Source organism: Ambystoma mexicanum, chromosome 2q, assembly GCF_040938575.1.
Source record: "Ambystoma mexicanum isolate Mex_15411 chromosome 2q, UKY_AmexF1_1, whole genome shotgun sequence".
In the NCBI taxonomy this organism is placed as follows: domain Eukaryota; kingdom Metazoa; phylum Chordata; class Amphibia; order Caudata; family Ambystomatidae; genus Ambystoma; species Ambystoma mexicanum.
In genome coordinates this window covers 1,235,899,021-1,236,043,199 of record NC_090924.1, presented here as the reverse complement: position 1 = coordinate 1,236,043,199, position 144,179 = coordinate 1,235,899,021, and positions in this window count along the sequence as shown.

Genomic DNA, 144,179 nt, shown 5'->3' with positions numbered 1-144,179 from the left:
GTGTATTCCTGACCTAGTTGCCGGCATTGCAGCCCGCTCCCCCTTGTTCACCTGACTGCCATCGATAAGTGTCTTGTTCCGGCCCCTCCTGTACCGTTAATTTGTCCAAAATTGTACATTTAAAATGATATGAGCCCTGTGCCGCAAAGCTGCTTTCCTTCTCGCACTCCCTGATTATAACCTGCCTCCCTGTCCTCCCACCTTCCCTGATTGGTCCTTGCATTGTATGTGTAAAATTATCTGAACCCCGTGCCGCGTAACTGCTTTCCGTCTCCCACTCCCTAACTAGAACCCGCCTCCCTGCCCTCCCACCTTCCCTGATTGGTCCTTGCATAGTGTATTCCTAACCTAGTTGGCGGTGTTGCAGTCCACTCCCCCTTGTGCACCTGACTGCCATCGGTGAGTGTCTTCTTTTTCCAGACCCTCCTGGGCCATTAATTTGACCAAAATTGTACAATTAAAATGATCTGAGCCCCGTGCCGCTTCTTTCCTTCCCCCACTCCCTGACTAGAACCCGCCTCCCCTTGCTCTCAACTTCCCTGAATGGCCACATAGGTACCTTTATACCATCTTCCCAGGGCAGCCCTCTCCCCGTGCAGCCCCTGTGGCTAAGGGCCCTGAGGCAAAGGGTGGCTCCTACAGAGGCAGCGCCAGATCGTGTCTGCAGGTGTCAGCAGGGGAAGCCAGCCGTCAACCAGCAGCGACTAGTAAGGCAAGTGTGGCTAAGGTGGGGGTAGAGCAATTATTCCACCCGGGAAACCCTACCACTTTACAAATTATCCAATCACTTTAAATGTTAGCCTATGTCACACCTTTATCGAGCGATTCAGAGTGACCTGTGATAATATTGCATATTCTGCCAGTCTCAAACACTTAGAAATGGTTTCCTGTTAGCCTGTCTCACACCTAGGTAGTGTGCCTTAGATACTACTGTGTTGTATTCACATCTAGATAGTACGCCTTAGATACTACTGTGTTGTATTCTGCCAGCCTCAAACACCTAGAAATGGTTCCTTTTAGCCTGCTCTACATCTGGATAGTGTGCCTTACATACTACTGTGTTGTATTCTTCCAGTCTCAAACACTTTGAAATTGTTCCTGTTGGCCTATTTCACATCTAGATACTGCACCTAAGATACTGTGCATGTCACTGTGCTGTACTCTGCCAGTCTCAAACACTTATAAACTGTTCCCGTTAGCCTGTTCCACATCTAGATCATGCACCTTTGGTACTACTGTGCTGTATTCACATCTAGATAGTGCTACTCAGATACTGTATTGCATTTTGCCAGTCTCAAACACTTAGAAATTGTTCCTGTTAGCCTGTTTCATATCTAGATAGTGCACCTTAGACACTACTGTGTTGAATTTACATCTATATTTTTAGATACTACTGTGTTGTATTCTGCCAGTCTCAAACACTTAGAAATTGTCTCTCTCACACCCGTAAAGCAACAAAATCAGTGAAAAAAGAAAATGAGACTGGTCTTCTTCCTCAACTCTACTCCTCACCACTTCTACCACTTCTACCTCAACCCGTCCTCCCAATCTCTCCCTCCCCAGCCCCTCACACTTCCCCCTGCCCTCGCCCTGCTTCCACCCCCTCTCTCTCGACTTCTCCCCCTGCACACCAGAACCCCAGACTCCTTCCAGACTCACTCCAATTCCTAGCCCCCTAAACCCCCTCACACTGACTGACCATCACTCTGCTCGGCCGTCCCCCCTCGACTCTACCCACACCCCTAACATATCCTCCTCCGCTCGTCTACTCTTCCCAGCCTCCACTGATGTAGCCCATTCTCCCGTCACTCAAAATCAACCGGCACCCTTCCCCCTCCCTAATCCACCTCACCCAGTCTCAGCGAGCCAGAATGTTCCACCCTCACCCTCCTCCCTTCATATCTCCCAAGCTCCTCATGCTCCCACTCCGATGACCTCCACTAAGACCACTAAGACCACATCCCCTCACAAAGTCAACTGCATCCATTTTAATGCATGCTTCATAGCAAAAAACAGACATAGCATCTTCGACTTCCTGACCTCGTCTTTATCACCGAAACCTGGTTCTCCGACGACTTTGCCCCTGTTGCACATGAAGCCTTCCCCACCGGCTACTTGCTCATCCCCAAAAATATACCCTACAGAGGAGGTGGAGTGGCAGTCCTCTTCAATTCTCATTTCTCTGACTCACTCATCGAATCTCAGACATGCATTCCCTCATGTGAATCCCTTCTAGTTAAACTCTCACTTGCTACCTCCGACTTTCTCCCACAGCTTCATACTCATCTACAGACCCCCTGGTTACGACAGACATTTCACCAACAACCTCTGTGAATATGTAGCCAACATTCAAGTAAATCACCCCTCTCTCACTCTCCTTGAAGACTTCAATATCTGGTTGGACATTCCCACCAACCCCATGACCCATCCCCTGGTCGACAGTCTTGATGCGCTCAACCTTTCCCTTCATACGACTGGTCCAACCCACTCAAAGGGGCACACCCTTGATGCAATTTTCAGCTCCCATGACCTGATTCATATATCCCTCCCCAAACCACCCATCTGGACCGACAACTTTGTCATCCCCTTCTCCATCCTCACCCGTGCCCTGCCCCCAAAACCTCCCCCTCCCCCCCCCGCCGGCTTGCCCCCAAGACCTCAAAGGCTGGAACTAAGTGAAAATCCTTCCTGACCTTGCCAAAGCCCTATTTCTTAGATCCCTTACAACGCCCCCCCAGACAGAGCCTTAACCATCGACTCTTTCGACTCTTGGCTCAATGACTCACTCATTTCTCTCACCCGCTTCCTCACGCAATGGACCATTCCCCAAATGGTTAATGTCCCACCTGAAGAACGCAAAAAAAAAACAGAATAACTCTCTGGAACGCAAATGGCGAGCATCTAAAACCGATCTCAGAATATCCATGTTCGCCTTGCGCCATCATAACTACGAAGCTGAAATCTGAAAGGACAGAAAAGCCTCTCAGAATTCGTCAAACCCACTTGCACCTCCACCCAATCCACCCCATCGCAATCATTCTGCGACTCCCTCTCCCTACACTCTACACCCCCGCTCTTGACAGGACAACCTCCCTTAACAAAAAACGGTCCCCCCTCTCCTCCTCCCACAACCAACCAACCCAACAAACCCCCATCAGCCCATCGCCCCCACCCCCAATTTCCCCACCTTCGACTCTTTCAAACCCATCTCCAGAGATGGGTTTCTTCACCTGCTATCTGCCAGCAAACTGTCTGGATCCCCCCTCGACCCCTGCCCCGCTTCTGTCCTAAAAGAAATATTCTTGTCTACCTGCGCAGGAGAACATGCAAGAACCAGACTAAATGACTCCCTCACCTGTGGCATCTTCCCCGATGCCTTCAAAATTGCGCATGTCAAGCTGCTTCTTAAAAAGCCATCCCTCGACCCCCTTGACCATAAAAACTACAGACCCATCTCCTACACCAGATTCCTTGCAAAACTCATCGACCGAACAGCATACTCCCAGCTCAACACCTTTGTAGAATCCAACAACCTCCTCGACCCCGCACAATCAGGCTACAGACAATGACATGGAACTGAAACCACTCTGACCTTGATCTGGGATGATCTTAAGGACACTGCTGAAGGATGCGCTGCACTAATTCTCCTTGATGACTCTGCAGCTTTTGACACGGCTAATCACTCAATCCTTCTTGACCACCTCCACTCCCTTGGAATCTGTGGCACTGCTCTCAAGTGGATCGCCTCCTTCCCCAGCAACAGGAATCAAATAGCCCTCCTCTCCCCATTTGTCTCAGCTGCTTTCTCGGTTAACACTGGAGACCACAAGGTGCATGCCTATCTGCTCTCCTGTTCAACCTCTATATGACCACCCTTCCTGGAATCATCCACATGCTTAGCATCTCATGCTACAACTACGCTGACGATACCCAAATCATCCTAAGAATTCTCAATTCCGGAACCAACCCCCAGCCCCACCTCGAAGACTGTCTTCAAGATATCGACCGATGGATGACAATAAACCACCTCCTCTTAAACCCCACTAAAATCAAAATCATGGAGTGTGGCAACACTGCCCTTCTACCTCATTCACTCCCATGGACACCGGCCCTATGCCCCTCCCCTCCGCCGACACAGTAAAAAACCTAGGCTGCACTATGGACTTGGGCCTAACCATCTCCCGTCAGATCAACAATGTGTCAAAATGTTGTCATTACCATCTCAAACTTCTCAGACGCATCTTTCCCTACCTATCCTTCCCGAGCAGACTTGCTGCAGTTATGTCTTTTGTGATGTCGAGACTGGATTATGCCAACTCCCTATACCTAGGAGACCCGGCATACCAGCTTAATAAACTCCAAAGAGCTTAGAATGCTTCTGCTAAACTGCTACTTGCCTTGGGTCAGAGACCACATCTCCAGCCCTCCGAAACCTCCACTGGCTCCCAGTCAGACGAAGGGCCACTTTCAAGACCCTGTTCACTCTCTGTGCAGTGCACAAGACCGGCCCATAATGCCTGCAAGAAAATATAAAATATTTCCACCCATCCCGCACCCTAAGATCAAGCACTGCCCTCCTTTTAGTGATTCCAACCTCTAACTCTGTCAGGATCGGAGGATCCGCCTTCTGAACTTTGGCACTGACTCTGTGGAACTCGCTTCCCCCACACATTCGACAAACCCAAGACTATATGACATTCTGTAAAGCTCTAAAAACGGGGCTCTTTCCATAATACCAACCACCACCTTCTGAAGCGATAGAAACCATAGCAACCTGATGACTAATGCTAAAAAAAACTCCCAACAATGTCATCAATGAATACGCTCATTAATTTGGCTACTAAGCAACCGCATGCCCGTAATGCAGAATAATGATCTCCATAGATCAAAACTCCAAGCAATTCCCTCTCCCTACTAATATCCACATATCCTTGCCAGTATCCTTGCATCCTGAGGCAGATGAGCTCCATTGTTGCCACGACCCTCTGGGTCTTAAATATGTGTTGATTTTGTGTTTTTGAGCCCCCTCAGCCCTCTGTGCACCGCGTCCCTGTCCCTGCTCCCACTTCCACTCTGTGCTTCCCTCCCGCCTCCCAGCCCGCCCACCATCCCTGATTGAGTGTCTCCATTAGTTTGGCGAGGTCTAGCGGCCTGCCGCACACCGTAGCCCGCCACTTGCATCCTGAGGCAGGTGAGTGAGCTCCATTGTTGCCACAACCCTCTGGGTCTTAGAAATGTGTTCATTTTGTGTTTTTTGATCACCCCTAGCCCCCTGTGCATCGCGTCCCTGCTCCTGCTCCCACTTCCTCTTTGTGCTTCCCTCCCTCCTCTCAGCCTGCCCACCATCCCTGCTTGGGTGTCTCCATTAGTTCGGCGAGGTCTAGCGACCTGCCGCACACCATAGCCCACCACTTGCATCCTGAAGCAGGTGAGCTGCATTGTTGCCACAACTCTCTGGGCCTTATAAATGTGTTGATTTTATGTTTTTTGAGCCCCCTAGGCCCCTGTGCACCGTGTCCCTGCCCCTGCACCCACATCCCCTTCGTGCTTCCCTCCCGCCTCTCAGCCCGGCCACCATCCCTGATTGGGTGTCTCCATTAGTTCAGCGAGGTCTAGCGACCTGCCCAGTGCTTAATTTGTAAAAAAAATAAGTGCCAGGGCCCACAAAATCTTGGCCAATCTAATGCCGGCCCCGGTGGGCACTGCCCGTGGTGCGGGCCACCGGGCCAGCTCAGTGCTAGATCGGCCCACCACCAGCCCATCACACTGCTGCTGCTCCATGTCACATGTTTGGCACTGCAGCAACTGCTGGCACGGGCTAGTAGTGGGATGGATGGGGAAGGAGCACATATGGGTTGAGGAAGTAGATATATGTTAAGCCTACAGTACAGTATGTCACCCAGTAGATTACAAACTAAACGTCTGACATCATTAGCATGGCATCTGGTCTCCACCAGACTCCATCCACTATGCTCTGGAATTCATGTCACGAATCATGTATTTTTCCTAAACACTCAGTGCACATGACACAATGTATCTGCACACGTCTGTGATAGAAGTGTACACTTGCCCGGATCCTGGGCCTTGCCCTGGCCTCTTATGTGCCCACACATTGACTGCTAATGGCCATGCTAATGCCTTGGCCATTCCCACCCATTTCCTGCTTCTCCCTGCCCCACACACCTCCTCCATGCAACTCTTTGAGCTCACTTCAATCAAGCCTTACCATAAAACTTTACACCCAAAGGACCTGAGAGTTAATGACTTAACTGGAGTTGTAAAGCCGCTATTGGTATAATAAAAATGTCTTACCAGGTCTTCTTTCAGCCACTCAATTTATAAGTACTCGGCGGTCCTTCACTTAAGTCCTGTTAAAACAAGTATTGGCAAAGCCAACAGGTTTGGCTTGTGGATAAGTATTGGGCATTTGCCAGGCACTGCTATTAGATTCCTTGTACTCGAGTCACACCATTTTGCACCTGCTCCCATGAATGGCCAGTTAATACCACCACAGATGTGCCTGGCAAGCGCCTTTCTCATGCCTACACAAAGGCCCAAACTGTTGGCATTACCAATGCTTGTTTAACTTTATTTTCTGGGTCACTTAGTCTTCTTTATAACCTACTTGCAAAAATGCCCTGTGTCACTTGTGATATGTTCATTCAGTGTTTTTTCATTGCATTCTGGAATTTGTAGTTTTGCAACTAAGCATCCCTGTGTGCACTTAGTGTAGGGAAGGGTTCAGCCCAGAATGGAGATTAAAGTGCAATATGCAGCAATGCAGGAGAATAAAGAATAGGTAGTGAATCACTCAATCCGCAATTTCGTAGAAGAAAGGAACACGTAATAGCTCCGCACCAGAAAGGAGACACGAGATACTTGGAAATGAGCGCTTACCAATTATTCAAGAAACGTGAGAGTCATGTCACTCACTTCGGACACGGGCGGGTGCTTTGCTGAGTGCAATGCATCTCGTGAGTGGGATTTCTTGTGAGCAATAGGCAGTGGACAAACAGGTGGCAATCCAGTCCATATGATGCAAAAGGATCGTAGTATGACAGGTAGCGCAGTGACAAAATCAGGCGACAAAGGCAGACCATATGCGGAACAGAGGGTTCGGTACACATTCCACTCAGTAAAATATGCGTCTGCTGGGCGAACTTCACCTTGCCTGTTGTCAAACCCTGGTGGCTGAATTGTGTGACAAGCAGCACAGCATTATATTTCGAGATATTTTAGCAAGCATTCATGAAATCACCACCAAACTGGTGCAGGCATGTGAACAGTGGTCGAAGTGAACACAAACGGTCAGGAGCGGTGTTTCACTACTTTTTTGGTAATATTCTATCACTGCATGTGAATCTACTTTTCAAAGTGCCAGGAGCCCACTCAATAGTTTTCCTTCCTTATATATGTGCGTTAATGTACCTCTTGTCGTCAGCTGTATGTGAATGGAGTATAGGCTTAAAAAGTTACACTTTTAAGACATATGGACTGTAAAGACTGCACAAGAAGCTCATTACCAACATTACTCAACGAATTTAAAGCAGATTGCTTGTGCCCAGCATGGGAGGAGAGATTCCTTCTTAGTATTATCACACATTTGTACATACAGTACTTACATAATAGCCACCCTCGCTCATGAGGTAATGTTGTCATGAGTGCTGGAAAGGTACTCCTGCATAATGCAAACAAGCCATTTGCTGAGCCCGTGAAGTTCTCCCAACAATACACACAGGCCACCTGCACATTGATTGTCATTTTTCAGTTACACAATATTATTTCACGCCCTCTCGGTGGGACAATGTGCACATGTGTGCAGACCAAAGCGCCTACAACATTGGGGAAGGATGATATTGCATAGAAACAACGGTGGCAATTCAGATATCTGCTCACCCTCAGGGAACTTTATATGGGCACTCATGTGCTCCAACAGGTCCTTAGTGACCTGCTACAGAATCTAGCAAAATGACGACTGGGACACTCTTGCTACCATGGCCTCTCCTCTCTCAGAATTACATTTCTTCCTAGAAATGTCACAGGCAGGGGCGTAAGAGACACATAAAATCTGGGGGGGGGACAGGGGACATCTTGGGGACTTTGCTTTATTTATTTATTGTGTTTTAGTCAGAGAACTCGACTTTTCACAAAATTAGAATTAAAATAGCAGTACGTATTAAATTACAAATATCACTGTATAAAACAAGAGAAAAGAAAACAGAAGAACATTAAAGGATGCAGCAGCAAAGAACATGTTTGTTTGTTTATTTATTTGTATAGCGCTCCAGATCCAGGGGTATATGGGCGCTTAAGGATATGGTTACAGGTAGTACATTGGGGCAGTTGTGCAACATATATACAATAACAGAAATAATGTACAGAATTTATACAATTTACAAAAGTACTAAAGGTGTAGATAGCATGCAAACAGTATGATAAAGGCATAAGTAGTTCAATAATGGGTATACAGAGAGAGCAGGAGCTGTAATGGCTGGAGGTGGCAGATACAGGTAGTGGTGAGTGAGTGCTGGTGTAGGATCACTAAATTATTTATTTAGAAGCCAGGTGATGACCTGGAATCTGAAAGGTTGAAAGGTAGGGACGGATTTAATGTTCAGTGGAATGGTGTTCCAAAGTTGGGCGGCTAGAACCGGGAAGCTGGTTCCGCCGGCTCTTTTAAGGGTGTATTTGGGCACCATCAGGTGTAGTGTGTTGGTGGATCTGGTGATTCTGGTAGCAGGTTTTAAGGTGAATTTATTGGTAAGATAAGGCGGGGCAAGGTGATTAAGGGCTTTGTAGGTGAGGCAGCTAGTTTTGAGATCAATTTTTTGTTGGATGGAGAGCCATTTACATGATATTCTAGTGGCCGAGATGTGTTCTCTCCTAGGAATATTAAGAGCAGCTCGGAATGCATTGTTTTGGAGGACCTGCAGTTTGTTGATTACAGATTTATTAGCGCCTACATATAAGCCGTTGCAATAGTCCAGTTTAGACTGTATAAGTGCTCTGGCTAAGGTAAGGCAGCTGTTGGAGGATAGCAGAGGTCTACAGGCCCTGATCAGCTTGCCTGTGTATGCAGTAGCTGAGGCGGTCATATTGATTTGTTTGGAAAGGTTGGTGTTAGTATCTAGATAGAAGCCAAGGGTTTTTATACTTTTTGAGGTAGGAATGGTGTTTCCATTAATGGTGAAACTGGTGTAGCTGGGGCTGAGTTTCAGGATAGTGTTTGGGGAGCCGACAAGGAGCAATTCAGTTTTGTCATCGTTCAGGCAGAGGCCATGTGTGGCCATCCATGCGTGAATGATGGAGAAGACTTCATTGATCCGGCTGATGTCCGAGTTGTAGTTACCGGATAGAGTTAGGAGTATCTGGGTGTCCTCTGCGTAGTTGGTGTAGGTGACACCCAGATGGTCCAACTTGTCAAATAAAGGCTTTGTAAATATATTATACAAAGTAGGCGAAACACAAGAGCCTTGTGGGACACCGCAGGTGATGGGAATCGGGTCAGCCGCTGCTAATGGTGAGAAGACACGCATGATCCTGTTATCGAGGAAGGATTGGATCCAGGTGACTGCGGAGTGGGAGAAATGTGCTGCTGAAGACAAGTGGTTGCATAGGATTTTATGGCCCAACAAGTCAAAGGCAGCGGAGAGGTCTAGGAGAAGAAGGATGGCGGCCTTACCTTTGTCTTTGAGTTCGTCGATCTGGCTCTTGAGATCAACAAGGGCCGTTTCTGTTCCATGTTGAGGACGAAAGCCAGACTGACGAATTCCCAGTAATTGGTTTGTCTCTAGGTAATCCTGAATTTGTATGTAGGCCACTCTATCAAGAATTTTTAGTAAGAACGGCACGGTTGTGATAGGTCTATAATTGGTAGGTATAGACGGGTCGAGAGTTTGTTTTTTTAACAATGGTAGAACCCAAGATTGTTTCAAATTCCTTGGGACTGCATTGCTAGTGAATGATAAGTTTATTAGTTTGGTAATGAAAGGTGAAAGATCCCAGGCTGCGTCTTTTATGACCTGAGCAGGGTAGCTGTCCCCCTTGCAGTTCGAAGGTTTTAAGGAGGCTATGATTTTTTGTACTTTTGGTATGGTTACCTTTTTGAAGGTGAAACCTGAATTTTTGGCAATGGGCGAGTGTAAGGTTGGACTAGAATTTGTACCATTGGTGAGTTGTTGTCGTTTTATTTCAATTTTAGTTTGGAGTCCCGTAATTTTGTTGGTGAGGGCGTTTTGGATACCTGTGCACCAGGGTTTATCCTTAGTACAGGTATCTGTGGGAGGATTAGGGTTTTCTAATTCCTTTAAAATGTTGAATAGCTCTCTCGTGCTAGAGCCTGCCTGAGTTATCCTGGAATTGAAGGATTCTTTTTTAGCACGTATAATCTCATTTTTGTAGAGAGTGGTGATATTAGAGAGATTAGTTCTATTTTAAAGTGAGGGAGCTGTTTTCCACAGTGTTTCAAGTTTACTTTTTTGTTGTCTGAGTAGTTTGAGCTCAGGGGTGTACCAGGAGTTCAAGTGAGCTTTCGGTTTCCCTTTGCGCATTTTTAGAGGGGCGATGCTGTCTATAGCTTTAGTCATGGAATCGTTGTAGGTATTGACCAACAAGTTCAAGTCGGCTGTGGCTGGTAGTCCATTCAGAGTGGGGACTACCAAGGGTATTAATGCTTCGGCCGTGATATTACTCTTGTTCCTAGTTGGGCAGGCTGGTGCAATAAGTGGCTTTTTAGGGACTACGTTGCTGATATTAATGTCTAGTGGGAGGAAGTGGTGATCCGTCCAGACAAGAGGCAAGGGGTCTTTAAGGGTGATGTTGCAATTGAGAGCAGCTACCCAGTCGAGAGTCCTACCTTTTGTGTGGGTGGGTTGGGAGCAGAGTTGTGGGAGGCCATGTTCGGCTAGTGCAGTAGCCAAGGAAGTAGCTGAAATGTCATCCGGGTCTTTGAACCCAATATTGAAATCCCCAAGTATGATCATTTGTGCTGAGGGTTTGGAGTTTTCGGCTACTAAGGATGTAATATCTTCCTCAAATGAGCCAGGCGGACCTGGGGGCCTGTATATTAGATGCATCGTAATTTTACTCTTAGGGGAAGTTTGCAGTTTAACTGTGAGATGCTTGCATGATTTTAGTGTAGAGGAGGTGGCTAGTCTAATGTCTAGTGAAGATTTAAAGATGATAGCTACACCACCTCCACGAGCGTTAGGTCTATCTGCTCTGAGGATGGCATAATTATCAGGGATAGCTAAGGTAAGAGAGGGTCCTGCAGCGTCGTGCAGCCATGTTTCAGTCACAGCAAGGAAGTCCAGGTTGTTGGACAGAATGATGTCGGAGGTCTCTACGGAGTGTGCGACTAGGGATCTAACGTTTAAGAGTGCTCCTTTTAGTGGGAGTAGGTTGGAGTTGTTAGAAACTTTATTCTGGTTATTGGTTTTGTTGGGTAGTTTATCTAGATGGTTTCTATTCTTATGAAGGATTCTGGCGCCTAGTCTGTTGTTACGCTCGGTTAAGTCGAGAGTGGTGGTCTGTGTGTCTGATTGGACAGAAGTTCTAGTGGGGTTGTGACCAGGAGTGGGGCTTGAAGACCTCATGCTAAGGTGGTCCCGCATGGGTCTATCAATGTTGCTGTGGGCTCGGTAGTCAGTTGAGTGGGCGTTGCCATGGGAAGGACAGGTGAGATGGGAGACTGGCGGGAAGGCTGGTGTAGTGGGCAAGAAAGGTGTGGGGCAGGCGATAGGATGATGTCTGGGGCAGGCAGGTCTGGCTAGACCATTTCTATGGGCTATGTAGCTGTTACCGCTGCAAGGTACATTGTTTTGCATGATGCAGAAAGGGAACATGACGAAGGTGAGCCAAAGTTGCATGGTAGTGGCGAAGAGACAGAGGCACAATATCTAGATCAGGCGCATAATAGGTAAAGTGCCATAAAACACAGTAAGGCACAGTGGGCAAATTCGATTTTTGCTAGGTGGGCCTAAAAACACAGTATGCAAAATAAGCAGTGTGCCATAAAACACAGTAGGTCACAGTGGGCAAATTCGATTTTTGCTAGGTGGGCCTAAAAACACAGTATGCAAAATAAGCAGTGTGCCATAAAACACAGTAGGTCACAGTGGACAAAGTCGATTTTTGCTGGTGGTCATATCGCATATCGCATAGCCGTGGGCAGTTATGTCAGTAGGGAGTTAAGGCAGGCAGCTGTGAGAAACATAGGGCTGGTTTGTACGTAACAGTTTATAACTGGAGGACATTGGATTAGTTAAGAGATATGGTGGAGGAATAGGGATATGGGCAATATGGGTAGGCCCTTGGAATGAAGTGTATGCAGCAGTGGTATATGATTTGGGCAGGTCAGATATTTAAACAGTACGACACTGCGACTTGAAAATGGCATAGGAAACAAGGATACAGCAGCAGTGCATGCAGATGGTAGTCAGTGGGTATGACACCGGGTGATGGGCAGGATATGGCGGTCTAGGCCAGGGATGGATAAGTAGAAATGGTTGAGCGGCAGCAGAGTTTGTATTAGCAAGTGTACACTATGCTGGTAGATAACACATACTTCCTGAAAAAAAGGAGTTGAGACTGGAGCGCTCCCTCACGCTCCACGACGCGAACAGGCGCAAACAGGGCCTTTTCAACGTGGGCCTTCTTGGGAGTGGGCCGGCTTCCGCCTTCCGGCAGTATGTTCTGGGTAAAGTAGATGGCGTTGCTTAGCAATGTGATAGCAGCCTCGCTATCGTGCTGAAAAACACACGGCGGCCATTATTGAAGCAGGCAGGTTTTAGGACAAATGGATAGATCTTGCTTCAAATACAACGGGGGAAATGTCAAATGGAAGGAGGTTTGGCAGGAGCACAAGCCTTAGCCTGAACATACCTCACAGTGAAGCTGAGCATGTGGAAATGGCTGCTTACACTTCTCATGCAGCGCGGGGTTGCACAGGTACATCTCGCTTCTCGGAATACTTGATCAGCTGGCCAGGGGCTGCTCTTGCAGCACGGGCTTGGCGTAGGACGGAGTAGGACGGTGCGCTTCGGATTGCGCTTCGGATCAGCTGGGTAGAACTGCTTCATGCAGCGCAGCCTTCCATGTAGCTTCCACGTGGCCGGCGATGGTGTCTCCGGTGATCATCAGCTGGAAGAGCTCCTGGCCTTGCCAGGATCGTGCAGCAAATGTCTTTGTATGTTGCATTTCTGGATTTTTCATCTGACTATGGGCTCATGGTAAGAGAGAGGAAATAACAATTACCTCCAGTGGGCCACAGCTAGGACGCCAGCTCGTTAAGAGGCAGATCACCTGTAAGTGGACACCTGCCAAATAAAGGAGTTGCAGCCTTTTCTACCAACTGCAAGTTGCTACTTTTTTGTGTGGGGCAAGGAGACGTGTGGGTCTCTTGGAATGGAAGGGTGGGGGTTTCAAAGAAAGAGGAAATCTTGTTTGTACCTCTGAGTAAGCCCTGTTATGGGAGTAGAGGGACCAGGTGTGTGATGTTGCTGCTTTGACTGTCCTCCGGAGGGTCGGGGGGTGTATAGCAAACAAGGAGGATGGGATGAGCGATCGCAAGCCCACCTCCTTATAACCACTCCCCAGATCCGCGGCCGTATGTGTCGGACCGGGGGGATGCCTAGTAGGTGGGGTGTATGTGGACCCAAGGGGGTGGGCAGAGGGGCAGCCCACTATGTGGGGCCAGCCTCTCACAATGAGTCTGGTCCCTCTTATTCCATCTCATGCTGGCTTCAGAGCCTAGCCTTTCTTTGCCTTTGTTATTCTGAATGCAGAGTTGGACCCTGTTCCTTTCTCGTTTAACATTTTCTTCAAAGCCTGATCTATTTGATTCTCTCATATGTTACTAAGATGGCAGAGCATGGGTCCTCTGCCCTGTTACATTATTCAAAGAGCCCCTCTGGCCTTTCTTTGCCTCTCCCTTGTCTCACTGCTTGCTTGCTTAATACATACCTCCTTGCTTGAACACAACATATTCTCCCTAACACAGCAATGGCAGCTGCAGTCTGTCTTAACTTCTATTTGTTTTGTGTCTTATATTGGCCTCTTATTTCCGCTTTTCATCCTGCAGTGGAAAGGCATTTGCCAGTCACTGCCATGATGGTTCTACCTGGCCACAAGAGGGCAACAACTAGCCAATATTGGAAGAACGTGGGCATATTATGCCAGAGGCTGGCAACTGCCATCCTAATGCCTACACAAGAGACACAACTCTTGCCTTTGTTTCTAACAGTTATTCAGTGGATGAAGAAACGCGAGAACACACATATTGCTTATAAATGAAGGGGATGATGTCACACTTGGTTAAGACATTTTGATCACGCCGGGAGCTAATTTCCAGCTGCAATTAAGTGATTACCTTTTAGACTTCTGGCTTTAAATAACGCTAGTATCATAAGGAAAGCACAGAGGTTGCTCAACAGGGTTCCTGGAGCACAAGGGGTACCTTACTCGTGGGCATGAATGAGTGGAGGGCATTCTTGCCCTGGTTTGGAGCCTGGCCCCTACAGCCATGATGGGGGAAGAGGCCTATTACTTTTGGTTGTATGTACCTTTTGAGGGTGGGGAGACATTGCCTCCTGCTTTAGCCCACTAACAGCTATGCGTTGCAACTTTATCATACATACCTGTCAGGTGGCATGTAACTCAATGCTACTAATGTTATCAGCCTCAGAAGTCTGGAATCCTTTGCCACATCAACTAGGGTACAGGCTTGCCACCTGAGACTTACCCGTGTTTAAGTCGGCATCTGTCGCCCTGTGGGGAAGACACACACAGGAAGAGCAGAGTACAATGCCCTTGTGGGTTTTTCACACTTCTTCCTCGAGGTGGGCACAATTCACTCCGCAGAGAAAGTGGCACATGCTGGGCAACATTCTCCCACTTTGACAATGTCACCCAAAGAGCGAAATTAGCCATTCGAAATACCTCTGTCGACATATTATTGCGCAATCCACACTGATGGGTTTAAGCACCTGCTTAACGTGAGATGGCAATTAAGGGCATTTGCCAAAGCACTCAAGAAGCACAGGACACCCTCTTACCAGCGACATGCCATGCTCACTCATTCTGATCATGAATTGCCATTTATCTGGGGTCATGTTAAATGTATTTATTTATTTATTACATGTGTAGCATCACGCAAAACCCCCAAGCATCAAGGCGCAAAGTAAACTGCATGGAGTGGACCACTTCCATTGGCGCAAGTTTTTATTTTTCTGCCACAAAATGGAAGATTTTAGTGTAAAAGGCAGGTGAAATCACATTGCTTTTCCACTTTGGAAGAGTGTAAATACCTTGCGCAGTTAGCGATTGCTGGTGAAATTGACAATGGCTTCCTCTGGACTCCGCCCGCTTTTACCAGGTTTCATTTCCAAGCAGATCCCAGAGGAATCCCTTTCCTTATTTCCAGCATGAGAATCCATGCTGGCAGTAAGGCCGCATTTGTCTGGTGGAGCGGGAAATACAGGGGGTCCTGGTGTGTCCACTCGGCTCCCGAACTCCATACAGAAAATGCACGAAAATCTGGCCAATTAGAAAAAGCGACAGTAATAGTGTTTTCTACCACATTTTCTGAACCAATTGACCTGGAAAATGCTGTTTTGCATCAGAAGCTGAATGCATTCATTCTGCCTATTATCCCACCGGAGGATTAAGCCAGCTGCTGAACACAGGTGTTACATATTCCAATGCACAATCTGCATTTGGAGCATTAACTAACTGAGCTATCTTACAAATGATATCTCCTATGGGGCTTTACCGTTTTAACCCTTTAACTGCCATGGGTATTTCCCCCCAGTGCCAAGGCCTTTTTTGGTGATTTCGGTATGTCGCCATTCAATCCCTTGTAACTTCTTTGTTACATGAGATATCTCGGCCAAAGTTGGCCCCTTTTTTCCCACATGTAGGGGTTCGTAACGCCACCCAGGAATCCTAGTTTGCTGTAGGGGGGTGAGAGACAATGACCAAAAAGGAGAACATTTGTTTTTTTTCTTCTGAAAATGCCAATAAAATGTTGTGCAAAGAAGCCTGTGGTGTTTTCCTTGTGAGAGCTAGGAACAAATGGTTTGCTGTGCTGGATTCACCATTTTCCAGGCTTTCAAGAACAGATTCCTGTAACAGCGCCTCGATGCCTGCGGGCTGTGTGAGCGCTTTATAAATGTAAAAATAAATTTTAAAAAAATAAATAAAAATTGAGTGGAAACCAAAATAACATATTTTGATATGCTAATCAGCCGTTTTGTGAGAGGTAGGCGATTTTGGCGTTTTTTGTTCAATAGGAGACGCGTGGACAGAATGCAAGAAAAGGGTTGGAAAGCTGAATGGGAAGCCAGAAAGGCATACATTTCTGAAAAGTAGACAATATTCCAAGTTTAGGAAGGGGGGATTTGCGCAGGTCAGGCAACAACTATGTAGGGAAAGATTCCATAGTTTGGGGGGCAAATCAGGAAAATGACAGAAAAAACCCCCACAATTTCCGCACATTTCACTCGGGTCACCAACCGAAACACACAGCCAAAAACACATGGCCTACCTTCCCACGTTGCCACATGTTTCCCAACGAAAACAGTACCTCACATGTGTGGGTGCACCTACCTGGGTGCAAAGAGAAGAGCCTAAAACACTGGTAACCCCAAGTCTTTTCGCACAGCAGATTTTCAGGAATTTTGTTCATGTGGGCAACCTACAGATTTGGGCCTAGGGGGTCGAAGCCACGAAGGAAAACAGGGAAACCCATGCATTTCCGAAAAGGAGACACGCGTGGGAATCCACAGAGGTCTGACTTGTGCTAATCGCCCCATAATTTATGATCCACAAATCCGTCCAGTAGTTTTTTTTTAAATGTTCAAAATGTGTATTTTGTAGAGTGTGTTGGTGTGTAGGAGTGTTTGGGGAGGGTGGGAGTGTATGAGATAGGATGAAAGTTGTGTTTTTTATGTGTTAGACGTTCTTTTTGTGTTCAATTTGTTTGCGGACATCACGGGTGTTCTGAAATGTTCTAAATAAACTGACTAGGGGGTGTTCTAAGGTCTCAATATGTGTCCGTTTTGTTCGCAAGCAAAGTGAAACTGTTCTAACAACACTCGCGGTGTCCGGGGAGTGTTCGTAGGGGGTGTCCTGAGGACGCTGTCCGTATTGTTCTCTGTCAAGTTGAATGTGTTCTAAGAACACCAGCGGTGTCCTGAAATGTTCGCAAATAAACAAAATGGGGTGTTCTGAAGATGTTTTTGAGAACACTCCCGGTGTCCTGAAATGTTCGTAGGGGGTGTCCTGAGGACGCTGTCCGTATTGTTCTCTGTCAAGTTGAATGTGTCCTAAGAACACTTGCGGGGTCCTGAAATGTTCGCAAATAAACAAAATGGGGGTGTTCTGAAGACGCTTCTAAGAACACTTGCGGTGTCCGGGGAGTGTCCGTAGGGGGTGTCCTGAGGACGCTGTCCGTATTGTTCTCTGTCAAGTTGAATGTGTCCTAAGAACACTTGCGGTGTCCTGAAATGTTCGCAAATAAAAAAGATGGTGGTGTTCTGAAGACGCTTCTAAGAACACTCGCGGTGTACTATCATTACATTCAAACCATCCACATTTCTTTTTTATGTATGCAGTGTAGTGCCCTGAATTGGTTGTGGCTCCTGCGTGGTACATACCTATTGTTGTGAAGTGATATTTGACCATATGTGAATCCAGTCACCTTGCAGTTGTTTTTGGTACCATCTGCATTGTAACGTAGAAGCATTAGTATTACGTATTTACTATGTGTTTGTATTACTAACGTGGAGCGATTATCTGAATTGCAGGTAGAGCATAATCTACCATGGTTTGCATTTTGTACAAGTTGCTGAAATGGAATGGATTCACAATTTGGTATTGATATATATATGAAGCGTTCATTGGGGATTTCTTCTTGTGTCACATTGTTGCAGAGAGTGCATGTATGTTTCCACATGTATGAAATCTGAAATATTTCATTTATAGGTATGATTTTGTTTTCCAGTACTTGTAGTAAGTACATTAGAAATTCTTGTGGATCTTCCTGTGAGTTTATAGTGAATTTCACCATTCCAGTACAGTAGTCCAATTGACGTCTTATTCCAAAAACACTATATGTGTTGTCAGGATTGGGGGGCGTGGCCAAGCAGCCATGGAGTAGGCTGCACTATCCGTGAGCTCCGCGATCCGATGCGGTGATCCGAAAGAAAAATGCACGCTTTAACAGAACATCTTAACCTCAGAGCACATGGATAGATGTGTGAACGGTTCAGGCACAGTCTGAGCGCACCGGCGGACTGCTGAAGTTACTGTAGCGGAAGATGCGCTACTTTGTATCGGGAGCCGGCGCGGCGAAACGGTAAACAACAAAATGGCGGCGGCAGTGAACAAAGGAATGCCCGGCGAGCAAGTGCCACGGCCCGCAACGGTATAGATGGGCTGCCCGATGGCGGTTTAAGGAAGCCCTGAAGTGAGCGGAGTTGCGCGCGGCCCCGTGACAGATGCCCAGCACTCGAATCCCGGCGATAGTGGAAGACTTCGCCCGGGACGAGCAGAGGTGCCGATGGTAACTTTCTGCCCCCCTGCAGTGAGGACCGGGAGGCATGAGAGAGAACGGGCACGTGACATTGGAGCGGCAGAGAATGATCGGTCCCGCACTATGAGCCGGACATCTGAGTGAGCGTGTGAATGCCTGGCGTGCATGGCATAACGGGCTGCTAGAAAGCTATGGATACTTTGTGCTGTTGAAAGTTGGACACTGCTGGTGTGGGGCGCCACGGGAAACTTTTGGGCTTAAATGAGCACATGCGGCGCATGGAAGGGCATATCATGGCGAACTGAGGTAATGCAGTAGGCCCCGGAAGGGTCTAGGGCCTGCAGTGCGAGGACATAGGCACTTGTGCAAGCCTGGCATCCTGACACCGGGTGCGAAACCACTTTGAAGGGGATGCTGTAAGTGTTCGCTGGCCCGGAAGATAAGCCATTGCAACAGAGAAAAGACACGGGGGCATTGAGCCAAAGCTGGGCATAATAGCTGTGAATGGTGTGCGGTCTCTTGGACGCAGTGGCACGTCGGATACGTGGGAGGACACAGCCCACTCGGAACTTGCGACCCGGGTACATAACGAAAGCTGCAAGATGTCGGGGCGAGGGGCTGGGGTTAGAACCAAGATTAAGCAATCCACGATGGAAACATTCGCCAAGACACAGCAATCTCCGGCGGCCGTAGCGTCTAAAGAAGCAGAGGCACCAGGGGAGGGCGCTGCGGCCACTGACAAACAACAGATACTAGCGGCTATAACGGAGCTGCGAGACTCATGGGGGACAGCGATCTCGGACCTGCGCACTTCCCTAGAGGCCAAAATAGACGCAGTGGGCATAGAGGTTGCCCTGCTGAGGCAAGACGTGAGGGGGCTGGCGGAGAGAACAAGTAGCTTGGAGAGCGCCGTGAAAATCAACACGGACACTAGTACGAGTAACGTACAAGAAATCCACGTGCTCAAACAACAGGTAGCCAATCTGGAGACTCGGGCGGAGGAGGCTGAAGGGAGAGCGAGGAGGAACAACATTCGTGTGGTGGGCCTGCCGGAAGGAGAGGAAGGACGGGACCCGACGGACTATATTGAGAATCTGCTCTTACAAGAAATAGGGGCTGCAGAACTCTCGCAGGGGTTTGCGGTGGAACGTGCGCACAGAGCCCTCATGAGGAAGCCACAACCGGGGGCTCCCCCCCGGCCTATAATAGCTAAAATACTGAATTATAAGGATCGTGAGAAGATTTTGGAATACTTCCGCAAAGGAGGAACCATTAAGAGGGCGTCGTGCGCCATCACGGCATATCCAGACTACACAATGCTGGTCCAAAGGCAGCGATTCAGCTATGTGGCGATCAAAAGAAGGCTGCGTGCGGCTGGGATCAAATATATGCTGCTATATCCCGCGAAACTGAAAGTGATACATAAGAGCAAGATGTTTTTTTTCCACACGCCCGAAGAAGCGACGACCTGGCTAGACCTGCAGGGTTGTCCGGAGCAGGAGGCGGATCAAGCGCAAGAGTAACACGATAAGTGGCGGGGGACATTACATGTAGCGCGACAGGATGTGCAAGGGGTATCCAATAGAACTGTGGGGGATGGCTATGGCTAAGGGGTAGTGCTGGGTACGGGCGGCGCTGGAAGCAGATCCCATGGACGTAGGCGCACACGAGGACTTGAATAGAGTGAAGTGCATATATATGTGGTAATTGCATAGTTAAGCGTGTAGAGTTTATAGCAATCAGGAGCGACAGGATGTGGGCACCCTATCCCCCCGTATTAGTACTAGTAGGCCAGCCAGTAGGGCGGCCTCACCCCGCGGGGCATCGAGTACAGGCGTCGGCCAGGAAAGTGCTAGATGCGGGGGAGCCTGAGATCCAGGGATGGAGCTGGGCAACAGTTGGGGAAAGGGATATGGGGGTTAGGTGGGAGAATGGGGGGAGGGAGGTGTGGGGAGTTGGGTGTGGTTGGGTGGGATAACGGGAGGGGAGGGGTGTTTGGGGTGTGTGAAGTTAAGGGGAGTTTGAATTGGGATACGAGCCTAAATAGACGAGATCGGGTACGAGCAGTGGATTGCGCGAGTGGGATGGAGGCGGAAATCATAACAAGCCATGGGGGACCTTAAAATAATTACGTGTAATGTTAGGGGTCTAAACAGTTATTTGAAGAGAAATAAGGTCATGCTATACTTGCGAAGACAAAAAATAGATATTGCGCTGTTGCAAGAGACCCATTTGACGAAAGAGAGACTGGAAATGATTAGGAAGAAATGGAAAGGAGTGGTGGTGGGTTCGACATACTCAGCTTATGCTAGAGGGATTCTTATCTGGGTGGCCCCGCATGTCCCCTTTCATGTGTTACAGGAAATTGCTGAAGCGGAAGGGAGAATGGTCATACTCAGGGGCATGGTAGAGAACAGAGAGATAAGTGTAATAAATACATACGCTCCCAATCAGAGTACGGCAATGTATTTCAGAACCCTGAGTGTTCAACTTGGTATGTGCATGGGAAGTGCGGTACTCTGGGGGGGGGACTTTAACTGTGTATTAGATCCAAGGGTGGATAGATCAGATCAGAAATGGGAAAAACCTGCCCCGGCGGCACGGGTGCTACAAGCGCTGCTCAATGATTTTGACTTGACTGATGTATGGAGAATGAAGCACCCCCAAGAACGACAGTATTCTCATTATTCGGCCCCGCAACAGCTGTCCACTAGACTGGATTATGTCTTCGCTACGTCAGGCCTAATAACGGAGATGGTGCGGGCGGAATATAAAGCGAGAGTCTTGTCGGACCACTCGCCCTTGGTTGTTAGCTGGCAATATCGCCCTCCAAGGGCAAGGATCCCGACGTGGCGGCTCCGAGCGGAGGCGCTCAAAGATCCCACGTTTAAAGAAGAGGTGAGGGAGGAGATCATAAATTACTTTGAAGAGAACACGGGCAGCGTAGATTCGGCGTGCACGTTATGGGAGGCCTTTAAAGTGGTGTTGAGAGGCGTGGCCATAGCAAAGTCCCATAGCCTGCAGGGAGGTGTCCTGGCTGATTTACAAGAGGCTGAGAGGGACTTGGAGAAAGCGCAAAAGGAGGGGGGTGATACTGGTTTAAATGTTGAGCGGGTACTTCAACTTCAGCAGACGTGTGGAGAGTGCTGGGATAGGTTGTGTAAACTGAATTATAAGAAATACATAGAGCGGCAGCACGCGGGTGGGGACAAAACAGGACGGCTCCTGGCATGGCTATATAAGAGCGAAACCCCCAGACCCACCATCAGGGCAATAATGAGGGAGGACGGAAGTGTGGCGGATACCCAGGAGGGAGTCAATCAGGAATTTGCCACGTATTACGGAGAACTGTATGGGGATGTTGAGGAGGATATCCAAGAGAGAATAAAGGAAACGCTTGAAGACATAGGTCTGCCCAGGATAAGTGCTGAGGAGAGGGAAGAGCTGGATGCACCAATCACTTTGGAGGAGCTAGAAGCGGTGGTGAGACAATTGCCAACTAGTAAAACCCCAGGGGCGGATGGGTTCCCGAGCGAGTTTTATAAAGCATACATGGCAGAAGTGCTCCCTCCGATGCTGAATATGCTAAATGAAGCGTTTGAGGTGGGACGGCTGCCAGAGTCGCTAAGGGAAGCAGTCATAATACCGCTCCCTAAACCGAATAAGCCTGGGAACAGCTGTGGCTCCTATAGACCGCTATCAATGCTGAATCAAGACAGCAAGATACTAACGGCTGTTTTGGCGAGTAGACTGCGAAGAGTCATAGACAAGCTCATACACCCGGATCAGACGGGTTATGTTCCCAACAGGAACATAACTCACAATCACAGGCGATTACATCGAGTCATTGAATGGGCGGGGGATAAGGAGGGTGACATGGCGGTAGTGTCCCTGGATGCTGTAAAGGCCTTTGATTCCGTCAAATGGCCATGGCTACTGTCGGCTTTGACGGAATATGGGATGGGGCCCGGATATGTCAGATGGGCGAAGATGTTGTATAGTGAGCCGCTTGCCAGAGTTAAGACGGGAGCAGTTATTTCAGAGAGATGGAGGTTAGGCAGAGGTACCAGACAGGGATGCCCATGGTCCCCTATGTTATACATACTGGCATTGGAGCCTTTAGCCATATACCTTAGACAGCAGTACGACACTATAGGCATTGAGGTGGGTGGGGAGCGACACTTGATCTCTCTATATGCAGACGATATGTTGTTGTATCTGAAGTATCCAGAGGAGAATCTCCAGTATATCTTGGAGGTTATGGATCGGTATGCGGGGTTGTCTGGGATAGCTGTGAATCCTCAGAAGTCTGTAATTTTCCCGTTAGGTAACTATAGGGGACTCCCCGTAGACCAGCTGCCGGTGTTGCAAGTTCCTTGGACTGTTGCTACCTTTCGGTACCTTGGGATAGATGTGTATCATACGGTTGAACAAGAACATAGACACAACACGGAGATAGCTGTGGGGAAAATCGATAAAAGCATGCAATTTTGGGGGAAGCTGCCGCTAGCCATGATGGGGCGTTGCGCAATGCTTAAGATGGTGGTTTTGCCTAGGCTCCTGCATTTTTTTGGAAACATTCCACACCTGATACCTGGGAAGTTTTTTGCCAAGCTTAATAGTATATGTAGGGACTTTTTGTGGCAAGGAACCAGGTGCAGGATGGCATTGTGGAAACTGCAAAACATTTATGAAAAAGGGGGGATACGGCTCCCCAATTATGAGGCCTATTATATAGCGAGCCAATTGCAGTACGTAGCTAAATGGCTCTCGGATGAAAGTACCCCCGAATTCAGATTGTTTAGTGCAGACTGCGCCCCATTTTACTTAAAGGAAATGATCTGGCTATCTGAAACAGACATGAAGGGGCGCCCCAAAATGATGTTGCTTGGGTGGAGGATCTGGCGCCGCGCGTGCAGGATGATGAAAATCCCGGCTCCGTGCTCCCCGCAGATACCGCTGGTGGCGCTGGCGAAAGGAGATGAGCAACTGCGGAGGAGAATTAGAACCCACTGGGAATCAGCGGGGTTGGCAACGGTGGGAGATGTTTGGCGGGAGGGAGCCATCATAAGCTGGGAAACGTTGGGCGAGGAAACAGGTCTACACGTAGGTCAATATATGACATATCATAGATTAGTGTGGGAAATTAAGAGGGCTTGGCCCGAAACTATACTCGAAGCAGAGCCGGATGGTATCGTGGACACTATATATGATATGACAGAGGGAGGGCACGAGATTTCAAGATTGTATGAAATGCTGATGCTTAAGATTGGTAAAGAACCAGTACAACTTCGATTAGATTGGGAAACTGAGGTGGGGGCCCCGATGGAAGATAGGATGTGGGAGCGGGCTTTGTGGTATCATCAGAAGGTGTCGAGAAATGCTAGGTTGAAACAAATACAATTATACATTACGCATAGGGCGTATATGACGCCCCTGAGGATATCAAGGTTTAAAAATGCAGGCAGACAGGCATGTCCCAAGTGCAATGAAGAGCAGGCAGACATGACACACATGTTTTGGTCCTGCCCTGTGGTTGGGCGCTTCTGGGGCGAGATAGCGGCGAAACTGGCGGACAAAGGAGTCACGCTGGTGGTAGAGTCAGCATGGGCCTGCCTATTGGGGGGGTTCCCTAGATCGCAAAAACTGAAGCACGTTAACAAACTGAAGGACTTGGCATACGTGCTGGCTAAGAGGAGGATTGCCATGGGATGGAAGGCTTGTCATAAACCACAGGTGGAGATATGGTGGAAGGAATTGCAAAAGTGGGCGGAAGCAGAGACCGTGGTATGGCAGGAGTCCAGTGTGGTGGGAGGGGGAGAAGAGGTGGGAACCCTGTTGGCTTGGAAATCATTGATATCGGAACTGTTTGGAACGATGGCAGATTTGGCGGATTCCAATGGAGAATGTACCACACCGCGCAGCGCAAACACAGAGCAAACAGACTTGATGGGCTCGTAGGGGGGGTGGGTTTGGGGATTGGAGATCAAATTGCATACGACACACATTCAAAACTGTATTACGGTATTTTGTATTGTATATTTGGTCTGTATTGTTTGTTGGTTGAAATAATAAAAATGTTTTAAAAAAAAAAAAAAATGTGTTGTCAGGATTGTTTGCTGCATTTCTGTGAAGTACTAACATTTGCAAACACAATGGGTCTGTACTGTGTAAGTAAATGTTGTCAACAATTGGTGGTAATTGAAATAGAATATTCATTGCTACATTTGCATAGCAACTTACACCAACTATATTTGAGAATTTAAATGGTCCAGGTAGTACTGTATCTAACTGCTTTTTTGGAGTTTGTCTTCCTTCTTTAAAGAAGTACCTGGTTTACTTTCTCTAATTGATTCTTTTTTGTTTGTGGTACTTGATGAAGTATTAGTTTCTTTTACTCTCTTTGGAGGATTTGCAGTGACGTCCTGTTGCATTTCTGTTTGATTTAGTTTTCTTTTACAACGTTTTAGTTTTTGTGGAACAGAATATGTGCTTAGATGGGGAGTGTATAGTGAGCGAAGTCTATTATATTCTAAAATGCAAGGAATATCAGCGTTTACTTTACTTGCATCAAAGTTGATTAGAAATAGACCGTCAAGTGTACGTAAGCGTGATAGTGCTACGTAGCTCATGCCTTCTTTAAAGAAAGTGTTACCAATATCTATCATTGCTTTGTCTAGGGTAAGACCTTGTGATTTATGAATCGTAACTGCATATGCAACAGTTAGAGAAAATTGTTCTCTGCGTACATACATATCTTTGAAGAGAAGGAATCTAGCTGTTGAGCGTCCTATCCGTTTTACTTCTGAAAGTTTGTTAAAGAGTATATTGACAAACTGAATTTTGTTGTCACGTGGGTATTTTGAAAGCCAACAACTGTACCCAATGCTCCATTAACTAGTCCTTGGTCCACGTCAAGGTTACGTTTAAGCATTACTCTGCAATTTAAGGATAATTTTAACATCTTTTCTAAGCCTGCTGTGTTTGAGATTGATTTTTCTAAATGATTTAGTCTTGTTGTGGCTTCGTCACAATGGGTAGTGTCATACCATGTACATCTAGTTTGTCTGTGGCGCTAATTTCCATTATTGGTTGCATTTCTTTACTTAACATTATTTCATTGAATTTGAGACAGCTTGCAAGAGTTGGCATTAAGGCCATACAATTGACATTTTTGTGGGCTAATTGCTCCATAACATCTGTAGCACATGCATTATCGCCATAAAGTGCATTAATGTGCCGGGTTTTCAATGTTGCTTCTGCTTCTTTAGAAAGTATACCAACTCTCAAACTTTTTAAAATGTTGGCATAAGTTAGATCTGCAAATTGGCGCATGTTTTCTGTTAATTCTCTGTATTGGAAATGTTGCCAACGGTTGACATTTCCAATGCTGCCAACAGTTTTACGGCAGAGTTTGTGCCCTAATGTTTTAAAAATAGGTTCACCTTTTACTGGTGTTAATTGAAGCAGATCTCCAAAAACAATAATGTGTTTTCCTGCAAAGAGCTCTTCATAGTCTGTTTTGAGTACTTCTTGTAATCTGAGGTGAATCAAAGCTAACATCAGGTTGGAGACCATGCTCACTTCATCTATTAGTAGCATTTTCATTTGTTTCAATACTCTGCGTAATTCCATTGCAGCTTCTGCAGAAAGTTTGTAATAGTCTAATTTGTTCTGGTGTTCTACTGGTAATAGTAGTAATCGGTGTAATGTAACACCACCTATGTTGTAGGCAGCTAAACCTGTGGGGTCAGTGACAACAGCTGACAGTTTGTTGTTTGTCAATTGTTGAAGGAACTGACTAATGATTTTGATTAGGAATGTTTTGCCAGAACCAGCTTCACCACTGACGTACAGTAGTATAGGTTTATAATTATGGCAGGAACATTCTATATTTTCATGTTTTACACCATGTGCAATTTGTTTTGTTACTTCTTGAAAAATGCTACTTTGCTCATTGTTTAGTTTTGATTGTAGTATAGTTAAGTCTTCCTTATCTTCATACTGACACATGGTTAGAAGAGTTGTAGCAGGGACATGTAATATACTTCTTTATGTTGAGGAGTCTTCAATGAGAATTTGATATGATTAATTAAATTTGGTTTAGTGAGTTTAACTAAGCTGCCTTCACAGTCTGTCACTCTATATTTACCTTTTTTTTCATCAGGTTTCATATTATTTTTCTATGTGTAGTTTTGGGCTATTTGGTATAGACACATGTTTTCCAAAGTATTACTTCTGTTTGGGTAGTATGTGTCCAATAAATTGTTTTTTAAAATGTCTTGGCTGTTGGGATCATGTTTGGCTATTGTTTCTATATCTTCATATGATTTTAGAACTCTTTTTCTAGATTTAGCTGGACCAAGACTTAGCCATACTATATTTTCAGATTTACCATACAATGAAGTACCAGTTAAACGATCAGCTGCTTCATAAGATCCACATTCTCTATGGGTGAGCATTTTTATGCCCAAGCTGTATAATTTCTGAGATACTGTTTTATCTGATGACAGGTCATTCCAGAGGTCTTGGAGCTCTGTCTTTTCTGCTTTAGTTAAGTATGCTGTGACATATCGTGCAACTGCAGTAGAATTGTCTGCAATGTACTGCACATCTATGTTTGCATTCCATAAGTGGGCAATGATTGCATTATAATCATTGATATATTTTTCTTCTTTTTTTTCTTTTTATGTAATATGTATTTTTAGGTGACTTACCTTTAACACTATGTCTAACTGAAGACATGAGGTTGTTTACTTGACCTGTATTTGTAACTGGTCTAGGGAAACCAAATCGGCATTTGGTGTAGTATTTGCCTTTGTTTTTGTATTTGCGACGACAATATTTTCCACATTTGTGTCTTTGGAATTGTAAAATTTGTGCACGAAGATAACTATTTGTGGCTTCTGATGGAATTTCACAAGTGACATATTTTTCAATAAACTGTAAAACAGTGGCATCACTGTCTTGACCAAATTTTCTTTTCTCCAAAAGAAGTGTTGCACTTCTCCAAAGGGAGGAACAGTTTTATTACAAATAAAATGTAGCATAGCAATGAAGCGATGGTGAAAATATCTTGAAACATTAACAGGATCCAAAGAACAAAGTTCTCCAGGTGTTAGAATATCTATGTTTGTTTTGTTTTTATTTGATATGCATAGGAAATCATGTAAATCTTCCCATGCATATTCTGCACAACTTAATGTAACAAACCAAGTGGGTGGGCCAAGGTTTCTGATCATACAACGTACATCTCCATGACGTCGAACCAGTACTCTTTAGTACCACGCATATTTGCTAATAGATTTGTAATATTTGATTGTAAAACCTCATCCTTTTGTTGCACTTTCTCTAGTAATTGTGTAGCTGTCATATTTTGAAAGTGTGATCCTGATTTTAATATGTGTGCAACTCCGTAACATAAAGTTGCTAGTTCACTTTCAAAGAGTAGGTGGAATATGTATTCCACATTTTGTCTAAATCTGGGATCTTCAGAATACATCCGTAATGAGCGGTATTCTGTAGCTGATATTTGAATAGGTCTATCATCATACCTTCCTCCTTTGCCAGTAGGAAAGAGTAGAGGAAAAGCACGTGCTTCTATACTTTTTTCCCATATACTGATTGGCGATCCTTTTGTTTGACGCATTTGGTAAGTTTCCAGTACATCTTGTACGGTGTCATTACAGTGCAAAGGATGAATTGTATAATGGTCTAAAGTATTTGATATTGTAGCAGGATCTAGTAGCTCAAATTGACCAGCTTCTTGTGTTTCTTGAATTATTTCAGTTGTATATTTCAAGTTTTCTTCAATATTAATTTCTTTGTAATATTCATTATTCTCTTTAAGATATTGGAAGGCTTTTCTAACTTTATATAAATCTACCAGCTGTTGCCATATTTTTTTGTCTTTTGTAGGTACTCCATTTACTAATATAATTAAAGATTGCTGCATTGGACGTTGCACTCCTAAAGTATGCACATTTTCTTTTAGATTTAATGGTAAATAAACTACTTTTCCACGAATGCCTTTTACCAATTCGGAGGGAGGTAATTTTGCTGTTTTTGGTTGAAGGCGTATTATTGCTTGAAATGGGTGTACTGTTTGAATTATGATGCTCTCATATAAATTAAGTTGTTGTAGAGGTTTTGGTACTGGGTATAATTCCAAATTATTTGTGATAGAACGTGAAGGAGTTTGGTTGTTGTCAAGTTTTGTAGTGCAATAACTGCAAAGTATTAAGAGCTCAGTTATTTCATATTTGTTTTCTGCTACAAGGTAGAGAGCTAATTCAAACCATTTAGAATCTTCATTGTCTTCTATTTTGTATGGTAGGTCCACAGTTTTTGTGTTACTTTTATAAAAAATTCTATGGCAACATACACATACATGGTTTGGTACTTCAGCTGATGTACTTTTAAATTTTAGTATTTCTTTTTTGTATGTGTTTAGCAAAAGGTTGCCATGTGTAGAATTGTTGCTTAATTGGTTTAAAGCTATTTCATTCTGTAAATGGCTTTCACTTCCAAGATATAGTGAATTTCTTCAAGTAGGTCTTTTGCTGTACCATGTAGAAGGATGTTATTTAACTTTGCTAGTGCTAAAGCAGGACTTTTAGCATAGTACAGTTTATAGACTAGATTTCTTATAGTTGAATGATGTGTTGATATCATTTTGATATCATGGAAAGTGGTTTTACAAGTAGGTCCTGTAATGCAGGCCAATGAATGTCCTTATAGTCCTGTGTACTTGCGCACTGGACAGATATCTATATTTTGCAGTAATTTAATTTTGATTTTGTCTTTGATTTTTACATATTTATTGAGGAATTGGCATAAAGATTTGAAACATTGTTTGGGAATGTTACACATTGACGTGCATGGCCATTTGTACACTAGACGTTCTGATTCAGTTGAATGGAGGGGTAATTCTAAGTTTTCAGGGCATATTTTTGTAAGAAGTAGAAGTTGTAAGAAGTACTTCTTGTTCCATTATGGTATTATTCACTTTTTCATAACCTCGACCACTGCTATGTATGGCAATTGTATTTGTTTGGTTTTGTTTGTACGCTTCTTCATTAATATATGGTTCTGTGCTTGTAGTGTGATTCCATTCACCTCCGCTGATACTTAAGAAGTTCTTTCTGTTGATATTTCGCTTATTGAGAAGTCTTTTTTGTAATTTAGTTATTAGTTTTGTTAGCGGTTTCATTTTGTTTAACAGTAAAATAAATGCATTTCTTTTGAGAAGAATTGCACTGTCCATCAATGCTTCTAAGATTAATTTCCTACGATAGGTTTTAAGCTTTGAACCTGATTTCTCTCCTGTTATTATAAGATTTTGAAGGACTTTGTGACGGTATATTTTGGCTAAAATACTTTTCTTGGTATGCTTACTTTGCACTATATTAAAATTTGAAGAAGTAGTTTTATCTGTACTGATAGCTGATTTTCTGTTAATTGTTTTTTGGTTTGTTTTACATTTTGATAGAGGAAGCAAAGTTGTTGTACTTGAAACTTCTTGTGTTTCACTAAATGATTGTATTATCTGTTTTGTTTCAACTTTTTTTTACAAATTGTGCTAGAGATGGATGCTTATGTTGGACACCTTTATTTTCATTTGCTCTACTTTTGCGTTGCTTTCTACGGACTTGAATTTTGGTAGGCATTCTTTAGGGTCTGTTGAAAAAAATAAAGAAGATATGGGTTGGGGTGTTCTGGAATGTATGTGTGCTGTGTGCATGAGTGTTTGAGTAAGATGATAAAGATGTATGTAATGGTGTGTGATTGTGCATTGGGAACTAAAACTAATAGGGATAGGTATTCTTGAATTTATGTGTTACTAAACTGGGGTTCAGATGACAAAAAAAATAAAAGTAAGCTAGTGGTGTGGAAAAGTACAAATAGTAAATCTAATGTATACAATTAAAACAGTTGTTTGTTCTATAATATGAAAATTGTAGTGGTTCAGTTGGGTAATTTGTGTGTCCAAAAATAGAAATTTGTGGGCCATTCTGGCTGTAAATCGCTGTTTAAGACATGGAAATTTTTGGACAAAATGGTACAAAATCTCTATTCTTAGAAACCGAAATAGCTCGTATTAATGTTATAGTATATTTGATTAATAATACAAATATTATGGTGAAATTTTACTTACTTTTTTTTAAAATTAACAGGTAACTTCTTAGTTTTTCTTTCTTCTTCGAATTCAGCTGCTTCTTTTCAGGAAACTGGTCTTCACTGCAATTGTAAAAGCTTCAAATTAGTAACTTTGTTTGTATATAGCACTGTTTTTAATTTAGATATTGATTTTTTTAATTGAAATCCTCAGTGCCTTCTGTAAAACCATTAAACTAATTTATTTACATAAGATACATTGCATCAGTTTAGTACATATGATATGTTCTTAATGAACTAATTGTATTGAATGACTAACTGTAGCAAAAAAAAAATATCTTTACTATGTCTTGTAAAATTTATAATATATTAGTGAATACCACTATTTCTGTAAGTAAACTGTTCTAGGTAATAGCGCCTCAATGTCATGTCTAATTTAAAGTAATTAAGTAAATAAATAAATAAAAACAAAAAATATGAAATTGTATAAGTATTTTTATAAAGGTTTAAACATAGATTGTGTTTGCATGCAATTTTGTTTGAATATATGTAGTCCATACATTTCATTTAAAAAATGTTAGTTTAACATGATTTGAGTGTGTGTGTATAAAGAAAGTAAAAAGTACAAAGGTTTATATGTGATAGTTGATTTTAGGAAATTGAAAAAGTACAGTAAATTCATTTTACAGATTTTACACGGTAAAAGTCTGTTTGAAAATGTGTTCATCTACTATACAGAAAATATGCATACCTGAAGTTTGTGTTCATGCATATGGATATGCATGGAGCTGCAAGTAGAAATCTTGAAGACTTGTACGGTATTTCTGGTAGATGCTGCTTGCCAATGATATGACACTTGTACTCAGAGAGATTCAGAGTACATTTGCAGTGCTGATCTATGATGATGCAGTTAGATGTAGAGGTCTTGAATGTGATTGGTGCATGGTCATGTGATTTTTGAGGTACATCTAATGAGGGAATGGCAGAGAGAGTGTAGTGGAAATGGTAGAAGGGCTGTTCATGTTACGATATGTCCGCGGACATGGCGGTAGTTCGCGGACATCGGGAGTTACATCCGGGGATTTTTGGGTTCAGAAGTCATGCAAATGAGAATAAGCAACGAAAGGGATTGGTCAGGAAAGTTTGGTGGGTGTGTTGTGCCAGGAGAGATTTTCTCAGATCTTTTTGCTGAGAGAACAAAAGATAGCTATGGTTGTGTGTTTCAGAAAACAGATTGTTTGGATTTTAGGAGATTCGTGGATACATTGGTTGAAGGTGCATGCAGAAAGCTGTGGAGTAGCTGTAGATCTTGGATTCCCACATGTGGAAGTACACTGGCATGGAGTACGTGGAATGAAGTAGTTGGGCTTGCTACCTCTCTGTGCTACTTTGGAGACAGAGCAACATCCAGACATAATTGTAATTCATTGTGGAGGGAACAGTTTAGGACATGTGATTGGAATTTTTTTGCAATTTGCTATGAAAGAAGGACTTAGGAAGGTTATGGATATGTTTCCTAATTCTCAAGTGATATTTTCACGGATTGCGCAGAGACAAATGTGGCTTCGTTCTTCTTCATTTGGTCCACAAATGGAAAAAGCAAGGTGCAATGTTAATAAGGCTGTTTGTGGCTTTCTAAGAGATTTTGGCATGTCTTCTTTTCACAATGAAAATATTATGTTTTGTAGGACATACATTTTTCGCAGAGATGGAGTCCATCTTACTTATGCTGGCAATCAGATTTTTCTGAGAAATGTACAAAATGCATTGCGACCTTTTTTGGAATTACAACAACGATTATGAAGTAGATGTTAAGTATTTACAATTTTTGACTTACAAACACCACCCAAAGGCTCTTTTCAGAGCCACCACTTCTTTCCAGAGAAAATTACAATGTTTGTGATGGAGTAGCAACCCAATTTTTTTAATGTTCGCGAACTGTCCGCGGACTTCTAAAAAATACCAAGAGCCCTGCTTCATTTATTTTCACTTCTATTTTTTAACTGGGAAAGGCGGCTCTGAAAAGAGCCTTATTTTTTTTTTATTTTTGTAATTTTGTATTTTTTTTGGTTTTTCAGACACGACACACTAGGAGAGGAGGGTAAAGGGGGGGACACCAACCACAGGGATAAGAAAGGGCGAGCTGAGAGAGGAAGATGTAGAGTGGGTTTTATTTGGGTAGTGAGCAGGTCTTCTCATGCTCTGAGACGATAGTCTCAAAAGCACTCCGAAGTCGCTCCCCCCTGCAGAGTACTGTGTCACAGTACATACATACAACTGTGACCCTCGAAAGGTAAGGGTCATCAGCATTCTGTATGGCCTGTGAGGCAGCTTGAGGAAGACGCTGTCCCACAGAGGTGGTCCTTGTGGTGACAGGATCAGAAACAGAGGATGAAGTAGAGGAAATCAACCTGCTACGTTCTTCGCAAGGTACAACCCTGCGAATAGCCCCAGAGTGAAATGACCTGAGGTGTCGCTTCATAGTAGTGGTCCCAAAGCTGTACTTACCGTGCTTCCCGCGACTGAGTATCATTTTGCACTCATTGCAGGTAACACGGTTCGCACGAGCCTTAGGACCATTCCCATGAATGGTAAATAACCGCCACACCCAAGACTCACGCCTAGTGCGGGTAGTAGGGATTTCCTCTACCTCATTCTCATCATCCTCTTCTTCCTCCTCCGCATCCTCACTCCTGTTCCCCTCTTCAGGCCCTTGGGGAGGTGGTGGTGGTGGAGGGGGTGGGGGTGGTGCTGAAGCAGGTGCAGCACCAAGTGGCAGTTCAGCAGCCAAGGATGCTATCTCGATGATGGTGTAGTCTGCAGGTGGCAGCAAAAATCACTGTGTTCTGAAGAATAGCCAGAAACACAATGGGAATAAGCTCTTGGGCGTGGTCTTTTATAGGGGTGCTTGTGCGCAGTCCGCGGACATGCGCACTGTCCGCGGACAGATCGAACACAAGAAAAAGGATCGGAAAGTTTCAAAAGGTATATAGAAACTCAAGATTGCTATGTGGGACTTGTGCCATGGTGAGATTTTATTGAGAAATATTATGGATTAACTGAAAATGTACTTTTAAATTGTTCGGGGACACGAACAGTGTCCGCATTTCAGGACACACGATGAGTGTGGGCGCTGTCATATGATCCGTTTGCGAACTAGTCCGCGAAGGAAGCGCCTGTCCGCAGGACACCAAGTGCACAGAGATTGGTTAGCGCATGCGCATTGATGTCCTATGGACACTGTTCAGGTTCTGAAGTAATTAAAAGTGCGTCACACGTGAAACGAACATTTCAGGAAACCGTGTGTGTTCTTAGAACAGTTTAAACTTGGTAGCGAACAGTAAGGACAGATGTAGTGTTCTTCAGGACACCTGTAATTTAGTTTATGTACGAACATTTCAGGACACCAATTGTGTTCTTAGAACAGTTTCAATTGGGTAGCGAACACTACGAACATGTATAGTGTTCTTCAGGACACCTCCATTTTCGTTTACGTACGAACATTTCAGGACACCAATAGCATTCTTAGAACAGTTTGAACTTGCTAGCGAACAGTACCGGACAGGTATAGTGTTCTTTAGGACACTTTAATTTTTGTTTGTTTACGAACATTTCAGGACACCGCGTGTGTTCTTAGTACAGTTTCATGTTGCTAGCGAACACTACGAAAAGTTGTACTATTGTTCAGGACACATCATTTTCGTTTATTTACGAACATTTCAGGACACCAATTGTGTTCTTAGGACAGTTTTAAGTTGATAGCTATCATTGCGGACAGATATAGTGTTCTTTAGAACACTTTAATTTTTGTTTCTTTACAAACATTTCAGGACACCACGTGTGTTCTTAGAACAGTTTCAACTTGCTAGCGAACAGTACGAACATGTGTGGTGTTCTTCAGGACACCTCCATTTTCGTTTATGAACGAACATTTCAGAACACTCGCACTGTCCGCGGACACTTTTATTGTTTTTTTTTAAAAAAAACGGAAACTATTCACAATACAATATAAAAATTAAACTTTATTTAACATATATTAATAATTTATGACAGAGAAGGTGAGGCAGAAACAGAAACAAAAACAGGAGAATTTGGGGTTTCAACATGATTGGTATTAGGTGAAGAAGGGATGGAAATCTCATCAAAACGTTTTGGATTATGGAGAGGGTTTGGGGACTGGGATATGGTGAGGAGAGACAAGTACATGTGGGGCAATGGTACGAGGTTTTTGGTTTGAAATTATTTTCTACAAAAGTTTTTAAATTATTAAAATTAGCCAACAATACATCCATTTTTCTTCTATATTGTGAAGACTGTTATCCATAACAGGGTTTTCTGAAGTTTTTTCTATTCTGGTATGCTCTGTACAAAAAAAGTATATATATGTTAAATGTATATAAAAAAATAATAAATAAATGGTATAAAGTGTTTACCATTAGTTTCACTATCTTGTGACATTTCTTCATGTGGGAAATTGCCCTATAGTCATTCCAGAGTACTAGACATTTCTGTGAGAAAAAAAAAAAAGATAATATATTTTTTAATCTAATACAGAAAGTTTATAAATATATGAGTAAAATGAAGTACACTTACTATTTCTGGTAAAATAAGTCCTATGTATTCAGTGGGTCTGGTCTTGTTCTCAGTTCTGTTGTGTCTGTGAGGCAATTATGTTGGAAGCCAATTTATCTTCTTGTGGTATATTCCATTTCGGAACATATTGAATTTAAATGAATGGTTAGTGTGTTACATATATGGGTTACATTTCTTATGTATTACTATTTATAATGTGTTTGTGTGCTGCTTTTTGAATTTGTTAAATGTTCCTATATTATGATATAACAATCAAACATACCCCACCACCCCCCCCACAGTTTTTAGGTAGTGGTACTGTTCTCCGAACATGTCCGCGAACATTAAATAAGTTCGCGGACATCAAGTTCATAAGAAGAGATCTAGTCAGTTCCATATGACATGTATATAAAGTCAAAGTCATTATTGTTAAGTTGTGCTACTAAAAAACTATGAAATTCAGTGAAAAAACTTTGTTAAAGGGACGTTATGGTTAAGTTGCGCTACTTAAAACCTATGAAATTCAGTGAAAAAAACTTTGTTAAAGGGACGTTATGGTTAAGTTGCGCTACTAAAAACCTATGAAATTCAGTGAAAAAGCTTTGTTAAAGGGACGTTATGGTTCCAAGTAAAACCGAAAAACCCTTGAAATTCGCCAGTTATGGTAAGCTAAGCAACCATAACTCGCGCCACCACCGTGCACTGCTAAGACTAACACCCAGGACATCAAAGATGACATCACAAATGTCATTGATGACATCACTGATGACATCACATGTGTATGTACTTCTCATGAAATATACCCTAATAAGTGAATTGAATGATGCATTGATATAAATAGCATCCTATTATGGGGAGATGAAACAGTTGGGCTCTGATTACGCACACAGAAGCTGAACTTTGGTTCATTCCGCCACGCCCTCTCCCGGCCTTCCCCACCTATTCCCAACCCTCCCCCACCCACAATTTGTTGTTTTGAGAGAGCGCGGCAGGCTGCCTCCTGCCTGGCGCCATGCAGGCAGAAGCGGATGGCTGACTTACTGAAAACACGGGATAACAGATTGCATTATCAAAGAAAGTTAACACCTTAAGTGTTAAACTTTCTTTGATGAATGCCTCCATCCCCGTGCACTGTGCACAGAGCCATGATGAGTTCCGGTGCCAAAAAAATTGTGGCAGTGATCACCACCGGCAAACACTGCCACAAATTAAGCACTGGACCTGCCTCACACCGTAGCCCGCCACTTGCATCCTGAGGCAGGTAAGCTCCATTGTTGCCACAACCCTCCGGGTCTTAAAAATGTGTTGATTTAGTGTTTTTTTAGCCCCCCAAGCCCTTTTGCACTGCGTCCCTGCCCCTGCTCCCACTTCCCCTTCGTGCTTCCCTCCTTCCTCCTAGACAACCCACCATCCCTGATTGGGTGTCTCAATTAGTTCAGTGAGCTCTAGCGACCTGCGCACACCGCAGCCCGCCACTTGCATCCTGAGGCAGGTGAGCTCCATTGTTGCCACGACCCTCCGGGTCTTAAAAATGTGTTGATTTAGTGTTTTTTTAGCCCCCCAGCTCCCTGTGCACTGCGTCCCTGCCCCTGCTCCCACTTCCCCTTCATGATTCCCTCCCATCTCCCAGATCGCCCACCATCCCTGATTGGAGTGCGTGGCAGTCTTTTTGACCGTCCCTGGGCTGCCCCCTGGCCGGCAGCCCCCGCAGCTAAGGGCCACTAGGCAAAGGGCGGCTCCCGTAGAGGCAGCTCCAGCCAGTGTCTGCAGGTGTCTGCAGGGGAAGCCAGCAGCCACTAATCAAGGTAGGAATGACCCTGGTTAGTTATTTGAGCCTGCACTGACAACCGTGCCTCATAGCAGATTCCCACATTAGAATTGTGAAAGAATTTAAAAACTGCGTTCTGAAACCTAGGCCTTTTTCCCTCTGAGACTTAGGTGTTTTTTCCTTAAGATGTGTTCAAACAATATTGCATTGTGAAAGTATTTAAAACTATGTTGTGAAACCGAAGCCTTTTTCCCCTTTACATGACTCTAACACTTAAGTGTTTTTTTCCTTAATGATGTGTTCAAACAATATTGCATTGTGAAAGTATTTTAAACTGCTTTGTGAAACCTAGACTTTTTTCCCCTTTACAGGACTCTCAGACTTAGGTGTTCTTTCCTTAAGATGTGTTCAAACAATATTGCAGTGTGAAAGTATTTAAAACTGCATTGTGAAGCATAGGCCTTTTTCCCCTGTACAGGACTCTCAGACTTAGATGTGTTTTTCTCCAGTATCTATTCGACACTATGATAGTAGTGCTATTCGGAGGTCGACCTCTTAGCTAAGCATTCATCTAGCAAATTTCTACCATTGTCTGAGCTCCTGTCGTCCTGTCCAATTGCCTACTGTTGTCTCATCTCTCCCTGTCTGTCCACTCTATGGTGCTCTCTGTCTCTCCCATCTTTTCTAACTGCTTCTTTATTGACTATCCTTCTCTCCTCGCCAGACCTATGGACTCTTTATATGGTCTCTGGGCTTTCTTCTTTCTCTTCTTCTCCCATTAATGTTGGCACTGTTCTAAGGTCATCATAAATGGTACCGTCTTGGTCCAAGGCCCTCAGGACAATCTTCTCCTCTTTGATATATGCTTCCTGTGCCTCATCAATTCCTTTCCTTCTCCTGCTGTCCCCTCTCTTCCCTCCACGTCTTCCTTGCCTCACCCTGGAGTCTCCTCCTTGGCTACCTTGCTCTCTCCTCATTCCTCTTCTATGCCTCTGCAGGGTGTACCTCTGATTTGTACCCCTCACGGAAGTCTTTCAAGGACGTCAACCTTCTCCATATTGCCTCTCTTAATTCTCGCTCAGCTATTAAAAAAACACTCCTCGGACATCTGCCGCCTCCTGGAGGAACTGGACCTTAGTGTCTTCGGTCTCAACGAGACATGGTTCACGGCCAGCTCTTTCACAAGCTTTGACACTCTCCTCCCTGACATCTACAAGATTCTCTCCACGCCAAGGTCCAACCGTTGCGGAGGGGGTGTTGTCCTGATCTACCCCAAGTGGATTCCTGCCTCTGTCATTCCTACACAAGCCTACTCCTCTTGGGAATGCCTCATATGCAGACTATCTCTCTCTCCTAGCCATTCCCTTACTGTTGCTACAATGTATTGGCCACCTGGTCAGATCTCCTCCTTCCTCTCTGAATTGGCTGACCTTTCCTCTTCCCTCCTGGTCTCGACCACTCAACTCCTCCTTCTTGGAGACTTTAACCTCCACCTGGATGCTTCCTGTCCTTCCTCTGGACTCTTTCGCAACCTCTGTGACTCTCTCTCACTATCTATTCTCCCCTCTGGCCAACTCACTTTTCATGGTACACTCTGGATGTTCTAATCGCCACAGAGATTCCCCTTTTTATCCCTCTCACCACTCCTTTCTCCTGGAGTGATCACTTTCTCCTTTCCTCCCAGCTCACCCTCTCTTATGCTCAGGCCAGGCCAACTCCAGCACTGCCATCCACCTTCTTGGTTATCTGACCCATGAAGAGTGTGTCAGTTGAGGCTTTTGTTGCCACGTTCTCACCCCCCTTCCTCCTGTGGGTGACACACATCCTGACACAGCCCTTTCCATGCTCCACTCTGGTATATCTGATACTCTTGATGTTCTTGCTCCTGTCATGAGGATCCGCTTGAAGCCCAAAGCCAAGTGCAATTCCTGGTATGACTCAGACCTTGTCACCCTCAAATGCCAGTGCAGGATGGCTGAGCGGAAATGGCGTGCTTCTGGAACATCCTCTGACAAAATGGCCTGCCACCTGCTCCAAAGGCAATACCTGCTCTCTGTCTGACCCAAGAAGAGACCTTACATGCAAGCCCGCATCTCTGTGGCATCTAACAATTTGGCCGAACTCTTTAAACTCTGCAAGGAACTGGCCAATCCTGCTGCAGTCTCTACCTCTCCTGTCCCTTCCCAGGCCCTCTGCACAGCTCTGGCTTCTCATTTCATCTCTAAAACTCAGGACATCCTGGCCGCTTTCTCTTCCTCTCCCCCCTCTACTTCCCGCTCTTCCTCTGGCCCTTCTTCAGCCACCTCTCCTCCCTCCTTCTCTGCCTTTTCCCTGTTCTTCCCAGACAAGGTTAGTAGACAAGTCCGATCTATGAAAGTCTCATCAAAACAGGTTCATCCCTGTTCCTCCAAAACCATCAAGGTCTCCCTGGCTCCTGCTCTGGCTGACTTCTGCAATCACTCCTTCGCCACTGGAGTCTTCCCATCCCTCCTGAAGCACTCCCTTGTGCACCCTCTTTTCAAGAAACCCTCTGCCGACCCGTCCTGCCCGGCTAACTTTCGCCCAATCTCCATCACTCCATTCCAGGGCAAACTCCTGGAAAAGCTGCCCATCTCCAAGCTTTATCTTCACACTGAATCTGTTGGTTGTCTTCATGACCATCAGTCTGGCTTCAGAGCTGCCAGAAGCACAGAAACTGCTCTCCGAAACCTCCGTGAAGACCTGCTCTCCAACTTCGATTCCAACATCCCCTGTGTCCTCATCTTACTTGATCTCTCTTCTGCCTTTGACACAGTCAACCATGCCATCCTGCTCAGACGTCTCTGTGATAACCTAGGTATCACTGGTCAGGCCCTGGCGTGGCTGATTTCTTTCCTCTATGATCGATCCTCCTAGCCCCGACTTGGGTCCTTTCTCTCCTCTTTCTCTATCACACCAGCTCCCTCCTTTCCTGTCGCTCTCTGGCTGGCCTCTCTTGGCCCTCTTCCTGCTTCAATCTGCGAGGCAAAAAACCTCAGGGTCACTTTCGACTCCACTCTCTCTTTCTCTCCTAACACCTCTGACGTCTCTAAGAAGTCACACTACCAGCTGCACCTCCTCAGAGGTATTCTTCCTTTCCTCTCCTTACCCCAGAAGCTCAATGTCCCCAGAGCTCTGGTTCCCTTTACGCTGACTATTGCAATAGCCTCTTTGTAAATCTGTCTGCTTCTACTCTCCGCCCTCTGCAACTCATCCAGAACAGGACTGCGAGACTTGTCCTTGGCCTCAAGCCCACAGACTGTATCTCTCCAGGACTGAAATCTCTGCACTAGCTCCCAGTGGCTGTGAGGATTAAGTTCAAAACCCTCTGCATTGTGCACAAGACCTTCTGGGGCCTCAATACCTTCAACTCTCTCTTCCTAAATATCTTCCTTCTCAAGCTCTTCGCTCATTCGCCTCCAACTCCCTCAGGGTCAGTCACTACTCCAAGCAACGTGTTTGTGGTAGATCTCTTTTTGGCCTGGGGCCTCCCTCTGGAAAAGCCTCCCTGCCTCCCTAAAACTTGAGGAGACCATCTCTGGTTCCGGAAGCACCTCAAAACCTTCCTCTTTGCTTCTGCTTTCTCTCCTCCTCTCCCCTGCTGAACTCCTTACTGAAACTGCACTGGTTACTTCTTTCCTCTATGATCGACCCTCCCAGATCCAACTTGGGTCCTTCCTCTTCTCTATCCCTATCTCTACCTGTGGTGTCCCCCAGGGGTCTTACCTCTCTCCCTGTCTATTCAACCAATATCTGGCACTTCTTGCCCACTGCATTGCCGCTCTCTGCCCCAAGTTTCAGTGCTATGCGGATGACACTCAGCTCATTTTCAGGCTACCTTCAGCCACCTCTTCTCCCTCTCTCATCTCTGACTGTCTGTCTGCTATCCCGGAGTGTTGTGTTGCCAAAGATCTCTGCCTTAATGCCAGTGAGACTGAGATTCTCTTCACCGGCACATCAGCTCCTTTCCTATCACTCTCTAGCCAGCCTCTCTTGTCCCCCTTCCTGCTCCCACCTGCTCAACGCCATGCTCTTTGCTTCTGCTTTCTCTCCTCCTCTCCCCTGCTGAACTCCTGGCTGAAACTGCACTTGTTACCTGGCCACCTGCTGATTTCAGGCCCGGGTCTCCTCCCTCACCATTTGCACACCTGCACTGCCTCCTTGGCAACCCCCGCACTTGGGTTTTCTGTATCCCTACAGTCCTCCACCAGCACTTGATGCCTGCACTTACCCTTGCACTTGCCACCAGCTTGCCGTACTTCTCTCTTTTTTTATTATTCTTTCCTCATGTACTGCACTGTCCCCTTCCCACGGCGCACTTTCCCCTTCCCCCCTCCCTTGCACTTGCGCAATCTGAATGACACCTGGCCTAGTAGGATTGTTGTCTGTCTTCCCTCTGTTCCCCCTCCCTTGCCGCTTTGCGCCTTGAAACACTTTTGTATAGGCGCGTTATAAATGCCATATCATATCATATCACATCAGTATCCTTGCTGCCTCTTCACCATTCTAGACCCACAACAAAACCTCTGTCAACTCCCTGTCTGCCTCAGGTACGCCTCCCGCCCCCACAATGTCGCTATGTACCCCCCAGCCCCTCTGCCTCCCTGTGTTGTCACTGGGTGCCGCCATCCTCCTCAATTTCCCAGTGATGTCGTTACATGCCCCAGCCCCTTTGGTTCACCCGTGATGTCACTGTGTGCCCTGTGTGAACCCCAGCCCCTTTCGTCCCCTGTGTTGTCGCTGTGTACGCCCTAACCTCTGGCTCCCTGTGTTGTAGATGTGTACCCCTCCAGTCCCCCGTGCTGTATGCCCAGCCCCCTCTAGTCCCCGTGATGTCGCTGTGTACCCCTGCCCTCTAATTCCCATGATGTCACTGTGTACCCCTCTGGTGTCCCGTGTTGTCACTGTATGCCCAGCCCCCTCTAGTCCCTGTGATGTCCCTGTGTGCCCCACCTCTCCTGTCCCCTGTGTTGTTGCTACGTACCCCCAGGCCTCTCTGGTAACCCGTGATGGTGCTGTTTGCCCCCAGCCCCTCGTTTCCCCTTGTTGTCACTGTGTACCCACAATGCCTCAGGTCCCCATGTTTGACTGTGTGCCCAGACCCTCAGGTTCCTGTCTCGTCACTGCGCCCCCATCCCCTCCTGGTCCCCTGTGATGTCACTGTGTGATGTCACTGTCACTGTGACATCACTGTGTGACACTGAGCCCCAATCTCCCCCCTGATCCCCTAAAATATTGCTGTGTGCACTGTGCGCCTCTCCAGTCCCGTTTTGTCACTGTGTGCCCCCAGCCCCCTCTGGTCCCCTTGATGTCGCTGTGTACCCCCAGCCCCTCGGTTTCCTGTGATGTCTCTCTGTGCCCCCCACACCCCAGTGGCCCCTCCACGCTGTCACTGTATGCCCCAACCCCCCTGGTCCAACGCGATGTCGCTGTGTGCCACAGCCCCTCCGGTCCTCGTGTACCGTTCCCTCCTGTCTGTGTCTTGGCACTTGCACTGTCTGGATGTCCCTATGCCGAGTGCAGTAGCTAGTCTTTACATTCTTGCTGTTCATGGCCTGTGGGAGTGTCTTTGCGTTTTCCCTTGTTCCCTCCCTTGCCGTTGAGCGCTTTTGCAGAGCATTGTGTTGGGCGCTGTGTGAATGAAGAATCATATCATATCATATCATTATGCTTACTCTCTACTCTACAACATCACACAATTAGAATGCAGCTACACCCCTCGATCAATTCGGCCTAAATGCTAACATACGAACATTATCACATGAATACTTCATCATTCCAATAAAACGCAGCTATATCCCACGAAAAAAACGACCTAGCTGCACACATAAGCGTCGCACAGGGCTAACGCAGCCAGAACCCAGTCTTGGTGACCACCCGCCAGACTGCACACATTAAACCAACACCAATACCACCAGACCTGATGCTAGAATGCAGCTACCATCAAGCAATTACATCAGCTGCACACTTAACGGGTGCACCCAAGCACCCCTCAACACCCTACTCTTTCAACTGACCTTGAATACGGTCCACGAGGGTGTTCAACCTACTATCGCTTTGAGGTCATACCAATGATATATAGAGAGCTATATAAATGCCAAATAACATAACATAACATTTAATATAGGCTCCCTCACCACAACCAGAACTAATACTGGTGTGCTGGGATCTACTATTATACCCATTTTGCTTAGATCTTACTCTCCCTCAGGCACCCTCCACACTTTGACACAAAAATATCTGTTACAGCTCTCCGCCCTTAGCACTCCAGATTTTCTCTAAACTCCCCATAATGTCAATCTGAAAGCCTCCATATGCATTTTCCCGTACGTTAGGCCTCAGTAGTTCCCTTTAAATTGTTCACCCAGGTCTCCCAGTCCACAATGGCGTAATCGAAACCAGAGTCTGTCAACATGGGAATCCCAACCGCAACAAACCAGACATCAGCATGTGGTTTCCTCTTTCTCTTAGTTCTTGCACCCACTTGGCTAACAGAGATACTCACTACACCATCCTCACCCACTTGTTCACTTGCATCATTCTCCTCATCACACTGAGAAATGTCCCTCACTCACCTTTATTCCCACAATATCTTGCAAAAGGCCTTTACTTTCCCATACATCTTGCATGCAGGACTCAGCGCGAGACAATTCCCAGAAATGGTAAAGTGATACATGCTCTCACAATGGAAATACTGTGTCATCTCTTGTCCTCCCCCTTTCCTGCTGTCTTTGTCTCTCTCCCCTTCTTCTTGCATTCCCAGCCCGTATAACCAGCCCTGGTGTCAGCTCCTTCTTGACTTATTGCACGTCTGTCTTGACTGCTGCACACTCCCTGGTCTCTCTCTTCTTTCCTTTGGTTTCCAGCTCCTTGATAGACTTCATCATGTGCTCAGCTTTCTTTGCTATCTAGAGCACTTTGTCCAATCTACTTTGTGCCATATCTTCGCCATGATCTTATATTTACTCACCCGCAGCATACATTGATCCCTAACATGCTCACTGTATGAGTTCCCAAAAATGGTTGGCCAACTCTGTCAGCCCCTTGAAAAGTCCTCTATGGAGTCCCCTTCTGCTTGCTCACACATTCCAAAATAATATTGTTTCAGAATCGTGCTTGAGTTTTTTGCAAAATGTAAATCCAATGTCTGCCAAATTGTCTCATACGAATTAAATAACTCACCAGCAGCAGCCACCTGCCCACCTTCAGTAGGAATTGCCAGCTCTGTAAGACTCTTTAGCACACTGCTTACCTCTAAACCTAAGCAGTGCATGAGGAGGGCTTGCTTCCTATAATTACTAAAGCTGGGCTTTGTCTCCAATTTCACACTCCTTATGGCAAAACACAGTCTGAGAATTGCGCTTGAATGTAAAATGGCCGACCATATTCCCAATTGGGAGGATGTCCAATGCTTTAGCCTGATGTTAAGATGGCTGTCTGAAGTCTCAAGCCAGCACACACCACTCGCAAAGCACTGCGATACTTGAGCCCAAGATGGCTGATCGAGGGGTCGGGAGCTCTATTACCATTGATGCCGGCGGCAATATCGGTGAAAACAGCCAAAAAGGGCCCGGGAATTGAAATTTGTAATCCAGCAAAAAGCCCTTAAATTCGGTGGTAATACCGTTGCACCCGCATTTAAGGGCTCAGGCCAAACTTGTGATAAGGCCCTGTGTGTCATGTTGTCTGTTATACTATACCGTCCCAGTGGTGTGAACACACATTCCCCTTTCTTGCTGGTCCTCGCCCTTCAGTCACAGAACTTTCGGCTCCACTCAGAGGACGAAGCGGACCCAACCTTATGCGCCACTTCTCGTTCTCCTTTCAATTAACTGTCGAGGGCATCACAATACGCTATGCCAAGGCGGTATTTCCCTGATGAAGCAACTTTCACTATGATTGGGGGGTCTTCTGTTAGCACTCATCACCAGTATCTTATCCTGGTCCCCATCAAGAAGACCACTTCACAAGGTAAGTGCTTATAACTTCTTTATTTGTAGTTCTTTTCAAGGCAATCAAAATTGGGTTCACAGACCCCACAGAGCACACCAGCCAACGCGTATCCCTCTCTCTCTCTTCTGCCCAGCGGCCGACCCTTCAGGAACCAAGCCTCCCCTCTTAGAGGCTTGTGCCTTAAAACATTCTCATAATACCTGTATGCTGTGGACAGTCTCTGTGTTTAGTTAGCAACTGGCCGGTGGTGGAGGGTCAGCTTCCCAGCCAATCAGGGGGCTTGGAACAGGTTGTTAGCTGCATGGTAAAACTCCTGCTCCGAACATCCTCGGAAGCGGTATGCTGCCATCTTCCCTGCCGGGATTCACGTAAGTGTGCCACCACACATCCTCCTCCACTCCCCCCCACAGATATGGCAATCCTGTTGCTGGCGCATCTCCTTTGTGGCAGTGGCGACAAAGAAAAGGGTAAAGGGACTACGTGTAGTTCCCTCTCCCTAATCCATGGTCACCATCTTTATCTGTAGTTTCTTTAAGTTGAGAAACGGCAACTGTGCCATTTCTCAACTTAAAAGTAGACCAACTGTTAGCCTCCCGGTAAACGTGCTGGGATGCTAATGCCAATAAATCCTTCTAGGCGGCGCTCGTGCTTCTAACTGACCCAGGGATTACCTGGCCGTGTAAAACCCCCACTCATCGAGGGTTTATGGCTTAAACATACATATTAATAGCACATCACACACGGACACATGCCACCCATATTTAACAAACAGCTTTGGTTTTGAATGTGGTTTGCCTGTTTGGCATCCGTAGGCACATACCGAAATCATATGATACATTTGCTTGTGCAAATTCACAACCAGCGCACAACGTGCAAAGAAAATTCCCTGCAAAAGGCTACAGGTTCTCACAGAGTGTCCGTAGCAGTTGTTTATTTTTTTTAATTGTAAGTGTAAAAGTTGCTTGCATGGGCGTTTGTTTTCTTTAGTGGAACTAATGGTTTTTAATAGTGAGGTAGTTTGAGGTCAGTGTTTTCTGATCAGTTTTTGATATTGTGACTAAAATGAGTGTATGTAGTAAAACTTACAATGCGTTCATCAGTTAGTAGAGAATTTGGCGTTGTGTAAACTGCACCTTTGTAGGTTTCTGCTATTATTTTTTTTATTTGGGTAGTTTCTTTCCCTGAGTTGCATTTGCAGTTCTTTTGCATGTTTTTGCACTCTTGAGTCAATTCGCAATTATGGCATATGTATACACATGAGCCATATTGCAATTCTTCATTTGGGGTTGAATGGTGAAAGCTGTAATAGTGAAGTAGTGTATTTTTAGGTGTATGTTTATGAAAAGGTTGACACTGCAGGTTACCTTGTTGGTCATATATAGAAGGTCTCGTAAAAAAACAAAAATGTTTGTGGTTCTGTGTCAAAATCCCACCCAATAGACACTGCAGAAGACCGTCTTTTTCATGTCTGTCCCAGAGTGAACTCAAAAGAGCAGGATTTGTATCCATTGCTTGCTTTCACCCACCTGAACGCTGCATATGCCACCACCATGCCCCATCCACCCTTCAGAGCCGAATCCTCGTGATTATGCCCTCACTCCCCAGCCATCCCGACCAGAGCTAACCTCGACCACATCCTCCTCGAACCCCCCCCAAACCCTCATGAGTCACCAAGATCAGCAGCACTCTTTATCTGTTCTCTGAGTTGCACCTGCAACTTCCTGCTTCAGGACTACTTTGGGTTCCTGCCTGTTCTGGCACTGTGTGTGGTCTTCTCTAGGCAGGGTCTACAAGGGTGTTTCTTTAGTAGGCAGCCCAGATAAGGTGGCTTATAGACGTACCTCCTTTTTTGAATGTCATGTGAGATTGTGAATCATATATTTCTATTTTAACCAACCACAGAACAGTTTTAAACTTTCTCAATTTACATTCCAAATAAGAAACACAACTTTTACTTTCTCCATTCGGATGTTGCTGGTGTAAGGATTACTACTGCTGAAAAGATTAAGGTTTTCAAATTATGACATGTATATGATGGCTGGCCTTGGTGCAAATGCAGCTTCCATGTCCTTCCCTTTTTTGACACTTTTCATCATCTGCATAATAAATACTGTTGGGGCCACTGGCCGAGTGGGCCTAGTTTCCATTGTTTTTGGAATGCACTTTAATGCCTCATTTTGTGTGATGTTGCTATACAGGTACTTGATGCCAAGTGACATCCACCTGGGGTAAAATGGACGTTCATCCACTACAGGTAACTGACAGTAATCTACACATTCAGATCATACATGCTAATACTTAAACATAAGCTTTTGAACGGCAAAGACACCCCTCCAAAAACCATATGAAAATACTGATTGATTGATTACTTCAAGAAAAGACATGGCAACTAATTGAATCAATGTGCAGCTGTTTTGGTCCTATGTTATGTTATGATGATTTATACTGCGCACTGCTGCCATTTGCATGGTCTCCAGGCACTCACGGTGCACTGTAAGAAAAGTGAGTGGGGCTGGTTAGTGAGGTAAGGGGGACAGGATAGAGGTTGTGCTCTTCTGTTAATGCTTGCAGAACAAGGAGAAATTGGCATCTGTGCATGGGAGCTTTCTTGGTGTGCTTTGATGTGTATTCTGGGTTTGTTGTGTCTGCAGGGGTAGGGTGCAGTGTCAAATGTTTGTTGTTTGGGGGGCGCTGTTGCGCACTGTAAAGATGGCTGCCTAATCTATGAGCTCCTGCACCGTCTCAAATCCTGTATTTATTAATCCTCTTTGAAGCCACCACAGGACGCAAGAATCTGGGCGCAGATGCATGGGAGACCCGTCCCTGATTCCTAAAAATCCTGGAGTGCTGCGACGTGAGACGCCGGAGTTCGGGGAACTGGGAGCTCAGCCGGCCGTTGATACGGGCGCGATTCACCAAAGGGCTCCGTGAGGAAACAACTAGAGGCTGCGGTCGCGGTCCGACGCTGGGCCGGGAGAGGGCGGGGCCTGTGGATGTGATCCGCGCCCTGTGGCCGTATACAGACCTCCGTGAGGCGCCCCGGCCGTAAGGAAGAACGGCATCTACACCATAGCGGTGCTGCTGGGTCGGAGCCTCATTGACCCTACACGCCCGACGACGCTCTATTTGGAAGCGACGGAACAACAATCCTGCTATAGGCACTGAGACCGGGCGGTTTGGAGACGCGGCCCGCTGCTCGCCTGAGGAAGGAGGACTGCGAGTGCGGCCGCGGATAAGGAGACCCGGTGGTTTGCCGCTCGCCATTACAAAATTGCCCGAACTGCTGCGGGATAACGCCTCTTTGATCCTAGAGGGGGGTGCGGCCCGCGCCCGCCCTGTGACACCGGAGCTTCGCTCCTGCCGACCCCCTTGATCTCCCGGACTGTTGAGGAGGCGACACACACTGGAACGGATATCCGCAACCACACAAGATTCTGCTGACATTCCTGTGGCCCGGAACATCAAACTCATGTGCACACTCCAGTGGAGATTTTGTTGGTGATGTGGCAACATATAAAACTTGGCCCTCGACCCTCACCCGACCTCGCACGTCAGGAGAAAGAGGTACGTGATGTGGATAGTGGGAAGGAAAGGGGTTGTTGCCCCCATTAAATCAGGTTGCTGCCTGCTAATCTGGACCGCGTTTGAGGTGCTGGCTGTATCGGACTGCCCTGAGGTACACATCTGACCCTGATCCTCTATTGACTAATCAGGAGGTATTCACTGTTTGGGACACAGCATTTAAGACAGGGGTAAGGCGGACTGCAAAAACCCGTTCCCAGCGATTTAGCTTACCCGAGCTCTGGAAATCCTGAGACGTTCCCCAGAGCCATACTATTGATCAGTACTACGTAGGAAGGCACAGTCCACCAGAGTTGACACACCAGGAGCCAGGGGACACAGTGGAACGTTGTACTAAACCCAGAAGAGGCAAACACGGGCTACGGCCAGGGGAAAGATATCACAGCACAGCATACCACGGCCAGAGACATGGGCGAACCCCAAATACTGGGAAAAGTGGGCAGGACCCCAAGCAACAAGAATATAGGCCCTATGGATGTATACACTGCCAGTCAAACACAGTCTACCTCTGCAGATATGTCCATCAACAGCAATGAAACCCTGAACCCAGAGAATGGTGATAAAGAGGATAGATTAACAACAATCGTCCAAGATGGCTTCCGGGCAGTCAACACGAAGTTGGATGACATAGTCTCCACTATTGGCTCCCTAAGGGCCAGGGTTGACAAAGAGAGTGCACGTGTAACTGAAGCAGAACAGAGAATAAGCACCAACGAAGATGCGATTGCACACCATAGTCATGATATCACTCAACTCAAGGAGGCGATGTCGAAAATGCAAAATAAATGTGAAGACCTCGAATCCAGATCGCAACGCAACAACATCCGAGTGGTGGGCATAGCGGAAACATTCGGAAAGGGCCAAATGGAAAAACAACTTGAACTGCTCCTTAAAACAATTTTCGGCCAGGAAGCATTTTCTGAACATTTCTTGATTGAGAGGGCGCATCGCACGCTGGCCCCGGTCCCCAAACCAGGGGCATCACCAAGTACAATAATTGCAAGGCTCCTTAATTATAGAGACAGAGACTTAATTCTGCGTATGGCTAGAGAGGCTGGAACACTACACCATGAAGGTAACCGGATACACATATACCCAGACTTTTCGGCCGGGGTTCAAGCAAGTAGAAGATCCTACGAACCGGTCAAAAGACTCCTAAGAGAACAACAAATACCATACGCTCTAATGTTCCCCGCCAAGATGAGGATTCAGCATGCGGGCAGGGCGCACTTTTTCGAGTCCCCAGCTGAGGCCACACAATACATTGAAGCTTCTATACCTCTCCCATCCAGGGGAGGTAGACCGGCTCAAAACAACAGACCCAGACCAGAAGATTAAGGTACATTCTTTGAGTCAAGACGCTGTCTACACTGCTACACCTTCGTGGCCATATTCCTCGCTGTTCCTCGATTGTGGCGGCTTAACGCCATATGGTTGACGGTGTTGTGGAATCGATTGGGCGGTCATGTGATGCAACAAGGCTACCCCTGGAATCATCCAAGAGTTTGTTTCGGTGCATCGTCCAGTTGGGGTTGATGATGAGGGTGGGTGGGCAAGGGGAGGTAGGGGGAGTTGGTTGATCTTTGGTGGAAGAGATTTCGCCGATGGGCGAAGTTCTGGTCACCTGGAGACGAGTGACCCAGGATACATTTTTTCTGTGGTTGACAGTTTGTTTTATGTTCAAAAAGTGGCTGCACTGGGAATGGCGCTGGCCGACTGGCACATACGGCGCAACTCCAATGGTCATGGATTCGGAAAGATTTGTTATTTCATAATACTGGTGATGGGATGAGAATAAAACTTCTTACTTGGAATGTAAGGGGACTGAATAACCAGGTGAAAGTTAAGAAAATGTCTAACTATGTTACCAGACATGGCCCATTGATACTAATGCTGCAAGAGACACACACAATGGGAAGCAGTAACCTGCACATAATGCCCAAATGGGGATCCCAGCGTTTCTACACAGACTATTCTACGCAGGCCAGAGGGGTGATTACTCTTTTCCAATCAAGCTTGGGGTTCGGTTTGGAGGGACATAAGGCGGACCAACAGGGAAGATATGTGGTTGTATGGGGTAGACCCGCTGGACAACAAATGCTTCTGGTTAATATATATGGGCCCAATATAGACAACCCTTCGTTCTATATGAATATATACCAGTTGATCACTGCCTATGGTTTCTCTAATGTGATATGGGGTGGGGACTTCAACGTGGCGCTTGACCCTGTGTTGGACAGGTCCTCCAAGGTTATCAGAGTCCCTAGTAAAACTGCCTCCCCCCTAGGTAGCATTCTTGCGCAGTTGTCAATGGTAGACGCCTGGTGTGTGATGCACCCAGGAGACAGGAGATATACATATTACTCCTCGGTTCATGACTCGGAGTCTGGGATTGATTACTGGTTTGTTGCATCAGCTGTGTCAGAATTGTGAAATGTTGCCACGTACATTCTCTGACCACTCCCCAGTGATGTTGGAATTGAGGATGCAGGACACCCCTTGCCCCACTAGAAGATGGAGAATGCCGAGTGCGATGTTGGGTGACCCTGGGGTGGTGGAAACACTACATGTCGAGATAGTAGAATTCTTCACTAACAATGTGGGAACGGTATATAACTACTCCACTGTGTGGGAATCATTTAAAGTTTGGGTCAGGGGATACTGCTGTCCAAGTCGGTTGGCATGTTGAAGAGCGTTCACGCTGCACTGACACACATTGAAAGTAAACTGGCGATATTAGAGGACAGATACACTCGTACACAGAATAAGGAACTACTAGCGGGTATACATACACATCTACGAGAATTCGATAAATTGGCCGCTAGAGAAGTTCATTACATGGCAAACCCTGTTCGAGCACGTAGGTATGGAGAAGGTACCAAGGCCGGCAGGACACTCTCTAATCTTCTGAAATATGGTAAAAAATCACACCACATAACTAGTATACAAACTACACAGGGGGAGGTACTAGTAAGGGAGGAGGAGATAAACAAGGAATTTGTTAACTTTTACACCAAGCTGTACTCGAATCAAGATAACAAATCGCCTGTAGACATTAAAAATTATCTTGCAGCCCTTAACCTTCCCCAACTTTCAGAGGCTGATCGCTTAGCGCTGGATCAGCTGATATCGGCAGAAGAGGTCACAGAAGCTATTAAAACATTATCTTCGGGTAAGGCACCAGGGTCTGATGGGATAGGGGCAGAATTCTACAAAGAGTTCCATGAAGAACTGGACCCGATACTCCTCAGGGTGTGGGAGGAATCCCTCGAATGCAATTTACTACCCCCAACTTTGAGGGAGGCGGTGACGACCACCACAGGATGTGTCTTCTTATAGGCCCCTATCACTCATAAACACGGATGGTAAAATATTTGCAAAAGTGATGGCCAATAGACTTTTACCGGCGGTCCCCGGGCTGGTCCACCCTGATCAAAATGGATTTATTCCCGCCAGGTCCACAGCCCTGAATCTCCGCAGGCTCTTCAGGCTAATGGCGCAGATTTACCCCAAGAGAAGCGCAGCCGCTATATCCTTAGATGCTGAGAAAGCTTTCGATTCAGTTTCCTGGGTCTATCTCCTTAAGGTGCTAGAGGCATTTGGGATGGGGCTGGGCTTAATTAGATATGTTAAGCTACTATATACTGAACCGGGGGCTCGAGTTCTGACCAATGGGTCCATTTCTGAACTTTTCTTATTGGGCAGAGGCACTAGGCAGGGCTGTCCGTTTTCACCCCTGTTGTTTGCATTAACTATTGAGCCTATGGCAGCTGCGGTGAGACTGAGGCACACTGATAAAGGCATAAACATAAACATAAAGGGGTCTGTCCAATTGATCTCTCTATATGCCGATGACACCTTAACCTTATTATATATTCGGGAGCCTAAGACAAATATAGCACCCGTAATGGCAGAAGTACAAGATTTTGCTGCCTACTCAGGGTACACAGTCAACAGAGCCAAGTCTGAAATATTTCCACTCACACCATCTACTGAGTGCCCCGAAGCGCTACACGGCCTTAAATGGTCGGATCAACATATTAGGTATCTGGGGATCCTGGTGTCTAGGGATAGGAACACACTATACCTTGATAATCATGAGGCTACGCTGCAGACCATCACCACAAAGCTTCAGTTATGGGGCGCTTGCCGATATCTCTACACGGCAGAGTAGCGGTCCTTAAAATGATAATCCTGCCCAAACTGCTCTATCTGTTTGTTAATATTCCCATATGGCCGGGTAGAACCTTCTTTGCCAAGCTCCGTTCCATGGTAGTGACGTTCCTTTGGAATGGGAAAACTGCTAGGATCAGTTGGGAAAAGATGACTGAGGCATTCTCCATGGGCGGTATAGCGGCTCCTGACTTTGAGATATATTACCATGTGGCTCAAGCACAATTTGCAAAGCACTGTTATGATACCGCGCAGGAGACACCCCATGCACTAATAGAGGAATATACCACACATCCCATGAATATTCAATCAGTCATATTTGATACACAATACAAGGACACGTGCGAATATAACCCAGTTAGCCATATGGTTAAAGCATGGGAAGCCATATATAGAAGATTGCAAATAGACACACCATATAATCCAGAGATACCTCTTTGGAACTACCCAGGTATACCCCCCATGCATGATAGCGCAATACAAGAATCCTGGGACCCTAATATGGAAATGTAGATTGGAGATATGTTCATAAACTGCAAATTTGCGACCCTGGGGGAAATATTAAGAGTGTTTGGAGGTGGGCCACTCAGGACACCTGAATATTACCGCATGCGGTCTGTATTTAAAAAAAAAATGGCCGCTATTTCCTGATGAACCCCAGCCACACCCATGTGTACAGATGGTGACCACTGCGGGAGGCCTGGGAATATCTAGACTCTATGCGGAGGTACAAGCCCAAACCCCCACCGTAAATCAGGTGAAAGAAAAATGGGAAAGGGACTTACAGATACCCATTGAGGCCAAGAAATGGCATAGATACTGTTCATTGACTAAGAAGGTCTCCCTAAATGCTGGCCTGCGGTTAATCCAATTCAAGATACTGAACAGGCTACACTACACCCCAATTAAAATAGCGAAATTTACTCCCAATGCGTCGGATGCATGCCCCAAATGCATTATGGCACAGGCAGGAGACTTTCATATGTATTGGGAGTGTCGGGTGGTGTTGAACTTTTGGGAAAAAGTTGCTGAAATGCTTGAAGAAATCACTCAGATCCCCCCAGACCTGAAGCCCCAAAAATATTTATTTGGGGACATGGGCAAATACGCGAGAAAATTAGACGATTGTTCAATGTTGCATGCGCAATTGCTAAAAAGTGTGTCCTGTTGAAGTAGAAAAATACGAGTCCGCCCGATATGACTCAATTTCTTCATGAACTGACATATGTAAATGAATCAGAAGAACAATATGTAATGTCCCGACTCACAGCCTGCAGACCTAAAGATATATGGGGCCCTTTCAGAACCTACTTATGTAACCAGTCCTCTGATAGTGACGATTCTATATAATACTATGAAAATGTCATAACCATGATGCCTATAACTTGTTTTGGAAATGTATGTATGATGCAGAAGGTAAAGTGCTTTCTTGCCACTAATAAAAAGAGTTTGAAAAAAATGTTTTTGTTGTTTGCAACTATTTGGTTTTGTAGCGTGATTAGCAGTGGATGTGTGGTGTGCGTGTTTTTTGTGTTTAGATCTGCTTGCCCTTTTGGGCATGTGCATTATGTGAGACGCGTAAGGGTGTGGGAAAGAGGATGGGGGTGGGTGTTTCTATTATTGGTTCTTCAATATATATTGCCCCATGTTCAGTTTAGTCCCAGAGTGTGGTTTCTGGGGGTGCATGTATTTATGTTTGTCTGTGAATACTATTTCCAGGTTTTCAGTCATTTTCTGACTGTTAGGTGGTATTCCGTTGTTCTTATTTTCTTCAGTATTGAGTTCCATAGTTTGGCTATCAAATAGGACAATGCATTTCCTCCAAATGTCCTTTTCTCGTATTGTTTAGTTTCTGTTTTGACGTTGTTGCTCTAGCTTAGGTTTCTTCATGGTTCGCAATATCAACAATCACCAATTGATTATGTCTTTTTTCTTCTGATAATCATACCATTATTGTATTTCATTCACGTAATAAGGTTATCTCTACCAGACACGTGTGGTTGTTGTGCTTTCTTTATTTTTGTTACGGATTTGAACCTGATATGGATTATCTTGCGCGAGTGCAATGTACAAAAACAGTACCAAATATACATGTTTTCCTATTAATGCTATCTGCCATTGAATAATATGGTACCTGGTCAATGCATCTACTGCCAATCCGTCGAATGCGATACCATTGAAAAAAAAAACATAGACAAAAAAAGCATCAAACGCATTTTTTTCAATGGCAAAGGGTTTACTTGAATTAATTTGGGTTTTAAAGGTTAAAAAAAGGGGCTTGGAGGGAACCCTCATTACATTATTATTATTTTTTAAAATGTATTCAATGCTTTTTTTGTCGATGCTTTTTTTTCAATGGTATGGCATTCGACGTTTTGGCTGTCGATGCAATGACTATGAACCGAATAATACCATCCCAGCTACGCAACTCACCAAAATTCCCATTCACTTCACATCAGAGAAAAAAAATAGCACCAATGCTCATTCAGTAAAATGGACACACGCATGAAATGCAAGCTTTTAATGCTATGTCGAAGGTTGCAAATCAGAGCATTAAAGAAAGATGCTGACCCAAGAATCCTTGCAAATCAAGACAGATAACGCAAATCTGCAAACACCGTCTGGAGCCCTGGCAGGACATTTATTTCTGGTCATATTATGAAAACCATTGGTTGGAGCAAAGCCTCCAGGTGCTGTTGGGACCGTTTCCCATTTTGACAGAGACAAAAGGTGAATTGCAGGAGGAAGGCTGCTGATAAAAAAGCTCAAGGAAAGCAAATAAATGCCTTTATATGATGTACCAGCTGCCACACTGGCACACACTTAGGAGAATGACTTGATTACCAAAAAGGGAAAAGCAATGGCTTATGTTGCATCTTCTGAAGTAAAAAAAGAGCTTGGCTGGTTAATGCACTTGCATTATAATATGCTTGAATTCCTCATTTTCAAACTCGAACATTGTCAAGGTCAAACCCTTTTTAGGGTGTAGTTTGACTACATATAATTGTGTTTGACATATACTGTGTTTGACAAAAGTGCACTGGATTTATCATGATACATTTGTTAAATTTCCCATCTGAGGCCACAGTACACAACTTTTCAATTGCACCAGTGAAAAGTAGCTTTCTATATTAGCACTAATACAAGCATTCACCTGGCCAAAAATCCATTCAAAGCAGAGGGTTTTTGCACTGGGGCAGTTTTTGTCCTAATGCTAATTCCATGCAAAATGTCATGTGTACATTATTTGATACGTCCCCTGCATTTTCAGGACATATCAATCAGAAATATTTCTTTCATATATGACATGTCAAACAGTAATCCTGGTATAAGTGTATACTAAACAGTAGTGTGAAGATTATTCACAGGTTGCAGAGTTGGAATTTAGTGAGCCCATCACTTGCTGAAAAACCTTATCACTTCTTGATCCTTACCAGGCTGTTAAATTGTCATCAGTTTGTGGGCTCAGCGCACTAAGCAAAAGTCTGGTATCAGAGTCGATTCCCCAAATTATACAGGTCTTTTCACAGACTAACATTTGCTCTTATGGACTCATGTGTTTTCAAATATCACACAGTATGGGTTCTTTTCTAAGGGGAGGAGCAGTACAGCAAGAAATAAATGCGTCCATGCCTTGCATTACCGATGTGGGACATTTTCAATCCCTTTGAATGCGGAGAAGGAACACAAGAGGGAATTCATGTTCCACTATGCATCTCTTTGCCATATTCAAAGTGTAGTTCGTTTTACGACTGAAGGAGGTTTCTAAGCAAGCGTGACATAAATGGATTTCCATCTGCTTGCAAAATGGAACATATTATGTTATTGTGTATTTGTAGAGCGCACTACCACCCGAAGGTATCCTGGCCCTAAAAACCTGAGTACCTAAAAGGGAGACAGTCAAGCCATCACTGAAAGGCCACATGGAAGATCGATCAGTCAAGGTTGCATTGCTCCATGAATGCCAGAGTTGTAATACCACATTCTCAATTAAACAGGAAAGTGGTTTGAAGAGCCTTCTGAAAATGGGTGCAGTCTTCCATCTGTCTTACATTAAGTGGAAGGGAGCTCCATAGATTAGGGGCAGCCCCAGAAAAGGGTCTGCCACCAACCTGAAAAACCTTGGAAACTGCAGCAGATGGAGAATAGCAAATCGAAGATCTCTGGTGGGCAACTAGGCTGCAATCTTCTCCTGTAAACAGAGCCACCCTTTTTATGTAAAGCTTTATGAGTCAAGCATAGAGCCTTAAAACTTCACTCTGTCTTTCAACTGGGAGCTAGTGAAGTTTACAAAGCGTTGCAGAAACATGAGCATACTTTGGTAGCTCGGCACTCAGCTGGGATGCTGAGTTCAGCAGAATGTGCAGCCTCTTAAGGTGATGTTTTGGTTGAGCCGAAAGAGTGGAGTTGCAATAGTCTATTGCTCAACAGGTCCGTGTAACGTCTTTGGGATAAATTGGGTAATCTTTTTTCAATGTTCTAAGTTTAGAGTAACCTGCACTGCATCTGGCACTGACTTGCATCTTTGGGGAGAGAGATGCAGAGAGATGCAGCGATTCTAACTCCCAGGTTCTTAACAGAATCCACAGGGATGGGTAAGGTACCCAAGGATGATAGCCAGAACTCAGATGACCAAAGCAAGCAGGCTGAGCGAGGGCCCACCACCAACACTTTGGTCTTATCCCCATTCAGTTTCAACCGATTTTCATTCATCTACTCTCTGATGTTCTCTAAACAACTCCTTAGCCGCAAAGTGGTGTCCTTATGGCCCTGATTGATCCAGGGAATCAGCTGGTGTCCTCTGTATAGTAATAGAAACGACACCCACTTGAATGAATTAGCTTAGCTAGCAGGCACAGATAGATATTAATAGCAGAGGAGACATTTCTGAGCTCTGAGGTTCTGCACAAGAAAGAACAGTAGGGGGGACCTGTAAGGTGGAAGGGAGAGGGTTTGGGGTTTGCACCCGTTCTGAATGAAAAGATTCAAACTAGCAGAGCGTTGTACTGGCAACTCCAGCCTCACAAAGGCACGATAGAGTGTTTGATGGTGTCGAAAGCTGCTGATAAATTCAGCAGGATCAGAAATTCCACCTCTCTCTCAACCAGCGCCCTGGTGAGGCCATCGATAACTGGCACCACTACAGATTTGGTACCCATGGCAGGCCAAAAACCAGACTGAAAAGGAAACAAAATCATGGCCTCCTCAAAGACATTTCTTAAGTGAGGCATGACTGTGGCTTCTGAGACTTTCTTAAGAAATCTAAGGAGCAACATTGGGTTGAAATTAGCTGGGTGTAGGATCCAGGGTCGACCTTTTCAGAAGTGGGGTCACTAGAGCATGTTTCACGGCTGATGGAATAGAGCCCTGACTCAAAGAATAGTTCAAAGCAACGGTGGTACTAAGTCTATTCCAACATTTTTTAAGACTTTCAGAGAGTTAGGATCCAAAGGTGACCTGGACCTAAGTTGGGATATCATTTTACCAATTTGTTCTTCTGTGATCCCACAGAAAGTGGAAAAGGGAAGCTCATTAGACAATGCTATCTGTGTAGGTAAAGTAGTGTCCCGCTCACTAGCTAATTTGGAAATATTTTGAATTTCAGCGATCTGAACAAACAAACCCAAAAGTGAATCGGTCAGAGCTTGTGAGCAAGGAACAGATGCAGCAACTAAACTGGTAAATGTCAACTCTCTAACCACGGAAAATAGTTCCTTTGGCTGATTTAGGGCTACTGAGATCCGCTTCGTATAATATTCTGTTTTTTATATTTTTATGGCTTTTTGATAACTCTGGCGACAAGATTTCAACACACCTGTGCCATCTGGCTGATAACGAGGCTCCAGGATCTTACATAGAACAAAAAGGGTAAAGGTGATTTTGCTTGGTTTTACTCTTTACATTTGAACTCTGCTTTGTGTAGATTTCAAATTGCATGCAGGGGACCCAAATCATGTACGTGCTAAAATGACCTCAGTGTGTCCAGTGTATAATATTTTCAACATGGGACAGTCATATAAACACTATTCTGCATTATTGAAAATGTAGCTTAAGTAGTGTGGGAATGTATAGTGAAATATGATTCAGCAGTGGTACTGCTCCACTTACCTTCCTGATGATATTAATTTCAGATCCTACTCATCCAATTTACACCTGTTATCGCATAAGATGATTGGTGAGGAAGGAATATGGATCGGGTGCTGATTCTTTGATTCCTTAGCAGCAATTTTCTATTTGGATATTCCAACTAATCCTCATTATGGTCCTGCAATTCAGCATAAAGTCAATTTGTAACTGGGGAGTGATGACATTTTAATGCTCTGATTATTTTACTTACAAGTACTCTTTAATTAAAAAAAAGTTCTACTCTTTTTCATCATAGCCCTTGATAATTTCACCAAGTAAACACTCTGATGAGGAAGAAATATCAAATGCTAATCCTAATAGTGCCTATTGATTGTCAACATTACAACATTACAGTAATTGTTTCTCTTGCTCATTGCAGTCCTGGATTTCCTCATAAATTAAAGGCTGTGGGAGGTAGAAGGGTAAAGAGGTAATGCTCCGTGTACTTACAGTTAATATTGGTTATGAGTGTTACTCTTCCTCTTCACAACTAGATTTCTCACAAAATATGGTCTGTAGTGACTAGAAAAATTGACAAACAGGTTATTAATAGTAACTGAAACAAACCGTGTTAATAAAAAAAATGGATTGTGGCTGGCTCAGTCATCTCTGTAAGTCACATGTCATTGAAATTTCCCCTGAGCAAAATGTTAAATCCAAACAGTGCTCTTTTGTACATCCATGGTACAAAAAATGAACTGTGCATTTTAAATGTGCAAGAAAGCCAAAACTGTATTTTAAGAAGCAATAGGCAGTATAAATATATATATTGAATTACATCACATTATCAATTGCTGAATTAAGAAACACTACACAAATAACACATAGCCTTGCTTTCTATCTGTATGTCACTTTGAATGGCAAACGCAGTTGAAGTCTGGACTGTAACCTCTGAGACTCAGTTCCCAAGACATGCATTTATTCAGCTCTCTTGTAGAATAAAAGACACATCCTCAATCACTAAAGAATCCATTAAACAGAGCTCAACAGAAACAGAAGGGTATTCAATGTAATGTGATTCTTAAAAATACAACCAAATATGGCATTTTATGTGCTAGAAAATCTTATTTTTGGGGTGCTTCATGTTTTATGGACAGATCCAGGTGATACGGAATTGACCTGTTTTTATTAAAACAATATATGAAACAACCAGGTTCACAGACAGACATAGAGCCTTTGACCTTAAGCTTTGCAATATATTAACAACTTAACATGTCTATTTGATGGCATGGATCCCAGGGGGCCTAAGTCTGTCTTGAGTTTAATATTTAGGTCACATGGAGACCTGCAATATACAAAAATGGAAGAAATAAATACAGTATTCTAATTTAGCATGGCACAAAAAGGACATTACCTTTGGAACACATTGATTGTTTTAAAAAATCAAAACCATATTTGAATTCCCTATAGTATAGATGTAAATAAGATATACAAAGCTGCACAAATTATAAAAAAATGTACATATTTCAATAACTGTTTAATATTATAACTCCTTGGAAAAAGGAAGGATATTGTGGACTGCAGAATTTTCATGCAATTTCAAATACATGGAACTCAGTGATGGAACAGTTCTAATCAGAACTCCAGATAGAAATTGAAACAACTACCCACTGTCACCTGGCAAAATACATTGGACCTATCAAAATAAAAGGGAGAATAATTAGGAGTAATTGAATCTAAAGAGAAACAAAGATAGGCTACGTCCAATGCGAAACATTTGCAACAAATGGTGAAGGCCAAACATACAGCAAATAGGGATAATTCTTTGGAAATCTGCAGACAAAGGGAGCTTGTCCGACTGGAGTACTGCAGAGTGGGAATCTGCCTTGGATGTAGCTATTTGGAATTACCCATAGAAGACCTTTTCCAGGTGAGCCTGGTGCAGAAACCTTGTTCATTACAGAAACAGATTTCCTGAGATGAATTTTAAAATAGGAGTATAGACTGGCAGCATTGCTTACTGGACAAAGCTTCCTGGAGCTGTTAATGTTTCTCATCTGTCCTGTGCCTTAAAAAACAAACCAAGCACGAGTACAATAAAAATACCTGTTAATGATGTTATATGTCCAATCAGTTGTAAACCTCTGCTAGCAATTGAAAATCTTTTATAGTAATCATTTACCATCCGGGCCACTGAATATGGACTGGGATAGTTTATATTCTCTGAATGTGGGCAAATAAATCAGTTCCCAAGTTGCACATGGATAATTTATGGTCGGGTTTGTGAGGTGGTATTCAACAATTCGAAGGGATTGCTTAACTTCGTGGCCTGTGGGAACCATAATCTACATAAAAAGAGCAGTCCTGAGGTAAGATGTATCCTTAAAGTGAAGCAGGAAGGTTCATTTTTCCACATTGATCCCCAGACAATAACGTCAATTGAAATACCCATTGTCACTTTTCCAGATAACAATGTGAAGAAAATATTGTATTCTGCCATAAGCTTTTGAAGCAGCCATGGGAGAGCAGGTAGCAACTCCCTGAACACACAAATAATAATAAAATAAACTAAAACTCCAGAAGCTAGACCTGGAAATCGTATTTGTTAACTAGAACACACACCCCTGTTTTGACCTAACATACACATGCCCTCTATTAACAGTAGAGAGTAACTGCAGCCCAGGTTGAGAAGGCTAGTCAAAGGCTGGATTATGTACATTAACCCCTGTAAGCACCCATCCTCAGCCTAAGAGGATTCCTGTTTCACACTCCAACATAACCATTACCTTAAAGGCCCAGGCAGGACTCAGGAACCTCCACACAGTCTGGACTGTGCTTATGCTCCCAAGGAAGCTATGGTCGAAATTCCACCCTCAGTTAAATGTTCTCATATTTGCTTCCAGCTTTCCAATATTTAGAACCTGGCCATTCATGGCTTAGGGGAGTAGGTAGAGGAACTTCACATGCTGTGTTTTTTTGGACATATTTTCTTTATGCCTTGGCTCACCATGACAGTGGATGGCTCAGGGTCTGGGTGTAGACCGGCTTTGAGTCCTTAAGCACTTTGCACACAAACCTATGATTTTGGTAACCATTACATACATGAGGAATCCAACAATGTGAGTTTTTTTGCTTGCTTTTCAGGGAGCTTTTGCAAAGTTGGAAAATTTGATTTACTGACATACAGTCCCTCTCAAATGTTATTTGTGTCCTTGGCAATTAAGGGCTTTGCCGAATGTGCTTTCTTGATCATAGCTTCAAATTGCCCACGCTCATCATGCATTGAGTAATTTCCACACATACTCCCTTGCATAGAGAACAATTCCTCTCTTGGTGCTGTGCCCCATATAACAATACAGTTGAGTCCAATTGTACACATAGCTCCTATACCTTTTCCTTCTCATGCCTTCGTGTGCATCCTATCTATCCCTCATCCTCATCCCAACTATCTACCTGACTGTGCTTCTTCCTACCACTACTGAATGTTCTATCATACTTCTCCTTTGCCTCTCTGAAAGGCAAAACACCTCAACGTCATACTATGGCAGGAGTTACTATGCAAATGCAAGATAAAATAAAATAAGCAGACTTCTAATAGCAAGTAGATGTGTTGATCCCTATACTATCACAAAGTTAGATTCTCATGCTTGTGGGACACTTGAAATTAACCTAGAGTTTGCACTCTCTAATAAATAAAAGTTTCTATTCTAAATTTAAGTATGTAGAATAAATAGTCCATGATCACAGCCTGGATTGGATGCACATGCCCAAACCACATGTCATCACTACCTTAAATTTAGAGTAGAATTAGAACGTTGTATGTGAATCCAAAACATATTTTTCTCTGATGCCTTCACTTGTCGATGAGTTAGAGAAACTCAATTGAAATGTATATTGTACAATTTTTCTCTTATACCAACAGTTGTTGATGGTGTTACAGAAAACTAAGTGTGACATATATTGAACATTTGTGATGAGAATATTGAAATGTTTCATATGAAAATGTAATGCCAACACACAGTAAACAAGTTAATATTTTTCTTAAAGAAAAATATATACTTGTCTAGAAGAGTTATTCAAAATTGCTTTTATACAAATGGATGTTTGTGTGTATTGGGAATCCAATTAGAGAAATAATTGTGTTGTGACTGTGGCTGGCTCATTGTGTGCTTAAGTGAGTGACTGGGAATGAGCCTGTGCTGCGGTTTGTGCTATGTAGTGTTCAATCCCAGGTCTGCTTGTTATGCTGGCCGCTCTATGTGAGGCTTAGAATGTTGATGTGAGATGATGCATGTGCAGCTCAGTGAATGTTGGGTGAGTGTTGTAAGAACATTCCATGAGGATATTTTAAATAAAAACAGAATATTCAGATCCAGAACAGTGTGCTTCCTGTCCTAGAAATGTAAGGTGGGATTGTTGTGGGAAAGGGTGTTAGATCAGTTGACAGCGCCCTGCATATTTGAATATGCAAAATAGATCAAATCACGTACAGGACGAAGTACTAATGCTAAAACTGCTTACCAGTGATCTTCATTTTGACAATTCATGCTCTTCCTCCTTATTCTATTCGATACTCTCATAAAGTAAAGGTTGTAATGAAGATGAGGGACAACGCAGTAATGCTCTGATAGCTCACCAGTAGTCTTCAGTACAAGTGCTATTCTGCTTCTTTACAGTCTAGAATTCTGTCACAAAGGGCTCAATAAGGGCTAATGGTGAGTGTCTGATGCCATACTACGAATCCTGAGAGACTGCCATAGCAAAGACTGTTAAATGATATGTTTGCCATCTTCAGGTAGGCTATTTGAAAAGTGTGGCTTTTCAACATCAATGCTATGTTTGATAAATGAATATATAAACTTTGAGTGACACCTTTTAGCTGGTTAAACTGTATATGTACAACATACCGAAAATACAAATACAAATATATGGTTACTGCGCATTTGCCAGTACGGAAAATGAATGACCGTTTTAGCGCAAATTCGCCAAAGAGGGAATCGGGGGTGCAGGGGTGACCCCCACCTCCATTGCAAGGTTCTAGAAGGTTAATAACATTTGAGGAAAAAGGGAAAAAGGACCCTGAATCAGAGGTTCTTAACCACTTTGGGGATAGGAAACTCACCTTGCATGGAAACGGACGAGTTGAGGCTTCGGAATGAGGGTAAGCCACCAAAAGTATTTATGGTTACATGGTTTGCTTCTATGTCAAACACGGTTAAGTCTGCTCTATGTAATCAGTGCCCACCTCCATTTTCGTATTCAGAATTTGTTTTAATTATATTTTGGGGCACACAGTGATCACATATATCTGGCTAAAATAATAGGTCATGCTTGTTCTGCTAATTCCTTAAGGTTTTCCACAAAGAATGAAACAGCAAAAGTAGAGAGAAGATATATGCATTTTTCTTTACTACATTCCTAAACTTCTTTCGAACATGATGTATGCATGTATTATGATTCTTTATTTATTTAATTGTGTTTTAGTTCAAAGAACCTTTCACAAAAGATTGTACAACAATACTCCCATACAATGCAATAAAAACAATACATTTCATATAAACAATTGTCAAGGTTCTTAGTTAAATATAGATCATTCTAAAAAAAATCTATAAAATTAATCATCTAAATAATACCTGGCTATTGTTAATGGAAAACAAGATTAATCCGTTCACCTCAGCTTCAAACAGAGCATTAACTCGTTGTCACAGTTTAAATAGGGCCATATTTAGTTTACTATTCCTTGCCAGCAAACATCTCCTCTGGAAGGACTTTCCTATAATTTCATCAAGATCATGGACAAAATCACTGTGATAGTTAACATAATAATTTCCTAAAATATTACAAGTCAAAAAGTAGCGGCTTGTCTCCATTTGATGCTGCAATTTACACAATGGACAGCTTCTTTCATTAGCAGATTTTCAAAATCTAGGGCCCAATGTATTCATTGTGGGGAGCTGATTTAAACATTATTGGATAAGAAATCTTCTTACTGAAGGAGCTTGGATAATCAACAAGTACTTTTGGGAGGTCAAGTATGATGGTTGCCATTCAACATAATCAGAGTACGTTTTTAATTTGGTCAAATGCATATGGTTTTGACTCCAATTCCATAGTTTCAGTCTATTCTTAAAAACTTTTCTTAGCTTACATTTCTCTTGTTCCCATATCGGAGGCCAGCCAACACATTCGAACAAATCAAGACACAAATCCCTTTATATAACATGCTGACTGATGTCAATTGTTTTTATATGTCTATCCAAAAAGGGTAATAAAGGGCATTTTGGATATTTCATTGCATTTATAAATTGTATTCTGCAGCATAAAACGACTTGGCCATTCATTGAAATAATTCTCAGCTCCAACCTCAGTGCCTGTATGGGCACACATCGTGCCACACTAAGCAAGTGTCTCCATACCCAGCATTCTAATAGATTAAGGCAGTCTAATTTAAGATGATATATGGCCCCCAGATTGTATATTATAGTCGGCAAAATATACTGCCCATAAATGTTGATAATGCCCTTTAGGGGATACCCTGTAGTTGTGTTTGCACATTTTTGCTACCATAGTGGTAAGGGCATGGACTTTATTTCGTTTTGCCTTTATCATTGCTTTAAACTTTATATCTTGACTAAAATACATCACCAGATATGTATAACCCATGAGTTTCTATCCATCCTCTTCTTGTCTCCAAAGCACATATATTTCGTTTTTTTATAGTTTATTATCATTTTTTTTCAACTGAAAATCTTACTAATTGCATCGCTGATCTAGTAAGTCCCACCCTGGTGTGGTCTATCAGAGCCACATCATCCGCATAGGAAATGCAGACTACGTGTTGTTCTCCAAGTTTAGGTGCAACATTTCCTACTGCTTCAAGGTGTTCTGACGGGTCAGCCATATATAGTTTTGTTCTGTTTTTTAATGATTAGGGCTGATAGACTTATTTCAGGCACTTGTTTCCTAATACTTATAATTTGTTTACGAAGTCGACATTTTACTGCTCTAATTAGTTTGGGGTTTCCTTTGTGCAACAACATTGTCAGTGGGATTTCCAAAAATGCTTCTCTGAATTTAGCGCATTAGGATTGCAACCAGTTGGTTTTTCAAGACATGGGGCATTTAAGTCACCACCAATTAAAGTCCTAGAACCCCTGATTCTGCAAGCCATTCTGACATTGATAGTATCATGTATTTCAATTAATAACACACTACTTAGTGGAACATATGTGTTCAAATTCAACATCTTACGTTCAGATTTACCCTGCATGATTTTAACTTCCACTGCTGAAACATTTACTACATTGTCTGACACTTCTAGTCTCCTAGCAGAATAAAAAAAAAATTAGACCAATTATCAAACCACCTTTAGGTCGACCTATCAGACCTTTGATTGCAGAGGATTGAAAAACATTATACCATTAAATTAATATTTTCTGAGTGAGCCATGTTTCTTGCAGAAGGAAGCCATCACAGTCATACAAAAATTGATTAGTATTGTTGCTATCCACATAGTGTCTATGTCCCCTGGTATTCCAGGTAAGTAATTTCATGAATAATGGACGATTTAGATGATTAACAGGAAGAAACCCTGTTAGCCAGGACTATTCTTGCCCTCTGGCAGTAGACATTTCATCGGATTGTTCAAGTACTACCTTTATTTCATGTTCCATTGCCGTTACAGTCAACCTACATCAGGCAATAATGGTCAGTTTTCTAACGCCTCGTGTTCTAGTACATTCTTTTGGACTTTTACTTTATAGCAATTGAGTATCTTGGTTGTAGTCCCTACGGGATCTTTGCTAGGGAGCACAAGGACCTATGGAATCACTTTTTACAATGTCCAAATCATATCCCATCTTTAGTAGTCTGCTTGCATGTAACCATATCAGACCCGAGCAGTATTGTAAGAAGTGATTGGCAAGTGCGAATACATCAACCAAACTGACACTAGTCACTTGCTTTCAAACCCTACAAGGAATAACAATTGGACATTTTCCCTCCTTGGCACCCTTGAAATATAGATTTGAGGATTTCCACAACTGAAACTAGGGTGGAAACTAAGTAATCTTAGAATACTTCTTTAACATAGAATAAGAATTTAATTTCTATGACGCTTAGCGTCTTTACCGAAAGGAAAAGTTTCTTCTGTTTATATTTATTTTTTTCTGTTTGTTTTTTCTAAATGTATAGCTCCCTTTTCTACTATTGATGCATGTTTTTCTGATTATTATTGTTTTTTATATGGAGCCTGATCTAAGAAAATAGTGTCTAACAGTTTGTGAAATGCCACAGAGGCTCATGTGTAAATGATTGTTTTATGTTCTTTATTAAATAATGAAAAACAGCCTTGATGTATATGGTGAGATTTCATACCTAGTTAAGTGATAAAATCAAAGTAAATGATTCTTGACAACATCAGTTGCACTATTACACATATGTATGATGTCAGTGTGTACAAATAGAGAATATTAGGACACCATCTGGAACTAAGGAATAGCATACCCAGTTAGCAGTGATCCTGTTGCGGAATACTTTTGTGCAAAAGTTTCAATTTTTTGTTTGGTCAGAGAGAAAGAGGTGTGTATAGGTAATACATATACCGTATCACCAGTTTATAACCTGTGGGGACATATTTTGTTGGTTTTTACCATATCATATCTACCATATCTTGGGAATAAGAGTGAATAACTGACCATTGTTCTTTTTAATCTTCTATTTGCTACACATATTCGATATCATTAGAAATTAACACTCATAGCTGAGGGATGGATTTTATTATTCTCATTATTTCTTGTCTATTTAACCCTCCTTCTTTTCTCCTCGGACAATGTTTTGTATAATACGCGTTCTGCTGTCAAAAACATGTCTGCATCCCTTGACAGCCGTTTGAGCATACAAGGTAGTACAGTTGGTTTGCTTAGTTTGATCCTCATATACGGTCCAAACCAGTGTGGAGCCTTCTCCTGAGGTGAATGATAATTCCTCCTCATTTTCCTGCTCCGTGATAACAGCTGAGTTATCCACTCCCATTTCTACAGTCCTATTATTAAGGTTTTAATTAACCAACTTGTTAATGCTCCGCTCTTCTTTTGTGCTCTTCTCTGTCTTCTAAAAGCTTGTTTCCTGGCTGTTTTTGTATCTCGTGTATCATTTGCTTTCAAGGTAGTAGTATTTTTGTTGGCCATGTTATCTTTGCCAACCATCTGTGTGCTTTTACGTTTGTGCACATCGGCACGCTTCAAGCACCTTTGGTCTTTCTTGGATATAAAAATATTACCTGCAATTTCTCTAGTTATGTCCACAGAATTTGTTGTCTGTACTTGTCTGTACGCTTCTTCCATGTTGGGGTTTAACTCTGTTGCACTCACCAGATAGGCATCCTGATTATTAATTGTTGTACGTCACTGTCCGAGGTTAATTCATTAGTATTATCAAATGCAATTTGCCAATTTTCGATTTGTTTTATCACCTCTCCCTGCGTGACAATATTGTCATGTGTTTTATTGCACAGCCTTAACAGTATTTTCATAGCATATTGTATGCCATCTAGTGACAAGCTGTCCACATATGTAGTCACGCTATTATTCAGATCCGCTTTATCCTCATTATTTTTGTCAGCAAACAATATCAGAGAAGCTGACAATAACAAGTGTGATATTTCAATTACATGTGGTTCTGGATTGGTTTCTGTTGGTTGAGTAGCCATATTAATTAGCCAGCTCAGAGGATTCACTATTCATTTTTTTATACTGAATAGCATAATGCAAGCAACAAATTGTTATTATCTGTCTCCATAGATGTCAATTGTATTATCTCAGTTTCAGTTTTTTCTCTTGGCAAAGTATGTACTACCAGTCTCGAGAGAGTTTCAACTACAATTAAATGTGTTATCTTGCTCCCACAATCATTAGAACTTGATTGCCCACCTTCCTCTACAGGCATTTCACTTCTATCTCGTTTGCAGACCTTAATATTTACTAATTTTTGGCATGTAGTTCTTTTTGTCTAGGGGGAAGATTGTAAGAAGCCAGTCTTGTTTTTTCTACAAGCTGGCATTATTTTCTTTCAATAAACAGTAAGTAAGCTTTCTTTTGACAAATTCACCCAGAGATGATGATTTGCATCTGGAGTTTGCATATAGGTAAATTCTACAATGGTGATTTGTTATTCTCGAGAGAGTTGCTGTGGTCAACATGTATGTGGGGAAAATCTCGAATGCTGTTACTTGCATTAACACGCTTTATTGCAGTCATTGAGGAAAAACGTATTGGTCTTGAAATCTATATTTGTAAAGGTGCATTGTGCCCAAAAAAAAATAAAAGTGAATAAAACATTTTTTTTAAAAAGATGATTTGCAGATTTTTTGCAATAGTGAAGTATAGACACTTACTTCTTTGTTATAGAAGTTAAGATGCCTTGAGAGCTGCTAAACTGCCGAACTGCCAAATCGCACAACACTTGTAAAATCACTTGCTGATCCCGAACACGTGTGAAAGTGCTGCACTGCTGTCTTTATCATCCTCAAGTATAGCAGGAACCAATCAAGTCCAAAGCATCTGAAATCCAAGTAAGAGCGCAGGGGCTGCAGTGTATCCTGCCAAACTGCACAACATTTGGGAAATCACTTGCTGATTCACTAAGGAACACTTCATGCAGTGGCTTGTCTGCTAGAGAAATTAGCCTACTGTCAGCTACTCCATGCATGATGAAACCTTAAACATGTTCGAATGCTCACACATAGTTTGCAGCCTGTCATTAGCCCTCCATTCACATGGGTGTTTTCTGTGCATTGATAGTTCTGGGTCTTACAGGGACCGTCATTGACAAAGTAGTCCGTTCTATATTTCTACTCCTGGTTGCAGGATGAACATAGAAAAAGCATGGAATCACTAAAGCCATGCATCTGTGACTGAGCAGTGCATACTGGCATCTGTACAGACCTAAGCAGTGCATACAGGTATATACACTGGGCAACTAGGCCCTGCACTTTCATGCAGGAAATTTGGGCTAATGAGGATACCAACATGCAGTGATACCTGCCATACAACCCTCAGTTGGACCAAGTTTGTGTGACCATCTTAGTGGAGCCATAGTATTTAGGTAGTATTTGGAAAGCCAGTAATGTAAAGTGTAGGCTCAGTATGATGGATACTCTATTACATTTTGTATTGCCAGTGCTAATTACAGCTTCTCATTGGCCACTTCTCATCGTCTTTCAGCAAATGCTGACATGATGCAGGCTGGGGCAAGACAGGGAATGGCCACTAGCTGACTGCCTGTCCCACCAACGAGTTTACTTACACTATGCGTGGGGATCCCAAGCATGAGCGGCTGGGGAGAAGGACCATGCTTCTCCTTGAAGATTCTCCTTCTGTTCGTTGAGGGTTTTAGCTCTCCTTCCACCCATCTGGGCCTTCTTCTAAAGGTTGGGTTGTGAACACTGCCACTATGGACTTCTGTCGTTCAGAAATAAGAACATATACAGAAATCAGTCAACCTTCAAGCATTCAACCTCAGCATCAGTGTAAATCATCTGAGTTTTCTTATACAACTTTATGTCAGAGTCAACAATAAGCTGGTGCCTTAACCAATCAAATTGCAATTAATACCTTTGTAGACCTGGTATATATCACATTCCCAGTTTATTTGCACACCCGTGTGGGTTTGTTTTGAATTCGTCTCATCTCACTCTAGACTCGTCATGGGCACTTCACCTCTGCAGTCTCCCCCCTTTCCTTCTAGATCACTTATTGGTTTTCTCTACCTGCTGCCAGGGACATCTATTTTTCATTCTTGTTTTATTTGTGTTTGTGTTACTGTTGTTATCTTTGTATACATCCTGTACAACTTCTTTCTATCACCAAGCTCCCTCTACAGAGATGAATATGTGCTCTATCAAAAATAAAATCATAATCATACATCTCCATACTTCCCGTGCTTGGTAACTTCAACCTGGTAACTGCACTACAACCTCAGGGTGCCAACTTAATCCCACAGAGAAGTGAAATTGCATGATGCACACAGACATGTGGCATGTTGGAGGGTCTGTGCGATGACATGCCAGCCCACCTCTGGCATGTCGCAACATCTCCCAGATACATGGAGTGTAACACCACAATGGCATGGGGACATCTGCCCATGGTGAGGACAGAACCATGGAAATACAAAAGAGGATGTTGACGTGTAGCAGTTCAATGGCAAATGTTATATGATATAAAATGGCATTTATAACACGCCCATACACAAGTGTTTCAAGGCGTGACAAGGCAAGGGAGGGGTAACGTGAGGGAAGAGAAAGACAACGATCTTACTAGGCCAGGTGAAATTGAGATCCCATCAAGTGCAGGGATGGGGCGAAAAGGTTAGTGCGGGAGGCAAGGGGGAGGGGGCAGTGCAATACATGGGATCAACAGTAAAGAATAAATAAAATAAATAAAACTATAGGTAAAAGTGCGGCCAGCTAATGGCCAGTGCAGGAGTAATTGCAGACATCAAGTGTCAAGAGCTGGTGGGGACTGTGGGGATACAGAAACAGCCTCCAAGTGCAGGGGTTGCCCGGGAGGCAGTGCAGACGTGCAGCTGGTGGGGGAGGGGACCTGGCCCGAGATCAGAGGGTCGCCAGGTGACCGGTGCAGTTTCAGTCAGGAGTTCAGCAGGGGAGAGGAGGAGAGAAAGCAGAAGCAAAGAGGAAGGTCTTCAGGTGCTTTCGGAACCAGAGATGGTTCTCCTCAAGTTTCAGGGAGGCAAGGAGTCTGTTCCAGAGGGGAGCCCCAGTCGAAGAAAGTGATCTATGCTGGAGTATCTGCTGGAGCAATGTAAGACACAGGAATGGGTCCCAGAAAACATAGATAACTGAACCTCAGCAGGGTGTATTTTGCATGAGTGAAAATGGCTAAGACCCCATGGATTAGGCAAGCCATCCTGGCCCTAGATAGGGTGAAGATTCAAATGTGCCATTCTACCACATACCCACACTATCAAGCACCAGCCCTTCTCGAGCAGAGGTTACCACCTGTCTGAGCACAATGACTAACACACCCATGCCACTGTCATGGCTGCTGGCATAGTGACCTTGGTTTAACCAGTGATTCAGAAGCTGAGGGCTGGGGATATTATGGTTGCAGTGAATGGATGGCCAGGTAGGTTTCTTGTTCCCACTTCTCCAGGATCCCAGATCTTAGTCCCAATCCAGGAATAGGCATTCACTGTCTTCCTGTACACATTGCTCATGTCATAGGGGCTGGCTGTGCCATAGCTAACTTACTTTACTGAGATGGCTGGCAGGCATAAAGGCAGCCCAGTGACAGGCTGGGGGAATGGGACACAACTTCTGAATGTCATTTCCGTGTTCCTGGAGAATGTGCAGCAGGGACTTGAAGCAGCCGATTTGCTGAGGTCAGAATTGCTATTGGAGGTATGTGCAACACAAAAAGAGGATAGGGAGTATGCCCTACAAGTATGATAGCTGGTCTCTGCTGAAGTAGCTACAGCTGCAAATGTAGAGGTCTATGCTTTATAACAGGTAGCAGCAGCAGCAACAGTGAATTCCAATGATCGGGCCAGGCAGGATGCCAGACTGTCATGACCACTGTGAGGGGGCACAAGTTCTGCCACAAGCAGGCTCCCACAAGAACTCTGAGGGCCTTAAAACCACTGCAAAAGGGCTCCTGGAGCCATTCCTGGTGCCTTATGCACCACACCCTGACTGCAGAACATGCTTCGCGTTATTCTGAAACCAGCAGAGTGATGCTCACTGTGTCCAGCTCCTGGTCTTCAGCATCTTCCTGTAGTCCTGCAAGAACAAGAACTAGATTATTCTGTCTTACCTGTGAAAACACCATCCAGCACTCAGTATCTCAACCGGGCCGCAATCTGTGGAAACCGGGAGAAGAAGAAACATCACTCACCTGTGAGTACTAGCTTAAGGACTTCCGGCGAAACACAGCTGCTGCTCGAACATCACGACCTGCAATAACGAGAAAAGGAAAAACAATATTAGAACCCGCGTGCTTCCAAAACATCGAATTCCATCAGTCTTACCTGAATTCCATCGCGCTAGGCTGCGCTTCCATTCGGAGCACCACAGCAACATCTGCAAAGGAAAAGAGACATATTCAGGTTCGCTTTCAATATTAAATAACCGCACAGCACTGTACTTACCTTAACGGATTCCGGGGGCCTGTTTTTCATCGCGCTCTCATCCACTCGCAGCACCACAGCGGCCTGTGAGTAGAAGAAGAAGAAGACACAGGTTAGCTTTAAAAGACAATAAAGGTGCTGGGCTTTGTGCTTTCTCTTACCTAGAAACATGCCTCTCCATCCGGCACGCCAGCATCAAGACCTTCGCACCTGAAGGAGATAAAGTCATTAACGAATTCCCACCATAAATAGAACAAAGACTTAGAATTAACAAACCTACCTGCCTACCAGCAGATTCGGGGTCACAGCAGGCCTGGGCCCAAGGAAGGCGTACTGAACCAGTGAAGCAACTCGGGCAGCTCACCAACAAACATCAAGCACCCCTGCAAAAGAAACGCAGAACGGATAGCTCACCCTACAAAATAACTAAGGTGAGAAAAGATTCACCCATAAGAGACAGTTATCACAAATCCTCACTTCTGTAATTGCCGATTCATTATTCAGCACTGGGCAACTACGCATCCAGGGTTCCAGATCTCAGAGCCTTCCAGACACCCGCGGGGATATCAGGTGAGCGTAACAAGACTTGCCCAACAGCAGGGTTCTGCAGCTGCTGCAGGGGACTGTGATCAGGCCCGGAAGGATGCATAACTAGCCTGTGCAGGACTCTGAAGCTGCTCCAGCTGCTACAAAGGGGGGCTTTGCTGTGGCAAGGGAGGATGCCAGACTGACTCAAGAGCAGGCCTTTGCTACTGCTGTGAAGGCTTACGCTGGGACCAGGGATGATATCCTACTAACCCGGGAGCAGGCATATGCTGGATAATGGAGGATGCTCATCTGACCGAGAGCAGGCCTCTAGTGGCAGGCAGGCCACTTCACATATTCATTGTGCCTCCTCTGCATAAGTGGGCTAATTAGCCTTCAGCAACTCTGTATGTTGAAGTCCAGACTGTGCCATGCAATGTCGCTGTTTGCCTCGACTGGCTTGCCGACCCACCATTTCTTTTCCATATGCAGGAATGTATGGGAGGAATTTTAATGACAGCTCTACTTTCAGCATCCACTCTATGTACCTATGTTAACACAACCCACTTACCCATGGTCCCCACCACTCGACTCCCGCAGTTAGCAGCTTGACCAGCCACCAACTCAAACCAAGTAGTTCTGAAAGGTCAAGCAGCCACAGTGAGGAATTGCCATGTATCGGATCCCAGGTGAACTAATGTCCTTCACTCCAATGAGTAAGCCAGAGAGGTGCAAATATACTGTACTGGCTGACTAATTGGACAAAAGGATGACAGGAACAGGAAGGAACACCAAGGTTACCTCTGCGGCTGTAAAAACAATACAGGAGTTAGGCACGTATTTCTGGTACAGATCCCTTATCCCCCGCACCCTACCCCCCAAGGCACTACGTACCTGTTGGGATGACAATCAGCACATTGTTGGGCAGAGGCCAATGAACAAGGGGCACATAGAATACAGGGAAAAGGGTTATTCTTTAAGGCAGGGGTTGCATCAAGTCTGAACATCCAGAACAGGAAACCATCAATTTGACAATCCAAAGGTCAAGATCCAAAAATAGGGTTAATCAAAGTCACCAAACACAAGGGGACTTCCGGTGACTACCCTGGCACCGCTGAAATGTGTCCTGCATGCTGCAGCAAGACTCATTAAAGGACTCTGCAAATTCGACCACATCACCTCTCCCCTAACCCTCATCAAACTGAACTGCCTCCCACTGCAAGCCTGTATCGTCTTCAAATTATGTTGCATCATGTACAAGGCTGCCATCCTGAAGTACCCAAGCTGCCTCATTGTGAAACTCAGCATATTTGGAATCCTTCAATCCAGCTCAATTAAGGAGATGTGCAGAGTTGAATTATGACAGTGAAGAACCAGAAGACAGGCATTCTCTGTTTGCACTCCAAGTCTCTGAAACATCCTCTGCGTCAACATGAGACTTGCCCCAGCACTTCTACAGTTCAGCAAATAGCTCAAGGCCTTCCTCTTCAAGTAATGCTAACACTTAGGTCTACACAGCCTGCACGCCCCACCCTACCTGAGACTCGGTGATCTGCTACCCACTGTCTTCCCCCTGCTGCCAATTGCCTACACTCCCCTGTTAGATCCCTGCTCATGTTGTCTCTACTTCCTTCACTGTGGTCTTCCCCCTAGAATTCTAAAGTGCTCCGTTGCTTCCTGAAGCTAGGTCTGTGCTCAATAAACACCCTAATAATAATAATAATAATAATAATAATTATAATAATAATAATTTTAAAAAAGAGAACCTAGAGAGAAAAGCCAAAGTCCAAAACAACCAGAAAGATCATATATGAAACGTAGCTATAGACAACACTCACTAATGCAGGATACCAGCTGAGAAGCAGAGCAGCAATGGATTTGCTGTGCTTTATCCTTCCGGCCAGGGAATTGCGGTCATGGGTCCATGTGACGTCGAGTCACGTAAGTGTGTGATGTCGAGCCATGTGATAGAGTGGATGGGCTCACACTGCATTCCGGAAACTGTAGTTCCCATCCTGGATGTGCCACAGCAGCTTCCAGTGATGTTCTGCCTTTGTGCGTTGCCAGTGCTGGCCTGCGGTATTGCCTCGAGGAGCCAGAGAACCACAAGTAGGTCCAGGGGTCGTGAGAGGAATGTAACCCATCCCCCATCTCTCCCCCTCTGAACACATTTTGGATTCCTTAGTCTGGTCTAGAAGATTATTTTACTTCAGCTAGTAGAAATGTTAATCACATTGGATCTTTTGCTTCTTTTGCCACAACCCAGACTTCTTTCTCATGGAAATAACCATAGAGTTTGGTTTGATTGCACTCACCCTGAATTTTATTGGGTTATAACCTGCTTCTAACATTGTGTATTTGCAACATTTGACCTCAACCCCAATGGGGCAGCAGCAATATTCCAATCTTACACGGTATATTTGTTTGCTGAAAGGTTGGTGCGGTTATTTCACTTGTGCCATTTGAACTTGAGAGAAGGCTTGAGTAAGTGTGCAAAGCTATTGTTTGTAGTGATGGATTTACCTTTATAATAGGAAATTGTTGACAGTTTCTTCCAGCAGAAGTGGGCCATCAACTCTGTTGTGTTGCCTCTGAGGCCCAGGTGCTTGTCTGTCAAAGCCATTTGCAGAGTGTGCATCACTATCTGCTTAGGTTGTGCAATATGCAAAAGCATGGGCCTGACGAGGCAGACATTCTTCAGCTTGTACATAAATGAACCACCAGCCCTGTGCAGAAGAGCTTTTTGAGAACCCCAGATGCCCATTCAATGGTGTTAAGAGCAGAATTGTAGCAGTGCTGTCTCGCTCATTTTAGCAGTGCTGGATTCGGCAGTGGTTTCATCAGCCAAGGGCAACTGGAGTTTTCAGAACCACTTGTGCAGTTTAAAGGGGGGTTATTGTGGTCATTCTTGTATGTCAGTGGGCCTAATGGATGAAACCCCCTTATTGGGCAATTTTCCTGAGTGGGTGTGGCCATGCGATATGATAATGCCCTTTCTCTTCAGCAATGCATGGTATGGATGGAGGACATGTGAGGCACATGGACTCATGTGAAGGCCGCAGGAACATTCCGGGCAGTAATTATGATATAGTGACATATCCCATGTGCCAAAACGTATATGTTTTCAGTGCATGTGGTTGCTTGTGTGTCATGATATCCAAATGAATGGCTCTGAGGTCGCCCAATGACTTGCTTGAATGGGGCATCACCTCTTCTGCTTGATTTGCTTTGTATGACCTGCAATATTGGTTTTGTGGTGTCCACATGTGTGGAAATGACTGCACAGCGACTAAATCATGCATAGAGGATGTGTTCCTGTTGCTGACACAAGTGGTTTTTGGGTTACTGTGTAAAATAATGTTGCTGCCTATTCATTGCCTCCTCCAAATACCCAGACTATCCTGTGAAGCATTGCTACCTGGCAAGGGTGTAGAAGGACTATTTTTAAATGCTTGTGTATTAGTTAATACAATGATGCACGTAATTCTACCTCTGAAAGGGGAATCTGCTGATCAGATTACCCTTTTATAAGCTCAAGGCCAAAAGCAGTGTACCTGTGTCCTGCTGCATCAGTAGCCTTGTGTGTCCAGTATATGCATGTTAATTCCTGAGTTGCCTCTGGGCTACAGGATACCTGCCTTTCTGTTTAGAGATTAACTCGGAAAGTGTTGCCTATACTTAAAACACGAATGTCAGAGAATATATTTAAAAGCCTCAAGGCCCACACTTCTGGACAAATCAGACAGAACTACCACGATAAGTACAGTTTAAGTCTGCTTGCAGACACATTTTAAGGTAGCAATACACTCACTAGTAGGCAAATCTGTAGGGGTTTGAGAGGACCCATATCATACAAGAACAAAACTTCAACCTTTCTGTGGTGACTTGTGTGCCTGGGCTGTGTCTGCTGGGTGCACACATTGGAATGTATTAGTGGAATGCTAGATGGAGCATGGAATTTGGGCCTGCTAGATTCCAGGGGTGACAGTTGGAAGGGACTTCAGGATGGTAGCAGGTACCTGGTTCATGCATATTCCCTGCTGTCCTCCTTAACACTTACCTGTAACCTGCAACAATAAAGTGGTTTCTTTTTATTCATACCTGGATCCAGTAATGTTCCTGTTTGCTGCCTGTCACTCCAGATACCCAGGATATAACATATTTTGGCAATGAGGATGTTAAAAGGCGTTATCCATGGTGAAATGCTGAGTGCTGAGGTCTTTGAAGTGTTGATATTTTTGCTGATGAGGATGGGCTACAAGGAATCTATTTGCAACACCACAAAGTGAGTTCCAGAGTACCCAGGAGAGACCCAAATGCAGCTTTTGTATGGACAATATGGAGTTCTGAGTAGCTCCATGCCCCAGCACTTGCTGCGTGTGGATGTCAGCACTAGATGTGGCTGCAGGAGGGGTGCTGGAGGAGTCATGGAGTGGACTAGGTGTATTCTCACCAGACAAGGCTGTCTCTGCCAGTGCTGGCAACACCGTATTGGTCGCCTTGGCGATTGCCTGTCTTTTTCCTTTGTGAGGGTGGGTAACACCCTCCCTAGAGAGACAGCCACTCCCTAGGAAGCTGTCAAGGAGCACACATCTAAATCAGGCTAGCTTCTGTCCAATCATCTGGGGGCTTTTGCCTTTAAAAGAAGGGGCCTCCCACTCCTTCTCAGATTCACTTTGCAACAAACACCTAAAGAGATTTTCGTTGGATTTCTTTTGGGAGAGTTGACTTTCCAGAGCCCTCCACCAGTGAGGTGAATACTGAGTGGCCAAGGCTGAGGCACATTCTGTTCTGCCCCTCCCCAGGGCGCATGTGGGGGGTGACCCTGCTGCTGGAACAAGACCTCCATCTCGGCCAGTCACACTGCTGCCCAGGACCTCGTCATGGTGAAGTACCCCTGACAGTGTGCATCTGTCTCCCTTCTTGGGAGCCCAAGAACAAGGACTGAACCTGTCTCTGAGACCCCAGAATGGAACTCACAGGATCCTAAGAACAAAGACAGCAAAGAGACCTGTGTTTCCACGCACTGAACCAGTCAAACTGTCATTGAACCGGGTTCACTGCATCTAAAACCAGCAGGATCAATGCGAGTTGCCTTTGACGCTCGATAAGCTCTTTGAACTTGCACTGCATGTTCAAACCTTTTCACTGGCTCACCACACTAGCTCAGCATGTTGTTGATGTGTCTTTAACTACAAACTCTGTGTTGCATCTACTGCCTTCGAACCGCCGCTCACCCCACCTATCGGCATCGCCAGGCAAACCGACTTTGGTGGATCCCTGACCCCCTAACATCAAACTCTGCATTGTACCGCTTGAACCAATTCAACACGTTCAGTGGACAGCATCCTCACCGTCTACTCAACCATTGAACCAGCCCTGGTGTCCTTCACAATCTGCACCTCTTCGCGCATTTCATTGAACCGATCCAGTAAACCACCACATCCAGTCTCCAGCCTCTTCGAATTAACCGCCAAACTGACTCTGGTGTCGCTTGCAATCTGCTCGCCTTCAAACCACAGCAAGCTCCTGTTTGACCCTGCTCAACACTGCACCCAACCTAGTACAACGTGACTGCTGCACCTGGACAGTCTCAAACTGCTTGAATAGCATCATAGCATCAAAAAGCCTGTAACCAAACTGCCAAGAAGTTATTATTAGCACATAACTGCCTACCTTTTTCCCCAATACATATCTTTTTTAAAGAACGTTGTGATCGTTGAAATTGCCTATGGCCCTGTATTCTTACCCAGAGTGCTGCATTTTCTCTTTTCTTGCTTATTCTCTGTTTTTTCCACATGGTGTTTAGTTAAAGTATATACATGTTTATATAACCTTGATTGGACATTCCCATTATTTTGAACTTTGCTGTTTAGGTCACTACTGAATCACATTTATGCCCCTCTTAAGAGTATAGCCTTCGTTCGGTCTATGCTACTACACAAGGCTGTGCTTGTTTTACCCTTATGATTGGGATTGCTGTTGGTGTGTAGAAGTGCGAGGGCTGAATATGTGGTTAACTCACTATTCATCCCTATTCTCCTGCATAGCAGAAGTCATTTGGTCACACCAGCTATGCATGTAACCCTTCTCTTTTAGCCGGGCATCCTGTAAATGTTTGTATCTGGGATTCATTACGGTTTCTAGATTTTCAAATTTTCATTGTTAATGAAATTGTGTGTGATAGGTCAATGATATTGCATTCAGAAGCCTCGGGCCACATTGATCAATATGCCAAGGCTATGAAAGGCTTATCTGACATTTTTCAATCTACTGCCATGCAGCGCACTGGTTAGTTCAAAGCACACAGACCATTTTAAAAGGCAGCAACATCACTTATGCAATATACAGTATCATCTCATTGTTCTCATTGGTGGGTCTCTGAATACATTAATGTTGGCCCCTTTTCGACCACTAGATGATTGGCTGTGTTTTCTTGTGTCAATCTTCTTCCACATGATCCTTGGTCTTGTTGTTTTTACATGCTAGCAACACAATTGGTTCATTCTAGATGAAAAGACTCCTCTCCCCACATTTCGACCAGGTGATGTGCACCTGGAAATTAGACATGAGCTCAGTGGATACTCCTTAGGTCAAGATAGCTTCTCATATATGCGAGGAGCTTTGTTCAATCCCAGACACTCTGGAGCCGCCACCATGCCTCCCCTCTGTTGGCCTAAATGTGTTACCCTCACCCTGTATACCTCGCAGTACAAATCACAGTGCATTCTGTTTGTGCACCCTTTTTGGCATTTGTCCCCCTCGGCTCTCAATTGCGGATACACTAATCAATTGGAGGTCGGATAGTGGATACCTGGTAGTTCAAATAGAATGATTGGAGGTTTGGGGGCATGTGTGCTCTAAATCTGAGATACATGTTTTGGCAGCTCCAGACCTCTGCCCTGTCTCCCATGAGATCGCCCTTCAGGGACAGGCACAACCCTACCTGCTCTATGCTGTTCACATTCCTTTCAGATTACATCAGCCTGCAGTATGAAACAATAACGGGTTATGTCTTACTTGATGAAATGACCCTCTAGTCTAATGCCTGAGATGCGAACAGGGATGGGCAAGTGTATTCCTGCTAAAACCTACATCTGTCATACTCTGGTATTGGGTCTTGGCCACTTTGGGCCTAGTTTTCCAAAATGGCGACGGTTCAGTATACGTTCGTCACTCAGAATGGCTAATGTCTACAAAACTCTACACTTTCTATGAGCTTTTACATCCTACTATCCCTTCCATACACCTCCCCCTTGCACCTTGTGCCATTAGGGGCACACACTCCTAGCATATTGCTCTCAATCTGAGCTGCTTGGGGGGACAGGGGAGCTGGGCAAGCACCAACACTAGCCTTACTGGTGATCTCTGTTGCTATGGAGAATCAACACATTGCTAAGAAAAGCATCAGCAACAACATCAACAACACTGAGAAGCATTTGCATTAAATTAAACTTGTATTACTATGCTGGTGAGCTTGAACTGCAAAGAACAAGAAAGCTCCACATTTTCGCATAATCCATGGCCGTTTGAATAATAACTTTTAAACAATGAGGCTTCACAAAGAGAGTTTCAGACAGCGAGTCTTTAGCAGCACCCTCAAGGCTTTCTTTTGGCTTTGTCAGAGTTCTTCACATAATACTGGGCGCACAGTTCCTTGTGCAATGATGTGTTGGGCTCAACAAGAACTTCTTCAGTTTGGAGAAACCTGTGTCAAAAGTTATGATTGTCAATACAGTGTTCATGGTTCCCCAGGAGTATATAATATGAGGAGAAAGCTACCCTAGAATATCCTAAAGTTGATTGAACACAGAATGTGTGCCACTTGTGCACAAACAGGGGAGCATATAACTGGAGTTCCAAAGTCGTGCTACTAGAAATTTCTGAAATCCTTCCCCCGGAAGATTACACTGTCATGATGTTCTATCATTAAAGAGTGAAAGCCCTAGAGGAGTTTTAGGGAAACATGTGTAGTTCGGGTAAGCCATATGAAATAGAGCTCCATTTTAGCAATAGTCCATCTACATATTGTGACATTCTGTGCAGAACATTCCAATAAACAAATATACCAAAATTCTAAAGTAAATTAAAGTAAAGTCTTGATGGAACATTTGTCAGTGTCATGTCCTCTTGGGGGATACCTTAAAATAGAGCTGTATGTACACATTTAATATCTCTTCTTGTAGGATGTTTTTGGCCGTGCAGATGATTTGTTTTAAATTGTGGCCTCCAATGTTTTGATTTGCTCATCCAATATGTCAGTTTCTAGAACATTCCAGAGACTTAGCGTTGGCGCTATGCCTGCAACACGCGTGTTGAAGGTCACGCCTAATGTGGGATGTGGAGCAGCATTGACCACACATTTATTTATTTGGGAAAACCCATTGAATGGCAGATATGACAGCACAGCCATAATTTGAGAAAGCTAAAATTTTAATCCAGTATTTCTCCCAATGAGGAGTGTTGGTTGAATGAAATGTCAAACTTGCTGATACGGAAAGGGTAATATGTAATTCGCGAAAATCTGGGGTAGATTTTTGGATCTGTACTGGCTCTGTATTGCTTCACTTTGGGTGGGGGTGAATTTGAATTGTTGTCAAATGTATACATTGTAAATTAAAAAAGAAATAAAATAAAATCTCAAATGCAATTAATTTATGAGTTTGACACAATCTCAAAACTAGCCACTATTACAAGGTTGCTAGACTGAACAAATTAAATATAAGGGTTCGTGGGGGTTGGAAGATTGGAGCACGGATGGGAAATGCCCATATCTGGGAGGTACCTCCTTTTTCCCCATTCCAGCTGCTCAAAGTGCAGGCCCACTGCTCTGTAACTTTAGTCTAATCAGTATTCTATCTCCCAACCTCAGCTTTGTTTTTCATAGTAAACATAAGAGTATTGACTACAGGTAAAACAACAGGTGGTGGGTAGGACACAATAGGGAACAACATGGGGCAATGTGGAGGAAACAGAGAGTATGCAAGAGTTATCCCTCCTGCTCCAGGCCGATGATTGCCTGGTCTAAGCATGGACACAAATCAACTCTGCTCCAGGTGTAACGTGCAAGTAACCAATTCAAATAACTAGGTTTCTGGTGGATTGTGCTCCCTACACACTTCGACGTTTATTGGTAGGCTGCCAGACTTGCCATTGTGCAGCCTCCTTTAGTAGTTGGAATTCTGAAGGTTTTTCTGGAGGAAGGATAGCTCAGGGGCAACGTGTTTGTTTTGGAAAAAAGACAACGTAGTACAAGACAGTACGAATCCTGAATCCATGCTTAGAAACCACTCTCGCGTTATAAATGAACAAGAAGAAAAAGGTTATTTGAAACCCACCAGAATTGCCTCGGCCTTTCATACACTACCTCACGGCTGAAGTAGTGATAGGTGCTAATGTAGGGAATAGGTACACGCCCACTCCTCGTTTTACGCACAGGACAGCTATTTCTTTGTATCTATTTACGATGAAGCATAGGAATTCTGACAATGGTTTTCTGACAGAAGAATTCTGATGTGCTTTTCAATGTCAAATATTAACTGAATTTTCACTGTCACACAAATACTGAAAATACAATCATTGCCACATAACATTGCATTATATCCATTCGCCAGAGATGTATGATGCATTTTGTACTAGTGTTCAGTGGTACCAACATTTGAAGATAATGGGTCTATCAATTCTTTATTCTGTTGCTAAAGAACACGTTTCTGGTTTACAGATGAAAGGTTTAACACGTCTTGGAAATTATGAGACATCCCTTTAGAATTGTTTCGAAAATCTAACACATTCTAAGGTGATTTATGTATAGAAATGTGCTATGAAAGATGAAATTAGCCGTTTGTTAGAGGAGGCGGCAGTGGTGACAACAGCTGGAGGGATGGAAGAGGGCGTTCCCCAAGCCAGAAAGGATAGCAAGCCATGATGAGACCAGGGGGGTCCAAGAAGACTGAGGAGGTGGGAGGTGGAAGGGGGCCCTTGCAAGGAGTGTATAGGTGGATTCGTTAGGGTGGGAGCAAGGCGGACCCGAGATCTGAGGAAGAGCACGCACTAGAGTTAAGGGAGAGGGAATTACCAATTAATAGAGACAATGGGCCTCATTCCGAGGCTGGCGCTATCCATGGAGTAAATAGCACCATGGTAAGCAACCATGGAGCTATTTACTCCATGGAAATCCGGCATGGTGAATGGAGTAATTACCGGTCCATTCCAAGGTTGGAGGGACCGGTAATTCCCCATTCACCATACCGGTTCCCCATCCCCATTCCTGCCCCCATAGGGCTCAATGGGAATGGGGAAGGAGTAAATTACGGCACCGTAAATTACGGTGCCGTAATTTACTCCAAGGTCCCTTTGCGGGTTGGATTTTTAACGCCTGCTAAAAGCAGGCGTTAAATGCCAACCCGCAAAAGGGAACTCGGAATATGGTGGTAAGTGTTAACGGTCACCGTTGCCATTAACGGTGACCGTTAACCCTTAATGGTCCTTAGACCAGCTATGCTCCAATGGAGATACTGCAGCTCTACCATAAAGGGTCCAAGAGACTGTAGAACGGATTGAGTGACTTTCCCCCCTTTATAGGTCAAGAGGTCTTAAGAAAGGGTTTTGAACCCAATGTGAAACCTGCAGTGATGCCTCTTGGAGGAGATACATTTGGGCTCATTTTCATGGAGCCATTATGTAAATGCATAGCGTAAAAGACTTGAGTAAGGCTTTAAGGCCATGCATTAACGTCATGGCTTCTTTTAATTAAATTGTGTGTCGAAGAGGAGGGGCGGTAATGCGGGCGCAAATGCTGGGGATCCATAGGCCCCATCAAAAACAGGCAGTCCCCATAGGGATCCATTGTAAATGCTTCCTGCCGTGCGCACATAGCTTTACTCAGCCATGCAAATGAGGAAAACTTGGCAGTGGGAGCCATTTACGTTGAAGTGTTCATGTGACGTCTCCCCACTGTCAAATTACAAGCTCCAATAAAATGAGCTCCATTGTCAGATTCAGTGTGAGAGAATAGGTGTTGGATTTCATGGGTAGTATAGCTCAGCAACAAGCACTTGTATTGGAAGCAAGACCATGCAGAGCAACACAGGTTCGAAACCCGAGTCCATGCTTAGAAACCTCTGTGGTATTAAGGGTATTATAAAACACAATTATAATGATTACCCTTCACCCTTTTTCTGTAACTCGTATATCAATAAAAGTGTGTGAACATTCCTTCTTTCCTGAGCTCAGTCGTCTTGCGTCCTGCACAGGTTTCCTGACAATGTCTCATTTTCTAAATATGTTTAATTTGCTGCATCCCCTCTGCAGAATAAGAAGTGGATAGCGTGACTGCTGACCTGACTAACTGCATGCCCTGCAATGTGGGCTGCTGCTACCATAAGGCAAGTGAAGGCAGCTGCCTAGTAGTGCGCCATCTGCACAGAGGCACAGGGCATGACATCATTAGCATTTCTAGCTGAAAAAGATGAAACATGGCCGTGTTTTGGGAGGGAATGGCCTTTCAACTAGGTTGGCAAAATTCCCTTCCGAGTGCCTGGTGTTGTAATCTGGTGTGGAAACAGGGGGACTTGCGCTGTGCCTGCCCCAATTTCCCCAGGTGTGCTGCATTGCTGTAAATATGCAGCTCAGCCACACCTCAGAGTGCACCATGATACAGTGGCGGTCATAAACGGACCCCCTTTTGTCCCTGGAGAGAGGGAACTGGCAATATCCATGAGGGTCGATGCAGACACTCTGCCTCCTTTCTGCCCTTGCCCATCCGACTAACATGTAGTGTTACCCACCTGTGTGCAAATCAGGCTTTTCCCCATTTGTACTTTGTGGAGTGTGTGTGCGGAACAAATTCCTGTTCCACCTGGAGACTCTGTAATACCAAAGCGCCCTCCATCACCAACTGTACTGGACTGTATGGGGCTTTGACTATTATAACATGGCTCCATATGTGTATTTTATAACAGACCCAACAGACCGGATTAGCTAACATGTGGCTTCAGCATAAATTCTATGGCACGACAGGAGGCTCCTACTATGCATGCATAACAATCTTTACTCTGAACCACAGCAGCAAAGAAGTAAAAACTTTGTAATGAAAAAATGTTGCTAAATAAACTCATAACACAGTTACAAACAGTATAAAGGGAAACATCCCAGTCCAAAATGGAGGGCAGGTCATGCCCTAGAGGCAGCCAATGGGCCGAGAGCCAACCTCATATAGGTCCATTCCTCTAGCACCACCTCCTCTTTCTTTGATGCTGACGCCACAGCTAAGTCAGACCTTTAGTTTTTCCTTAGAGACTGCTAATTGGTTTAGTGTTACTTTGTTGCCTATATTGATTTATACTGCTCTGTGACGTGTTCACTTGGCAGCGTTCACTTTGGAACGTGTTTTTTCCATTCATACTGTGGTTTCATTAAGTTCGGTTTTGAACAAAGTTTAGTTTGAGAATCCTTGTGTGACAGCGGAGCGCAGCGTTTTGCTGAGGGCCGCCTCCGCCTTCTGAGGGGGTAATTTCTTGCTCGCTCGTCGCCTGAAGGAAAAGGAGGCATTGAGCGTAGTGGTTTCCCTCAGGAGTCGTTATCTCTGAGGCACACAACCCTCTTTGGGCCGCAGTGCCTCTTTATTTGTATTCCTCAGTGTGACGCTCACGGCCCGTATAAGAAGCTTAGCTTCAGGCCTGCCGCGCATTGCTGTTTCTTTTTTTGTTTTACCCATTCCCTTTTATTCTAATTAAGTTCTAACAATACGCTGCTTGCGTAAAAGTGCCTGCTAGGGTACAGGCAAAGCCTGTTAATATAACAGTGTTGCCACCCTTCCCTGCTGCTTTATTCACCCTGCTAGGGTGTGCAGCTGAAGTGAGCCTGCTCAGCTGGGTTTTTTGTTCCTATGGGCAGCAGTTGAGGCTGCTCTGTGTTGAAGCATATATTCTTTTACCCTTGGTTTGAATTTATTAATCTGTGTTTTGGGGGGAGGGTACTGTCATGGATGAGAGTGGACTCCCCTCTTCTGCCGGTGCCAGCACTCAAGTGCGCCCTTCCAAAAAAAGTGATCGGTTGGGATAGGGTGTGGGAGACCAGTCCCTTCATACTCAGCTGTCAGTGGCGCAAGCAATCCAATCATCATTGGACACAACCTTATCAGGTCTCAATAACACAGCTTTTGACAGGCTAATCAATCGCATTGCTGAATTTCACACTTCCCAGCTGGCCTCTCTGTCACTGCTCAGGCCCCTAATAAATGCACAAGTAAGACTAAACACATTCAGGGACAACTCAGTCCTTCCCCTGTCCTGTCGCCTGTGTCTTCCCCTAGGAGAGGTCTAAAGCGCAGGTGGGAAGAGCCCCGGCAGCCCATCTCTTCTACCCATTGGCCAGCCCCCTCACTTCTTCCTGCTGCTGCGCCCCGTATTGCTATTTCAACTTCGGAAGATTCGGATTTTCCCCCTAAAAGGCGCAAAAGGAAGGTGACCCCAGTTCCCCCTCAGGAAGGTCCGGTCCTGGATTTCAGTGGGGTCCCGGTTTTTGATCCTGCCCTGATCCAACAGCCCAGGTCTGCCGAATGGCATCCTTCTGAGGAGGTTTCCTCATTTCTAAAGTTTTGGGTCCGACGTCCTTTGCCTAAGGAGGACCGGAATAAGTTGAGGTTGGAATGCCCTAGGCCAATGCTCCCCGACAACGTGGCTTTAACGCCCGAAACAGACCAGTCCACTTTTCTTTCCCAAAAGGGGAAAGACCCCAAGAAGGGGGTGGACAAAGCTTGGTGTTGTTGCCAGGATAGACTTTTGGACATCTTGGGTCCAGTCACACAAACTTTTGAATTGGCTGAATAGGCGGCGTCTTATAATGCCCCGGTGGACGTTCATGCCTTAAGGGGGTAGATCCAATGCACTGTTTGCCTGCTCGGCAATGCAAACGCCTCCATCTCCAAGGAGAGGCGGAAATCCTTACTTATGAAATTTGACCCTAAGCTGGCAGACATGTCAGAGAGGGAAGGGGGTCCTTCGGCCCAGGGCAATTTGTTCGGAGATAGTTTTTTAAAGGATCTCTCCGCATATGTTGATACTTTTACAGCCCTGGACAAAGCACAAACTAACATCAAGAAAGTGTTTGCCCCTAAGGTTATCAACAAGGCTGGGCGAGGTAGAGCCCGCTCCTCTGGCTGTTTTTCCCAGGGCTCCTCCCGTCCCCGCCAGAATGCGTCTAGAGGCGCGCACAATTCCTCCTCTGCTCGGGGAGCGAACACCCAATTTTACCCTCAACAAAATTCGAATTGGAGAGGACGTGCCGGCAGAGGCGCCGGAAGATCAAGAGGGGCATTCGGTACTTTCTCATGTGCTAAAAAAAAATTTCCCACAGAAGTCTAGGGGGCAGACTGGCGAGGTTCCTTCCACAGTGGGAAGCCCTCACCTCGGACCCCTGGGTGTTGCAGACTGTTCAGAGTTATCACATAGAGACTGTGCAGAGAAAGTAGCTAAGCTGAGGTAGGGGGGCCCAACGGGGAAGGGCATGATTTCAGAGGAGGGGCCCGGGCCCCACAGTACCCCCATAGCGACGCCACTGGGGCACAGGCCTGATGTGAGCCTACTGGATATTATGGGGTCTTTTTCTATGGAGCAGTGCTTTAAAAGGAGATGTCACATCAAGGTGTAATGCTTTTTGCCTCTAACACTCTGCCCCAATTGCATGCCTTTTCAAGGTGTAGCAGGGGAGCAAAGCAGAGTTAGGATCTCAGCGTTGCTTTCCTCCTCCATCTTGGAAAGGCCGCAGTTCATGCAGGTGTATAAACAAAAGGTAAACAGCAGGCGAATTCCATAGGAATCCATTAACAAGAGGGGATCCAACAGCAGCAAAGTGCACATGTCGGTGGTGCGCTGCACGCTATTTCCATTTTCTTACAAAATGCCCTCCCCCCACCTATCAGCCTTATTTTCTAAAAAAACGGAACTTGCATGCATGGAACATTCTGTGCAGCTCCCTGCATGCAATTATAAATGTACGCTAGGAATAGCAGGCATGCAAAAAGTAAAAAAGCCAGGCAATCTCACTTTTACTCTTTCATTTTCCCACTCTGTCGCGTGGAAATATAAACGCTGCTTGCAAATACGCTTTGCAGGCCTCATTTGCGATGGATTCTTGATGGATCTTGCACCAGGTGTTAAACCGTGGCATATTCCTCAGGCCTCCATTAATTGTACAACTGCATGTGTGCAGTGAAGCACACTCACGGGAAGGAGGAGATGAGCAGGGCAGAAAACTCACCTCCGCTGCTTGCCCCGTCTCCATCTTGGGGGCACACCCCAGAGCTTTGCCTACGCGTCCCCACATGTGCAAGTTATGTAACGCAGATAATGAGCTGTCCAATTCCAGCTGCAGCATAAGACAAGAGCCGTATTTTGTGTTGCAGTAACATTTGCACTTGATGTAAACTAACAAAATGATGGTGTTCCTCAGCTAGCTTGAATTCTGGCACCCATATAATATCTTTGACAGTGTTGTTCACCATCTAAGCGGTTGCTTGTAAGATTTAACGCACCCAACTGCACACACGAAGAACACGTTGTTCACGTTTGTCAATTTTCACGCAATTTGCATGTTTGCAACCCTTCTAAACGGCTCGAAAAGATTTAAGTGCTCCCCTTCACCAAAAACTGGCGACAAGGGGAATTTCGCTGCCTGATTACATTGACCTCGGAATCTCCTGACATGCAATTCTTGCGCGACATTTGTGACTGGCGAAAACACCCCCTGCTGGGCTTATTTCCCTTACCACGTTAGGCGCCCAGACATCACGGGGACATCTGAACATTATGATAATTAATTCCCGCGCCAATTCTGCCTGTCAGAGTGTTCGTGCTAAAGGCTGCGATGGGCGATGAGACGCAGTGTGCCATCAACCAAGATTGCCTGTTGAAAATCTGCAGAACGCACGAAACATAATTCAGAAATCTGTTTAATGATCACATGGTGAGTGCAGCGAAAATCCCGAGGTCAAAAGTAAAGTGAGCTTCAGAATTTACGTGACCTCCCATTTTCGAAAACTGAGAGACAAAACACAATTATTTTCTTTTAGCGAATTCGATGGCTGGCGGACTTGCTCTCCGAACACCATCCACACAACTCCTAGCCTGAAGATAAACAAGCGTAGTTTTAGATCTTGCTGGTGTGTACATAATAGCACACATTTGTTATTTTTTGGGGATGTCACTCAAACATCAGGGGCCTATTGCTTAAACTTCGCTCATCTGTACTGTAGCACCACACCACATATGCACCCTCGTAAAAAATGCCCATTGCTTCAAAACATACTTGCACTGGCGCAACGTTTGTCCTAGCGCAAATGAAGGTGGAAATTAAACTGCTGCACAGATGGTGTGACATTATTCTCGATTGTCCATCAATGTAAATTCCAATGACGCCACAGCAGTACATTTCAGTTGAGATCCTCAGAGTTCATTCATTTCGTGATCTTTTCTCAGCAAACCATCATTTCCCATTAAATTTATGACTGCCGGGGACAAAAAGGCAAGGTGAAATAAGAAACCTATTGCACAATGTCCATCTACTCTGGGCCCGATTTGTAGAATAAGCGCATAGACCCTGCAAAGTACTTTGCGTGTACAATAACCATGCACGCAACTGCGTGTGAAAGTCTGTTTGTGCGTACAGCGTATTTATTGAATCCAAAGTGCAAAGTAACCTGACCAGCAAAGCAAACCGAGCTGCACTAGAAACGGCCCCAACATGCCCCCACGCAAACCAAACCCATTGCCAAAGACCAACCTATGCGCAAACCGTTGCGTCCACCTCTGGCCTACAATCCAGCATCCTTGTGAAACTGCAGGTGGTCCTCTGTAATTCAGGGCTGCACTCAGGCGAAACTGCAAGCGAAGCCCTGTAAATACCAGCTTCACCACTGCAGAATGTCACGATGTCCTCCGTAAGCAACGGCTGCACACTGGCTAAAGTATGCGCAGCACTCTACAAGTCAAGGATGCACCCCGTCAAAACTGCATGAGGTCACCCGTAAGTAATGGCTGCACCCTGTCAAAACTGCATGAGGTCACCCGTAAGTAATGGCTGCGCCCCCAGGAAACTGCATGAGGTAACCCATAAGCAAAGGCTGCACCCCTGCAAAACTGCTTCAGGTCCCCCGTAAGTAACGGCTTAACCCCTGTTAAACAGAGGCGCATCCCCCATACTCAAAAGGCACCCAAACTGCTGCCAGATACCCCAAAGTCATAGCAGCCCCCTCTAGCACTGACACCACGCACCACCCCCCTCGACATGGCCACTACTCCAGTCAGCCCTCTCGAGTCCTGACACCACCCACCAGCCCCCTCCCCTCTGCCATGACCCCAGGTAGCCCCCTCAGGCACAGACACCACCTACCAGCCCCCCTCGCCTCCGCCACTATCCCAGGCAGCTTCCTAAAGTACTGACATCACCCAGTAGTCCCCTTCATTCTGCCACTACCCCAGGCAGCCGCCTGACAGTAGACCCCCCTCCCAACCTCCCGACACCCCCCACACATCGGCCACTACCCCAGACAGCCCCCTCAAATCCCAACACCACCACCAGCCCCCTTCGCCTCCGTCACCACCCCAGGCAGTCCACTGACAGTAGACCCCCCCTCACCTTAACCGCTACCCCAGGCAGGCCCCTCAAGTACCGACACCATCCACCAACCCCTCTCACCACCGCCACTACCGATAGGCAGCTCCCTCAAGTACTAACATGACCCACCAGGCCCCCTCACCTCCACCACTACCCCAGGCAGCCCCCCCAAATAGCAACACCACCCATCAGCCCCCATCGGATCTGCCACTACCCCAGGCAGCCACCTCAGATACCAACACCACCCATCAGCCCCCCTCACCTCTGCCACTACCCCAGGGAGCCTCCTCAAGTCCCAACAAGACCCAACAGCCCCTCTCACCTCAACCACTACCCCAGACAGCTCCCTCAAGTACCAACACCACCAACAAACCCCCCTCATCTCTGACACTACCCCAGGCAGCCCACTGACAGTACACCCCTGTCGCCTCACCCCCTGAGATCTGCCAGTACCCACAGGCTGGCCCTGAAAAATTGACATACCTACCAGTGCAATGTCGATGAACAACTCACCTTAACGACATGGGCATGTAGAAAACATGAAGTACAACTGCCAGATATTAACCTACTACTTAAACAACTGGTAGCAGTGCTGCAGAATCCATGTCCGGAGCTCATCACAGGACTCTCTGGCACATCGCACTCAGATGCACATCAACTGGACTGCATAACTTTGCAAAAGCAACACTGTGACCACACCATGTACATGTGCCATACCAATGAAATGCAATTCAACAAACGGATCATTCTGTCCATGTGCCATTGCGATGGACTCAAATCACTGTATGTCAATGCCTCTGGCGGCCCTAAGTCTGAGACATCAGATTATGCTGAGTCACATGTGTCTGCATAGTAGCCCATACAAAGGAATGAAGAAGGTCAGTGAGGTAGGCATTCAGGGGCGGCTGCACCCCAGTTTCACGGGGGTGCAGCCGTTACTTACGGGGAGCCTTGTGCAGTTTCAACGGGGTGCAGCTGTTACTTATGGGGGACATTGCACAGTATCGACGGGGTGCATCCTTCACTTACAGAGTGCCGCTTGTACTTTAGCCGGTGTGCAGCCATTGCTTACGGAGGACAGAGTGACATTTTGCAGGGGTGAAGCTGTTTTTCTTATGCACAAGTTAACATGTATTCTTGCAATGTGTACGTGCTGGTCCTCATGACATAAGGAATTGTTACTCATATATGTGTGCCGATACATGTTGCTTGTTTGCAGGTCAGGCTGTCACGGATGCATGTTGCTGACTGAAATTAGGTGGACTGGTGCCCAGGTGCAGTTCCCATGCCCCTGGCTGCATGTCATACTTGTGTCAATTTGGCATTGGTATGGTGGCATTACATGTTTTTGGTTATGTGTTTGTTGCCAAGCAACAATGTGCAGTGTTGACACATGCGTGTGTCATGACTGTATTTATTTATTAGCATTTATAAAGCGCACAGCAGCCCTTAGGCATTGTGGCGCTGTTACAAGGAAATGTGATGGTTACAGAAGATACAAGAAGCTTAGCAGTTACATAGGCTGCAGACAACTTAATTACGAGCTATGCTGAGTAAGCATTTGGAGCTATTTGAACAGAGTGGTTATGAGGGTTTTGTGGAAGGTAGATAGGGATGGGTCTGCTCTGAGTGCGTAGGGAAGTGCATTCCAAAGTTTGGGAGCTATGTGAGGGATACCTATACCTGCAGCGTTTGTTCTTTTGATGTGTGGGACACAGAGTTGGTTGGCGTGGTGACTTCTTTTGGGGCGTGTAGTGGTGTCTCTGGTGATGGTTTCGGGTAAGTAGGATGGGGCAGAGAGGCTGATGCATTTGTGCGTGAGGGTGAGGATCTTGAAGTTAACCTTTTCCTTGACTGGTAGCCAGTGTGCGGCTCGCCTGGCCTCTGTGATGTGGACTCTTTTGGGGATGTTAAGGGCTGCTCGGAGCACATTGTTTTGCACTATTTGGAGCCTGTTAAAACTTTTGGCTGAGGTGCCTGCAAGGAGGGCATTACAGTAATCCAATGTGGCTCCTATCGTGGGACAGGCAATGGATATGCAGTTTTGGGGGGGGTTAGAAAAGGTTTAATGGCATTTATAAGTTTAGTGGTGTGGGCAGAGGTAGAGGCAATGGCGCTGACCTGTCGGGTAATTGAGAGGGTCGAGTCAAGGTAGACTCCAAGGGTCTATACGGAGGTGGAGACAGGAATGTGGGTGTTGTCGATGGTAAAGATGTCATATTTTTCGTTAAGTTTAGGCAGTATTTCCTTGGGGCCTAGAAGTATGATCTCGGTTTTGTCCCCATTTAAGCAGATACCATTGGCTGCCATCCAGGTTTGGATGGTGGTGTAGATTTGAAGCAGGGCTGCTGCGTCTTGGTCGTAGTCACCAGTGAGAGGGAGGAGTACGTGCGCATCGTCAGCATAGTTCGTATATGCTATGCCGAGTGAGTCCAGTTTGTCGAAGAGTGGCTTTGTAAATAGATTGTAAAGGGTGGGTGCAGTACTTGAGCCCTGGGGAACACCACAATGTATGGTGTTGGGAGCTGCATTAGCCTGATCAGAGTAGACCTTCATAGCTCTGCCCTCTAAGAAGCAGGTTATCCATGATATAGCTTTTTTTGAGAAGTGGGCTGCGTTGGAACGATGGGAGGTTAAGATGCTGTGATCAATCAGATCAAACGCATATGAGATCGAGGAGAAGCAGGAGGGCAGGTTTGCCCTTGTCCATTAGGTTGGTGATTTGGTTTTTGAGATCTCGGAGGGCAGTTTCTATGCCGTGTCCTTTGCGGAAGCCTGATTGTCTTTTGCCTAGGATGGCGTTTGATTCTAGGTAGTGTTGGATTTGGGTGTAGGCAGCTTTGTCTAGAATTTTGAGGAGGAAGGGGACTGTGATTCATTGTTGACACTACACTCATGTGGCAATTGCCATGCAAATTGCATCGGCGTGCCTGTGTGTGTGTGCTTTCTGTGTGTGTGTGTATGTCAGTTGCTGGCTGACACGTGCTGCATGATTGGTACTGTTGATGTTCTGTATACCACACATGCATTGAAAATGATGACTGATGTCAATGTCCTGTGTCCCATTTTCCACAGTTGCTGCAGCTCGTGAACAGAGCAGAGGCATTGCTGTGAATCAAAGTCCAGGGACTGGGCCACCTGACTCATGCGCACACCCTAGCCAGCCCGCATTGACACCCCCTCTTCTGAGGGAGAGCTGGCTGGGGGTTTGCAGAGGGCGAATTCTGCAAATACCCATGCATATGCCAGAAAACAATGGGCCTCATTATGACATCGGCGGCAGCCTGTAATACAGGCACGGCTGCCGCCCGTGTCATTTTTTTCCTGGTGCCCGCGAATGGTCAATTACCGGGTCATTATGGCCCTGCCGGACACAGTAATTGCCCATTTGCGGGCGCCAGTAAAAAGATGCTCCCCCTTCCCATTTGGCCCCATAGGGCTAAATGGGAACGGGGAGGTCAGATGCACCAGCACCGCCAGGTCCAACTTGGCAGGCAGAAAGGCACCCGCGAGCACAACTCATAGTTTGCCGGTCCATGAACTATAAGTGGCAAACTTATAATGAGGCCCAATATCTGCCACCACATACATCCAGCATTGGCATGAGGCAGCATGCTGCTGCATCTCACACCTACACACATGCTGCATACATAATGGGGCACCTGCAATCATGCATGCCACACATACACAGTAGAGCAGTGCTTCACATGCGTACTCATCAGAAGCGTCCATACTTTTCATACTTTTTCCCCACTCACAAACCTGGCAGTGAAGGTCCTGGTAGAACCTCTATAGTATCCGGAGCTGGTTGTGTGACAACAGGTGGCACCCTACACGGCACACCTCCACAGTGAGCTCCGTGACTGCTTCGCCTTCATATGGCTATGGGCCTTGAGGTCATCCCATCTCTTCCTGACGGTCTTCGTTGGACAGTCTGCCACACCCTCCGTCGTGATGGCATCCCAGATCTGCTGACATGCGTCATGACCCAGCTGTGTTGCAGGGTTAAAGAGGGCATCATAGGCACCCAGGACCCAATCCACCAGGATGCCAACTTTGGTAGTGGTGAAGTTGGCAGCCCTCTGCATCGCTGATGTGGGGCTGCTGCTCTCTCCCAAAGAGGTGGATGGTCCCAACATGGCTAACACTGAGGCATGTATGGCTTCTCTGGTTCCTGGATATGTGCTGTGGAGCTGAGGTATTGTTGGTAGGGAGAGGTGGAAGTCCCAAAGTACAGATGAGGTGGTCACAGGCCCAACACAGGAGTACAGGCAAATACAGGACATCTGGCACCCCAAGGCAAACCTGGCAGAAAGTAGGCACTCACACTCAATAAGGCAGCCGCAGATATGGAGTGTGTGAGGCAATGGAGGGCCGGGGGAGGCAAAGGCAATGGCTCGCAGGAAAGAGTAACTCTGGTGCGCGTCTCTCACCCAAGGCAGCCGAAAACAGAGTAAAGGACATCAGCACCTAAGTTACGTTATATGTGCTGCATGATCGTCACCTATGCAGCTCACATCAATGACAGTGCTTTTTAAGGGGTGGGCTGGGCATCACAAGTTGTGTGAATGAAGGTACGAAGATGGATTTGTATCGCATCCATGCATTAGGGGTGCCACGCAATCTGTTTCTTCAGGTAACGTGTAGCAAATATTTCTTTTTGGGGGTTGCCTCTGCGCATATGTGCATGTATTTTCTCGATTTTGAGGCCTCTGTTGTGTCGCATATACGATTATTTGTTTTGGGTTTCCTCTGCATATCGTGTACTGCTTTTTTCACCTTTCGGAATCTTTCCGGGTATTGTGCATGCAAGTTTCTGTTTGGGATGCATCTGCGTATCGCGTACTGCATATTTTTGATTCTGTTGTACATTGGAGCATTGATGGACCACACATCCAATCCACGTAGGACATCACATAGACTGTTCCCTTCCATATATTGCCCAGAACAATATACTGGTGTGCATTTCATTCATTCATTCATTCATTCATTCATTCATTCATTCATTCATTCATTCATTCATTCATTCATTCACCAATTACATCTGCAACATGAGTGGAAAGGCCCCAAAAGGGAAAGAGAAAGGGAGTAGACAGGGACATGGTGAGGATGCATCTGCCCCAGCCCTAGATGACATTGTGTGCCTCAGCCCACAGGTGACCCGGCACCTTGATGTGGACGTGGTCGTAGGCAGATGGGTGAAGCAGCACCAACTAGGGCCACTAAGTCTAAGAAGGGATGCCCTGCAGAGCAGGAAGAGGCTCTACCCCAAGGTACGGCACAGGGGAAGGATACGCACAGGAATAGACACTTCTCTGATGAGGAGCTCCAGATCCTCGTTGACTATGTTAGCTATCACCATCATGACATGTACCAGCATGCAGCGAGCACCCATACACTTGCGCAATGAATGGTGCATTGGCAGCATGTCACAGGACTCCTCAACGCCTTAGGTATGGAGAATCGCACAGCTGATCAGATCAGCTGATCAGATCCAGAAGTGGATGAATGATCTCACGCGAAGGACCAACCATAAGGTCAGTGTCAACCTGGCCTCTGCACTGGCCAGTGGAGGGTGCAACCAGAGGAGGAGCAGCTGACTCCATTTGAAGAGGCCATGGGTCAATTCATCACCATTGAGTAAGTGCAAGGCATTGGAGGTGCGGAGACCTATGAGTACACATCTGGTGAGTGACATTTGCATGCATCATATATGCGGACAATCATGATTGACCTATCCATGTGTTTATGGGATATTTTGACCCATTCCAGTGTTCCCCACTGCATCACTGTACTGAAATGGTGAAGGAAACATCCCAAAATGAATGTGCTGACTCCTGTGCGCGCCAAAATCTTCAAAACTGCATTTGGGTCACAACCAGAAAAAGGCTTCACACCCTGCCACACACAGTCAGGGGGGTCAAAACAGAGTTCTCACTGCAGGAGCATGCCAGTGGGCTCTGCCACATTCAACATGGAGCAAAGTGAAAGAATTGTGCTGAAAACCGAAAATGCCTTTTAAAATGTTAGCTTTGCAACCTTAAAAAGTACTATTTTTGGCGCTATATCCATTCATTTTCATTGAATCATAGAGATTAAAAGGGTACTGCAATGCCCATGATCATCCAGTGTGGCTCAGATGAACTGGGCCTCATTGACTGAGAGCTCTATAAAATGTATCTAATGAAAAAGCAACCCAGGAACCCTTGTTTTCATTTTCCACAGGGGGTGGGGGGAATGGGGCTAAACTTTGCAACAAGTAACAGAATTAGCTGTGCAGAGAGAAACTCTAAACAAAGACAGGATATATGTATGCAGACTGCAAACAATCCCAGCACTCAAGGGAAGAACTAGTGCTGACTAAAATGTGTATGTGCTGCAGATGAAAATCGGATTTAAAGAAATCAGTTTAATGTGCTTTTTCATGAATGAAGTGCAAAATCGCCTGTTGTGAAAGCAGGTTTTTGTTTAAAGGCTTAATTCTTTAAGAATGTCAAAGGATTGCTAAGGTTAAAAATGTACCTATAAACTGTGTTAATTTTACATGTTTAAATGAAAGATTTAGGTGAAACTTAAAGCTAAACCCAGTCTGAGTTAATCAACTATTTAAAAAAAACTATTCTGCTCTGACAGTCCTTAGCCTGGGAAAGGTTGACACTTCACTGCTGGTAGGAAAGGCTAATTGCTGTTGGGAGGCCTTGCATTCTCATGACAGTGGGCTTCATTAGACATTTGTCTGGGCCCCAGCCAAAGACGATAGTAGGCTTGAACACTCATCATTCCAGGGGAGGGGCAGCAAGCTCCACTCTCCAGGAAGAGGCCTCTTATTCAACTTCAAAGGACTTGCCATATTCTCACACTTGGGAAGAAAGAAAAAAAAACGGACATGTGACTTTTGGATTTAAAATGCTTATTTTGCCACTGAACTTCAAGACATTTAACTTGGCAGCACAAATAAGTAAAAGAGTGAAAAGTACATACATATAAATCTGAATTTATGCAAGCCATTTGAAAACTTGGTAGAATTTCTTACTGCGTAAGGAACAGAAGTTATGAAGAATGGCCAATTGAGCAGAAACTATTAATGTTGAAAATATAATATTGTGTACCCACGTTCTAGGGGTAATTGCGCATATATGTACTGAAATAGGAAATGTTAGGCCAAACCGAAAATTGCCACAATTCAACAGAAAGGCAAAACCAGGTCCCACCGACTTGGGAGTTGAATTAGAATGTGACCCACGAAATATGTAATTTGTGTATCTGATTTTCTTAGAAGGCATAATTATATAAATATGTATTTGTGGGAAAGTTAGATTTCGGTCCCAATAGTTATGGGAGGTTTCCAGATCATATCATAAAACATGACAACCCTTTCTGTCATCCAACCAGCCAAGAGCAAGGCAGGAACTGTGCTCTTGCCCAATTATAGCTTTGTGTGTGTGGGTTGTAAGTTTGCCCCTACCATAAACCATAGTGAGGTCATTTGGCAGGATAAATAACAGAACCTCACAACACACAAGGAGACTGATTCCTGACTCCATCCTGATTTATGCGTTGGGCCCTGTTCCTGGATTCTCCGTCTTGTTCCTGATTCCAGATTTCTTTTCAAAGCCAAGGCCTCAGCATTGCTGAACTTCTTTTCAGCTATGCCCAAATCCTGAAAGAATCCCAAAACCTAAGGGAAGCAATTTGATCCAGTTTGGCTTACTACCATAAATGCTTGCCTGCTGAAACTCGCCATCTCACTGATCTCCGGTCTCCAGTAACCAGTGCAGTCCAGCGCAGTCCAGTCTGAGGTGCCAGTCCAGTTCACCAGAACCACCCAGCTGACCTAATTCTGCCAGAAGTGCCCTGCTGTCCTTAGACCCGATACGTGATGACCAGAGCCCTTTACGGTCCAAAATCTTAAATTAAAGTTCACTGTAAGTACCAATATGAATCACAGTAAACCATAGGACATTTTGCCTTGCCTTGTCCTATCCCAATCTATAACCCATCCTATCTGTAACTTAAGAACCTGTAATATTGTCAGAACCATTCTTACAACTCTGTCTGTGATTCTTAGTGTTAGCGCCGATATTTTCTCTTCATTTTTGTTTTACTAGACCATAAGCCATTAGTGATTTTGATTAAATAAAATAATTCCCATAAAGAAAACGGGGTATCCACCACGTGAAGGGTTACAATTGGCCATGTAACTGTGGAGATTCACGGGTGGCATTCTCTTTTTCTTAGCCATTAAATCTGGTTTAAGTAAAATTAACCTGTCATTTTAAAAGCGATTTTCTGCTTTTCTCTATTCTATTTTTCTAAAAACACCTCTCCTTCAAACTTGCATAACTTCCTCAATTTAATAGCTAGAGACTTAATTTCAACTCCGACTTAAACATAAGCCCTGTAGCTACATCCCAAAATAGTGTATTTCACCCGTTTTTCTTAAAAAACGTTTAGTGAATTTTTGGCAGGAATTTGCATTTCTGCAAAATTTTACATGTGTGATTTTCAATTCCAAGTATTTTCAAACTTCCATTAAGGCCCTCATTTCGAATTTGGAGGCAGCCATGCCCTTAATAAGGGCATGGCTGCCTCCAAACTGAGGTCCGGGACTGTGTTCCCTGAATGGGGAAATACCGGGCCATTCCGACCTTGGAGGGCCCGGTATTTCCCCATTCAGGGAACCCGTAACTGGACCATCCCCATTCCCATTTGTGCCCCCATAGGGCTCAGTGGGAATGGGGAGCATGCTAACAACGGGCCTTTTAATGACTGGCCCGTTGTTAGCATGCTGGTCCGCTCTGGTCTGACTAGACGTCCAGAGCGGGTCCCGCGAGGGGACCTCGTAATGAGGCAGTACGTGGTTAACGGCGCCGGCACCTTTACCGGCGCCATTAACTCCTTACCGCCTCACTTGTAATGAGGCCCAAAGTGTTTACTGTTGCTCATACTAATGCTTATGATTGTTGGAACTTTTCCATGTTGCTCCCATAGAGATTTAGATTGATTTAAGGACTTTTGCACACTTTGCATTGTTTTGCTCAGCCATTTTCGAATGTCATTTTAAAAGTGTAAGATTTCCAAACCGTTTTTCTGTCTTGTTTGGGGAGGGAAGGTTATATTCAAATCCTGTACACTGTTCTTTATTCCTGAATACCTGCTGCTCCCTTACATCTGTGTAGAATTCTTATTTGTGAGTTGAGAAATTTGCAGGGGGAAATCTTAACTTAAGCGCTATCTTTCAAACAAGCCAAAACTGTTATTTTCTCTGTGTTTTATATTCTGTGTTGCTAAAAGTGAATTCAATTGCCTTACCTACTTTCTTATTTGTATTGTCACCCCATTGGTGATTGCTGCCCCATATATTAAAACATGTTTGATTTGAATGTTAAATAAATAAATATTACCTTTACCAGCCAGCCTGATTCCTGGTCAATTGTGACCTGGGGGTATTTTGAGAAGGGGTGTGATATGAGGGTTATATCACTCATTTTATTGTGTCTAGAGGTTCAATATTCTAAGTATTTCATTTGCGCACTGCATACTAGGCTGAGACCAGGGTGTGTTGTCTGATTGAAATCCTTAACATGCTGCAGTACAGCTGGCTGCAGTCATCAGCCATTCTTGGGCAATGCATGTTTGCTACCATGTACACTTCTGTCACATGGCTTGCATTCTGGGAGGTTGCTGTGTGGTTCACATGTGTTGCACATGTCAGTGTGACAGTACACATCACTGTATGTTGGCCTTCACAGCTGTGCCAGTACTTACATGCAGGGTTTCAATGTAAAAAATGATGTGCAAATTGCAAGACCCCATGATGTCTACCCCTGACAGGCACACATCTGCCACAGGTCACACCACTGTGTCACACCAAAAAATGCAACAACCACATGCATCAATCTTTGCAACATACTTGTGGCCTGTCTCTTTGCATTGCACATCAGGCATATGTGATTTATGTTGAGCACACACATCATGTGTTGCTGAGTTGCACGTTTGTACTGTCACCTGCTTACAGGATGCCTTGTCAGAATGCATGTCCAAGCTGCCTGCCATGATAAACTGTGGTGTGACCAGACTGCCGGGGGGTCGGTGCCCACATACCACTGCCCTTTGTAGCCACCGTTCTGTATATGGAACTTAACTTGTAAATTGGAACGGCAACCCTAGACAAAACATAGTGTAAAGCAGGTCATGGTGGGTCATCATGATAAGGTAGCCAGTCTGATACTCTCCAACTGAAATGTCTGTAGACAGCCCATGCAAAAGAATACGTGCATGGAGAATTTCAAATATGTAAATCCAGTTCATATTAGAATCACCAGTATGACATGAAAGGCCTGTATGTCTTCATCTGCTGATGCAGAACAGTCACATGCATCATTGTGGCCAACACTTGCATGAACATTGGCCTGTCTGTGTACTTGGTACATGCAAACTTAGCCAGGCATATGTAATCTTTTTCAAATGTAATTACATGGCAGCTACATCGACCACTCAGAAGTGCCATAAAGGCTCTGTTTCTCCTTGTGTCATCGCATCTGTAGATGAGGAGGTGCTAGTTCTCATTCCGAGCATGCCCATTTTAAATTCCGACACATCATCATAGAGGGATGCTCATAGGCAGGGAATGATGCCCCATCAAACTCACCTATAAAGGATGCATGAATGTAGGGATGATTGTTGCACAGACGTACTACTCTAAGACGACAAATGACATTTAGCACTATGTATGACAAAGGTGGCTTATGACATGTCGTATGGGGTCCACTTTCACAGAGGCACAGCTCTTCACCATCAGGCATGCCTCATGGATGAATTATGCAGAAAAGAGCAGGCCATGCTTCGACTGACAGTGCTGGCATTAGTGTCCCTACTCTGCACAACAACACAATGGACCATGTTGTCCTGAACAGGGTGCAGAGTCACAATATAGTGAAATGTGGCAATGGTTGGCATGTTGGGTGTATGGTGGGATGCCAATGGTAAGGGAATGCCTGTAGGACATGTCCCAATGCATCCACAGGAGCACTTTGGAAATTACATCACTGTTTTGTATCTCAGGCATGTGGCATATGTAGAAATGGAGAGTAATGGATGACATGATTATCAAGTACACATTTTAATTCATGTATTGTCCATCATATTTTGATCTTGGTAGTATCTGTGGATTTGGCCAGCTAACGGAGGCCATGTGCTGGCCTTCAGCATCACAATGCCCCATGTGCAGTACTTGTTCCTGGGTTGTGTGTGGAAATGCTTGTTGCATGGCCCATCAGTCATTATTGTGTGCAGCAATTGTATACGTCTATGTCTCCACTAACAGAATGGACAGGACTGGGGGTGGAGGGTGCCGCATGTCAGCAAATGCTACACATCCGTGGCTTACGTGGTGGACGTGTGCATGCTGGAGAGAAAGTGTGGGAGCAGCAAATGTTGCATGCCACCATCGGGCATGGTGATATGTTGATTCATATTGCAGAGTTAATGACTTGCCCAGCCGAGAACATGTCCACACCACCAGCCTGGGGTGAGCAGCGGCTGCAAAATATGCAGCCCTCAAGCCGCTCCCACAGACTGGGTGTGGAGGCCAACTTCAAGGGCCAATGGGCTGATCTGAAGTGTCTTCAGGAGTTCCTGCATGCAGATGCTAGGGCATATAGAGAGGCCTTGAGGTGTGACATGTTGGTTTCTCTTAGATCCAATCGCCTTGAGATGGTGAGCTTGAGGGCTTCACTGCATGATTAACTCTCTGCCTCAAGGACACAGCTCCACAAGTAGATGGATGCCTTGAGGCAGGCCCTGTCCCAGCAACTTGATGTGTCACTAGTAACGCAGAATACTCAGAATACGCAGAATACTCTACCAGTATTTATGCAAGTTTGTTGCATACCCCTGCCAGAAGGCATGTAGAATGGAACAGGCCCAGACCACATGGATGCTGCACCTGGGGCATGCACCACTATTATTTTTATTAATGAACTTTATTGTGGCTGTCGTGTAGCTTAGCCTGTGCAGCACTTTGAATGGCATTACACGAAATCTGGAATTGGGGATACGCTCCCCATCAGTTTACACATATCGTGCCAGTCACTGTCAGATATAGTCAAAACAAGGTCAGTCCTCCATTTCCCACGTAACATACCCAGGGGTTTTGGTCTAGCAGATTGCATCAGAGTATGTAGCGCAGTCACTATGGGTCTGTTCCCTTGGGAGTGTATGATGATTCGATTGATCCGTAGTCTGGAATATGTATCAGATTCTATCCATCGTTAATCACTGGGTGAAGGATGATATGAGGGTTCCTGATGAATTGCAATACGCCGTGACTATATAGGGAAATTGTGTCAGGTGTCCCTGCAATTATTACCCCCCTACCCGAGTGTTTAGATCAAACCAGGTCCGTAAGCTGTTCCCTGACTGGTTGAAAGAGCAATTAAAACAGAGGACAGCCCTGACTCGTACCTCTGGTTAATTGTATGTTAACGTCTGTTGGTATGTACCCTTGCGCTCGGTAGAGTGTATAGTATAGTAATTGTATGTTTAGGATGAATGCCGGCCCAAAAGATGTCTTCTTTCATGACTGCAAAGAGAAATCACCAGGACACCATTTGAAATTCCTGTTGTGCGTCTTGTGACACAGCTACAGCGCAAGCTGAGGGCGAGATCTGCGCTATGACGTTAAATAGCCTGTGACAGTTCAGCATCGTAGAGCAGCCAGGGATATAACCCGCCTGGTCTGGGTGTATCATGTGTTGCATGTAGGGCAGTAGGTGATTGGCCAGCAACTTTGCATATATCCAGATCGCTGTATTAATTAACAAGAGTGGTCAGTAAGAACCGCAATCCCATTTCTTCAGACAAGGCGATCCCTCTGAATTACACTTTAAAGGCCTGCCAAATCGTGCTCATTGAGTGTACTGAGATTTTGAAATATAATTGCATATGTTCGCACATAGAGGAAGCGAATAGCAAGTCATGCAGTGCCTGGGGCTTAAACCTCCAGCAACAGTGTGGGTGACCTGGAGTTGACAAAGCCAGAGTAAGAACCACTGTTGAGTGATCCGAGTAAGTGCGCAGGAGGATATTAATGAGCAGTACTTTGTGCAGTGCTGTGTCTGAGCCCAGAAACACAGTTACAGTTATCAGATCCATGTTGGTGCCCCAAAGGGCTTAGCTGAGAGGTTCAATCGTCATGAAGTTAAAAGCAAATTTGGCAGAGGTTCCGTCGCTATTCATCCTTGATTGATGATATCTGCCATTGTGCTAATGCAGCCGTTGCCACCGCTGACAGGCAGGTGAATGTTGAATTCAATAAAGGTTGTGGCTTCCTCTGAAAGCGTAAAGAAGAAGGTGTTTCCTTGCGTTGAAACCTCAGTTTGTCTGGGAAGAGCATTGCCTATGTGGTGGCTCTATCTCTCATAAGCTTTTTGACACCAGCAAAGTTCTTCCACTTGTCTTGCACAGATGCTGAAAAATTGCGGTATATGTGAATTCTGCTAGATTCTTATCTCTGGTCGCCTTTCTCCATATCTAATGTCAGCATCTTGTCACAGTCTCTGAAATTGAAGATTCTGGCAACGATCAGTCTCGGAGGCAGACTGGGTCTGGGCTTAGATATGAGGGCTCTGTGTACTTGTCCGACAGAGAAGTGTGGTGAGAAGGGCGCACCTCCCAGCACGTCAAGGAGCAGTTTTTCCACATTGTTCTCCATTTTGATGTTTCCAGTCTTCTCAGGTACACCAATTATACATATATTATTTCGTCGGGAACAGGATTCCAAGTTATAGCACTTCGTCACTGATCGATTCAATTCCGTGAACATCTTGATGATTTCCACCTTCATGGTGCTTAAATCATCTTTCGACGTACTTATTCTGCCCTCCGCGTCATTGATTCTCATTGCCTATTTGTCTAATTTAGTGTGCAGTGTATATATTTGCTGTGACGTCATCCAACTTGCTGTTCACTGAAGCGAATCCTGAATGCATGCTGTCCCAGAGAACCTGCACATTCGGTATGTCTTGTTCCGGATGTCTGTTCCATCAGTGGTTAGATCCCCCAGGGATCCAGCTTTGGGGGTTTGTTTAGTATAAGCGTCCATTTCCATTATTTTTTGCTGCTGTGGTTGCCCTTTGTCATCTTGAATTGTGAAATGTTTGAATGGCGCAGCCCGGGGCACAGCAGGATTTTGGGGTGAGTAGTGTTGAGGGCTGCCCCCACTAGCCATATCTGTTATCTCCCACGGTTGTGTGTCACTTGAAGCAGGATGAGTAGACTCTGGCCGGTCCTTGCTGTGGCCTCAAGCAGGAAGGAGTGTCGCCAGTCCCTAGGGCTATTAACCTGGCACACAGACCCTGATTAGAGCTCCTGGAGGAACGAGATGGGCCCTCCGAGTGTCCCTCCCTGGCACCAGACCCAGCCTTCTAGCCTGCGCTGCGGGCCGTCAACTGCTGGTGCGTCTCAGCAGAGCATGATGCCCAGGGTCATGCTGAGACAGGCCTGTAACCCCTTGCCATAGACAGTTTCCCCCACCGGCTGCTTCTGCCTCGGCACGGTGGTGAGTAAGCACGGTGGTGAGTAAGTCCAGAAGCACTGGGACTCAGACAGCCAGGATGTCCAATCGGCCCGCGACTGTCACTTGGAGAGATAGGGCACAGTGATGTGCCACTCCTCATCATGAACAAATGCAACCCATGCGTCTTGGTCCTGCTCAGTATTTCTGCTGCTTCCAACATTGTTGAATACAATGCACTACTCATCATGTTGTCCTGCCACATAGAATTCAATGCCACAGTCCTCTGATCATTTGACTACTAACTCACCAACAGACACCAGCTTGTTCAAAATGTGCACCTGCAGATCCCAACAATGCCTTGTGGCCTGCATTATCCTACATGATGTTATCCTCTCCCGTGCCATCTTCAAACTCTACACAAAATTACTCAAGGTCAAATTCACAATCAAACCTTCACCAGTATGCTTACGCCACACAGCTATTCCGTGAAGGCCAACTGCCACTGAAACAGTGTCTGGATGTCAAGTGCCTATCTTAAGATCAAGTCCAACAAAATACAGTTCATCCATCTCACGGTGGATCTTGAAGGCTTTTTCCCCCAAATCACCATGAGTGCAAAGTCTCCCGGCTTCATCATTAATTTACAACCTCTCCTTAAAAAGCACACCAAGAAGACACACACAGCATGGTACCAATTCTCACTCTAGTGCCACAGAACATCTCTCATTCCTACCTCAGACCTCAGATCCATTGACCTGGCCCTGATACTTTAGATAGTGGCGAAGCACACTTGTCAGGTGTCTCAATCACAACTCTGCCACTCTGAAAGCTGTTCAGCCCACTGCATCATGCCTCATGTCATGCCTGAAAAAATGTGGTCACATCCCTCCCACTCCCAATGAATTAGGCTGGCAACCCATCCAAACTTCAAAACAGCCAGCAACAGCTCTAATGTCCAAGACACCATCATACTTAGCTGAAAAAAATCACCATTTTAGGAGGTCAACACAACACCACACGTAAGGAAGTGCAAAGAAACTCCCCCACCCCCCAAAAAAATATTCTTCTGATATGTTCAATGCACTGGAACAACCTGCAAACTAACATCAGGATTGCTACCCCTTGCAGTTCAGGAAAGAACTGAAAACACTTCTCTTCAATGAGCATCTAATGAGGACCAGAGACAAACAAGGCAATCCTCCCCCAATGCTATGCACCTTTACCTAATTTGTACATCACTCTTTTACTGTCTACCTATGTCTGTTCTATATAAATCACCTACAAACATAAGTACAGTATACGTTTAAGGAATGCCTTTAAGCACAATGGGCCTCATTGCAAGTATGGTGGTAAGGCAACAACAGCGCCGGTATCGCTACTGGCACCGTTGCTACTGTACCGCTATATTACGAGTTCTGCTTGTGGGTGCTCTTGCAGCCACCAGGTCTGACCCGGTGGCCGTACCGGCACCCGCGAGCAGAACATGATGGTAGCACCTATGTGGCCGAATGGGGATGGCGAGTCCCTTATTACCGGCACCCGCGAATGGGCAATTACTGGGTCTGCCAAACTCGGCATGACCCGGTAATTGCCCATTTGTGGGTGCCAGATTTTTTCGCAAGTATGGAGGTAGCTGCCTGTATTACAGGCATGGTTACGTCCAAACTCGTAATGAGGCTAAATGTGCTATATTCTTTGAACTTAATGGGCCTCATTAGGAGATTCTCGGAATTTGTATTTTGTTTACTTATATTGCGCACCCTGCCCGGAGGCATCTGGGCGCATTACTTACAAATTTACAGGTTAAGTTACAGGTTGACACCCAGAAGTTACAGTTAGATACATGAGAGAAGGCAGTGCGTACAAGCATATATTACTATAGCAAATTGAAGACAAATTCAAAACATAGCATATGTGCTTAGTAAGTGTACGTAGGTAAGTACATGTGATTATTTATAGTCATTTAGGCTGTCCGCTTAGTCAGATCTTGTCGGTGCAGGAAGTAACATAGTGTGTCAGAAATGTATAATCAAACTCTAGTGGTGGCTAGGTCTAACTCTGTGAGCCAAAATGTAGCTTTGTTCTTAAAGGCAGAGTAGCGGGCTTCATTTCTGAGCGTATTTGGGAGTGTGTTCCAGAGTTTGGAATCAAGAACTGGGAAGCTGGACCCTCCAGAGTTTAGTAGTTTAAATCTGGGTATAACAAGAGAATGAGCTTGTGCAGATCGAAGTGGTCGGGTGGCTGTGTGTGCAGAGAGGAGGTTGGCCAGGTATTCTGGTGTTTGCTTAGTTAGGCACCTGTGTGTAAGTGCTAGGGTTTTGAGTGATATTCTGTGTGCCACAGGAAGACAATGGAGGTTCCTTCTGGTGCCAGAGATGTGAACTTTTCTAGGGATATTGAGGGCTGCTTTGTTAGCATTCTTCTGTGTTACTTGAAGCCTGTTGATGCTTTTTTGACTAGTCCCCAGATAAAGGCCCTTACATTTATCAGTGTTGGCCATCACAAGAGTTCTTGCCAAAATTATGCAGTTAGAGGTGTTGATGAAAGGTCTGCAGGCTGTCACTAGTTTACACGTATATGCTGAGGCTGATACCACCAAATTGATTTGTTTTGTCATGGAACGGGTGGAGTCAAGGTGGAAGCCTAGAGTTTTAGTATTGTTCAGCACCTTAATGGTATTACCATCAATGTCAAAAGTTTTAAAAGCCGGGTCCAATTTGTTGAGTCGAAGTTGGGATCCGAGGATAAGTAGCTCTGTCTTATTGTCGTTTTAGCATAGGCCATGGGATGCCATCCAAGCTTGGATGACTGAGTAGATTTCATTAAGAGCCAATAAGCCTGTTGTTTAGTTACCAGTGATGGGGATAAGTATCTGGGTGTAATCCGCATAGTTAGTATAGGTGACACCCAGATAGTCGAGAATGTCAAATAACGGTTTGGTAAACAGGTTGTGTAATGTGGGGGATACACAGGACCCTTGTGGGACCCTGCATGTGTCGGGTAATGGCTACAATGAGGCGGATGGTGAGAAAACACGCATAGTTCTGTTAGCAAGGAATGATCTGATCCAAGTGGATGCCTCGTCAGAGAAATGGGCAGCTGTTTTTAGGTGATGGCAGAGTATTTGATGATCGACTAGGTCAAACTCTGCTGAGAGGTCAAGTAGTAGTAGCAGAGCTAGCTTGCCTTTGTCTTTGATGTCCTGAATTTGTGTTCTTAAGTCAATGAGTGCTGTCTCTGTGCCATGTTTTGGGCGGAAGCCTGATTGTCAGAGACCGAGGAGTCTATTAGACTCGATGTTTTCCTGAATTTGTAAGTAGGCTGCTCAGTCTAATATTTTCAGGAGGAAAGGCACTGTGGTAATTGGTCTATAATTTGATGGGTTTCTAAGGTCTAGAGTGGGTTTTTTGATGAGTGGGATGACCCAAGCGTCCTTAAGGTTATCTGGAACTGCACATGCTTTGAATGAGGCATTAATAAAGGTGGTGATGAATGGAGCTAAGTCGTGGGCAGCTTCCTTGATAATGGGAGTTGGGCAAGAGTCGTCTTGACAGTTAGTTGGTTTAAGTTTTTAATAATATTTTCCACCTCCCAGTTCGATAAGGGAGAGAAGCTAAAGGGTTTGCAAGGGTGCCTAGGAGCAGAGGGGCTGCCAACCGGGGCGGCGGAGGGAGGGTCAGTCAGTAAGCTACATTTTTTATTGTTCATTTTAATCTTCAGTGTAGCTATTTTGTCCATAAGTGCTTTTTGTATATTAGTGCACCAATCAGCATTGGTGATGCACTTGTCTGTAGGAGTTATGGGAGATTCGAGTTCTTTGAGTATCTTGAAGACCTCTTTTGTATTGGATTCTATCTGAAGAATCCGTTTATTGTAGGTGTCCTTTTTTGCTGACATAATTGCTGCCTTATAGTTAACTGATGCAGTGATCAGTGTATTTTTGTTAGCGTCAGTTGGATGATTCTTCCAGTGTGAGTCTGCCTTTCTTTTGGATTTGCGTAGGTCTCTCAGCTGAGGAGTAAACCATGAGTTGAGGTGCGCACGCTGTTTCGGTTTGCGTAGTTTTAGAGGGGCTATGGAATTTAGAGCTTTAAATATTGTTTGGTTGTAAGTATCTACTAGGACCGTAGGGTCTGTGCATGATACTGAGGCTTTATTGAGAATGGGCAGGATGATTGGTAGTAGTCTCTCCTTAGTAATGTCCTTCTTGTTACGGGTGTGAACAGATGGAGCAATAATGGGTTTAGGATTGGGTGAGGATGCTTTGATAGAGAAAGTTATTTTATGATGGTTAGACCAAATACAAAACGTGACTGATATCAAGTTGATACTACAGTTTAAGTCAGCAAGCCAATCTAGGGTTCTTCCTTTGATATGTGTAGGCTCGTGAATATGATGATTGAATCCTAGGTCAGTTAGCGAACTGGCCAGATCCTGAGATTTGTTGTAGTTAGGATCTTGGAATCTGAGATTGAGATCACCAAGTAGTATTGTTTTTGAGTTAATCTTGGTATTCACTGTGAGAAGGTTAGAGATATCCTCAGTGAAAGAAGAGATAGGTCCTGGTGGCCGGTATATGAGGTACATTGTGGCTGTTTGGTTGGGGGATAATGCCAGGTTAACTGGTAGTAATTCAGCGGATGGAATCTAGTTATTGGGGATTAGTCTAAGTTCAGGTGCGGTTTTAAAGATGAAGTCTACACCTCCTCCTTTTGAATGGTTAGTGGCTCCGTCATTTCTAATGATGGTGTAGTTGTCTGGTATTGCTAAGGCTAGAGAGGGTCCAGAGGCTGCGTGTAGCCATGTTTCAGTGACTGCTTAAAAAGTCAAAATCCTCAGTGACAATTATATCTGCAATGTCAAGAGCATGTGCTGGGATAGATCTAGCATTAATTAATGCTCCTTTGAGCAGGTTAGTTTTTTTTGGAGTCAAGTGTTTAAGCTTAATGATTGGTGGATTTTTGAGTGGAGTGTTAGTATTGGCAATATTGGTGAAGGTGGTGGTGGTTGCAGGTGTTAGAGTTGTGGTGATAGGGGGAGGTACCGTTTTTTACAGAATCTAGAACTGAGTCTATGGTTCCTGAAACTGAGTGTGCATGGTTGGTTGGGTGTGGGTTTGCGTGCAAAGTGGTCAAGCCAGAGGGCTGGTGAGTTCAAGTATGGATTGGCACTTGGCATAGTCTATTTTGGCTTAGGGCTATGGAGAGATGTGATACCGGCTATTGCGATGTTGTGGTCCAGTAGGGCCGGGTGAGTGCAAATAGTAGTAATGTGTTGGTGTGTGCTAACAGAGTTGGTGTGTATAGAATGAGAGCTGGTGGTGATGGTGAGCACAAAGGATACAGTGGACAGGAGGAGTACACAAAGAATGTGTGAGGACCAGAACATAGTGAGGTATGTGTACACCGTGGGAAGAGACCTCAATGGACAGGACATAGCCCAAATGCCAGTTAGCGCTATTGAGTGTATATATTGTAGTATTTACTATATGTAGGGGACAGAAGGTTGGTTCACAATGCAGTAGGCTAACAATTCACAGTGCAGCAGGCTAACAATTCACAGTGCAGCAGGCTAACAATTCACAGTGTAGCAGGCTAACAGTTCACAGTGCAGCAGGCTAACAGTTCACAGTGCAGCAGGCTCGAGGAAGCTAGTGGTGCTGCTTGAATTAGATAACGTAAATAGTCTAGCTTTACATGTGGCAACAGCCCACGGGACGGGAAATCCGCCGGCGGTAAGAGCGCAAAAATTCCCCATTGAGCCCAATGGGGAATGGGGCATTACCGAATGGGCTCAATGGGGAATGGGGAATTACTTTACCGCCGAACTCGTGATCCGGCGCTATTAGCGCCGGGGAGTTTGGCGGTAGGGCTATTACTGCCAGCGGTAATACCGCCGGAGGTAACGGCCAAGTCGTGATCAGGCCCACTATATCTATTACGTGTGTAGGATAGTAATGGGGGACATTAGTGAGATCTTCATAGTTTGTTCAATAATAATGTTAGCTAAGTGGTGAAGAGGATACAATAGTAACAGTGGGCTTACCGACAGCAGGGTAACATGCGCAGGAATGCGTGCAGAAGTTAGAATGGCACAGTAGGTAAATAGTAGCTCAGGAGCGATTAGGATGTTGAGGGCAATATATGAATAGAAATTGCTCCGTTACTGAGAATTACCATAATTCTGGGGTCGCTGGTGGAATTTTGAGGGCTTAAAGGCAAATGCAGAGCAGCATGAAGTTCTCAGATGTTGCTGGCAATGGTATGGGAGTGCAGCGTATATCATGTCAATGTACTCACGACAGTGATAGGGTGCAGGCCAGCTCTTAGTTCAGTAGTCGCCACGTCTCGCAGCGGACAGACACAGACAGACGATAGGCCTTAGGAGTCGGGCCTTCGGAGGATGGTGCCGGCTTATGCCTTCCGGTCAACCCAGAACAGGCAAAAGCCCTGTTTTGACCAATCAGCAGCCGCTGATAGTAGGCTGGGCACTGGTAGCCTTGCTAGGCAATCAGACGCAACACAGTGCGGCAGCCATCTTAAGATAAGCATGTGAATAACGCTTGGTAGAAACTAGCACAATGAGGCACCAAGCTTAGACACTTAAGATGGTCACAAACGTAGAGAGTAGCTTCGATGGACAACTAGGTAAAGGCAGTGAATGAAAATAGCTAACACAATGCGCCCTACCCAGAGTGAATGCTGGTCTCTCCAACGAGAGCAGAGGGGACGGGCTCCAGCCCTCCGCCTTAGGTGGCAGCGAACTTCTAAAGCAGATGACGATGGGCCTCAGGAGTCGGGCCTTCGGAAGATGGTGCCGGCTCACGCCTTCCTGTCTACCCGGAACAGGCAAAAGCCCTTGTTTGACCAATCAGCAGCCGCTGATAGTAGGCTGGGCACTGGTAGCGTTACTAGGTAACCAGACGGCAACACACTGCAGCAGCCATCTTAAGATAAGCATGTGGATAACGCTTGGTAGAAACGAGCACAGTGAGGCACCAAGACACTAAAGATGGCCACAAACGTAGAGCGTAGCTTCGATGGGCACTTATGTAGGGGCGGTGAATGAAAATAGCTAACACAATGCGCCCTACCTGGAGTGAATGCAGGTCTCTCCGACGAGCGCAGAGGGAACAGGCTCCAGGTAAAAAGACGGGCTCCAGGTAAAAGGTAATCCTTATCAGCATGGAGGTAATACCGCATCCGAGTAGCTTTGACGCCGCTAATTGCTGCCCATTACGAGAACACGTGCATGCACGTACTGGCATGCTGGCAATGTCTGTACCAGCATGCCGCTAACGACCATCAAACCCCCATTAGTGGCATCATGTAATGCGCTGACACCTCCTCCGCCTCTGTCTCTGTAATGCACGGGCCATCATTCACACACGGACACATCCCTGTCCAGATGCTGTTCCTAGCACTGTCACATAAACATGCATACTGCATGCCAATTCCATACCTTATACACACCCCAGAAACAGCAAAACAGCATGTGTCACACTGCACACAAACCACAACACAACGGTATGTCACACAGCATACACCACCTCAATCATGTGAGAAGCTGACGTATGCCTAAATAACCCCCCCATAAAGCAAGCACCCTGTCTGCCGAAACTCCAAGATTGCAATGCATCACATGGGAACAACTGCACTAACACCAATGTTAGCACTGCATATGTTGGAGTTTTGGTGGTGATAAAAAACAGTACTTTAATAATGAGCAAATACGCGAAATGTAACAAAACTGGATATGTTTTTTAAATTTGATTGCATTTATTGTAGTTAGGGTGTATAACATATGGACATTTTAATAATGTATATAATTATATGGATCATTTGGAATAATGTGTTAAGTTACATTTGAACTGAAACACACTATAAATAAATGTTAAAACAATTATGAGTTCAGTAAATAGACAAACTATATTGGCAAATTAAATTCCCTTTTATTTGTAATATTTAAAAAACAAGGTTGTCCTCATAAACTGGGCACTTTATTGCAACTTGGGTAAAATACAGCAGGTTTAACATGAGCATGCGTTAGTTAAATGTTTGCGAAAAAGTAAACAGTTCCTCTATACGGTCTTTAGCTTTCTCTTTGGTGTGTTAAATAGGATGCTGAAGGGGAAAAAACGTCCTCCCACAGTGGAAGTTTCTCGTTGAAAGAAATATTGCCTGGAAATTGCATTGCTTTATTCCCTTTCTGCTTTTAAAGACAACATGTTCCGAACACAGTCAATACCAGTAGTTATTGACTGCATTCTGCACATTATGATTGGCTGAGACAAGGTCAATTATCATCTGCATGTGCTAATATTTGTTAGTACATCATGGGTATTATTCCAGACACATTGGATATCAAATGCCATTTAAATGCTTTACAATATTTTAGGGAGTTGGGAGACTATTTAGGGCCCTTTTAGAATTGAGCAGTTTTTCAAAAGGCAATACCGACATCAGAAGTTGCCATTTCTGCCAGCAGTATTTTTGAACAGCTTACAAATTCAAAGTATACCACTGGTGCAGTTGATAGTTCTGTAACACCAATAAAGGTATTCGAGAAATACCACCTCCACCGGTGGTAAACTAAAATGACAGTAATTGATTTTCTTTTTTTTTTTTTACATTTATTTATTTGGTCTTATAGATATAAAAATAACTTTGGACCAAAAGAAAACACCTTAACAAATCATCAAACATGGAATGCATCATAAAAAAGAAACATAATTGTTCATAAAATACTTACAATCTATAATATTCACCCATAAAAAAACAGCAATATTAAACCAAGTCAACCAGTACATCCACATGAATATTCAATACAAGAAAGGAAGTGCAGTATAAAATTTCGCTAAAACACATTCATAAATAGTTACATCGATAGAAAGCATTAGAAAGATGAGGCATCCCGACTCAAGCTGTCAAAGAAACCAACAACTGATGTGACTATGGAAGTTGTGTGTCCGGCCAAACAAATCTTCCAAAAATTACACCCCAGTCATCTTATTGAGGTCGACCGACCAAAAAGGTCTGAAAAAAAAGAGCCTTTCCCTTTCCAACGATTGGCAAAAAATCAAGTCTCTCAGAGTTTCATGGGGGCCATTTCGGCACCAAAAACGACAGTGCAAATTGTCACTAGAAACGTTTTCCCACAGATAGAGAACTTCTTTTGTCAAAAACAGGTTAAATTTAAGCTTTAAAAAAGATCAGAGCAGAAGTGCCAGGTCTTGACAAAATCATGTGCCACGTCTTTGAAAGCAGCTGGCCCAGATACTACACGAGCTGCAGTCTTGGCAAACTAACTTTCAAGAATCCCAAAGAGAGTGGAGTTATCAGAGTCTTTTGTGGCGCCCTCTGGTCTAGCCTCAACTACGAAAGCTTCAACACGCAACACGAACTATAACACTGTCAGTGTTCTGCCTGTGCTGGCTGCGAGTGCGATGCTTACCAGAGGACCAGACCAACCTCCTCAACACCAACTGCAAGGGGGTTTGAATGAATGTCTGGTTAAATCCGGGAGAGTACTTAAACATGGCGTGCGTCTGGAACTCTTGTTCATGATGCCTGATGGACTCATCCGGAACAGACACAATATCTTGAGGCTCCTTCACTGCACACCGGAATTGAGAACAATTGAGGATTGCTATATTGATTTAATTGATTTTCCTTATGATAATTGTGTGGACAGAGTACACTTACATCTGGCAACTAGTCACACAAAATGATTATTACTAGATGAGACTATTGCTTTGCTTTCTCTGGGGTTTGACTTGAGTAATCTGGATGAGGTAGTGGTTACACAAGCGGGTGGTGTGGTAACAACATGTTGTGATGTTGTGGAGGACTCGAGGCCTCACAAGTCTAATCTTGGTGGGCCTCTATCTTCTGAAGGTGTGTGTACCCTGCCATCTACAAGAGTTTTACAGATGAACCCCCCCTATTAAAGCACAAAGTGCTAATAAACCCCCTTCATTAGCTATCACAGTAATATTGGGCGATAGTTCATCTTACCAGAGGGAAATGCCCAGCCAGTGGCTGAGCAAATAACTTCATGAGCTCGGCTCCCAGATGCTCTAAGCATCCTGAAACCTAAACACTAGGATGAAGTTGTGTTGGGTGTGGAGGGCTTTACTTTGATTTCATGCAACACCAGGGGTTTTAAGCATTTATTTGAAACAGGTATCTCATATGCAGACAAAATAAACATCATTTGTCTGCAGGAAACATGGTTGTGCTCACTGCCAATAATGGGTGGTTTTCATGTTGTCTTGAATCCAGCAATTAAGGGCCCAAAAGGTAGGCCTTCCTCTGGGTTGCTTCTGGCCATAGATATGAGTAGCAACCTGAAGGTACTAAGGTATGAACATCCCGATTCCTACATCCAGATGGTAGTTCTCCTTGACAATCACAGTCTGGGGTGTGACGCCTACATTTTTTGTAACCTTTTTTGGAAACCGGGAGTAAAGGGAGTTGACCTGTTTATAGACATATTTGCAGACATGCCAAACACATGCATCAAAGCATACCCGGAAGCTGAGATAATTGTTTGTTGAGATCTTAACTTGCCTGAATTCGAAATCTTCAGAGGTAAAAAAGTATGTGACAATCTTGTATGTGACAAGGAGGCTGTGTACCCAGGAAATTTGTGACTGAAATTTGCACAAACTAAATGGTCACATTTCAGGTGACATCCCAGGGCGACACACGTGGAAGGGTGTGTTGAAGTCCAGCATGCTCAAGTATGTTTTTGTAACTGAGAGACACCTGAAGTCCGTCAGAAGGTTCAAAGTTAGAGACACTGCCAGTAGTGACCATAACATCTTATACACTGATCGGTCAACTAAGTACTCTCCATCAAAAAGAAAGTTTAACTTTGAACTAGAGGTTAACTCTGGGCGAAACAGATTACGGATGTCTGCTAAAGTAATCTCGAACCTTCAGACAAGACTATTGGGTCCAGGGTCTGATCTCAAAAATCTAGCAGGAAAACAGGATCTCGAATATCCAAGACTTCTGTTGGATATGGCAGTTGTTTGACTAAAACCAAATTTCTCCCAAAACACATTTTCAACCAGCTCGTCAAAACTGAGAAGAGGTGTCTGAGAGCTGATGTGCGAGCCTCAACATGAATGAGGATTTAAGGAGACGTCGCCAGAACTATCGTAATTGGTTGAAAAGGCACAAGTGGAGGTTGGACCTAGCTGACGCTGAACTCATACTAGGACAAATGACAAATAAAAATGTGGCTGAGGTATGGAAGCTAATTAACTCAAGCAATTCAAACTAAAGCTCCTATGGGTGAAACATTTCTCTGATCTGTTTGGGAAACAGAAAGAAGAGGGAGGTTTAGCTCAAATCCCTAATGTTGATCCATAGGTGTTTGAGTTTGATCTAGACGACATCCTTCAGCTCATAAGCAAAGAGAGAAACTCTCGAGCCCCCAGGCCCGATTGCTTTACTAACATAATGCTGAATGCAAATATGCGGGCGTGGGCAAACTTTAGCTGGGCCCTGTTTAATAAAATCCAGAAACAAGGAAAGATCCTGAATTCCTGGAAGACATCTATAATCGTTCCGATTTTTAAGAAAGGCTCTTGGGGTAACCCCTCAAATTACAGGCCCATCGCTTTGCTTGATGTTATTGGCAAAATATACACCTCATTAGCCTTGAAGACCCCGAAGCAGTGGATTTCGGGCTTGGCTAGCATCATCCTCCACCAAGTTGGTTTTGGAAAGTAAGTTGGGACTCCTATGAATTTTTTCCTGCTGAACATCTTGAAATCTAGGGTACTTGAGAGTAAAAAACACGTCTACTTTTAGCATTTGGCAACCTCGAACAGGTGTTTGACTCAGTTGATCGGCAATTGCTATGGAATAAACTGCGAGCCTGTGGCTGTCCAGGGGGTTTAATTTCAGCCATAAAATCATTTTTTGCTGGCACCAGCTTAAGGGTCAGACTTAACAACAGAGGCCTCCTCTCAGAAAGTATGTCGACAAGACTTGGTTTCAAACAAGTTGCGACAGAGTTGTTTAATTTTTACATCTCAGATTTGGGAAATTCATTGTCCAATGTAAGATCATTCCCAAAGAAAATCGGCGAATGGCATTTAGGTCACCTGCTTTATGCAGATGACTTGGTCCTAGTCAACCAAACCCTTATGAGACTCCAACACCAATTAGACAAACTTCAGGAATATGTTAAAATAAACAAACTTAGAGTTAATGTCCCAAAAATAAAAACGTAATCTTGCAATCAGCGCTAGGGAGAAAAATGTTCTATCAGTTTGGTGCCTGAATAAAGAACGCATCAAGATAGTGACCACCTTTGTGTATTTAGGGATGTTGATAAACATCAGCTTGAACAGTGCCCCTAGGATCTTACAAGTGAAAATGAGAATCGGTCATTCGGCTTTAACAAGGAGGTTTGGCAAATTCTCACTCTTAAATACATTGTCACTAGCATGTACTATTTTGTTAAAGATGTTAGGTTCTTCTGAAATGGACCTACTGCACAACCCTGATGCTATCAAACATAAGTTATGGAGGCACGACTGGATAGACATGATTACAGCAAGAGATCAGTATAAATCTTATACTGATTTCAAGCTCGAATGTAGGCAGAGGAACTCTGTCCCTCTCTATCTTAAACAGTTCCCATGTGCAATTATGTGAGCAAAGCTACTTAGATTGAATCTTCTCCCTACAAAAGAGGACCTGATAAACAGGATCAATGGCAAGATTTGGACACAAATTGCAGATTCTGTAATAAGCTTGATACCAAAGAAACACTCTGCCACTTGACCCTGCTACGTGAAGGGCTAACGGAGAAAAGAACACTATATTTAGGCAAAATAATCAACAGCTTTAGTTCAATCTCTGTGGAAATTGGTGGCTGAAGCTCATAAACGGTGAGAACCTGAACCAAACCATAGCACTATTAAGGTTTTTGTATGATACTTTAATGGTCTATTCTCAACAGTAGGCTTTTGTTGACTGGCGCACATTGAAAGGATATAGAACCAGTCATATAACACGAGGAATAACATGACTTAGTTCGTAGAGAGTGTCGTAGAGGAACCCTAAGAATACATTTTGTTTTTAAGAATGTTTTCATGAGTTACTTTGATTTTGAGGTAACAATTAATGTGAAACCTTAACTGATGAATTAAGTATCTAATTGAATTGTTTGAAACAAATGATGAATTGTGTTTGTGGATTTTTGTTTGTTTCAGTGAGTGAAAGGTTTTGTAAACCAAGCACTAATAAATACATTTAAACAAAAACAAAATAACATATGGGCAAAGGCCAGTGTAGTGAAGCTTAAGGCTTCACTGCATTGCAAAAAGTAAAGGTCAGATTAAAAAATAAATACAAAAAATTTGGGGGGTTCCATAAAGATGGAAGGAAAGGTTCAGTAAAAGAAATCTTTCCTAACACATGCTCCCCCATGAGGGACATGAGGAACTAATCAACCCCTGGATGGGTCCGCTGTTCCAGTTGGTTATGCCCGTTAGACAGCCCATCAAAATTGCTACATTGGAGATCTGGCCTACTCCCAATAGTGAAGTTCAAGGCCTGTAGACTCATGAACCACCTGAGCCACTTTGAATTCTCTCCCTTAACATCTATCAACCACTTCAAAGGATTAGGGTGAGCATTTACAGTGAAATGAGTCCCATGGAGGTAGGACCTCAACTTCCGAAGGCACCATACAATGGAAAAACAACTCTTTTCAACCTGGGGCCAACTGAGTTCTCCACTCCTAAACTGGTAGTTGATTAGCCATATAAGATGTTCCTCACCTTTGTTATTAATCTGTGAAAATTGTCCAACTATCCCAGTGTCATAGGCATCTGTCTGCACCAAGAAAGGTCTCTTCCAATCAGGTGCCCTTAAACCAGAGGACTGACCTAGAGATTCTTTCAGGCCAGTGAAGTCCTTCTCACACTCAGGGGTCCATAAGAATTCTTTAGGTCCCCTGTGAGTAGTGAGGGCAGTCAGATGGACATCTATATTTCTATAGGCCGCCACTTTGCTCCTGTATTTCCCAGTGAGGCCCAGGAAAGTCCCTTGGGTAGTGGGGGTTGCCCAGTTCTGTACATGAAGTAGTTCACTGACAAGAGGTTGCATCTTGTCCCCACATTCACCAACTTGATGCATGAGAAAGGCCAATGGCTCTTTTTCAGTTTGACACTTGGCTGTCTTTCTGAACAAGTTGGCCTGATGAAGGTCCTGACACCCAGTCTCTTGAGTCAGACCCACTTCCGGCCAAGTGGGGGTTGAATCTGCCATGTCATCCAGGTATGTATTGCTGACATCCATTTTCCCATTCAGAACAAGGGCTAAGCTCATTTGACAGGTGTCTGTTGCAGCCACCAATCCAGAATTCCATACACTCAAGTACGGCTCTAAAAAGGCCAAAACTGCTGTCCCCTCCTCAGCATAGACTGACAGGAGAGAGATCATGATAGCAGCTGTACATTTCAGTACAGAGCGGATCCACTAAGGTGTTATCTTTTAGTGAAGAGTGTGTCTTTGTCTTGGGGACAGAATACTGAGCTCTAGTGCCCATACAGAATCCAAAACTGGCTTTACCCTGTACATCCCTCCAGATCCTCAGATCTGGACTCTGGACAGCTAGAGTGCTCAAACACTCTTTTTTCCAACACAGGGTGGATCTCACACCAACCGTCAGAACTTTCTCTTGGTTCTGAGCCATCACAATACCCAAACTTGGTGGGTTCACTTACTCTCATAATACAGTCTGGTTTACACCATCCTGTTATAAAGGGTGTCAGTGACAACAAAGGGGGAGATTGCCTAAGCAAACCTTTCAGCTCACCTTGCTGATGTGGGGTCCGGTGAGGAGACACTAGGCCATCCTCACTGGAGCCATTAGCAGGTCTGCTTTGACACAGGGCAGGGAGACACACAGATTTCTCTGGATTCCATTCTATAGCAATAGGCAGGGCTCCAATTGTATCCCTCAAGATACAATTCTCCATACTATTCCCAGGAAACTGTATGACAACCTTTCCAGGTTCACTGAAGCCTTGAGAATAGTTTCCCTTGTCAAGCTGTGAAACATGGCAAGGCCCAAACCACTGACAGGTGGGCAGGGATTTACAGAACAAGTGTGACTGGAGAAGGTCCCACCTCCTTCTCTAGGGCTCACTGAGAGCTCCAATCAAACTCACGAGAGACTGACATATCTCTCTCTCAGACCATCCTGTGGATGACTGCTCAGTGACACTTGACAGGTCACTTCACCATCCCTCCACTGGGTCTGACCACTACGGAGCACAGTAGAGGAGCTACCTCTGTATCTGTCATTCAGTAGTGTGTGAATGACTGACTTGGCAGTAATTCCCTGTGGGTTGGCACAAGGGCATATGGGATTGGGATCAGTAATCACCAACTGCAACCTATTTCCTGAGGTCTCCAGAGTCGAAGGACTAATACAATTAGGCCTTGTCTTTGGTAGCAAGGAGCTCCCTCCTAAAAGTGAACTCTGGAGTAATTAAATTCTTGTCTCACACCTGTCAACCTGGTGACAGAGAGTGGGACTCCTACACTGGTTTTCCTCTGGGACCCCGATCATGGGCCAGCAGGAATTCGTGTTACACCACACAGGTGACATCCTGACACTAGGATGCATCACCAGGGGAGTGTCACATGCCAACTGTAGGAGGAAAGGCCTCACAACCTGAGTAACCTCCAACCTCTCTATGTTTACTCTGGTGGGCTCTGTGAGCTTACTATGCAGTAACCCACATTCCTGTTGTACTCTTTGCTTCACTGGAGGAGAATCCGGCCATTGGAAGCAAGCCTTTCTCCCAAGACCTAACCATGATGGTTTCCTTTTCCGTTGGCCCATACTTCTTGCTCTCCTAGGACTCTCATCTACCTGGATACTAGGCAGCTGAGGAGGCCCATAGGATTCAAGGTTTCTGGGGGTCCTACTTCCAGACTCTCAGAATACAGTCTGGTTTACACCATCCTGTTATAGAGGGTGTCAGTGACAACAAAGGGGGAGATTGCCTAAGCAAACCTTTCAGCTCACCTTGCTGATGTGGAGTCCGGTGAGGAGACACTAGGCCATCCTCACTGGAGCCATTAGCAGGTCTGCTTTGACACAGGGCAGGGAGACACACAGATTTTTCTGGATTCCATTCTATAGCAATAGGCAGGGCTCCAATTGTATCCCTCAAGATAAAATCCTCCCTACCTTTCCCAGGAAACTGTATGGTAACCTGTCCAGGTTCACTAAAGCCTTGAGAATAGTTGACCTTGTCAAGCTGTGAAGCATGGCAAGGCCCAGACCACTGACAGGTGGTCAGGGATTTACAGAACAAGTGTAACCGGAGAAGGTCCCACCTCCTTCTCTAGGGCGCACTGAGAGCTCCAATCAAACTCACGAGAGACTGACAAATCTCTCTCAAAGACAATCCTGTGGATGACTGCTCAGTGACACTTGACAGGTCCCTCCACTAGGTCTGACCACTACGGAGCACAGTAGAGGAGCTACCTCTGTAGCTGTCATTCAGTAGGGTGTCAATAACTGACTTGGCAGTAATTCCCTGTGGGTCGGCACAAGGGCATATGGGATTGGGATCAGTAATCACCAACTGCAACCTATTTCCTGAGGTCTCCAGAGTTGAATGACTAATACAATTAGGCCTTGTCTTTGGTAGCAAGGAGTTCCCTCCTAAAAGTGAACTCTGGAGTAATTTAATTCTTGTCTCACACCTGTCAACCTGGCGACAGAGAGTGGGACTCCTACACTGGTTTTCCTCTGGGACACCGATCATGGGCCAGCAGCAATGTGTGTTACACCACACAGGTGACATCCTGACACTAGGATGCATCACCAGGGGAGTGTCACACACCAACTGTAGGAGGAAAGGCCTCACAACCTGAGTAACCTCCAACCTCTCTATGTTTACTCTGGTGGGCTCTCTGGGCTTACTGTGCAGTAACCCACCTTCCTGTTGTACTCTTTGCTTCACTGGAGGAGAATCCGGCTATTGGAAGCAAGCCTTTCTCCACAGGCCTATCCATCATGGTTTCCTTTTCCGTTGGCCCATACTTCTTGCTCTCCTAGGACTCTCATCTACCTGTATACTAGGCAGCTGAGGAGGCCCATAGGATTCAAGGTTTCTGGGGGTCCTTCTTCCAAACCTGGAACAGGGATTCTTCCAACAACCTCAACATATGTTGTAGGTAAGGTGGGTGAATATTCTCCTTCCCTCTGCCTCTGTTTCTGACTCCACTGGCCATGGGGTTCCCCGTAGGCCTAGGCTTTCTCTTAGGCTTGGCCGAGACAGCCTAATTCTGAGACATAGTCCTTTTAGGGTCTGGTGAGGGCCTACAGGACTTAAGTCTTGAAGGCTCAACTCATGAAGCACTTTCGTAGGACCCACTCCCCTCATATTGACAGATGCCCTGACCATTTTTCTATCCACAGCTTGAATGACAGGTGCTACTGGAACATTAAGAGAGGGCCTACCAGCCAACTGAGTATCCCCAACAGGAACTCTGACAAGACCCTGTGGGTTTACCATGAAGGAAGCTACATCAGTAGGACTGGGCCCAGTGTTCCTAACAGTAGAGATAGTTACACCTACTGCCTGAACACTATCCTCACAAGAATAATCACTATGCAATAGGACTGGGATGGGAGCCAATGCCCTGCTGGCACTATTAGTTTCCAAGGAATCTAGACTAACTTCATACTCTTCCTCTTGAGGGAATGCATTCTAAAGGGAAGGAAACCTCATGCCATCTCTTCTTCCTTATACTGAGAGAAGGCCAGACTGGCAGAGTGTACTGCAAGGTCTTACCCTTACATTTGGGGTCCCGCTTCCTGTGGTCACATGCTCCACTAGTGTAACAAGTCCCACTGGCACTTGATACATAGGGAGGCTTAGAGTAATCACTCACATGTTTGGGTTGGGAGGGTTGGTCCCACTATCTGATGAATTCCCCTTTTTAAAGTTTTTGTGGGCCGTCTTAGAAAATGCTTTATCAGTACCCCCACCCTCTTTCTCTTTCTGCTTCGTTCCCTCCTTCTGCTGAAGCAGGCTTGTCCTTATGGACACTCTATGTGAAATCCATAAGTCAGCTACAATGGCTAGCCTCTTTGTATTTAATCCTTTGAGTCAGCCAAATACTGCTTCAGCTCTGGGGAACAAGAGGCACAAATATGTTCAAGCATGACCAAATTGATCATGCCCTCTAAGGTGGTGACCTGATAGCCCTCTATCCAGCCACACAAGTTTATTTCAAAGAATCAGCAACAAAAGTTACATAGGTCATACATTATGTTCTTATGTATTCTATAAACCTCCTCAAGTATTGGGCAGGAGTCTTCCCAAACTTGAGGATGAGAGATTGCTTCAGTTTTATAAAGTCTAATCTATCAGCCTTTGACATTTCCATAATGCCACTGCAGCCAGAATTGGGCAGGTTGCTGATCAACCATGCAATCCTGTCAGCATCACTCATTCCTTGTACCTCACATGCATACTCAAAAGTTACAAGCCAGTCAATTATGTCATTCTTCCCTTCATACATACTCAAGAGATCTGTAGGAAACCTAGGATGTGAAGAGAACCCAGAACCATCTCCATATCCTCTGGAAGAACCCTGGGAGGCCTGAATCTTGGAAATCTCCAGCTGGTGATCACTGTATTTCTACCTTTCAACCCTTTCAATTTCCAATTTGGCCATTTCAAACACCAGCTCTTTCTCTTTGAGCCTAAGTGTGTCCTTTTTCAAATTGAACAATGCCTTTGCATTTGAGGAGGTCACAGCCAGGCTTCCAGGGGATGCACTTTCTTCCTCCTCATCCCCAACACTAGCCACTGTAGTGGCAGCAATTACGTTACTGGTGCTGGTTCCAGCCCCAGCTCCACTATCAGGACCATTTGTCAAGTTAGGCACAACCTTGTTTCGTTCAAAGTCCAGAATTTTTACAACTAACTCAGCTTTTGTGCCAGAGACTGTCAAGCCACTCTCAGCACACAACTTTCTCAACTGATCCACTTTTGAGGCACTCAAAGTGGTAAAAGTGATTGTCTCCATTATATTTAGTCCAGTAGGTGACGTATCTCGACAAGGAAATCAAAAATTATAGTGTAAGTATTATCAGGGCACACCACCAGTAATCTTCACTGTGGTACACAATACAGATCCTTTTCACAAAACACCCAAATGTTATGTGGAGAGGGTCATCCTACCCCAGCCACCAATTTTTTAGGACTGATTTTCTATATTATGGCCTTGTGGACAGATGTATAGAAGGCCAACCTATATTGTGACAGGAACAATTTGGGAAGCTGTAGCCAAACCAGTTTAGGTAGTAGGGACAGGCGGTCTAGGCTAAGCTCTTCCAAGGGGTCGAGCTTGTAAAGGGTTCACAATGAGGTCACACAATGGGAATCACAGATTACACTTCGGCAGGATGTATACAAATACAGTTATTTATTTATGGCCAAACACAGTATAGAGAAATGACTACTAGCAGGTAGACTATCACACAACACTGAAAGAGGCCCCTAGGGGTCCCTAACGTCTATGGAAACAAGGCGAGTCACCACACACGATAGATACGCCAGACACGAGGTTGTATTCCCAAAGCTAGGGTTTATTGCAAAGCAAAAGTCTCAGTTGGCCAACTCGGTCTCACGCCCCACGACGTGTATCTCTAGACCTCGAGGGACCTAAGAGAGTGAATTACGTACATCAGTTACATATATACAAAATGCATATCAAACAATCAGCTATGACATGTTTAACACCCCCCTTTTATTGGGTTTCTTTGAACTTGGTGTGATGATGGACATCTCCGACAACTATGACACCTTCAAACATCTATTCTAGTAACAATTTACGATTTGTGAGTGCGGAGGCATCTTTCAGTTGTTGAATAGAACACTGGCTTCTGTTCTTGGAAGCGAGCTACATACGGGGGGAAGAGTTGCATTCCAGACCTTGCTATCTATTAGGTGCTATTCGTGTCCTGGGAGCCGACACGCTCTAGCGGGGCTCAGCAAAGGGGGGCCGTAAGAAAAGCATAATTCAAGCCTTTAGCTGTATTATTATAACATATTCTACCATATAACAAGACTGGCTGGCAGCTGCAAAATGATTAAATGCCCTGCAGCTCTGCTTCAAGGCTAAATTCGGGAGGGAGCCGGGCATCCTTCCTGGCGCTGCCTACGTTGTGTTTCAATGAATTCTTGTTATCCTCACAGCCCTGCGGCCTTGTCCTTTTTACGTGCAGACAACAATGTTTTACAGTCGAGCAGTGTAAGCAGAAAATATACTGCGAAGCAATAGGAACAGAAAGCAATGAGCAATGGTTAGAAAACAAAATGGCGATTCTTGTTACATCAAAATGGCCGTTCATTGGCAAACTCGAAAACCTATATTCTGTCATATTGTGCATGAGACGGTTGGCCTACGGCCGCCAAAATACGTTTGCGGTCACACAGTAGAAGTATCCATTTTTCTAGACTGACAAACCCTCCTTTGGCTGTATGCCAAAATTCTCATCTATTTATTGAAACCTCCTCTAGTGATGATGAGTCTGAAACACTTATGTCTGAATTTTTCATGCTATCGTAAACATCATCGTCTTCATCAATATCTATTGCCATCAACTCTTTTACTGTTTTCATTTCATTTGGGTCTTGGTCAGCTCGACCATGAGGTTGTTTTTTCTTCGTCATTATATGCATACTTCCTTCCGTACATCCCTCAGTTACCTCAGCGCAAACTATTGGTAGGCAATGTATGCAACAACAGCACGTTAGGAATATTCCAAACACCACTACTAATATTGAAACCAACTTCCATCCCCAAGAACGTAGTATTCCCCAAAACCAAGATCCTATTCCCCAGCTTCCTTCTCCAGTAGGGAGTTCGGAACTTAGGACATGCATTTTCTTTATCGCTTCAAAGATCATAGGGGAATAGTCATCGACATAAACGCAACACGCTGATCCCACTATTTTAGAAATTCCCCGACGATCAACCAGGATCTAATTTGAGAGCCATTCTATTTTGCAGCGTCATTAACCTGATTCCTCTTTCTTCCAACGTTAAATAGTATATCTGTTGTTGTGTTTATGGTATTTTTTTAGGGTGTGCAGTCATAATGTCGACATCAATAATGTCGACAGTCAAAATGTCGACAAATTAATGTCGAAAATCAATAATGTCGACATACAAAAATGTCGACATTTTACATTAATGTCGACATTTTTTGAAATGTTGTATAAATAAATAAATATATATTTATTGTTGTGTTGTATGTGTTGAGTATGAGGGGTGGGGGGTGGCAGGGGGTATTGGGTGAGAGGGGTTGGGGGGGACATCCCCATAGTAAATGATATTCTTTTTATTTATTTGTTTATTTATTTATTGAATAATAAATAAATAAATAAATATATAATTACTATGTGTTGGGAATGAGGGTGAGAGGGTGGTTGGGGGGGGTGTGGGGGGGTGTCAGGGGGGTGTTGGGTGAGGGGGGGTTGGGGGGGGACCCCCCCCATAGTAAATTAGACTCTCTTTGGTTATTTATTTATTGAAAAAATAAATAAATAAATAAATAAATAATTAGATTGTGTTGAGTATGAGGGGTGAGAGGGTGGTTAGGGGGTGTGGTGGGGTGGCAGGGGGGTGTTGGGTGAGGGGGGGTTGGGGGGGGGGACCCCCCATAGTAAATGATACTTTTTGTTGGTTATTTATTGAAAAAATAAATAAATAAATATATAAATAATTAGAATGTGTTGCATATGAGGGGTGGGAGGGTGGTGGTGTGGGGTGTGGGGGGGTTGCAGGAGGGTGTTGGGTGAGGTGTTGATAGTGTTAAGGGTTTATAGTCATATTGTCGAAAAAAAAATGTCGACATTTTTTTTTCGACATTATGACTTTTTACATTAAAAGTATAGAATGTCGACATTATTATTTTCGACATTATTTTTTCGACATTTTTGTCTGTCGACATTTTTTTGTCGACATTATGACTATAAACCTTTTTTTAGTATTCTGGACAGCTGCCTTATATTATAGGAGTTCACTATCTGCCCTAAGAATGGAATGAATGATTTTGCTACATCAGTTGCTATCAAAACACCCTCGTCAGTCCTTTTGACTCTAGTTCTGGATAGTCTGGCCATGTCTGCTATTTCTAAGAGGAATACTCCTGGGAACAGTAGACCTAGGTAACATGTACCTCCCCAGTTTCTGGGCAACCAAGGATATGCTTTCTCTCCACATATAAAATAAACTGGATCACCTACATATACTGGTTCTATTTCCCATTTTAATACCACTGTATTCATGCATCCAGTATATGTTCCCACTGAAAAAGAGCCTTTCTTTTTTAGACAAAAAGGGACAGTTCTTGGACTATAATTCACTGTCTAAGATGGGGGGATTGCATCTTTGTCCCCTTCTGTTCTTACACGAAACGTCATTACAGATGTCTTTTCTGGTGGGGACAATCTATCTCGTCTATTTTATCGTGTTATCTTCCGTGTACTTTTCCTCGTGGGCTCTGGGGCTATTACTTGTGCTTTATGGAAAATGGAACAACCCACAGGCTTCATTATTATCTCCTCAAACTCATTCATGTTGGTTCTGTCTAATTGACCCGTACTACTCTCATTCCATTTCCCATAAAACATTGCACCTAAAGATGCACTACATGCAGAACTTAATGGTAATGGCTGTACATACCACCCTATTCCTTTCCCAGCATGCTGTGGTAAATGGGCACATACCCAGAAATCTGTTTTTTTCAGAATTGCATGTGCCATGTTCATGATTAATAATAACGTATTATTCCCAAAACCTTCCCTGTGTCTTTCTTCCATTGGGGGCAGGGTATAAGTAATCACCTGAACCGGGCTTTCAGTAGTGGATATATTAATTATTGGTAAAAACATTTCTAATGGGTGTATCGCTTCCATATACCATAATATTAGGGCTCTCGATATTGGTGCTACCACGCTCATAAAGCACATTATTATTGTTAGTGCCAGCATACAATTCGTTTTACCATGCGTTTTTCTTAAGCTTACAGTCTTTATAATTGACTCATTCTCAGCAGTGGTGGTGCAGGAGGAGGCTGGAACCGGTCCCGGCATGTTTCTCGTCGCCCTTCTTCTTCCTTATCACAGTTCGTTGTGGATATATCTCTTCGTCGCGCTTGCTCTGATGTCAATAAGTTCAACGGAATTGTCACAGTTCAGTTCTGCCAGTCCTTAATAGCCTGGATTTGTTTATTCGTTTTTAGGCAATATCACTTGTCCTTTCTCATACTGCTCAGAGGACCTTTGATCAGTTATCTTATTGCCTTGGTACCATGTGCGCCAAGCTTGTCCGCTCTGGTTCCTGACAAATGTACTTTTATGATCGCACCGAGGAGCCGCGAGTCTTGAATTGTCCGACATGCACAATTCTCACGCTTCTCTCCTCTACACCTCTAGTTCCTTCTCCGTCCATGAGCTGAACCAGAGGTTGACATAAACACCAAAAAGAACTGCGGATCACTTTGTCTTTCGAGGCCGCAAGTTGTATCGCCTTACTCCTGGTATCGTGTGATCCGTGAACAGTGCCGGTGCACTTCCAGATTCAGGCTCAAAGTCAGCCTGTGGCGCTACTGCAGGTGCTGGTGTGCGCCGCGCCAATGATGTAGATCCGTTCTTTGGCGTGCTGACAAGTGCTGGTGGGCGCCAAAGGGGTACACGATTTGTTTCTGCTGGTATTTGCAAGGCAGATTTCGTGTCGGCCAGCAGTGATGTCGATTCTGCTGGGCAACATTGGGGCACTCTTTGCCCTTCCCCCTCTTTGGCAATCGTCTCAGGCTTTGTTTCGAGTTTCACTTCTCGTTTTGGCAGATTTGGTGGCTGCTTACTGGCAACAGTTTCTTCCATTTCTGGGACCGCTGTCTCTTTCCGGTCATCTGGGTCAGGCAAGTCTTTCAGTGAAGTTGGAATCTTCTTGGCATGGGTGGCATGGATCCACGACTTCCTTCCATCCACCCGTATTGCCGTCTGCGTTGCCAAGAGTACTTGATAGGGTCCGCGCCACCTGGGTGCTAACGATGACTTTCTTTCAAAATTCTTTAGCAGCACCCAGTCTCCTGGCTCCACCACGTGCCCCGGACTGGTATATCTCACTGGTAATGCCTCCTGCACCTGTTGATGAAACAAACACAATTTCTGCATTAAAAGGCCACAATAAGTACTAAGCACAGGATGTTCTACCTCACTAAGTCGGTTTGGCTGTGGTGCGCACCATACATTTGCCGGCCTCCCCATTACGATCTCGTACGGGGAGAGCCCAGTTTTAGCCTGTACAGACGTATGCATGCATAATAGTGCTATTGGTAATGCATCCACCCAACTCAACTTGCTTCCCGCACAAATCTTGCTAATCTTTGATTTAAGAATCCCGTTGTGCCTCTCCACAAGACCGGCAGAACTCGTATGCCTTGAACTATGGAATCTCTTATCAATCTGAAGAACAGCACATATCTGTAACACCACTGCGCCCACAAAATGTGGTCCATTATCGGACCATAGGACACGGGGCAAGCCAAATCTGGAAAAGTATTCCTTAAGCATTACTTTTGCCGTGCTCATTGCTGTGCAGTCCTTCAAGGGATATGCCTCCACCCACTTACTGAATGCACAGATCACCACTAAGACGTATTTTCAGTTTTGGCATCCCTCCATCTCTATGAAATCAAAATGGATCACCACAAATTGCATAGAGGGTGGGCCAAAACTGCCTATTGGAGTCACTGTTCCCTTTTCTACATTGTGTTGCAAACACGTGATACAGTTGTGCACCAACCTCTCTGCATTCTTTTTTATGTTTACATTCTGCCATACTGTAGAAAGGTGCTGTATTATCTTTTTCGCACAGATGTGAGTAGGGCTGTGGGCCATTGTGACCATTGCAGTCACATACGAATTTGGCAACATCCAGTTTCTAGTTCCCTTGTCCACCCAACAACCTTCCAGATCTAACTCAGCAGAGCCCTCTGCCCACCCCTGTATTTCATCGGCCGTAGCTTCGGCCTGCATTACTTTGACAGTGGCAACTCCATTTTCTATCATACAGGGTACTTCCTCAGTCTGAACCGTCATCATTTTGGTATATAAATCAGTGGCAGTTTGTTTCGCAATTCTGTCTGCAAACGTGTTTCCCTCTCTGTTAGGGAGAATTCTCTGTTTAGGCTGAATTTCCCTACCTAGTGAGTCCCCCAGCAGCTTTGCTGGATTTCTGGGGTTTCTTTTTTCTCCTGCCAAGAGTGAGACTCTTTTACCCTCACTCTTGGGCATGTTGAAGTGTGTTTTCTTGGTTAAACCTTGTGTTGAATGGGCTATGGGGTCTTTTACTCCATAGGGCCTCATGTATTTTTTGGATGTGGGTTACACAGCACCCTCTGTGCCGTACCCCAGGGGTGTCCTAGGGACTCCCCAACATAGACTCCATACCCTGGGACTGACTACTGTCTCCCATGGCATGTAAAGTCACCAAAGACTTTACTAGTCTTAAATCCTGAACAGAACCAGTACAAACCATCATATTGTGGACGTACTGGCTGGGGCAATTCGATTGCCCCAGGGTCTGTTAGTCGAGGGGGCACGTCTCCGTCCCCCCTGATCGAGTTTTGGCTGGTGGCAGTGGAAACTACTTTTTATATTCGACCGCGAATATTTTCCTATGGGATTTCCCATTGTTTTAGGCTAACACATTTAATTATTTATTTACGGTAGCCTTAAACATACCGCCGGTTTATATATTTATTATTATAACTCCGGTTGGGATTTTTTGCCAAAACTTGATACTAAAATGGCGTTGGCGTTCGCCTCTGTAACTCTGACCCAAAGTGGAGCCCTTTGTCCCACTTTTGGCGGGCTTCTCCACAGAAGCCCTCCAAAGTGGTGCCACTCTGTCTGGGGTACTTAGGAGGGGTGGAGGGGGATTTAGGCACCCTGGACTGAGTTACCTAGGTAACTCAAGTCGCACTCCGTCCTGATTGGCCCAAGTGGTGAGCCGGCCGGCTCACCACTTAGCATGGTTGAGTGACAGCTAGGCTGGGTGAATGGGGGTTTGCTGCATAAAAGCAGGGCTTTGGGGACTGGAACTTCAGAAGTCGCCACAGGACCTAAGAATCCAACGAGGGACGAGCTGAGCTGATCTGCTACGACGACACCGCCGGTGGAGCCCTGCTGAACCATCTCACCACTTTTCCCGACGACCGAGGAGAACTCTTAACGGAGTGGCTCCTTCCCTTGACTGGTGGGGACAACCAGTTTTCACCTTCTTTCCGTTCTTCGAGGTATCCCGTGGCCGCCTTGCCAGTGCCAAGCACCCCGGCAACCGGAACCCCACCACTTTTACCCCAACCGCGAAAGTCAGTACAACCCTTTAACCGGAGGACTCCGCGGCTGGTTTCTTCCCGGGCAGTGCAACGACCTTCTTCTTCTGCTCTTCAGCGAGATCTTCTTCTCCCCTGACCGACGTCGAGCCTTGCTGCCACTGCCTGGAACAACTGCCCCCGCTGGAGGATCCTTTCCGTTAAGGTACCGTGTTCCGCCTGGCTTCCCTTGCCACCGACTGTACGAGGTAGTTTTAGCCCTCGGCTTTCGATCCTGGGATTGCCTGGGACACTTTGGCTAAACTTTCTGAGCCTCTCTAACTCTTTTCCGAACTCTTTTGCAAGACTCTGAATCCCTACCAACTGTGTGATCTTGGGCACGTTTTCGCTCTGTTTGCTCTAAGAGTGGGCCCTGCTTAGTGACTTTTGCTCACCTGTGACTTTGTGCTTCTTTGAGCTTACCAAAAGTGTTCTTGACCTTAGAGTGGTGTGTTTATCCTAATTCTGCTCTTTTTCCCTCCCTTCTTTAACCTACTAGAGTGTCATCTAACGTTAAGCGCTCACCTCTGTTTTAATTATGTGGTGTTAACCTAGAGTTGTCTAGATAGGAATAAGGAATGGGACTGCTTTCCATATAACTGTGTTTGGAGTGTTTTATTATATTTTGCTAGAGTGTTTTCAATTTGTGTGTTCTTAAAAATAAATAACTATATACTTTTGAAACCAAGCTCTGGTCAGTGTTTGCTTGTGCTATTGTGCCTGAGTACATATTGTGTATACTTTGCATACTGCCTAACTCTTCTTGAGGGAAGTCTGACTGCTCAGCCACAGCTACCAGGTAAATCTGGGTGGTACAGACTGCTACCAAGTGGGTTTACTGCTATACCTGTAGTCTTAAATCTTTTGCAGTGTTACCCAAGGGAACTGCACAGGTTTCTGCCTAACACTCTCCTACTTTGCATGTTACCTTTTTGTGTGCCTCGCATTTCACTATTGCTAGGCGCTTTGGAAACGTGAGTGCAGACAGCAATCGTACAATCAAAGGGCCATGTTGAATTCTGGCGCCATATGATGTCAAAAAACATATCTACAAGAAAACGGTGCTCCTCATTCCCGACTCTCATTTCTACGTAGGGTCCTCTCTGATTCACGGGAATAGACACTGTTTCCGACCCCTTCCTGGGCTGACTATTGGGGAAATAACACATCGTCTGATGTGTAATACTTGCTGTTACTGTAATACGTGTTTGGCTGTGTATCAAAAACGTTCCCACTATTTCCTCTATTTCCCCCACTCTGGTTTCCATACTGTTGGTTTTGCTGTCCCTGACTCTGGTTTGGGGCATTTTGGTTTTGGCCTTGGTTTTGATTACCTCCGTTATTGTGATGCTGCTGCATACTATTCCTATTTGGTCCATTCGCTCCTTGGTGTCCTCTATGCTGTTTCCTCTGACCAGACCCATTTCTATTCTGCAGATGCAGACATTGCGCTCGCCAATGTCCTTCCTCCTTACAATACGCACACTGATTTGATCCCACTGTACCCCCATGCATATTTGAATTACTCCTTCCTTGTGCGTTCCCTCTCCCTCTATGGTGTCCTACTACTTGCTGCAGTAGTACCCGTGTTTTCATATTTACCCTATCCCTCTCTTCTTTCTCTTTTCCCGCAGTCACTCTGTGCTCATAATATTGGGCCATGTGTAATACTTTGCCCAACGTTTTTGCTTGCCATGCACTCTCTGATGTCATTATTAGCTCCTTGATTGGAAGTTTTAACCCCCTCACATATTTGTCAACAAATAACCTCTTTCCCGCTTCCGAGCCCACATCCTGCCCACTGAAGTCTGTGAATACTTCTTCAAATCTATTAAAATAATCTGTAGCTAACTCATCCTTGCCTTGTACACATGCAGTCAATTTCTCTGGGACAATTTCTTTTAATTTCTGCATTATACGTGCTGTTAATGCTACCAGGTTCCCTCCTGGTGTCCCTCCAACCGCTTTATTCCTGTCTTCTATTACCAAGTCCGCCCATGTGGCGCCAAAGGCCGTTGCGTCATCTACCTTCCTTATTTGTTTCCATATGTCTGCTGGCAGAATCACCGGGAATATTAGGTCTATATCACCCATGGTAAGCACGGATGATTGCAGGCAGGACTCTACTTCCTTGTAAAACCCTGGAGGATTCTTTCTTATATCAGGAATCGTCTGCTTTATGTTGTTCACCTCCTGTCTGGAAAAGGGGACATGCACATATTGGGCGGTGTAATGGGCTGGTGTTACCTGCGCCACTACATTGCCCGCTGCGGGAACCTCTACTTTGGGCACAAAGGTAGGTGGGACCTCTCTCAAAGGAAATGCCCCACTTACTGTCCCTCCCCCTTCTCTCAGGTGTAACAATATTCCCAGATCCAGCGATAGGGCTGTTTCTCCTGTCCCTAGCTCTAGTGCTCTTCTATATACTGCCATTATTTCGGGTGGGCTGGCCTTATCGTTTTTTATATCTTTATCTAATAAATGTTCAGCCATCGACTGTAGTGCTTTTCTTTTCATGGGCATAGAATATTCATCAAATATCACATGTATCTCCATTGTGGGAATACTGGGATCCAATATCCATCTAAACGCTTCTCGTATACATACTTTTAACTTGTCGCCCCTCTGTACTGACGACATTGAATGTCGTCGTTGTATATACGGCTCTACAGTTTCCTTCCTATGTCTCCCGATTTCCCTACTCCTGTAGTAAACATTTCGGGATAATCATTATCTAATTCATCTTTAAGTTCAAAAAGTCCATATACTTGTTCTCTCGCTTCTTCATCCCTCTCCCTACAGCGTGCTAATGCATTCAAATCTAACAATCGCTGCGGTGGTAATTTCCCAATTAACTGTTTCCATTTCTCCACCAAATATTCACCCATGCATTCCAACACTACCTGTCTTTCGTTGCTTCTTCGGAAGTCATACATTGAAGCCAATGCTGCCGTCCCATCATTCCCGTCTATATACATCTCTGCCTGTTTCTGCAATTCCACCTTCCTTTCTTTGCTGATCGCACTGCGAGTTACCCTTGTGCATCCCCGTTGGTCAGTCCCGCCTCTTGCCCCCGCGGTTTCAACTTCAACCCCGGGAGGAACGGACGGTACCAAGTCTGTGTCTGAGGCGGGAGGTGCGGATGGGACAATGGGAACAGGGAGTGTCTGTTGTGGGCCTGGTTGGCTAATAGGAAGTGCTACGTGCGTGGTCTGTGGCTGTGGGAGGGCTTGAGCTACCGGAGGGAGAGCTTGGGCATGGGCAGGGTTTGGGCAATAGCTACTGACGTGTCTGGCCTCACTTCTGATCTTGGGCCTTGTTTTGTGTGAGTCAATATGTTTTCTATCAATTTATCTGCTATGTGTAATTCTCGTTGTGGATATATTTTTTCTATATTCAAATGGTCACGCCTACCTGCCCTTCTTAGACTCTCAGTCCACCCCTCCTCTTCTTTCTCTTCCGCTACTTCACCTTGCGATTTATGCCTGCGCGCATGCTTCGCTCTGCTTTTAAATCGGAGCATTGCTTCCCTTCTCCAGTCTTTAATAGTCTCAAATGCTGCAGGACGCGCTTTCTTTCTTATCAACACCCTTTCCAAGTTATCTATTCTCGCTATCTCAAAACTACCATTAATCGGCCACTGATGGTCTTGTTGCTTTCTGGTTTGTCTATGCCAAGTCTCACAGAATATTATCGCACCCACTCCATACTTCACATACATCTCATACGCTGGCGTTCCCCCAGGTGGTACAATTGGGCCATCTTCCAAAGATTGTCTACCACAGCGGAAAACCCCAGCTAAGGTGGACAATACCCCAGGCATGTTTCAACCTTCCCCCTGGTTAATCAACCTTACCTAGGGCGTTTGATTTTGCAAAGTCAACTCTCAACCAATATAAGGATTACTTTGAATCGGGGAATGACTCACCTGATAGATCAAGTCGTCTGTATACTGATGCACCGAATGACGTTATGTCTGCGTTTCTTGGCTTCCACCTTGTTTCGGGACCATGGCCTCCCTGTTCTCTAGCCAGGCACGTCGATCAGGGATCAGATGTGTTCAGATCTGCAAAGGAGTCTCTCACCACTTCTACAGGGCGCCCCAAACACCTCTTGATCCCGGCTCGATCGTCCCGTCCTCGCCGTTCTCCGCCTTACTCAATTACAACATTATGCGATGGAACAAGTGGGGGAGGGTCCCTATCCGGGCACCATCTTGAAAGGGGCCCCTAGGGGTCCCTAACGTCTATGGAAACAAGGTGAGTCACCACACACGATAGATACGCCAGACACAAGGTTGTATTCCCAGAGCTAGGGTTTATTGCAAAGCAAAAGTCTCAGTTGGCCAACTTGGTCTCACGCCCCGCGACGTGTATCTCTAGACCTCGAGGGACGCAAGAGAGTGAATTACGTACATCAGTTACATATATACAAAATGCATATCAAACAATCATCTATGACATGTTTAACACCCCCCTTTTATTGGGTTTCTTTGAACTTGGTGTGATGATGGACATCTCCGACAACTATGACACCTTCAAACATCTATTCTAGTAACAATTTGCAATTTGTGAGTGCGGAGGCATCTTTCAGTTGTTGAATAGAACACTGCGCTTCTGTTCTTGGAAGCGAGCTACATACGGGGGGGAAGAGTTGCATTCCAGACTTTGCTATCTATTAGGTGCTATTCGTGTCCTGGGAGCCGACACGCTCTAGAGGGGCTCAGCAAAGGGGGGCTGTAAGAAAAGCATAATTCAAGCCTTTAGCTGTATTATTCTAACATATTCTACCATATAACGAGACTGGCTGGCAGCTGCGAAATGATTAAATGCCCTGCAGCTCTGCTTCAAGGCTACATTCGGGAGGGAGCCGGGCATTCTTCCTGGCGCTGCCTACGTTGTGTTTCAATGAATTCTTGTTATCCTCACAGCCCTGCGGCCTTGTCCTTTTTACGTGCAGACAACAATGTTTTACAGTCGAGCAGTGTAAGCAGAAAATATACTGCGAAGGCATAGGAACAGAAAGCAATGAGCAATGGTTAGAAAACAAAATGGCGATTCTTGTTACATCTAAATGGCCGTTCATTGGCAAACTCGAAAACCTATATTCTGTCATATCGTGCATGAGACGGTTGGCCTACGGCCGCCAAAATACGTTTGCGGTCACACAGTAGAGGTATCATTTTTCTAGACTGACAACACGATTAAACCAAATACATATATACATTCACTTTGTTATAGGGCATAATACATTCAGAAACTCCTGCGAAGAAAAGGTGCTAGGAAAGATTTCTCTTTAATGCACCTTTCCTTCCATCTTTATGGAACCCCCAAACTTTTAGCTTTTATTTTTTAATCTGACTTGTATTTTTTGCTGTGCAGTGAAGCCATAAGCTTCACTACATTGGTGATTGCTCATATGTTATAGGGAAAATGATATGTCCTTCAGGCTGTCAGTACTGGGAAACCTTGTTTCCCTTAGTCGTGTTACTATGTTACTTATTTTGGTTACTTTTGTATCTTTGTATCACTTGTGGTAACTTTTTTATCATTGTACAATGCAGCTTACACTGCAGTACAATGGGGTTCATGTGTTGCCCTAGACTAACACTCAGAAGATTTTTTGTTAATCTAGGTGTGTTAAAAGGATAGGCTTATGACATTAACTGAATCCTGTTTTGTAGGACCGCTACGTCTTGAAGTAAGGAAGTAAGGGATTAATACCCCTGATGAAACACTCCTGACCAGCTGACATGTAGATAGTAGTATTGTCAGAAATAGGGAATGTGTCACATATAATCACAGATGATTGTAGTGCGGGAAGAGCTGTAGTACCTGGGACTGTTCTAGTCGTAGTGCCGGAGACATAAATGTAGTCAATAATAATATCTACCACCAGAGCAAGTATGGGTTTTATTTCAGATTGATCCTCAGTCAATTTCGTACTTTGGTTAAGTTTGGAAATAATGGAATTCATATTGAAGGATGAACAAGGTATTCTTGTATTAGACCCGGAAAAAGAGTTATTACTTAGGATTTTTGCTTCCTCTATGCTTTAACTTTCACAAAAGGACTGCTCCAAGGCCGAGACTAACTGCTCAAGATCCAGGCTTGCCGAAAGATTGGAACCTATGATGTTATTGTAACTTGTGTTGGTCGCCCCAGTAAATCACTCTGCAAATGTAAACATAAATTGAGAAGCGAACCATTATTGTCTATTGAAGGAGAACCGTGAGGTGCACTTTCAACTGGTTTGCTATTATTTCCGTTATTGGAAGGACCATCAATTGCAGCTTTCCCCGACAGGTTGCCACCGTCCATGGAGAGTGCACCATTGTTGTTAAGACAGCCAGTAATTTGCAATTGTGAAGTTGTCGAGGGTCCAGTTGTATTCTTTTTGCTTTTCTTTGTGGTTTGACTCGCCTATAAAAGTACACAAAACGGCCAATTGGCCGGCAGGGTGCTGTGGTGCCACGCAGGCTCAGAGCATAGCTGCTAGGGGACTAGGACCCCTTAAGTGCTCTACAACCCACCCGCATAGAGACTTTCTCTACCCCAGGTCCGACTCTTATAACACTCACTTGCCTGAAAACGCTATTCAGCGAATCTGCACCTCGATGTCTGTGCAACTCAACGTGGTCCAGACACTCCGATGCAGACGCTGGTGTCCAGCCGCCCATTCCACCAACTCCGCTCTGTGCTGCCAGTTTACTCTGACTTCCTCGTACAAAAGGTAGAGGAAGGAACCTGCCACACTGTTACACTGCATACAATGTCAAGCTGCACTGAGCTCTGTGAGCTCTATGATCATCCACTCACTCACAGCCACAGTCGCTTACGACACTTTCGCCAAACAATATTTTAGAATTTCCCATCTTCAATGTGAAGGTGGAAGTGCCTAATGTACATTAGTGGTTGATGCCAATATCAAAAAGGTATGAAAGAAAGACAGCATGGCCAGGACACTGTGTCATGAGACAACAAAGACACCAACCCACCCTTGCACGACATGTGGCTTGGGCTTGCCTTTTTAAAATAACAAAGGGAAAAGAGGAAAAAACTAAAGCAAAAAACTGCATTGGTCACCTCGAAATTGACAGATGACCTGAGTATCTACAGCTGTCCCAGCGGATCCCCTTAGAGAGTTTCAAACCCAGCTCTGAAGGCTCTGAAGGCTGCTCCCTTTATCATGTCGAGTGCTCAAACTTCAACCTCCAAACTTCCAATCCCTTGCAAAAACAAAGGGCCTCAATAAAAGTTTTACGGCAGTGGGAAAAGTTGCAGTTTTTCCAAAGGCTGGATGTTTTACTACTGCACCAAATTACATGTTTCATAAGCAAAACTCTGACAGGGCACCTGCTTTCGTGTGGGCGACATTATTTCAACACAATAGGGAGCCGGTCAAACAGCAGTACTACCAGTCTGGCGGTGTTACAGTTACCAACAGGGTAACTGGTGAAAGTACCATCGCATTCCAGCCTTGTGCAGGTGTATGCAACACCCCACCGGTAATACCACCAAATAAATAGCAGTATCACTGATACCGTCAGCATATCTGCCATTATTACGACTGCTCATATCACCATTGCCAGTAATACAGGCAGCAGAAATAATGATGCTCCTGGAACGGGAAGCGTGGCGGTGGCCATCTTTAAAAACTCAATCCATTCCGAATCCCCATTTGCTGCTGCCATCCAGTCTCCATACTTGTGGCAGCATCATGGCACAATAAAAAAAGGCACACCTTCCAGAGCTGCGGCTGCAGAGGCCGAGGTTCTCAGAGGCAGAGCTGACTGCAATCGCTGATGCAGTTGTTGTGCATGCTGAGGAACTTTTTGGGTGGAGATAGCACAAGGCCTCTGCATAGAGGAAGACGGTCATATGGGCCGACATCATATCAAGGGTGACAGCAGTGGGCAATGTTCCCAGCACTGCCAGGGACTGCCACAAGCGGTGGGGTCATTTGAAGAGGAGGGTGCGCAGCCTCATAGCCCGATACAGGAGGTGGCACGTCTGGAAACCCTGAAATTCATGCCTCAGGAGGAGATAGCCAGTCCATCCTCCACATGGAGGGCATCGAGGGGATTGGCACCATGGACGCCGAGGCAGGGTCCCACGGCGATGCAGGTAAGTCCTTCTCACCCAATGTACATTTTAATGCAGTGACCATAGGCATGCATCTCCTAGCAGAGATGTACAACAAACATGGTCAAGGGAATGGGTCACCACATGGCCTAGGTCAAACTCTTGTAAATAGACATTCACGTATCCTTCATAAAATGTAAGAAGCTTAATGATTAACAATGATTTTATTCAACATTCAACACTAAGAAAGTATAATGTGTTAACATAAAAGCATACAGGAGACAATGTTCAAGACAAGCTAATGCGGAGAAAGAAAAAGAGCACTTAATAAGGCATACAGGAGACAATAATCTGATCAAACAAAAAAGAAAAACTTGATTTGTTTCGATTGTTCAAATACAGAAAGAAAAGAAAAAATATACATGTTTAAGAAAGACAGTTGATTAGTCTTATTTCTATGTACAGTTACAAATCAGTTTATGATCCCGAATCTTAACCCATAAATCATGAGGCCATTTGTCACTCATATGGGCATGCTGGTTTAATGTCTTGAATGACAGCAGGGACCATATATATGTCTTCTTGATTATTTGACCCCATCTTTGCTGTTTGTAGCGGCACCGCTTAATGGTAGGATAGTCTGTGCATGCATGGCACATGTTTGGTCACTGAACATGTTACCACATTTTAGTCCTTGCATGTGGCGTTGGCTACTCGGGGGGCGGAGCGTTGTCTGTTATGGTATATCTTGCACACAGCTCACAGCCAACACTTTTTGCTTTCAGTGTCTGTGATTGACAGGGCAGCATGCCATGGTGGGTGGCTTGGTCCATTAATCCCATGCATGTGCCCTGATGGGTATATGTGCAGGTTAGCTGTGATGATTGCATGATGGACTGACATTCATGAGTAGTTGAGTATATGCCATGACATCTACCAGTGTCATGATCCTCAGTTGCAGTTAAGCGGCAGGTCATTCAATGTATGGCAATGGTCTTTGGACATATACATTCCTGGCACTCCCTGGAGCTCTAATGGTGTTTGTAGGCCATCCACCTTAGAGTTTCACACCCCACCAGGAATTGTCTGGAGGTGCCCATGCTATTCAATGATGCTGCGATTTGTTAGTACATATGCTATCCATCATTATCATTCTACTGTATCCTGTTACATTGTATTGACAGTCACCTTCATCTTTTGTTATGTTACATGCTGTCAACTATGGGCCTCATTACAAGTATGGAGGTAAGGTAACAACGGTGCTGGTATCGCTACCGGCACCGTTGGTACCGTACCGCCATACTAGGAGTTCTTCTCGCGGGTGCCTTTGCAGCCACCAGGTCTGACCTGGTGGCCGTACCAGCACCCGCGAGCAGAACATGATGGTAGCACCGTAACCGGTATTAACGGTACCTGTGCTACCACCCTCCCCATTGGGTGGTAGCCCTATTGGGCTCAATTGGAATGGGGATGTACCGGGCCCGGCACCCGCAAAAGGGAAATCACTGGGTCCGGCTGGGCCAGAATAGCCCGGTAATTGCCCTTTCGTGGGTGCTGGACCCGGATGCGAGTTTCGAGGTAGCCTTGCCGGTAAAACCAGCAAGGCTACCTCCAACCTTGTAATGAGGCCCTATTTATTTTTTGCCTGATTATGGGGGCACCCACTGGCCTTACTTTGCACACCCCTAGAGGATCAGGCCCCCAGTTTGCCAACCATAGATGTCTTGCTATATATGATGTTGCATTGTGGTTCCTGAAGTCCAGAGTTTGTAGCTGCCCTGTGTAAGTGATTTCAATCCAGCACTCCAACTAAGTCAATGCCTAGTATGGGATGCCCAATGGAAACCCTTATTTATATATTTTTATGTCAAAGTTCGTTTAATTCTGGATGATGTACCCTTATATAACGCCCCTCTCTTTGAATTCCCCCAGTCTCACTGAACCAAGAAATAGGTTTGTTTTGCAAATTAAAAAATGTATTTGAAGAATTGAACAATATATAGATTACACCTTTATGAATATGAATAATATCTGAATAGCATACTTCTGAATATGAACAATGATCAGCAATGGGTAATATTACAATATCAATAATCTCTTTAATCAATTAGGAGTAGAAAGAGGAAGAATAAAGTAGCAGAGAATACTATGTATGGTTCAAGGAAATGCAAGGATAGGAAAGAATGCAACACAGAAGTAAGACTTGATATGACTTCAATCAACAGATAATGTTATAACTATTTCCCCCTGTTACTCACTCCCCCCAGTATGCACTATGAAGAGGTGGAAGGGGGCACACAGGTTTTAGGAATAACAACCAATAATGCAGTTCAATCCCAGTTCCCCCAGCAAGCTTAGAGAGAACAGGTATGATTTTAAAACAGGTCAATCGCTTTTAAATGTGGTTTGAATGAATGGGAAAATGCTAAAATTGATTTTAATTTGCTAAATAGGATTCAGAACTAGTGTGAGTTGCTTTGGATTAAGTCAGGTAAGCACTAGCAATGATGGTAGAATGATTAGCAGATTGAAAACAAAATTCAGCAGTTGAAAACAAGAAACAGCTATTTTGACATGTGGTGAAATTCAGCCAAATTGCAAATTTGCGGCAACTTTTCCACGTGCGGGAAACGCGATTAAAGCAAAACTATCAGGAATGTCGTTTTGGGTTCGTTCTGAAGCTGAGGATGTTAGCTTCAAAATGACATTTAAATTTCTGTTCTAGGACGTATGGTTTAAAAGTTACAGAAGTTTTAATAAAGGTAGATTTTTCAGAAACAAAGTCAAGATTTCAAAATGAAAGATGCGCTGTTGAAGATTTGGAACAAAGATTTCTGAACACTAGAGAGTATATGGAGCCGCAAACTACACGACAGCCCAGCCACCTATGCAGAGGCGCCTCCGGATGGTTTCTGTCTGAACGAGATGATTGCCTTTCTCCAGAAAATATATATTAACGCCAAGATGATTATCACTACAATTATCAAGGATTATGTGGAGGAGAGAAGAACTTAGGATAGACAACAGAGATTCAATAATGCAGTTATGAATAGGTTGGAATGGTTGAATTGGGTTACTTAATACTAAGAGGTTGGTTATGGACAGTTCTACACTAAATACTTACAACTATGGCTTTGAAATGGAATGGGCCCATCAAAGATCTGGTTGAAGGTTTGGACTTCACTCACCACCGGACAGGACCAGGGCACCTGGACTCTGCTCTCAGCAAGGCACTCTGGTCTGCGCGGCCTCTTGGAGTGGATCTGACGGGTTCTGGATTACAGCTCTGCTGGACGGATCTGAATCTTGGTTCTAGCACGGGTTCTTGGCCAGAAGCAAAACAGCTCAGCCAGGCTGTTGAATGGTTTAGTGAGGCCCAGTGGAAGTTTAGGGGTTAGAATCAGGTTGCAAAAGATTCTGAGGCCTGCTGAAAAAGGGTTCAGCTTCTTGGGTTAGGCCTCTCTGCTTCAAAGTTCTAGAGTTTGGTTCTAGAGTCTGGACTCTGGATCTATGTCTGGAGCCTGGATCTTCCTGCAGGGTGCTTCACCAAGAAATTAGATGAGGAGTAGAAAGTGTGTGTCTCCTGTCCTCAGTAGTCCCTATTTATGTATTTCCAAACTGGTGGGGAGGCTGATTATCTATGCCCAACCCTCTAAGGATCTGATAGGTCAGAGAATTTCCTGTCCCCTGATTTGAGAAAGGAGCAGTGTGTCATCCTGTGTCACCATGTGTCATGTTTATGGCTTAGGGAAAAACCCTCCCCTTTGTGTCTGTACAGTATATCTTATTTTTCATAAAAAACATATTTACATTATACACAACTTGTTTATATTAGATATACACATCACAGATTAATTAAGGCACGTCTCTGTTCAGGTCCCATGTTCGTACGAGCTTTGCTTCGTAAATTACAACTTTTTTGCACTTTTGGTGGGTTTCTCAATGTTAGTTCTGCACCAATTTTTATACATGCATACACATCCCACCTGGGCACATTTCTGTAATTTTTCATGTTCCTAACATGAACACAATGGCTACAATATGAATAAATTCCGGAGTTCA